The sequence below is a fragment of the Malania oleifera genome, chromosome 5 (assembly GCF_029873635.1).
Source record: "Malania oleifera isolate guangnan ecotype guangnan chromosome 5, ASM2987363v1, whole genome shotgun sequence".
NCBI classification, from domain to species: Eukaryota; Viridiplantae; Streptophyta; class Magnoliopsida; order Santalales; family Ximeniaceae; genus Malania; species Malania oleifera.
The window spans coordinates 74,554,248-74,698,426 of NC_080421.1; positions in this window are offsets into that span (position 1 = coordinate 74,554,248).

A 144,179-nucleotide genomic window follows, 5' to 3' on the forward strand; every position below is an offset into this window, starting at 1 on the left:
ATTTTGACTTTCATAGGTTAAATTTGTATCCATCATGTCAAGCACTGTCAAGTAGTAAAAGAGTGTCTCCGAAAACCTCTTAACAAAGAAAGGTCCATTATGATTTCTATTACAATAACCGTGAATGAATATATTTGGATGTATCTTCTGAAATAAGTTTAGGATAACATTTCTCAAACTATGGAGTGTAATAGTCTCATCACATACATACTCTAGTCAGAATAGACAGCTAAGAATGTTGACCTCAATCACATAACACGAAGCATGGGAGGCCCACCAACCAAGGTTGAGAGACCTTGGATAATCAGGGGCCATTGGAACCAATAATGGATACTCCTCCCCGCTAATAGTATTCCAAAAATTAAGTGTACTTAGAAAAGGCGGATGCATTTCGAAACTCCCATTGAGCCCGCCTTTCATTTCTGAAGTGTTGGACTGAGAAACAGAACAATTGCTAGTGGTACCATTACAATCAGGGCAAATATTATTAGGACAGCCGAGAGTGCGTGGGTGGGCAGGGGAGGGAGGATACTTCTTACCCATAGCTTCGTACAACGGTTTCTCGACAGCTCGGCGAGCTGCAGGGTCGAGCAACAAGCTCCCCTCCCCGTCTAGGTTGTCTTCCATAAGCATTTGCTCTATGTATTGGAAAACTGAATCAGAAAAGCCATCGTCGAAGGCGGAATCTACATCCGGATTCGCAGTCGACGTCGGAGCCAAATACTCCGGGGCTTGCTCTGGTGGAAGGGAAGACAAACCCATGAAGTTGGTATCAAACAGTAGTCACTGAAAGTGAGTCTGTTCGTGAAAAAACCAGGGCAATGGTCAGCCGGCGTAGGCTCTGCCATCATTCATTTTGAACCTGTTTATGCAATTGCAGAAAATAATTACTAAAGCATTCCCCAGAGTTTGATTGCAAAGGATTAATTTATGAATCAAAGCGAGTAAGTAAAATATACGGATGAAATCAAAGTAGAGAGAGAAGGAGAAAAATGAGCAGAGAAGGAGAAGAACGAACTTCTTTCAAAAAGAGTTAAAAGACTTCTTTCCAAAAGGGTGAGGAGATGGACGGAGGTGGAGAGTTTCAAAATCACAGATTTTGTTTGTCCCCCTTCGCTGCTTTCAAGGGGCATTGGGCCGCAGTGGTTGCCGGGCAAAAGTTAATTGATTACTTTTGTCGTACTGTAATTAATGAAAGGATTAAAATTTAGTCTACTCCCATATTTTTTAAAAAAACTTTAAAAAAAATCTCAATAATTTATATTTAGTGATTATCATATATATATATATATATATATATATATACGAAAAAATGAATAAAATGATAATTTTATTATTTTTTTATTCACTTGTGATTAGATAGCTTCGAAAAATAATATTAATTTAATAAATAAAGTCAAAAAATTTATTTAATTAAGTACAATATGTTTTAAAAATTGAACTTGTAAATAAATTGGACATCTAATTCTTGCGTTCATTATCCAATTAAAAAAAATAAAAATTAAAAAAAAATTAAACATAAATTGAAGGAGAAAAAGTAAGGTCTTTTATTTAGAGAATGGACAGCGGCGCGTGGAGGCCTAGAATAATGTATGGGCCATGCAAACATTTGCCCTATTGGGAGCAGCATGTGTGCTGTGATGGGCTGGGCCCAATTTCAAAGATAGTGCTGCAAATTGAATTTAGTTAGAAGGAAGGATGGGCAGCACGTGGAAGATTTGCACGAAATTGGAGAGAAAGAAGCAGTCAGGGCAGCCGTGCACTCGGGCGGGTCCTTCTTAGCTTGAATAATACAACAGTCATGGGAGGAGGACGTAAGAGAATAGGGTTTCGGCCACAGCAGCCGTGAGAGAGCAGAACAGGCAACAGTGCGTGCGCAGGGTATGCATGCGTGAAGTTGTGTGCGGCCCCGGACTTGGAGAGCTGGATTCTTATTCCTTTCCTTTACTCTTCTTTATTTTTATTATCTTTTATTTTATTATTACAATGAGTTAATATTAGTTTAATTTGTCTCAAAAATTTCGAATTGCAAACATATTTGACTAAGTATTACAACTTGAGTTTCGGCTCAATTTATGTTGCTTTTCATGATTAGTTAGGCTTCCTTGGATGTTGATTTTATAAAATAAATTAAATTAAATAAGATTTTCATCAACTAAGTATTACATGAATTTTAGTTGATGGTATTTGTAATAACCCGGGAAAAAAATAAAATAAAATAAATAAAATAAAATAAATTATTATTATTTAAATTATATAATATATTATAATATAAGATTATATATATATATATATATTTATAGTTAAGAGCTTCATGAAGAAGAAATTTTTTTTTAAAATAGAGGAGCTGCGCCCCCCCTGAAATATCTCACGTCTCCTCCATCTCCATCTCTCTTTCTTTCTCTCTCCTTAATTTCTTGGCGGATTCTCGACTGATCGATCAGAAAATCGAAGATACCGTTGGGTTCCTATTTCTGCCACAAACATTTCTATTGGAGCAGATTTGTCGTAGGAGCGGCGTAGACATCACTCCTAGGGAAAGGTAAACCATCATTTTTTACTCAATTTCTCCCTAAATCTTCAGCTAAATCGATGATTGATCACCACCACGGGGTCCTAATCTTGATCATCGTCATTTTGACTGGAGTAAATTTTAATTTGGGTTTTCTAGGCACCACTCCAAAGTGAGAGTGAGATTTGTAGAATTAAGTAAATTGATTATATATGAGAGTATAATTATTTATTTGGAATTTATGGGTCTAGAAAATGTTAAAATAGTATTTTATTTAAGTTTGATTTAATGCAATTAGGATTTTTTATATAGAGTTCGGGTGAGCACTGCAAGTATCTTTTCGGAGTCCCTATTGGCGTAGTTCAAGAAGTCAGGTAAGGGGGAATATATATTAAACCAAATTTTTATGAATTAATTGGAAAATGAAATATGTTATGAATATACGTGTATATGTTTTTGTATGGGTTTAAAATGCCAATAATTTAAATTACATTTTCTTAGCCTAGGGTTGTTTATTTAGATACGTATATGTGAAAATGAATTGATGTAAGTAAAGAATATTTTCAATATATAAATGTTAAATGTAGGTTGACTTATTTTATAGGATATATATATATATATATATATATATATATGAATTTTACTGTTAAATAGTGTGCCATGAATAAAATAGAATTCTGTGTGGAATTAAGTTATATGTATGAGATGTAGGATATACAGTAAATGAACTGAGTATGAAAACGATATATGAAATATGCTACATGTGAGTGTTAATGCAACTATGGAAACAAAAACAACTAAAAGATGCTGGACAAAAAATAGCTGAAAGATGCTGGGTAGCAGACTAGCGCATTTCTATGTGGACTACAAAAACAACTGAAAGATGCTGGGTATGTTATGAAATGAAATGAAAATGAGAACGAAATGAAAATGAAATGTGAAATGTGAACGATGTGAAATGGGAAAGAGCCATGTGAAGTGAAATGTTATGAAATTTCAAAATTGAGAACATGAATAGATAAGAATTATAGAATGATGATAGACAAAATAATGTATTATGGTAGTATCATTATATATGCTTGTAGAACATGTTACATTTGGGCGGGGCAAACTCTTCGCCCGAGGGCTTGCTGAAAAAGGCGAGTGCCCTGGTTAGTATCAAGTGTAGCAGTAGACTGCATAACATACTAAGGTAGAGGGAAGTTACTTGTATGAGCGGGTAGATTTCCCTATTCTCGGGAGCCTTCACTGGTAAACCTTTGGATGAACTATGTGAATACAAGATTACTTCTTCATCTGAGGGCTTATTGTGTATGGTGAGTGCTCTGGTATGCTTCAGTTGTGAACTTCGAGAGCAGAGGGGTGCTACTTGTATGGGTGGGTATTCACCCCTATGCTCAGGTTTTTCTCATAGGTAAAATATTTTGCATGTGATTGATTAGGTTCAGAAAATGATTTAAAAAATTATGTTAAAGATCTGCAAATGTTGAATATTATGTTGATTATAATTTCATGTTGGCCACACACTGATTTAATATATTGTTCCTTCCTATACAGAGATGTGTCTCACCTGAATACAAATTTATCTTTTTCAAGACCTCCATGAGATCGAGCTTAGAGAGCTCAAGATTATTACAGCATTTTTGGATTATAGAAAAGGGAAAGGGTATAATTTTGATGATATTTTCGGGATGCAAATATTTTATGATTTATGTTTTATGTTTTAAGTCTTCTGAGTTGTGAATAGTGAAAGTTGTTGGTTATGTTTTTGGAGATAAGTATATATATATATATGGATGCAGATGGTTGAAAGGATTATTATAAAATGTAGCTAGAAGTAGAAAACTTTGGTATATTATTGATAGAGGATTGTAGTTATGTTTTTTGCTGTGTAATTATTAGTGGAATAATAGGCACAGTAAAATGAATGATGTGGCACTCGGGTCCTACAAGGCGGGTTCGGGGTGCCACAAAACACGGTTAATCAGGTATAATGCAATGGACTAGGTTTATGGGTTCGGGGCATTACAGTTTGGTATGACAGCAATAGATTTTGGGTTCTGTGAAATTAGAGATGATTTATACCAGAGTATAGGAATTAGTTAGGGTGAGGATACTAGATGGATAGGTTAGGTGTTGAGAAGTATAGGATTTTGTTTTGTAGTTTAGAGGCGGAAATACATCAACGATTTCTCGTGATTTTTTTGAAGTAGTCGACGGCCTCAGAAAAACCACAATAAACCTTAGATGATTTTGTTTCTAAGTTGTGAGACTGATCCTTATGTGGAGAATTTGGATGTATATTGTATTTAAATTTAATGATTGTGTTGTTAAAGTTATGATATGAAATTCTTATCTCTTTCCTATCCTATTTTCAGGATGGATCCAAAAGATAAGGACGTAGAGGCAGAAGGAAGGGATGATTCAGAGACTTTGAGTGAAGATGATATTGATACCTCTGTGATGTTGAGGGGTATAGCCCGATAGGTCAGGGTAGAAATGAGAAAAGATTTTGGAGAACATAACTGCTCAACTACAGATGAGGGAAGTAGTATCAAGGAGTTTATGAGGTTGAGCCCTCCTACTTTTGAGGGAGGACTTGATTCAGTGATTACAGAGAACTGGGTTTAGCAGATAGAAGAGATATTAGAGGTACTCGGCTACAGGGATAAGCAGAAGGTCCATTATGCCGCATTTAAGATGCCTGAAGATGCAAAATGCTGGTGGCTTTTTGTGAAGCTATAAGGGGAATATAGATTGGTAAAGATAACTCTGACCTGGGAGAGATTTAAGGAGCTATTCTTTGATAGGTATTTTCCTTCATCCGTCAAAGAGGAAAAGATTGAAGAGTTCACTAACCTGGCTCAGGGAAATATGACAGTCATAGAATATGCGACCAAGTTTATTGAATTGTCGCGTTTTGCTCCGTTTCTGATTTCGAATGAGGTAAGGAAGGCTAGGAAATTTGAAAAAGACCTAAGACGTAGAATTTATGAATTGGTGGTGGGATTCTAGGTTCATAATTTCTCAATTTTGGTAGATAAGGTTTCGGTGCTGGAGAAGAGCATCTAGAGCAGCACAGAGCTTGCAGAGCAAAAGATGAGGCTTGCACCATCCAATTTTCAGGCTGAGGTCAGTCAGGGATCAGGAAAGAAAGGGAAAGATGTAGTCGGCTCAAGGCAGGAGGCAAGAGATCGAGGTTATCCCGATTATCAGGATAGTCAGTCTTACCCCGTATGCTAGACATGTAATAAGAGGCATAGGGGTGAATGCTAGTTTTCGACTCCTAACTATTTCAGGTGTGGTAAATCGAGGCATATTAATAAGGGATGTCAGGAACCGTTACTTGTTGTACCTACACAGAATCACGATCAAGGAAAGCAGCCAACACCACTTGGCAAAGGTGGTCCAGCACGAGTTTACTCATTGATCCAACCTGAGCCAGAGAATACTAGAGGAGCAGGTGTGGGTTTATATTTAAGATAATTATGATTTAATTTAGGTATGGATGATTTGGAAGTTTATATGATAATTTTTTTAATTATGGATAATGTAGAAATTTATATAATGATATGTACTGGATTGTGTGAGATAGTTGATAAATTTTAGAAATGTGAAAAAAGATCGGGTAGCGAATTTCGAGGACAAAATTCTTTTAAGGAGGAAAGAATGTAATAACCTAGGAAAAAAAATAAAATTAATTAAGTTATTATTATTATTATTATTTAAATTATATAATATAATATATTATATTATAATATAAGATTATATATATATATATATATATATATATATATATATATATATATAGTTAAGTATCTTCCTGAAGCTTTTAGCTTCTGGAAGAAGAAATTTTTTTTTTTAAAACAGAGGAGCTGCGCCCCCCCTGAAATACCTCCTGTCTCCTTCATCTCCATTTCTCTCTCTCCTCAATTTCTTGGCAGATTCTTGGTCGATCGAAAAATCAAAGATACCATTGGGTTCTTATCTCCGTCATCGACATTTCTACCAGAGCGAATTTGTCATGAGAGCGGTGTAGGCACCACTCCTAGGGAAATGAAAACTTATTTTTTACTCAATTTATCCTTAGATCTTCAGTTAAATCGATGATCGGGTACCACCATGGAGTCCTAGTCTCGATTGTTGTCATTTTGGTTAGAGTAAATTTTCAATTTGGGTTTCCTAGGCACCACTCCAAAGCAAGAGTGAGATTTGAGGAATTAAGTAAATTAGTTATATTTGAGAGTATAATTATTTATTTGAAATTTATAGGCTTAGGAAATGTTAAAATAGTATTTTATTTATGATTGATTTAATGGAACTAGAATTTTTGATTCAAGGTTTGGGTGAGCGCCGCAAGTATCTTTACAGGGTCTCTGTTGGCGTAATTCAAGAAACTAGGTAAGGGGGAATATATATTAAACCAGATTTTTATGAATTAATTGGAAAATGAAATATGTTATGAATATACGTGTATATGTTTTTGTATGAGTTTAAAATGCCAATCATTTAAATTACATTTTCTGAGCATAGGGCTGTTTATTTAGATACGTATATGTGAAAATAAAGTGATGTAAGTGAAGGATTTTTTTAGGATAACAATGTAAAAAAGAAAGGTATATGTTTGGTATATAAATTTTAAATATAGGTTGACTTATTTTATAGGAAATATATATATGAATTTTACTGCTAAATAGTGTGGCATGAATAAAATAGAATTCTTTGTGGAATTATGTTATATGTATGAGATGCAGGATATACAAGAAATGAACTGAATATGAAAATGATATATGAAATATGCTGCATATGAGTGTTAATGCGACCATGGAAACAAAAATAGCTGAAAGATACTGGACGAAAAACAGCTGAAAGATGCTGGGTAGCAGATTAGCACATTTTTATGTGGACTAACACAAAAATAGTTGAAAGATGCTGGGACTAACAAAAACACCTGAAAGATGCTGGGTATATTATGAAATGAAATGAAAATGAGAATGAAATAGAAATGGATAAAATGGAAATGAAATGTGAAATATGAACGATGTGAAATGGGAAAAAGTCACGTAAAGTGAAATGTTATGAAATGTCAAGGCTGAGAACATGAACAGATGAGAATTACAGAATAATGACAGAAAAAATAAAGTATTATGATAGTATCATTATTTATGCTTGTGGAACATGTTGCATTTGGGTGGGGCAAACTTTTCACTCGAGGGCTTGTTGAGAAAGGTGAGTGCCCTGGATAGTATCAGGTGCAGCAGTAGGCCGCATAACGTACTAGAGCAGAGGGAAACTACTTGTATGGGTGGGTAAATTTTCCTATTCTCAGGAGCCTTCGCTGGTAAACCTTTGGATGAATTATGTGAGTACAAGATTACTTCTTCATCTAAGGGCTTACTGTGTAAGGTGAGTGTCCTGGTATGCTTCGGTTGTAACCTTCGAGTTGCCTAAAGTATCAGAGTAGAGGGGTGCTACTTGTATGAGTGGGTAATCACCTCTATCCTTAGGTTTTTCTCGTAGGTAAAATATATTGCATGTGATTGATTAGGTTCAAAAAATGATTTAAAAAATTATGTTAAAGATCTGTAAATGTTGAATATTATGTTGATTATAATTTCATGTTGGCCACACGTTGATTTAATATATTGTTTATTTCCTTACTGAGACGTGTCTCACCCGAATACAAATTTTTCTTTTTTAGGACCTCCATGAGATTGAGCTTAGAGAGCTCAAGGTTATTACAACATTTTTGGGTTATAGAAAGGGGAAAGGGTATAATTTTGATGATATTTTTGGGATGTAAATATTTTATGATTTATGTTTTATGTTTTAAGTCTTCTGGGTTGTGAATACTCGAAGTTGTTGGTTATGTTTTTGGAGATATGTATATATATGGATGCAGATGGTTGAATGGATTATTATAAAATGTAGTTAGAAGTAGAAAACTCTAGTATATTATTGATAGAGGACTGTAGTTATGTTTTTCGCTGCGTAATTATTAATGGAATAATAGGTACAGGAAAATGAATGACGTGGCACCCGGGTCCCACAAGGCGGGTTTGGGGCTCCACAAAGCATGATTAATCAGGTATAACACACCGGACTGGGTTTACAGGTTTAAGGCGTTACAATATTTACTTTGTTTCATTGGGGCTGTTGGTCTAACAGGGCTTAATCTCATTTTGATAATAACAAATCAATGTTACTAATTGTGTGTTCAAGTTAAGTTTAAGGACTCAAGCGATTTACGAAGTCAAGTGACCTTACTTGAAGAAGTTTGAATGAACCTTAAACTTAAAGTTACAAGTCATAAGGAATATGAAGCCTTTTGAAGAGTTGATTAGAGCTCTGACAAATTATTGAAGCCTATACGACATGAAGACCTAGGAATCATTTGGGAGTCTCATGTAAGTACTTCTATTTTCAATATTGAAGTTGAAGCTCTTAGGATTTATTCTAGACTTAGAGACCTGATCTAGAGCATGGAAAATATTTTTGTAAGGTCTAAACATTTTTTCAAAGATAAAAAAAAAAAAGTTTTGGAATCAAAATGTGAAAAATACTAAGTAATGTAGTGGTTAAGTAACTAATGATTATCCATTAGGCGACTGATATGCTACTGCAGTGTTAATAAAGAAACAGAAGAGGGTCAGGTGATTGAACCATCGAGGTTAGGCGGTTGAACTGCTACTATAAAGTCTCGAAAAAAAATTAATTAAATAAAATAAATTAAATAAAAAAATAAATAATGATTAAATAAATAAATAAATAAAAGGAATAGAAAAAAACATACTAATTGGAATAAAGATAAATATATATATATATATATATATAAGATTAATATATTATATATAAGTTAGTGGATATGTACACATATTACCTTAAAGCTTCTTCACGAAGATTGATCCAATTTCAAAATTGGACATACAAAAGCCGGAAGCCTCACGTTCTCTCTCTCTCTCTCTCTCTCTCTCTCTCTCTCTCTCTCTCTCTCTCTCTCTCTCTCTCTCTCTCTCTCTCTCTCTCCAACTCTCAGTTCTCTCCTCCGTCCTCCTCCTCTTTCTTCTCATTTTCTTGGCTAATATTCGGTCGATCGTAAAATCGAAGATACCGCTAGGTTCCTATCTCTGCCACGAATATTTCCAACGGAGCGGATTTGTCGTGGGAGCAGCATAGGCACCACTCTTGGGAAAAGGTAAACCCTCACTTTTTACTCAATTTCTCTTTAGATCTTCAGCTAAATTGACGACTGGGCACCACCACGGTGTCTTAGTCATGATCGTCATCATTTTGGCCGAAGTAAATTTTCAATTTGAGTTTCCTAGGCACCACTCCAAAGCGAGAGCGAGATTTGGGGAATTAAGTAAATTTGTTATATTTGAGAGGATAATTATTTATTTGGAATTTATAGGCCTAGGAAATTTTATAATAGTATTTTATTTAGGGTTGATTTAATTGAAGTAGGATTATTGAATCAGGGTTCGGGTAAGCGCTGCAGGTATCTTTTCAGGGTCCCTATTGGCGTAATTCAAGAAACTAGGTAAGGGGGAATATATATTAAATCAGGATTTTATGAATTAAATAGATAAAAAAATGGATAATTTATGTATATGTATGCATTTTCTTATGGGTTAAAAATGCCAACCGTTTAAATTATGATTTCTAAGCCTACGCTTGTTTTATTAGTTATGTATATGAGAAAATGGACTGATGAAATTTAAATATTTTTTATGAAAATTATGGAAGAAATTAAAGGTATATTTCCAATATGTGAATGTTAAATTAGGTTGGCTTATTTTGTAGGGAATATATATGAATTTTACTACTAAATAGTATGGCATGAGTAAATAGAATTCTATGTGGAATTATGTTATGAGATGCATGTTATCTAGGAAATGTGTTGAAATGAAAATGTTAAATGAAATATGCTGCATGTGAGTGTTAATGCAATCATGGAAATAAAAACAGCTAAAATATGTTGGGACTAATACAAAAACAATTGAAAGATATTGGACAAAAAATAACTCAAAGATGCTGGGTAGCAGACTAGCGCATTTCTATTTGGACTAACATAAAAAAATAGTTGAAAGATGCTGGGACTAACACAAAAATAGCTAAAAGGTGCTGGGTATATTATGAAATGAAATGAAAATGAGAATCAAATGAAAATGAATGAAATGAAAATGAAATGTGAAATGGGAAAAAGCCACGTAAAGTGAAATGTTATGAAATGTCAAAACTGAGAACATGAACAGATGAGAATTATAGAATAATGACAGACAAAATAATGTATTATGGTAGTGTCATTATTTATGCTTGTAGAACATGTTATGTTTGGGTGGGGCAAACTCTTCTGTGGAGACCTGGTGAATTATACTAATTAAATAATAGGAGGAGGAGAGAAAAAGAAAGATGTGTTTGTCGACGAATGGGCTTCTTGGTCTCATCGATGGGGACATGTGTCTCATCGACGAGAAGATAACGAGAAGGCTATTTCTCGTCGACGGAGACACGTGTCTCATCGGCGAAAAGATATCGAGAAGGCTATTTTTGGACCTGAAATTCGTCGACAAAGAGTAAGTGCTCATCGACGAAATTCCTTCATGGCCTCATTGACAAAGTGATGTGTCTTGTCAACGAAGACATGTGGCTAAGCATTCTGTATAAGGCCAAGATCACGTTTTCTGCAAGAGAATTATTTTCTCTCAGCACACACACACACACACACTCTCTCTCTCTCTCTCTCTCTCTCTCTCTCCTGTACGACTCCTCTCCCTTTATCTTTAGAAATTTGGGCCGATTCTTCGCTGGTTCGATGATCTGAAGCCACCACGCTACTCCTGGGAAGTTTCTCTTCATTTCTGCTGAAGTAGATCATTGGTAGGGCCAACTTGGACACCATCCCAAATTCAGGGTAAGTTGGTTATCTTAGAATTTTTAATAAATATTTGGTATTTTTGGAGTTGTAGAAAAGTAATATTTGGAGAAATATTGAATTTCTGTTAGGGGAAATATCATTTTTAGGGTGTTGAGTTAAGAACCCTGCGAGTGCAGGACTAGTTATTTTTGGGACTTTCCAGTAGTCAGGTAAGAGAATAAACTAAAGCGGTAATTTTTCCATGAAAATTATTATTATTTAATAGCAGATTAATTTTCAGTAAACGTGTACTATGTATGAGTATATTTAGGAAAATTGCTATTGAACAGGAATATGTTTTAATGTATGATGTCAGAAAATGAAATGTTAGAAGAGATTTCATGATTTTATTCAGTTTGTGTGGCATGAATATTATTTCACGAATATTGTATTATGTTAAGTCAGATTTACAGTAAAGGCATGTTTATAGTTATTTTCAAAAAAATCACAGATATTATAGGAAATTATGATTTTAGCACTTATGATAAACAGTACACATATTCAATTCAATATTAATGTAATGCTCGGCGCAAGGCTGTGATTGATAGCCAGCGCAAGGCTGTAATTATGCATGTTATCTGGCACAAGGTCGTGATTATTACGATATGTCAGAACTTAGAAAAATGCTATCAATCTAGTTTCACATTAAACTGGTATATGTATATGTTCTAAATGTTATCAAAACCTGGATGGTATTTTAGATCAGTATTCAGGGCTCGGTACCGTAGCTATTTAGTTCAGTTTAGACTTGTGCTACCGCCCCTGCCAGTAAAGGGGGGTGGGAGATAAATAGTCAATGTTGCTTCAGTGTAGAGTTATAGACGTTCCCCTGGTAGTCTAGACCAGTGTGGGGCGGGCCCATCGTACTTATAGACATATTTGACTTGGCAGAGGTTGGTCAGCTATTGTGAGGTCCCACCTTCGGGCTGCACAACCCGTCATGGGGGGGTAATACATGATATCAGCTAGCTATCCATCCTGACTATATTTCAATACTATCAGTTATAGTAGATGATTTTATAATAATAGAAAATCAGTATGATTTAATATGTTTATGATTATACATCTATTTCTTAGTTATTATATTACCAATTTTTACTAGGCATGTATCACGTACTGTTTATTTGCTATAATACGAAAATATTAATGTTGTCACACAACTGTATTTAATTTATTTCCTTTACTGAGAGGTGTCGCACCCAAGTTTAAAATATTTTAGGAAACCCAGACAGACAGGCGGACTGAGCTCCGCACCATTAGGGGCAATTTATGCTACCCTACTAGGAGGGTGAGTTTTGAACTAGGATCAAGTGGTTTTTGATGTATGATCCTAGTTTTATCTTTTAGTGTCTATGGGGTTTGTATATATATTTACATAAATATTGTGGTTTGTGAATAGCTCTGGTATTGTAGTTATGGATGAATTTTATATTTTCCACTGCTTAGGCATCCGCTGTGTATGACAAGTGTGTCCCTTATACCCAAGGGTTCAGATTGACTTCACTATATCTTCAGTTAATGGTATGAGAGTGTTTAATGTGATTAATTATGTAGTAAATTAAGCAGGTCATTATAGTTTGGTATCAGAGCCTAGGTTGCTAGGTTCTGTAGACTCTAGAATGCAGTGGAAACAATACGAGAATATAGAATAAAGGAATTGTGGTCTCGTTTTTTTGTCTAGATACAAGACTTCCGTGATGATTTATGTGTCTTTTCTAGAGTGACGATTTCAAGAAAGCCATGGTGAACTACTATCGGGTTGGGTATCTAGGTTGCAAGATTGAACCTTGAATTAAGATCAAGAATGATAAACTAGCTAAGGATAGGAATACTAGTTAGATGATTTATGTTAGGTATGCTGTGGTAATAGGGTCCTAAGTTATGTTTATTATCTTTTCAAGATGGACCCTGGGAGTGGTAGCACCCATGGCGGTGGTAATGTTGGGCCCTTAGGTGTAGCTAGCGGCGACTTAGACATAGTACTGCCCAGCATGGCTCAACAAGTCATGGTTGAAATTGTTAGGAATTCTAGGGAGTAGGGAGGTCCATCTGCAAGCCACAGTAGTTTGATTAAGAAGTTTATCAAGATGAATCCTTCAACTTTCTCAAAAGGAACTGATCCTGCAGTCGTTGAGAACTAGGTGCAGGAAATTGAAAAGGTGTTGGTGGTACTCCAGTGTATGGAGGAGTAGAGGGTGTTGTTTGATACATCTAAAATGACAGGAGAGGGCAAGAGATGGTTGACGATAGTGAAGCTCCAGAAGCAGTAGAGGACAGTGCCTATAGAGATGACAAGGGATCGATTTAAGGAGGTATTTTTCGACATATACTTTCTAGCCTCGTCCAGAGAAGCTAAGATATAGGAGTTTTTGAACCTAAAGCAGGGACAACAGATAGTGCAGTAGTACGCGGTAAGGTTTATTGAATTATCTTGCTTTTCCCCATACATTATTTCGGATGAGACGAAGAAGGTTAGATAGTTTGAAAGAGGCCTGAGGCGGGAATTACATAAGCAAGTATCAATACTGAAATTGCAAGATTTTGCCAAGCTGGTAGACAGAGCAGCTATGGTAGAAGCCATAGAGCGGTTGAAGGTTGAAGAGCAGAAATAGAGAAAGAGATTCATGCCTTCTGGTTCCCAGTCGGCATTCGTGGAAGAGAGGTGGTGATTACAGGGATTGGAGGCAGGAGTTAGAGAGTCATGGGTTTCAAGGTATGTAGTCATTCCCAACTTGTCATACTTGTGGGAAGAGGCACCTGAGGGAGTGTCATGCTAGGTGAGGTATCTACTACCGATGTGGGGAGCCAAGGAACATGATGAGAAATTGTTAAGCTTGGATTGGACCTACTCCTGAAAATTAGGAATAGCTTCCCAAGAGGGGGGGGGGGTGAATTGGGTTTTTAAAACTTTCTCTTTAGTTCTTTTAAAATCCTTAACTTCTTTTGTGATTTAACCAATTCTTTGACTTGTTTATTTATTTTGTCAATCAATCAAAAACAATCAATCAACAACACAATTAAACACCTATAAACATTCAATCTTCAACGACAATTTGAAAGTAAAAACAATCAAACAATTAATCACAATTTCCAAACCAATACAACCAATTTGATCGCCAAATATAAATTTACTTCAGCACTATAAGATTGATGGAAACATTCAAGATTAGTATATGTAACTTTCAGCTTTTATGTTGTGTTCAGCCCTGTAGTAAATATGAGTTTGAACAAAGCCCTGTATACATGGAATTTCTTCTTCAATATAAAAACCAATTACTCTTTCCAAACTTCATAATTCAAATAAACTCTTAAGTTAATTTATCTTTGGGATGTTTAGCCAAGTAACGTACTCCCGTATGGTTTCCGCAAAGAATCGTTCAACCAACGTACTCCCTTTCGGTTTCCGCAACCCAAATAAAAATCAAACTTTAAGGTTTGCTTGATTTCCAAATATACGTAGTTTATATGATTTTCAATTTAAACCATCCACGCAATTTAAATAGTTACTAAAAACAAAGAATAGGGAAAGAGAGAGTGAGACCGGGATTTTTACGAGGTACAGCTTCAACACAGCCTATGTCCTCGCCCTTGGCAAAATCACCAAAGGATTCATTAAACTTGTTCCTTTAACGGGTGGAACAAACCTTTACAACACTCCTTTAGTAAAGCTAGAGCCTGCCTTCTCCAAATGATGTTCCCTCGTCCGATCACTCCTTACATAGGCTAGAGCCTGCCGAGCCCGCCTCTCTAAGCAATATCCCCTTGCTTAGCCAACAACCCAAACAACCATTAGAATCATCAATCTACAAGAAATAATTAAAATATATGTGTACACATAATGCTCACACAAAGAGCTGATTAGTACACTTTAAAAACTAATACACTTCAAAATCAAAATATCAAAAGATTGAAGTAAGAAGCTCTATGTAAATATCACCGGATTACTTCTCTTTGATGAAGATCAAAAACTTAAATCAGATTCTTCAAAGAAGTTGTAAAAGCTCAAAGATTTCTCAGAAATTTTGCAGCAATTCAAAGCTTTTAAAACAAATAGCAAGAGCTTTAAGTAAAAGAGATCTTGAAAGAATTTTCAATGCTTGGTTAATTTGTTTCTCATAAACCATGTATATGTAGGCTTCAAAAACACTTTCATTCGTGCTTCCCAAGTTTACTTGGTGTGCCCCCAAAGTTTCCAAAAATATTAGGGCACAAGTCAATTAGATTTGAAAAAGAGAAGTTTAGAAAATCTGCCCGTTGCCGTACTTCGGTTGCCTGAAGTGCAACCTTGGTAGACTGAGGCACGTTCAGTAGCCTGAAGACACACGGTCAGGTGCCTGAAGGTACACTGTCTTGTTTATTTGCTTCAATAAAATATTTGGTTGCCGGAGGATTTATCCTTAGTCGCCTGGACAGTATAAAAACACTTTCCTTCTTTTTTTTTTCAAAGATATTTATTTTCTTTGCTTTCTTACTTTTGAAAAATATTTTCTAGGGTATTAAAATAAAGTTTCTAAGTCCATATTTATCCCCTAATGAGTTTCATTTCATTCACAATGACATTTTTAACTTTGAAGTACTTACATGAAGATTTCCTAATAATATGAACATTTCTTGTTCTTTGAAACTTCATGATCATCTTGAAGCTTTAGGTTCATTTCATCTTCAGATGTCTTCGTGCTTCCCGGTTTGATCACTTCTTGACACACCATACACCTTTAAGCTTGATAGTGATCTTTTGAAGCTTTGTTGAGTTTGGCTTTTTCAGATTCCTGAAAACATCATTACTTAAACACATAATGTCATTAACCTTTTCTTCATTTGTTATCATCAAAACAAGAGGTGAAAGCCTTATTAGGCTAACAGTCCCCCCCTTTTTGATGATGACAAATAAGGAGCATAAATTTATAAAAACTTGTAAAACGCTCCCCTTTACAATAAGCATAGATTCAAGTAATATATCCCAACTTGTATTTGCATAGTTTATTTATGTAGTCAATTTTCATATTACATTTTTCAACATTCAGCTCAATATTTCATTCAACTCAAATATTCAATTCATATTCAATATTTCATTCAGCTCAAGTATTCAATTTAGCTCAAATATTTTTGCTCTCTCTAAACTATCTCTCCCCTTTTGACATTATACAAAAAAGGGTACATAATTTTAATACAAAGAACAAAGAACTATATAGATATGCATCTAGAGAACCAAGTGATAAATCATAATACCCCCCCCCCCCCGCGACAATTAGCATACTCAATAATTTCTTTTAAGTCATAAGTTCAGGAGTTTCAAAGTTTGCAGATCTATCTTTAACAGTAGAACTTATAATACATCAGACTAATAACAAAGCATTTCTAAGATTCAGGGTTGCAGAGTTAGAAACAAATACATAGAAAGACTCATAGTCTTTTCTTACACATACTTCCCTTTTACATCAACAAAAAACAAAGTACATTCAGAATTTAAGCATGTGTAGCATACAAAGTAGCAAAAATGCCATCAAAAGTCTATGTATCAGAGTTAGTGTCACTATCTTTAGCAATTCCTTTTCCTTTGGATTGTTGTGAGCCTTCTTCTTCTTTTTCTTCATCGTCTTCCTTTTCCTCATCATTACCAGCTTCCTCTTCTTCATATTCTTCAGCTGATGAATCATCACTACGGGGTATGGAGCTAGTGTCCATAGGATCACCATGTGAGGAACTACCTCGAATCATCTCAATGTGCATAAGACGCTGATCTAAAGAGGAATAGTTATCCTGTAGATTTTTAAGACCTTCGCACATATCTTGGCTAAAAGAGGTGAATTCATTATAGAACGGTGTAAACCATGAGGGAGCTTCAGAGGCTAAACTCTCTGGCTGGCCCTGAGGTGAAGGAGGAGGTGCAGCAGCTGCTCTCCGTTATCTCCCTCCTTTTAAGAACCACTCATTATTTCATTTCTCATATCCCATTTGTTTGAGAGTGGTTAAGGTGAAGAGTTCATATCTGGTCCTTTTTATGAAAAAGTCCGATGAAGATGTGATATTCTGATTTGCAAAGATCATATTAAGCGCTCCCCCATATGGAAGAGTTACTCGTTTTGCATCCATCTTTGCCCACATCCACTTCATAATGAGACTAGCCAAATCAAGCTTCTTCCCTTTTAATAGACACCACAACACAAAACAATCGATATATGAGAGATGATCATAAGATCCAGCTTGTGGCAAAATATTATTTGTGATGATCTTCTCAAGGATTTGGGCTTTCAAATTTAGCTGCTTATAAAGTGGAGGATGTCCAAAGTAGATAGGTTCATTTTCCATAATTAGTGGCAAAAACTCTTCTGGTGTGAACCCTTGTTGAAGAATCCAAGATTGAGCAAATGCAAGACATTCCAACTCTCCTGGAGTAATTTGAAGAATGAAAGCCAATGATTGAGGAGTGAGGATTATTTTCCTACCCTTGACTTCAGTTGATAAGCTATCCTCTCCTTAAACTAAATTAGCATAAAATATTTTGACAAAATTTGGAAAAAATCCTGTAGCTTGGTAAACTTTGAAGTTCTTCCGTCCTATGTTCTGAAACAACGACAGAATATCCGAAAATTATGAGTTGAAGAATTGAACATCAAGGACCTTACCGAATATGGGATTTATGGATTGAAGATGAGTTCGATAAACATGCTTTGCATAAGAGGAAACCAGCCATCGATCGATATTAGGATCATCTTTACCAGAAGATAAGCCACGATTTTCCTTTTACTTAGTTCATTGCATTGTGAGGTTTCTTTTAGCAGCAGATGGTTTCTTTCAATCCCTAGAGTACGTATGATCGAACTTAGGAGCTTGAAATCTAAGGTTTTAGCGCTGGGAATTGAAGGGGGTTTGGTGTTTGGAGCTTTGGGTGAGTGATAGGCCTTGGTTCAGGAGCCTAGAGTTTAGAAGAAACAGGGTTTCGTGCATTTAAAATATGAGGACTCCGCGACTTTAGGTGCCTAAGGAATAAGTATAGGTGCCTGAAGAATTTTTTGGGCGAAATTTCAATAGGCAGTAATTGTTCGGTCGCCTGAGGTCTGGAGCTCAGGCGTCTGAGGTACATGTAGGAGCTTTAGGTTATCTGCTCAGTCAACCAAAGTGCTTCAACTTCTGAATTTTTCTTACTTCTTTGTTTTGAACCTTTCTAAATTATTTCCCTTATTGTATAATGGTTTAAGTTTCTCTTTTTATTGATGTATACCTATCTTTTATCAGCACTTATGTTATAAGATTTTAGAGTTTCCTTTTTGTTTCATTTAATCATCCAACCTTTATGGATCCTTCTTTCTCTCTATTTTATTTTTGGTACCCATATATTCTTGGTTCCTTTTGATTTGTCAAGGGCCGTTTCTTTTATTTTCCACACCTGTTTAGTCTTCACACTCTTTCTCTTAAATGGGCATTCAAACTTGATATGCCCCTTTTTCTTACATTGATAGCAAATTGTATTCGTGTAGGCTTTGTAAGATGTGGTAGCATAGTCTTTGGATTCTTTTGAAAAAAATCCCATATACATATTCTTTTTCCTTTTATTTTCAACTCCACTGAACCCAATGCCTTCTTTGTTCAATGACATTCTTTATGAGCCAATCATCTTATCAAGGTTTTCTTTCCCTTTTGTAAAGTTGTAAATAATTTTATCCTTATCTTTGATTTGATTCTTGAGATCTTTTAACTCTATGTCTTTCTTGTTATCAACCTTCTTTAATGATTTCTCTAATTCTAAAGATAATTTTCTGATTCTATCCTCTAATTCAGAAATATACATATCTTTCTCATATACCGTTGAGGATAAGGATCGAAGGTCTTCTATCATTCTTTCATTCTTGCTTTCTAATTCTTTGATTTTCAAGTCTTTTTCCTTTTCAGCATGATATTTGGATTCCTTTTCACTGCTTGAGTTGTATTTTAAGGCATTGAAGGCTATTGAATCTTAGGTTTTGGCTTTTCCATTCTTTTCATTCATAGCCATTTCATATGTAAGTAGAGAACCTATAAGCTCATCTAAGGAAGTGGTTTTCAGATTTCTTCCCTCAGTTATGGTAGTGGCTTTCGGTTCCCATTTTGGTGATAGCCTTCTAAAATTTTTTCTTATCATCTCATGAGTAGTGTAAGTTTTTCCTAAGGCATTTAGAGAATTGATTATGTGGGTAAACCTGGTATACATGCTAGATATGGATTCATCTGGGTTCATTCTAAATGCTTCATATTCACTTGTAAGCATATCAACCCTATTATCCCTAACATCCATAGTTCCTTCATATGTTACTTCTAGCTTATCCCATATTTCCTTAGCTAATTTACAAGCCATTACTCTATTAAATTCATTGGCATCTAAAGCACAATATAAAGTATTCATAGCACTGGAGTTTATTTGCAACATTTTATAACTCTTTCAGTCATGTCTTTCTTTTCCTTAGGTATTTGTTTTCCATCTACTAATGTGGCAAGAATTAGATCACCATCCGTGAAAACCTTCCAAGCTTTCCAATCCATGGTTTGAAGGTATATTTGCATTCTCTTTTTCCAAAATGTATAGTTTTGTCCACAAAAGATTGGTGGCCTAATTCAAGATTGTCCCTCTCCAAAGGGAGCTACGCCTAAGTTAGCCATTTAGATCTTTTTATAGCTTCTAGTTAAGAGTTTCTATAACCCCTATCTGATACCAATTGAAAATTAGGAATAACTTCCCAAGAGGGGGGAGGGTGAATCGGGTTTTTAAAACTTTTTCTTTAGTTCTTTTAAAATCCTTAACTTCTTTTGTGATTTAACCAATTCTTTGACTTGTTTATTTATTTCATCAATCAATCAAGAACAATCAATCAACAACACAATTAAAAATTTAATCTTCAACCACACTTTGAAAGTAAAAACAATCAAATAATTAATCACAATTTCCAAACCAACACAACCAATTTGATCGCTGAATATAAATTCACTTCAGCAGTATAAGATTGATGGAAGCATTCAAGATTAGTATATGTTACTTTCAGCTTTTATGTTGTGTTCAGCCCTATAGTAAATATGAGTTTGAACAAAGCCCTATATACATGAAATTTCTTCTTCAATATAAAAACCAATTACTCTTTCCAAACTTCATAATTCAAATAAACTCTTAAGTTAATTTATCTTTGGGATGTTTAGTTAAGTAACGTACTCCCATATGGTTTCCGCAAAGAATGGCTCAACCAATGTACTCCCTTTCGGTTTCTGCAAACCAAATCAAAATCAAACTTTAAGGTTTGCTTGATTTCCAAATATAAATAGTTTATATGATTTTAAATTTAAACCATCCACGCAATTTAAATAGGTACTAAAAACAAAGAATAGGGAAAGAGAGAGTGAGATCAGGATTTTTACGAGGTTTGACTTCAACACAGCCTACGTCCTAGCCCTTGGAAAAACCACCAAAGGATTCACTAAACTTGTTCCTTTAAAGAGCGGAACAAACCTTTACAACACTCCTTGAGTAAGTCTAGAGCCCGCCTTCTCCAAACGATATTCCCTCGTCCGGTCACTCCTTACATAGGCTAGAGCCCACCTCTTTAAGCAATATCCCCTTACTTAGCCAACGATCCAAACAACCCTTGGAATCATCAATTTACAAGAAATAATTCAAATAGATGCGTACAAATAATGCTCACACAAAGAGCTGATTAGTACACTTTAGAAACTAATATACTTCAAAATCAAAATATCAAAATAATGAAGTAAGAAGCTCTATGTAAATATCACCGGGTTACTTCTCTTTGATGAGGATCAAAAACTTAAATCAGATTCTTCAGAGAAGTTGTAAAAGCTCGGAGATTTCTCAGAAATTTCGCACCAATTCAGAGCTTTTAAAACAAATAGCAAGAGTTTTGAGTAAAAGAGATCTTGAAAGAATTTTCAATGCTTGGTTGATTTGTTTCTCATAAACCATGTATATGTAGGCTTCAAAAACACTTTCATGCGTGCTCCCCAAGTTTACTTGGAGTGCCCCCAAAGTTTCCAAAAATATTAGGGCGCAAGTCAATTAGATTTGAAAAAGAGAAGTTTAAAAAATCTGCCCGTTGCCGTACTTCGGTTGCTTGAAGTGCAACCTCAGTAGACTAAGGTACGTTCAGTAGCCTGAAGACACAGGGTCAGGCGCCTGAAGGTACACTGTCTTGTTTATTTTCTTCAATAAAATCTTCGGTTGCCAAAAGATTTATCCTTAGTCGCCTGGATAGTATAAAAATACTTTCCTTCTTTCTTTTTCAAAGATATTTAGTTTCTTTGCTTTCTTACTTTTGAAAAACATTTTTCAGGGTATTAAAATAAAGTCTCTAAGTCCATATTTATCCCCTAATGAGCTTCATTTCATTCACAATGACATTTTTAACTTTGAAGTACTTACATGAAGATTTCCTAACAATATGAACATTTCCTATTCTTTGAAACTTCATGATTATCTTGAAGCTTTAGGTTCATTTCTTCTTCAGATGTCTTCGTGCTTCCCGGTTTGATCACTTCTTAACACACCATACACCTTTTAAGCTTGATAGTGATCTTTTGAAGCTTTGTTGAGTTTGGCTTTTTCAGATTTGTGAAAACATCATTACTTGAACACATAATGTCATTAACCTTTTCTTCATTTGTCATCATCAAAACAAGAGGTGAAAGACTTATTAGGCTAATAGCTCCCACTCCTAGAGCTACTCATGGATGTTATCAGGTGCCTCGTGGAGGTTAGTAAAGGAATACGACTCTAGCCAGAGTTTACGCCTTGACGCTGAGTGATGCTGAGATAGCCAGCGACATGGTGACAGGTATGGTTAGCATGCTTTCATTTAAAGTTATTATATTATTTGATTCAGGGGCCACACACTCGTTCGTTTCTATGGAGTGTATTAAATTATGTGGGGTAGAAATGCAGTTATTAGACACTGAACTATTAGTAATTACACTGATCGAGTCAGTAGTGAGGTGTAGTAGGGTGCTCCGAGGCTATCCAGTTGATATTCAGGGGAATGTTTTGTTTGCCGATTTGATAATGCTAGACATGCATGGGTTTGATGTAATATTTGGCATGGATTGATTAGTAGCTAACTTTGCCAGTATAGATTGTTGGTTGAAATAAGTGATTTTCATACCTCTAGGAAGACCAGAATTCAGGTTCATAGGGTCGAGAGTGCAATCCCTGCCTCAGTTAGTATTAGCCATCCAGGCAAGGAAACTGCTTCTGAGCGGTTGTCGGGGATTTGTGGCCTTTATTAAAGAAATGTTAGGGAATGAATTGAAACTTGCTAATACGCCAGTGGTGAAGGAGATTTTAGATGTCTTTCTAGACGAGTTACCTGGTTTGTCTCCTGATCGTGAGGTGGATTTCCCTATCGATCTATTGCAGGGACAACGCCGATCTCTAAAGCTCCTTATAGAATGGTGCTAGCAAAATTGGGAGGACTTAAATATCAGTTGCTAGATTTGTTGGATAAGGGATTTATACGACCTAGTGTATCTCCATGGGGAGCTCCAGTATTATATGTAAAGAAGAAAGACGAGACCATGAGGATATGTATAGATTATAGGGAAGTTAATAAGGTAACAATCAAGAATAAGTATCCTCTACCCCGTATAGATGATTTATTTGACCAACTCCAGGGTACATGGGTTTACTCCAAGATTGATCTCAGATTAAATTATCATCAAGTAAAGGTAAGGGCAAAGGATGTATCGAAGACAGCCTTTCGAACTAGGTATGTGCATTATGAGTTTCTTGTTATACCTTTTGGTTTGATGAATGCTCCCGAAATATTCATGGATTTGATGAATGGAATCTTCCACTAATATTTAGACCAATTTGTTGTGGTTTTCATTGATGATATACTGGTCTATTCGAGGAGTTATGGGGAGCAAGAGGCATATTTGAGATAGGTTCTTCAGATGCTTAGGGAGAAGAAGTTATATGCCAAGCTTAGAAAGTGTGAGTTATGGCTCGAGAAGGTTGCTTTTTTGGGGCTTATTATCTCAGGGGATGGAATTTTTGTGAAATCCCAAAAAAATTGAGGCAGTGGTGAATTGGGCTAGACCGAGGTACGTCTAGGAAATCAAGAATTTCTTAAGGCTGGTTGGTTATTACCTTCATTTTTTTAGGGATTTTCAGCGTTATTAGGGCCTCTGATGTGGTTAACTAGGAAGAATGTCAGGTTTGAATGGGATGACAGCTATGAGCAGAGCTTTCAGGAACTGAAGTAAAGGCTTGTCACGACATTGGTGTTGATCATACCATCAAGGAATAAGGGTTATGTTATCTAAGGTGATGCGTCCTTGAAAGGGCTCGATTGTGTATTGATATAACATGGTAGGGTTGTAGCTTATGCTTCTAGGCAATTGAAAGAATATGAAAAGAATTACCCTACCCATGATCTAGAATTGGCTATAGTAGTACATGCATAAAAGATTTGGAGGCATCACCTGTATGGTGAGAGGTGCGAGATATTCTCCGACCACAAAATTTTAAAGTACTCTTTCACTTAGAAAGAACTGAATATGAGACAGAGAAGATGGTTGGAGCTCATTAAGGATTTTTATTGTATTATTAGTTACCATCCAAGGAAAGCAAACGTGGTAGCTGATGTGCTGAGCAAAAAATCTGTGCAACCAGTATTGGCAGATATGGAGGTTCAGCACCCGATCTTGATGGATCTGGAGAGACTTGGTATAGAATTGATAGGTAGTGATCCTCAGGTATTTATTGTCAACTTAGTTGTGCAACTTACGTTACAGGAAAGGATAAATGTTGCTCAGGAAGAGGACCCAGAATTAGTAGAAGTAATAGCCAGAGTACAGGATGGTCAGGGAGAGGAGTTTAGTATTTGAAATGACGGAGTTTTATGGTTCTATTCTAGATTATGCGTTCCTACAAATGCTGATATTAGGAGGACAATTCTAGAGGAGGCTCACAGATCTTTATACACAGTTCATCCCGGTAGTACGAAAATGTATAGAGATCTGCGAGCGTTTTACTAGTGGTGTGGCATGAAGAGGGAGATTGCCGAATATGTAGCTTAGTGTTTGACGTGTCAGCAGGTTAAGGCTGAGTGGCAGTGGAAGTGGGATCACATATCTATGGATTTTGTTTTAGGTTTGCCATCAGCATTACATGGTCAGAATGCAATCTGGGTGATCGTGGATCATTTGACAAAGACTGTCCATTTCCTTCCCATTAAGATCAACTACTCCATGGAAAGATTGGCGAAGATTTATATTCAAGAGATAGTCCACTTTCATGGTGTGCTAGTGTCTATAGTGTTAGATCAAGACCCGCATTTTACGTCACAATTTTGGAGGAGCTTGTAGGAAGCTCTGGGGTCTCAGTTATCTTTTTGCATGACATTCCATCCTTAGATGGATGGACAAACTGAGAGGACAATCCAGATATTGGAAGATATGCTTTGAGTGTGCATGCTAGATTTTGGGGGTAGTTGGACTCAATTTATGCCACTGGTGGAATTTGCATATAACAATAGCTATCAGGTCAGTATTGCATGACACCATTTGAGGCGCTCTATGGAAGAAGATGTCATTCTCCTTTATATTGGGAGGAGATGGGTGAATGGCGAGTTATGGGGCCAGAGTTGGTACAATAGGTGTATGATAAGATTTAGCTCATTAGAGATAGGATCAGTGCAACTTAGAGCCTGAAGAAGAGTGACTCACTCTAAAAATGAGCAAATTGGAAGCTATCCCGAGTATAGGAGTTACGTCGTGTAATATTCAGCCCAAGGGCTAGATCGTCTCTTCAGGGAATGCGTTTTAATCTCAAGTTTTACATGTTTCCAATCGAAATTTAAAAGTTACTAAACTCAGTTTAGATTCGAGATTTTCAAGATTGTTTGAGATTCTTCTGACAAATTGAACGAACACACAAATTAAACCCTAATCCTAGCATGCACTGAATTAAATAACAAGAGTAGAAACCATACGTTAACAACCGAACAAGAATTGGAACACGCGTTAAACTTCGAAATAGAAACTAAAGACGGTAACTTTAACACATAACTAAAACATGCAATAATGGAGAATCAATCAAACACATACACGAACGATAAAAACTGAACCTTTAACAAAATCAAGAGCTTGAACCAAAATCACAATTTAAGCACAACCAAGAACTCAGACATAAATTAAGATTTAACAACCTAAACTAAATTGAACACAATAAAAATGAAAATTTTAATAAGACTTGACCTTCAATCAAAAATTAAATGCAAATGCGAACTTAATGAAAATTTAAGCTTAGACAACTCAAATGATAACAGAACACGAAAAAAATATGAGCTTTAATAAAATGGACCCTAAACTAAATCGAGCTTCGAAAAAAAAAAAAAATTTGAAAAGAACAACTATTTTAATTTTCTAAGGACAATTTTTTTTTTCTTTTTGTATTTTATTCTTTTATTCTTATTTTTAGAACCAAACAGGACTTAAGCAAGTAATGAAATACTGAACTACTATTAAATCTACCACTAAAATTACTGGAGAAGATAAATAAATAAATGCTGCAATGATAATAAAATACTCTAAATAACATTTAAAATTTAAACTTTTAAATAACTTTAATAAATAAAAAAAATAATACTATCCAACTTAACAATAAAAGAATAAAAAAGAAAAGAAAAGAGAGAGAGAGAGAGAGAGCCGTCAAATGGCTGCTGTGGAGCAGAAGTTGCTCTGGTGTCTGTTGCTATTAGATGGCTCACGGAAGCAGCTAGGGTGGTTGCAGTGCCCTGGAGGATGGCTGGTGTGTGGTCGGATCAGCTGAAGCAGGTGGCGGCGGTTGGCAGCAGGGGTGGTTGCTATGTTGTAGCAGTTGGAGTGTTCGGGGAATACTAGCAGCAGCAGCAGGAACTAGGAGATGAACAGGTGTGGCAGTTTGGTCTTGGGGTGGAGCTAGTCTCGGGTTTATGGGCTAGCAGCAGAGAGGAATAGCAACAGCTTTTGGAGGGAGAGAAGAGAAGCAGCGGAGGAACAGGAAACTGAGAGAGGAGGGGAAGATAGGGGAGAACAAGAGGGAAAGTGAGAAATTGAGGGTAGGGAAGAGAGCAGAAAATTAAGGGAGACAAGGGAAAGAGAGGGAAAGCCGAAAGAGAGACTAAAATAGGGGGAGAGAAAAGGAGAGAGAGAGAGAGAGAGAGAGAGAGAGAGAGAGCAGGGAGAAGGGTGCTCGAGGGTGCGTTATGGCCGACAAGGAAAAAAAAAAAGAAAGAAAGAAAGGGAGAGGGAGCCTCCACGGGCTTGCTGCAAAATTGGGGAGAAAATAGAATAAATAGAGAGGAGGGGAATGAAGCCCTACGCATGGTGCCTAGGTCTGGATAGGAGACCCGACCCAGCCTGCATGGACGGGTCACATCAAAGGTAATGTAATTTTTTTTTCTTTTTTCTTTCTTCTTTTTATTCTTTTACCAATGACGCCAATTTTGATCCTCCTGGGGCTCGTTTATCTCAAAAATCAAAACACAAAAGTTGTAAATAATCTTCTTATCTTTCTCTGAGATTTCTAATCGTCTCGGTTGAAACTCAAACGAAAAAGTTATACGCGAATTATGAATTGTTGCTGGTTTTAGCTCCCGATAATTTTTTGCTATAAAAAATACAAAAAATTCATAAATTGCTCAATAGAACCTAGAGATTATAAATTTGACACTTTTTTAAAATATTAAGAATAATTAGGCATTTAATTAAAAATATAAGCCCCAATGCTCGGATTAAAAGCCTAATTACGCAGTTTAAGTGCGTAATCAAAGAGTTATGTTGACACTCACCATAGGAAACTGGAGTTCGATATGGGAGACCATGTGTTTTCAAAGATAGTTCCATTAAAGGGAGTTATGAGATTTGGAAGGAATGGTAAACTTAACCCTAGGTTTATTGGTCCATTTGAGATTTTTGAGAAGATAAGGTCAGTTGTCTACAGGCTAGTTTTACCACCTCTTTTGTCTAGGATACACGACATATTTCTTGTGTCTATGTTGAGAAAATATGTTTTAGACCCCTCCCACATAATCAGTTATAGTGAATTAGAGCTCAGTGATTCACTAGCTTATGAGGAGGTACCAGTTCAGATTCTAGACTAAAAAGAACATGAATTGCACAATAAGAAGATTCCTTTAGTAAAAGTCTTGTGAAGAAGCCATGTGGTAGAAGAAGCTTCTTGGGAGCTCGAGGAACAAAAAAAATCAGAAATATCCACATTTGTTCGGTGGAGTTCAGTTGTAATCAAGAAAAGTGTAAGTGATTATGTAATGTTTCTTTTATATGTTAGTCAGTACATATAGTAGTTTTGTTAGTAGGTAATGTTTTGGCTGTAGGAGAATTTTATTTAATATGTATTGTAATCTCCCAGAACTTTGAATGTAACCATGGTATTCCTTCGCCATAAGTGAAGGTAAGTAATAAAATAAGTAACCCATTTTCCTCAAAGGGTAGTGTCAACATAGATAGTAAATTTCGGGGACAAATTTTTTATAAGGAGAGGAGAATGTGGAGACCCGGTGAATTATACTAATTAAAAAATAGGAGGAAAAGAGAAAAAGAAATTGAAATAGGAAATTCAGTAGGGTCTCGTCGACGCGGACACGTGTCTCGTCAATGAGAAGATACCAAGAAGGCTATTTTTGGACTTGAAATTCATCGACGAAGAGGAAGTGTTCGTCAACAAAATTCCTTCATGGCCTCGTCGACGAAGTGACGTGTCTCATCGACAAAGACACGTGGCTAAGAATTCTATATAAGGCCAAGGCACCCTTTCTGCGAGAGAATTCTTTTTTACCCAACTCTCTTTTTTCTCTCCTATATGGCTCCTCTCCCCTTCTCTCTAGAAATCCATGCCGGTTCTTTGCCAGTTCGAAGATCCGAAGCCGCCACTCTACTCTTGGGAAGTTTCTCTTCATTTCTGCATGAGTAGAATGTTGGTAGGGCCAACTTGGACACCATCCCAGATTCAAGGTAAGTTGGTTATCTTAGGATTTTTAATGAATATTTGGTATTTCTAGAGTTGTAAAAAAGTAATATTCGGAGAAATACTGAAGTTCTGTTAGGGGAAACGTTATTTTTAGGGTGTTGAGCTGAGAACCTTGCGGGTGCAGGACTAGTTATTTTTGGGGCGTTCCAATAGTCAGGTAAGCGAATAAACTAAAGTAGTAATTTTTTCATAAAAATTATTATTATTTAATAGCAGATTAATTTTCAGTAAGCATGTACTATGCATGAGTATATTTGGGAAAACTGCTATTGAACATGAATATGTTTTAATGTACAATGTCAAAAAATGAAATGTTAGAACAAATTTCATGATTTTATTTAGTTTGTGTGGCATTATTTCACGAATATTATATTATGTTAAGTCAAATTTACTGTAAAGGCATGTTTACAGTTATTTTTAGAAAAATCACAAATATTACAGGAAATTATGATTTCAACACTTATGATAAACAATACATATATTCAGTTCAATATGTATGCAATGCTCGGCGCAAGGCTATGATTGATAGTCGGCGCAAGGTCGTAATTATGCATGTTATCTAGTGCACGACCGTGATTATTACTGTCACGCCCCGAACCAGTAGATGGTCCCCGGTGTGAAAATAGAAACCTAACCTGTCTCTGTATGAATTAAACATACATGATACAATACTGGAAGAGGGTCCGACCCCGTGGGGTATACAAAAGCCCAAAAACATATACATACACATTCATACTTATCAAGTACACAGTGGAAAAATGTTCATTCTATCCATATAACATACTATACTAGAGTCTATACAATACTAGGATATATGTTCCCATAATTACAAAAAATACTCTGAGTGTACAAAAACTATCACGACAACCCGGTTACAAAACTCATACTTATCCAGGAACTAATTGTAGTTAAACGACACCCCTGCTTTCGGATGCTAGGATGGTAGTTTCGGCTACCTTAAGGACCTAAAAACATTTGTATATACATTCGGGGTGAGACACCTCTCAGTAAGGAAGAAAGCAGGTTATATTAGTGTGTGACATACCAATGTTATTTACATAAAACATAATATCATACAATACGATACTGTTTCGAAACATTTCCATATAGTTCCATACAGTTTCAATATTTTCACAAATCCTTTCCAGTACATATGATACCAAAACATATGGTTAGTATCGTCACACTAAAGCAACCAATACCTTGTGACAACCGAAGCCTCACAGCGGTACGTCGCCAATACAGTGTAGCTCACACCCATCGGTGACCAGCCGAAACACATTGGCGATATTTCACGCCCTCATATATAGAACGAGACACTCTCGCCCATGGTAATGAACCGGTACATGGCGCAGCTTACGGTAGTTAGCCACCATATAGTTGTTTCAGCGCATGGTAATTAGCCGCCACTAGTTGATTTCACAAAACCTGGAATCATTTTAGAACTCATGTTCCTATACTCATCAGTGTAGGATAATTAGCCACCACTAGCTGTTTCTCAAAATACTTGGAACAATTACATACAACCATACATTCCACACTTATTTAATATACAATAAATCATATCGTTTTCCAAATTCAAGCATACAGTTTTATACAAATATGGATACGGTCACCTCAATAATATGATTTAATTACAACAAACAGTTTTCCAAACAATGTAGAGATAATACTAGAAATACCGATTTTCTCGAAAACTGTAACCCAAAAATCTTGCATTTTTACCTAATAGATTTCCCCAAATAAGTAATCAAAACATAAAAATGATCGTAACCTACAGGTTTACCGATCCCGATTTAAAAAATAAACTGATATAAATAGGATTCCCTTACCTTGACTTGAAATCGAACCACGAACTCTATGGCTCTCAAAACTATGAACCAAGACACCAAAACCTAAACAACGCAAAACAATACTCCCTTACAATTTGTACTACTACACATATTTCAAAACAGAAATAGAAATTGAGCCTTACCTTGATTTTGGACCAAAACTCGAAGCTGCTCAAAATGAGATTTTGATCTGTTATTCACGAAGAGAATCCTTCCTTGATCTACACGGTAACATCGGATTTATGATTCAAGCAACGAACAATGAATAAATCTAGAGAGAGAGCGATCTTCAAGTTCTAGTGAGAGAGGGAGAGGATATTTTTAAGATTACTTAGCTTGGAAGTAATGGAAACTGATATTTATAGCCTTTGACTCGGCCGTCTTCATCGACGAAATGGCGTCCTCATCGACGAGTCATTGAAGACACTTCGTCGATGAGATGGTGACCTCGTTGACGAGCCTGAGATCCATAGTTTCCCAAAATCCCACAGCTTCTCCTCATTGACGAACCTCTGAATTTCGTCGATGAGTAGCACTAGACTTCATTGACGAACTCTGATTTTGTTGACGAACTTTGCTCCATTACCAAGTTACCCTTATTTTATATAATTAATCCATGCATCACGGTTCGGGTTCTTACAACCTCCCCTCCTTAAAAAAATTTTGTCCTCGAAATTTGTAATCTCTCATTACGAACGCATTTATACTATCGAATACACACTCTAAGAAAAACTGGTGGCCATTTATACGTAGCCACGTCACAATACATATGTTCCCTCACTTATAGTGAAGGAATACCGTGGTTATATACATACATGGCCTCGGGAGCTCACAATACAACAGGATTCTCCCAGAGACTAACCACATAACACTAACATGATAATAGAGTACTACATACATACATACCCATACCAATCCTGCTATCTCACTATTACTCAAAACAACTATGGATACTTCTGACATATTTCCGCTTCTGACTCCTAAGAAGCTTCTTCAACTGTGTGATCTCGCCACAAAACCTTCACTAACGATATCTCCTTGGTACGCAACTCATGAACTTTTCGATCTAGAATCTGAACTGGTATTTCTTCATATGCCAAAGCATCCCCAAGTTCCAAGGACTCGTAACTAATAACATGCAACGAATCCAACACCTACCTTCTCAACATGGATACGTGAAATACATCATGGATCATCGACAACGTAGGAGGTAGTGCAATCCAGTAGGCTACCGGACCCACTTGTTCTAGAATCTCGAATGGTCCGATATACCTCAAGTTCATCTTGCCCTTCTTCCCGAATCTCATCACTCCTTTCATCGAAGCGATTCTCAGAAATACCTTACCCCCACCTCGAACTCTAACTCACGGCAGTGAACATCTGCGTAGCTCTTCTGCTGACTCTGAGCTGATTTAATCTTCTCTCAGATGAAACCCACCTTCTCAGACGCCTACTGTACAAGTTCAGGTCCTAACACCTGACGTTCACCAACCTCATCCCAATACAAAGGAGATCGACACCTCCAACCATACAAAGGCTTGAAAGGTGCCATCCCGATACTAGCCTGGAAGCTATTGTTATAGGAAAACTCTACTAGTGGCAGAAACTAAATCCAACTACCACCGAAGTCTAACACCTGAGGCTTCCGTGGTTAGTGAAAATCTCACATTGAACACTATACAAGTAGTGTCACCAAATCTTCAGTGCATAAACTACAGCAGCCAATTCCAGATCATGCGTAGGGTAATTCTTCTTGTATTCCTTAAGTTGCTAAGAAGCATAAGCAATTACCTTACCCTGTTGCATAAGCACACATCCCAAACCTTTCAGAGAAGCATCACTATAAATCACAAAACCGTCCTTACCCGAAGGAATGGTCAAGATCGGAGCAGTAGCCAATAGCTGTTTCAGCTCCTGGAAACACTGCTCATAATCCTCGGTCCAATCAAACTTCACACCCTTCCTGGTCAATCTTGTCAGAGGCCCAAACAACTTAGAGAAAATTTCCACAAACCGACGATAATAACCTGCCAGTCCTAGAAAACTTTAAACCTCTTGCACGCTCTTCGGTCTCATCTAGTCAAACACAACTTCAATCTTGCTAGGATCAACTGAGATACTGCCCTTATATACCACATGGCCTAAGAATGCAACCTGATTCAACCAGAACCCACACTTCTTCAACTTGGCATACAACTTCCTCTCTCGCAGAATCTATAGCACTAACCTCAGATGATTTTCATGCTTTTCCAGACTTCTCGAGTATACCAAATTGTCATCGATAAATACCACTACAAACTGGTCCAGGTACTCATTGAAAACCTTATTCATCAGATCCATGAACACTGCCAAAGCATTCGTCAGCCCAAAAGGCATGACGAAGAACTCGTAGTGGCTATATTTGGTTCGGAAAGCAGTCTTTGCAACATCCTCAGATTGAACCCTCACCTGATGATACCCTGAACGTATATCGATCTTAGAAAAGACCTACGTTCCTTATAGCTGGTCAGAGAGATCATCAATACGAGACAATGGGTAATGGTTCTTCACGGTCACCTTATTAATCTCACGGTAATCAATGCACATACGCATTGACCCGTTCTTCTTCTTCACAAATAAAACTGGAGCTCCCCAGGGCGATACACTAGGTTGGATAAAACCCTAGTCCAGTAGTTCCTGAAACTGCTCCTTTAACTCTCGAAGTTCTGCTAGAGCCATCCGGTTCAGAGCTTTAGAGGTCGGTGCCTTACCAGGTAGCAACTCTATCGCAAACACCACCTCACGATCCGGAGGTAAACCAAGTAAATATTCTGGAAAGACATCTAGAAACTCATTGACCACTCGAATATCCTCGACCCTAAACTCCTTCCGCGATGGGTCCTTCGCACAAGCTAGGTACCCCTAACATCCGTCCAAGAGTAGCTTCCTCGCTTGTAATGCTGATAGAATCTACGACGTCGAACGCACACACGATCCAACGAACTCATACTCTTGCTTCCCAGGAGGTTTGAGCACTACTACCTTCCTCCGACAATCAATTACCGCATAACTAGAGAATAGCCAATCCATCCCCAATATAACGTCGAAACTAGACATATCATATACTACAAGATTTGCCGGTAGTAGCCTTCCTTGAATTACCACTGGGCAATTTCCTAACATCTTACTACAGATCGTTACACTCCCAGTTGGCGTAGCCATAGAAAACCTCCCATCCATCACTTAGGTTTCAACCCCACACAACTTCACAAAACTAGCAGATATAAACGAATGAGTTGCTCCCGAATCAAATAAAACAATAGATCTATTCGAAAGTAGTAACATGGTACCTGTCACCATGTTCCTAGAGTGTTCCACATCGGCTGGAGTAAGTGAATATACCCTCGTCAGAGTCGTGATTTCCTAGTAGTTTCCCTAAGGCATCTAATTACTCCCATGGTTCTGGTTCTGTGTTGGTGTATCTCTCCTCGGTACTTGACAGCTCCATGACATGTGGCCTAGCTTGCCACAGTTGTAGTAGTTACCCCAGAATGGCTGACATTCACCATTGTGCCATTTACAGCACTTGGCGCATGGTGCGGAGGATGGATCCCCCTGAGAATTTTGCCGCTCGGTGTTCCACCGATAACCTGAACTGTAGTTCTTCTTCTTCTTCCACTGTCCCTACCGAGGACCAGTCTGAGACCCAGAAGATACTGGTCTCTTCCTCTATTCATGCACCACCTCGCCTCCTTTGAGGTCGGCCTTAACTATGGCGGTTTTATCCACCAAAACAAAGAACTCGCGGATCTACAGCATCTCCACAAGCCGGCGGATGTCTTTCCTTAGACCCCTTTCAAACCTCCAAGCCTTCTCGTACTCATTGAGAACCAAGTACGGTGCAAAATGAGATAACTCAATATATCTAGCTACATATCTCTACACCGTTAAAGTACCCTGCATCAGGCCCGAGAACTCATCAGCCTTCGCATCGCGAGTGGACGTTAGGAAGTATCTCTTAAAGAATACCTCCTTGAAGCAGCCCCACGTCACACCCGATGGACCAACTCTCTGCTTCTCAAGTAGACTCACCGCAATCCAACAATGCCCGGCCTCTCCAGACAGCTAGAAAGTAATGTAAAGGACATTCTTCCTATCTATGCAGTGGAGGACTTCTAGAATCTTCACGGTGTTCACGACCCAGTCCTCTGCTATAATCGGATCGGGTCCTTCTACAAATGTCAGAGGGTGCATACGTGTGAACCTCTCAATGGCATACCCTGCATTGGTAGGAGAGCTCTCATGTCTCCTAGCACTCCTCCCGATCTCGCGTAGAACCTGCCTTGTCAAACCTCGTGGCACGGAAGGAGACTCATCACTCACAGTCCCCTCAGAGCCACTATCCAAGTTGTTATCCTTGGGCTCAATTATGAAAATAGAATAGGAATCGGTTAGAATTCCTATATCATGCACCGTCAACACAATTATTAGCACTAATCATGTCAACGACCACTCTAATGGGTCTAGGTCTGTCCTATCACATTGACACGAATCCATCAATGGTTTGCCGTGATCTTTTTGAAATCGTCATTCCAGGGAGAACAAAAAACACCACCAACGAGTTCCTGTCTAGAAACAACACAATCCTCGACCTACTCTATCCATGTCCTACATCCTATACTCTGGTATGTACACATAAATACACCTAACCAAGTCTAAAAGACCTAACAACCTGGTTAGCTATGATACCAAGTTGTCACGCCCCGAACCCGCAAATGGGTCATAGGTGTGAAAATAGAAACCTAACCTATCTCTGTATCAATTAAACGTACATGATACAATACTAGAAGAGGGTCTGACCTTGTGGGGTATACGAAAGCCTAAAAACATATACATACACATTCATACTCATCAAGTACGCAATGGAAAAATATTCATTCTATCCATGTAACATACTATACCAAGGTCTATACAACACTAGGATATATGTTCCCATAATTACAAAACATACTTTGGGTGTCTACAAAAACTATCACGACAAATCGGTTACAAAACTCATAACTATCCAGGCACTAACTGCAGCTAAACAACACCCCTTCTTTCCGGTTGCTAGGATATTAGTTTCGGCTACCCGAAGGACTTGAAAACGTTTGTATATACATTCAGGGTGAGACACCTCTCAATAAGGATGAAAGCAGGTTATATCAGTGTGCGGCATACCAGTGTTATTTACGTAAAACATAACACCATACAATACGATACAGTTCCAAAAAATTTCCATACAGTTCCATACAATTCTATACCGTTCTAGTATTTTCACAAATCCATTCTAGTACATATGATACCCAAACATATGGTCAGTGTCGTCACACTAAAGCAACTGATATCTTCTGATAACCGAAGCCTCATAGTGGTACGTCGCCAATACGGTGTAGCTCGTACCCATCGGTGACCAATCGGAACACACTGGCAATATTTCACACCCTCGGATATAGAGCTAGACACTCTCGCCTATGGTAATGAACCGGTACATGATGCAGTGTACCGTAATTAACTGCCACATAGATGATTCAGCATACAGTAATTAGCCGCCACTAGCTGATTTCAAAAAACATGGAATCATTTTGGAACTCATGTTCCTATACTCATTAGCATATGGTAATTAGTAGCCACTAGATTTTTTACAAAATACCTGGAATAATTACATACAACCGAACATTCCACACTTATTTGATATACCGTAAATCATATCATTTTCCAAATTCAAACGTACAATTTTATACAAATATGGATACGATCACCTCAATAATACGGTTTAAATACAACATACAGTTTTCCAAACAAAATTGAGATGATACCCAAAATCCTGATTTTCCTAAAAACTGTAACCTAAAAATCCCACATTTTTACCCAATAGATTTTCCCAAATAAGTAATATAAACATACAAACGATCGTAACCTACAGGTTTACAAATCCCAATTTCAAAAATAAACTGATATAAATAGAATCCTCTTACCTTGACCCGAAATCAAACCACGAACTCTACGACTCTCAAAACTACAAAGCATGATACCAAAGCCTAAACAATGCAGAACAATACTTCCTTACAATTCGTACTACTACACATATTTTGAAATAGAAATGGAAACCGAGCCTTACCTCAATTTTGGACCAAAACCCGAAGCTGTTCGAAATGAAATTCCGATCCGCTATTCGTGAAGAGAATCTTGCCCAAATCTACATGGTAATGTCGAATTTATGATTCTAGTAAGAGAAGGAGAGGATATTTTGAGATTACTTAGCTTGGAAGTAATGGAAACTGATATTTATAGTCCTTGACTCGGCCGTCCTTGTCGAAGAAATGGCATCCTCGTCGATGAGTCACTAAAGACACCTCGTTGACGAGACGGTGACCTCATCGACAAGCCTAAATCCCCGGTTTCCCAAAATCCTTCAGCTTCTCCTCATCGACGAGCCTCTGAATTTCATCGACGAGCAGCGCACTAGACTTCATCGACAAACTCTGATTTCGTAGACGAACTCTGCTCCATTACCAAGTTACCCTTCTTTTATATAATTAATCCATACATCACGGTTCGGGTTCTTACAATTACGATATGTCAGAACTTAGAAAAATGCTATCAATCTAGTTTCACATTAAACCAGTATATGTATATGTGCTATATGTTATCAGAACCTGGATGGTAGCCTAGATTAGTATTCAAGGCTCTGTACCATAGCTATTCAGTTCAGTTTTGACTTGTGCTACCACCCCTGCTAGTAGAGGGGGTAGGAGATGGATAGTCGATGTGACTTCAGTGTAGAGTTGTAGACGTTCCCCTGGTAGTCCGGACTAGGTGGGGTAGGTCCATCGTACTTACAGACATATTTGACTTGCTAGTGGTTGGCCAGCCATTGTCAAGTCCCACATTTGGGTTGCATAGCCTGTCATAGGGGGTAATACATGACATCAGCTAGCTATCCATCTTGGGTATATTTCAATACTATTAGTTATAACAGATGATTTTATAATAATAAAAAATCAGTATGATTTAATATGTTTATGATTATACATCTATTTCTCAGTTATTATATGACCAATTTTTACCAGGCATGTATCACGTACTGTTTATTTAATACTATAAGAAAATATTCATGTTGCCACAACATTTAGTTTATTTCCCTTATTGAGAGGTGCCTCACCCAAGCTTAAAATATTTTAGGAAACATAGACAGACAGGCAAACCGAGGTCCGCGCCATTAGGGGCAATTTATGGTATCCTTCTAAGAGGGTGAGTTTTGAACTAGGATCAGGTGGTTTTTGATGTATGATCCTAGTTTTATCATTTAGTGTCTTTGGGGATTGTATATATATTTACATAAATATTTTGGTTTGTGAATAACTTTGGTACTGTAGTTATGGATGAATTTTATATTTTCCACTACTTAGGCATCCGCTGTGTATGACTGGTGTGTCCCCATTACCCACAGGTTCGAGTTGACTTCACTATATCTTCAGTTAATGGTATCAGACTGTTTAATGTGATTAATTATGCAGTAAATTAAGCAAGTCGTTACATCTTTGCCCAAGTGCTTGCTAAGAAAGGTGAGTGTCTTGGTTAGTATCAGGTGTACCATTAGGCTACATAACGTACTAGGGCAGAGGGAAATTACTAGTATGAGCGGGTAGATTTCCCTATTCTTGGGAGCCTTCACTGGTAAACCTTTGGATGAACTGTGTGAGTATGAGATTACTTTTTCACCTGAAGGCTTACTGAGTAAGGTGAGTGCCTTGGTATGCTTCAGTTGTGACCATTGCTTGCCTAAAGTGTCATAGCAGAGGGATGCTACTTGTATGGGTGGGTAATCACCCCTATCCTTAGATTTTTCTCGTGTGTAAAATATCTTACATGTGATTGATTAGGTTCCGAAAATGATTTCATAAATTATGTTAATGATTTTTAAATGAGGAATAATATGCTATTTACAAACCTCATATTGGGCACTTGTTGATTTACTATATTTTTTCTTTCCTTACTGAGATGTGTCTCACCGAAATGTGAATCTATTTTTTTTTCAAGACCTCCACAAGATCGAGCTTAGAGAGCTTGAGGTTATTACAACATTTTTGGGTTATAGAAAGAAAGGGTATAATGTTGATGATATTTTGGGATGTATAAAGCTTATGTTTTATGTTCTAGGCTCTATGTTTTGAAGTCTTCTGAGAGATGGATGGTTGTGAATGCTGATTGTTGGAGATATGTAAATATGAGAATATAGGTGGATGGAAAGTTGAGTTTGGTATATAGATAGAAGTAGAAGACTCTTGTATTATATTGTTAGAAGATTATATTTATGTTTTCTGCTACATAAATGATATTAGAATATCAGTTAGCAGGTAAATGAATGGATTAGTAGAACTCCGGGCCCACTTAGAGGGTTGGGGCGCTTCAGATGGTATCAGACCAATGTCCACTCGGAAGTGCGATGAGATGAAAATTGCTTGGTTATGGAAATGTCAGAGCATTAGGTTTTGAGATTCTGCAAATCTAGGGATGATTTATACTAGAGCATAGGAATCAGTTAGGATAAAGATACTAGATGGATAGGTTAGGTTGGATGTTGAGAAGTATAGGATTTTGTTCTATAGTTTAGAGGCGGAAATATGTTGACGATTTCCTATGATTTTTCTGAAATAGTCGACGACCTCAAAAAAGTCACAGTAAACCTTAGATGATTTCGTTTCTGAGTTGTGAGACTAGTCCTTATATGAAGAACTTAGACGTACATTAGATTTAAATTATATAATTGTGTTGTTGGGGTTATGATATAGAATTCTTATCTCTTTCCTGTCCTATTTTTAGGATGGATCCTAGAGATGAGGATGTAGAGGTAGAAGGAAGGGATGATTCAAAGACTTCGAGTGAAGAGGTTATTGATACCCCTGTGATATTAAGGGGTATAACCCAATAAGTTAGGGCAGAAATGAGAAAGGATTCTAGAGAATGGAACTGCCCAACTGTAGATAAGGGCAGTAGTATCAAGGAATTTATGAGGTTGAACCCTCCTGCTTTTGAGGGAGGACGTGATCTAGTGACTGCAAAAAACTGGGTTCAGCAAATAGAAGCGATATTGGAGGTACTCGGCTACACAAATGAGCAGAAGGTCCGTTATGCTGCATTTAGAATGAGTGGTGGTGCAAAACGCTGGTGGCTTTCTGTGAAGCTACTATAGGAATAGAGATTGGTAAAGATAGCTTTGTTCTGGGAGAGATTTAGGGATCTATTCTTTGAAAGGTATTGTCCCTTATCTGTAATAGAGGAAAAGATTGAGGAATTCACTAATCTGATCTAGGGAGATATGACCATTGTGGAGTATGCAGAGAAAATTGTGGAGCTTTCTTGCTTTGCACAATTTCTGATTCCAAACGAAGTAAGGAAGGCCATAAAATTTGAAAAAGGTTTGAGTCGCAGAATCTATGAGCTAGTAGTAGGATTCTAGGTTCATAATTTCTCAAATTTGGTAGATAAGGCTTTGGTGGTGGAGAAGAGCATCCAGAGCTGCATAGAGCCTGTAGAGTAGAGGAAGAGGCCTGCACTTTCCAGTTTTCAGGTTGAGGTCAGTTAAGGATGAGGAAAGAAAGGGAAAGATACAGTCGGCTCGAGGTAGGAGGCAAGAGATCGGGGTTATCCCGATTATCAGAATAGTCAGTCTTACCCTGTATGCCAGACATGTAATAAGAGGCATAGGGGTGAATGCTGGTTTCAGACTCCTAATTATTTCAGGTGTGGTAAACCGAGGCATATTAAGAAGAATTATCGAGAACCGTTGCCTGTTGTACCTGTACAAAATCAGGATCAAGGAAAAGAGTCAATACCATTTGGTAGAGGTGGTCCAGCACGAGTTTACTCGTTGATCCAGCCTGAACCCGAGAATGCTAAGCGGGCAGGTATAGGTTTATGTTTAAGATAATAATGATTTAATTTGACTAAGAATGATTGGGAAGTTTATGTTATGATATATATGCTGAATTGTGTTAGATGTTGTTGGGTAATGAATTCAAGTAATGTGAAAAGATGATTAGTAAGTAAAAATTTTGAGGAAGAAATTTTCTAAAGGAGGGGAGAATGTAAAGACCAGAAAAAAAAGTAATAAATAAATAAATAAATAAATAAAAATTATTAATTAAATAAACAAATAAAAGGAATGGTAAAAAAAACTAATTGGAATAAATATATATATATATATATATAAGTTTATTATATTATATATAAGTTAGTGGATATATGTATACATATTACCTTAAAGCTTCTTCAGGAAGTTTGATCCAATTTCAAAATTGGACATACAGAAGCTAGAAGTCTCATGCTTTCTTTTTCCAACTCTCAGTTCTCTCCTCCGTCCTCCTCCTCTCTCTCCTCATTTTCTCGGCCAATATTTGGTCTATTGTAAAACCGAAGATACCACTAGGTTCCTATCTCCGCCATCAACATTTCTATTAGAGCGAATTTGTCATGGGAGCGGGGTAGGCACTACTCCTGGGAAAAGTTAAAGCCTCACTCTTTACTCAATTTCTCCTTAGATCTTCAGCTAAATCGACAAATGGGCACCACCATGGGGTCTTAGTCACGACCGTCATCATTTTGGTTAGAGTAAATTTTCAATTTGGGTTTCCTAGGTACCACTCAAAAGCGAGAGTGGGATTTGGGGAATTAAGTAAATTGGTTATATTTGAGAGTATAATTATTTATTTGGAATTTGTGATCCTAGGGAAATGTTAAAATAGTATTTTATTTAGGGTTTATTTAATTAAACTAGGATTATTAAGTCAGGGTTCAGGTGAGCTCCATAGACATCTTTTCAGGATCCCTATTGGCGTAATTCTGTAAACCAGGTAAGGGGGAGTATATATTAAACCAAGATTTTATGAATTAAATAGATAAAAAAAATGGATAATTTATGTATATGTGTACGTTTTCTTATGGGTTAAAAATGCGAACCGTTTAAATTATGATTTCTGAGCCTAGGGTTGTTTTATTAGTTATGTATATGTGAAAATGGACTGATGAAAGAGAAATATTTTTCAGGAAAATTATATAAGAAATTAAAGATATATTTCTAGTATGTGAATGTTAAATGTAGGTTGACTTATTTTGCAGGGAATATATATGAATTTTACTGCTAAATAGTATGGCATGAGTAAATAGAATTCTATGTGGAATTATGTTATAAGTATGAGATGCATGTTATAAAGGAAATGCATTGAAATGAAAATGTTATATGAAATATGCTGCATGTGAATGTTAATGCAAAAAAAAAAAAAAAAACAGCTGAAAGATGTTGGGACTAATACAAAAATAGTCCAAAGATGCTGGGACTAACACAAAAATAACTAAAAGATGCTGGGTAGTAGACTAGCGCATTTCTATGTGGACTAACACAAAAAAAACAGCTAAAAGATGTTGGGACTAACACAAAAATAACTGAAAGATGCTGGGTATATTATGAAATGAAATGAAAATGAGAATGAAATGGAAATGAAATGAAAATAAAATGTGAAATGTGAACAATGTGAAATGGGAAAGAGCCATGTAAGGTGAAATGTTAAGAAATTTCAAAGCTGAGAACATGAACATATGAGAATTATAGAATAATGACAGACAAAGTAATGTATTATGGTAGTATCACTATTTATGCTTGTAGAAGATGTTACATTTGGGTGGGGCAAACTTTTCGCCCGAGGGCTTATTGAGAACGGCTAGTGCCCTGGTTAGTATTAGGTGTAGTAGTAGACTGCATAACATACTAGGGCAAAAGGAAACTACTTGTATGGGCGGGTAGATTTCCCTATTCTCGGGAGCCTTTGCTAGTAAACCTTCGGATGAACTGTGTGAGTACAAGATTACTTTTTCACTTGAGTTCTTACTGAGTAAGATGAGTGCCTTGGTATGCTTCAGTTGTGACCTTTGGTTGACTAAAGTATCATAGAAAAGGTGTGCTACTTGTATGGGCAGGCAATCACCCCTATCCTTATATTTTTCTCATGGATAAAATATCTTGCATCTGATTGATTAGGTTCAGAAAATGATTTCATGAATTATGTTAATGATTTGCAAATGATGAATAATATGTTATATACAAACCTCATATTGGCCACACGTTGATTTAATATATTGTTTCTTCCCTTACTAAGATTTGTCTCACCTGAATGCAAATCTATTTTTTTTTTCAAGACCTCCATGAGATCGAGCTTAGAGAGCTCAAGGTTATTACAACATTTTTCGGTTATAGAAAGAAAGGGTATAATGTTGATGATATTTTGGAATGTATAAAGTTTATGTTTTATGTTTGGAAGTCTTCTGAGAGATGGATGGTTATGAATACTAAATGTTGGAGATTTGTAAATATGTGAATACAGGTGGATGAAAAGTTGAGTTTGGTATATAGATAGAAGTAGAAAACTATGGTATTATATTGGTGGAAGATTATATTTATGTTTTCCGCTGCATAAATGATATTAAAATGTTAGTTAATAGATAAATGAATGGATTAGTAGCACTCCGAGCCCACTTAGAGGGTCGAGGCATTACAACTACTACTGTTCTGATGCGCTAAAGTGAATCAGCTCAGGCGACTGATTTAGTAGTTTAGGCGACTCGAGCGTATGTTTGAGTTTCCAAACTTGGAGCAAACTAGGAGAAAACGGTAACCATATTTTCTACTCTGTATAAAGATTATGTTTTCAAAATTTAGGGTAACCAGTACTCACATACAATTCAATATTCGTGTTATACTCTTGAAATTCTTTTTTTAAAAGCTGCTATGAGTTCTTGCTGAATGCCCTAGCGAAATTCTGATTTGATTTTCTAAAATCTACATCCCACAATTAGAATTCTTGAGATATCTTCATGAGCTTCGATTTTATATTGATTATCTAAAGTATATTGTATTTAATTTGTACAACTTATGCTTTGCTGAGAGTGTGTATCTTTTACAAAATTCTAGAATTTTTGTTCTTGTAATTTTTACGATTCAAGGTTTGAATCGTTGCCTAACAAGAGGGTGTTCTTGTTAGGGAGGGGTCTCCACCTGTCAACGGAGAGAAGTTTACTTCACCAGTTGAATGAAGTGGTAAAGGGAAATCCTCATAACACATTGCTTGAGATAAGGACGTAGGCTGCAAGCCAAACCCTATAAAAAATCTAGTGTTCGCTTTTCTTTCCCTATTTTTAAATTAAGCACTTTATAAAATGCATGTATATTTTGATTGTGTTGGAAAATTTGCTGAACACAAAGTATTGATTATGCTTGTCTCAAGTTAACAAATTGGTTTCTTTAAAGGGTTGCATGATTTATATTGTTGGTTGAAAGTTTGGACTATATCTGAAACCTAAATCTGATTGTGGTTAACTATGGTGAAAACCATTGTGATTGTTTATATTTTTCAAAGTATAATCATCTCTCGTATCTTATTTAGATTACTAAATCTTCAAGGATATTTGGTTGTTACTAAAATTCAGATTCTGATATTGAACCAGCTGATTACAAAATTGTTGTAACGACCCAAAAATTACACCATTTTTTTTATACATAAATTACTCTGATATCCCTGTAATACATGCTATAACATCTTAGGCCCCAGATGGGCACTGAGGTATCCATGTACACAAATTGACACACTTATGTAGCGAAAAACATAAATTGATACACCCATATTTACAATACTAGAGTTCAGTGTTTCCAAACCATACATACATATTTACACACCTGAGTATCATCTACTCAAAAATACAATCCCCTAAATACACTTACCCTATGAACAGGGTAGTACAAAAGATCTCTTTATCTGCAAGCTTGATCTACTCACCTAGCTGGATCACACAAAAAATGTTAAATCATTGGGATGAAACATCACTCAGTAAGAGGAAATATGCTATTACTAGTGTGTGGCAACTGAGTTTCATAAATACTATATTGACAATATCCGAAACTCTAAAAGTTGGTAAATCAATACTTAGTATATTTTTCATGTATCATGGTTTAAAGTATAACTGTATTATCTGAATTTTCTACTTTTTTATACTTTTAGTATCATATTATATCTACTGATATTCTGTAAATCTATTTACATATGCATAACTGAGGTGTTTACCCTATAAAATTGTACATCATGATTTTACCCCTCATGACATGGTTGTGCGGCTGGTAGGCGGGACTTAATCCTGGATGGCTTACAAGGTAAGTCAACTGTAACTCTACCAATCCTCAGCCCGGCCAAATTGCAACCTCTCCTAGGCATGGAACTAGTAACTTCCTCATCAAACTAGCCACCTCAACCCATTCTTCTGGGGAGTCTGCAATCTCTCTAAGCACGGTTGACGGAAACCATCCACACACTATCTAAGATGTGTGGTTGCACTCTGATTTATACTAGCAATAGTACCATGCTCTGCTAACTGAACATAACTTGATTCATCAAGGTCTGATACTGTCTATACTATTTCTATATATATCCTACAGTTTTCATCATGATTCCAAGATAACCATAACACTATAAATTTGATATGAAAATATTATAATATCTGACTAAAATAACTATAATATCTGACTGAAATAATTATTATATCTAACTGAAATAACTGTAATATCTGATTGAATAATCAGTAATGTGTGAGTGTTATGGTTTTGGAAATCATGACATTCTATACATATTGTAAAATATTTTTCTGAATAATATTTGTAAAATATCTGTTTGGTAAATATATGCCTGTAAGATATATCTGTCTATATATACACCGTATTTCATAATTTTGTAAAGACTAGTAAAACATGTTTCTATGCAAAAACACTGTAACATATGATATTCTGAAAAACTATATATACTCAGTACTAAACAAATATCTACTTGATTATGCGCCAAAACTGCGTAATTCGGCATCTTAACCCGGGTTTTACGGTTTATATTTTTAATTAAATGTCCAATTACGTCCACAATTTTAATAAAGTGCCGAATTTATCATTTTTGAGTATTATTGCATAATTTATGATTTTTTGGTAATTTTTTATCGCAGGAAAATTTTCGGGAACCAAAGTCGACACTTGTTCATAAATTGCACATAACATTTCCCCCCGAGCTCCAATTGAGACGATTCAAATTTATAAAGAAAGAGAAAAGGATTATCTACAACTTTCATGTTTTTAGTTTTATGAGAAATAGGCTCCAAGAAGGTCAAATTTGGCTGTGAACGCAAAGAGAAAAAATGAAGAAAAAAAAAAGAAAAAAAATCATAAAATTATAATTTGATGTGACTCGGCCATGCATGGCCGGGTCAGGTTGGGTTATTCAGGTTCTAGGGCTTTCTCCCCCTCGTTATATATATATATATATCCTTTTTTCTTTTGGGCAAGGTGTGCCCCCGCGCACCACCTTTTCCCTGCTCTCTCTCTCTCTCCCTCTCTCTCTCTGTCTCTCTCTCTCGTTCTCTTTCTCCAACTCCTCTTCTCGCTCAATTTCTTTCTCTCCTTTAGTCTCTCTTTCCCTATTTGTTTCTCGGTTTCTCCTTCTTTTTTTTCTTTGTCCCTTATTCCTCAACTCTCAATTCTCTAATTTATCTCTATCTCTCTCCCTTTCGGCTTTATCTCCTCTACAACCTACAGTCACCATTGATAACTAGCAGCACCCGACAACAGCCTTGCTGCTCCACTCGAGCCCCGGCACCGGAAGGCCCTCTCCTCTACCAGAACAGAGCATTAAAAGCAATCAAAATCAAGGAGGAGCTCCACCGGCCACTAGCCGAAGCCCACACAACCAAAATCAACGGCCTTCCTCTGCAATCCAGCTGCAACTCCACAGCTGCCAACTCCAGCACGAGCAGCCCGTGTTGCTGCAACAGCAGCTTCCACCAACAAAGCCATGGGCTTGCTCTCTCTCTCTCTCTCTCTCTCTCTCTCTCTCTCTCTCTCTCTCTCCTTCTCTATTCTTTTCTTTTACTTTATTTTATTTGGATACTATGTTTTCTTTGTATTTAGGATTAATTACCCTAGATTTTTAAATGTCTTATTAGTAGTAAGTAACTATTGTTATTTCTTTTTATATTATTTTTGTTGTTGAAGTTTATGGAAAAATTTAAAGTTGTCGCAATTTATTTATTTATTTATTCTCTCAATTAATTTCATGGTAGATTTAATTAATGCTTCGGTTTACTTAATTAAACTAGTAAGGTATGGTTCAGTTTTAAGATAGAAATAAAAGGAATAAAAAAATAAAATAAAAAAGGTGCGAGTTTTGATTGCATTCTGTTATCATTTAAATCGTTAATAGTTAATTTTAAGTTCAAGTTTTTGGTTCGTGTTAAAGGTTTAGTTTAGTTTTTAGTGTTTCCATTCCTACGTGTTTTAATTCCATGTTCAAAGTTACCATTTTTAATTAGCGTGCATTTCAATGTTTTCTCGAGTAGACTAGGGTTTCCCGTTTTTGTTCTTTATTCAATGAATGTTAGTTTTAGGGCTTTAAATTACGTGTCATTTAACTCGTCAAAAGTGAAATTGAATAATCTAGAAATCTCAAATCTGAACTAAGTTCAGTACCTTTTTAATTTCGATTGGAAGAACGTAAAGTTGGAGATTAAACGCAATCCCTGAGAAGATGATCTAGCCCTTGGGCTGAATATTAAATGACGTAACTCCCATAGTTGGGATAGCTTACGAGCTGATCATTTTTCAAGTGAGTTAAGTTTTTAACGCCATTGCCGTGGATTGTTGGTCTTAGTCTCAAATTAGCGTTTTTCTCGTCATTTTTATTAGTTTTACGAAAAAGAAAAAAAAAATAGAAAAAATTGAGTTTTGAAAAAAATAAAACACATAAATATGACCGCACCTGCACCGCGCACGATAATGGACTTTTTGCAACTTGAATATGCCACTGCATCCTCTTCCACTGTTTTGAAAATGATGAGCTTAATTTCATAATGCAGCGCGGGAGGATGTCATTGCTACCCGAGTTCTACGGGACGGAATCTGAGTGCCCCTATAAGCATTTAGCAGAGTTTAAATTAACTAGCAATATGTTTTTCCCTTATGATAGAACCGATGAATCTATTAGACTGCAATTATTTATTGCTTCTTTGCAGGATGGGGCACAAATGTGGTTTCAGTCCTTGAGACCTCACTCTATCACTAACTGGTCTAATATGGAGCGTGAATTTCTGCATGCATTTTGTCCCTCACATAGAACTCAATTTTTGCAGGATCAGATTCTTAATTTTTTGCAATAGGATGATGAGACATTTCGGTCTTGCTGGGAGCTAAAGGATCTGCTAAGTACTTGCCCACATCACGGGTTTGACTAATAGAGGTTAGCTGATTATTTTTATACTGCTCTTACCCCTGATTGCAAGTATTTTGTCTAGACCATGTGCAATGGAGAACTTTTCAACAAGGATCTAGATTAGGTATTATCATTCTTCAATTACCTAGCTGAAAATGTACCACAGTGGAACACACAATACACTCAAGCACCCATGACTGCACACCCTATCAGCAAAACAGTGGTGGAGATGCATACGAACCTTCGTATTACCCAAAAAATCCTCCAGCTTAATATCAACCCCAACAGATCCCTCAGAACTGTACTCCATCAGATCTGTTTGAGGAAAGCATGACACAAATGGCGAACATGCTCCATAAGTTCATGCAAACTCAAGTCAATCATTAAAATGAATTATGGGACACCATTAATGTGATAAGCACGCAATTGGACATCTTAGAAAAAGAAGAATTGCTCGCGGAACCTCAGCCTCATCTTCTAGAGTACCAGAAGCCACAACAACAAATACACGATGTTTCTCTTAAGACAGTAGAGGTCGCCATCACCTTGAGTAGCGAAAAAAAGATCCCCAATTTGAAATGCTCATCGTCGGGCAACCAGTTGCCCTAGCACCGAAAGTTACGGCTGAAATAGATGAATTTAAAGAAACATCAGAAGAAACGGACCCAAAAGTGGAGCAGTTAGTTAATAAGGAGACTGATACCAATACGGAGTACCAACCTATTGTACCTCACTCTCAGAGCCCAAAAACCGTGGAATCGTCACTCCCGCCTGAATAAGATGTCAAGGAGCCCAATGTGGACGCAGACCCTTGCAGTGGTACGATGATATGTACACTCGATAAAGAGGGTGACCAGACTGGTGAATGTCTCATTTTCCAGGAACCAGGTAAAGCTTTTAATGTTAATGCTTCTGAAGAATTACAGGTAATTGCTCAAATAACTTTCCATCACACGTTAGTTCGGAAAGAAGTAAATCTCCTGGAAAATATGTTGAATAAAGACCCTTTCTTGGCAACAAAAGAGGGTTGACCTGCACACATATTGTTTGGTATATTGACATGTATTAATTCATTTGAGGTTGATTTTCATGCAGGTATGAAGATTGATCGATTGTGGCAACTCAAATTTGGAGACCCACTAGTACAATTTATATACCTACGGCCACCAGACGAAATTCCTCCTAAGTCTTTGCCAGACAATTGTGATGTTTTTCTTTTCCTTTTATTTTATCTTATTTTATTTTTAGTTAGTTTTCAAGTCCATTTTCTCATAGTTCAGTTTTTCTTTTCCACTACCCCGCCACTCAGGTATGCCTTACTTTTCCTGTGCACAGTCCTTTCTATTTCCCCTATGCTTTTACATTGAGGAAAATGTTCCACTTTAGTTGGGGGGATGAGCATTCGCATGTGACACTGTGCACGTATACGTACCGGGTTTGATATTATAAAAAAAATAAAAAAAACCAAATGAAAGAGAGAAGAAGGGAAGAGTACCGAGGAATCACACTACATTATGCCATGCTTAACACCGTTGCATACCCTTCACATACTTGCATATAACTTACGAATTACACATTTGAGTCAATCATACGTAGTTTCTCTTTATATGATTTTATGACCCCATGAAGAATCGATTGGTAGTACATTTGTGTTAATTTGGCTATATAATTTCCTATATTTACACAACATCTCATGAGGCTGAATAAACATATTCACGTGATTCATTGCACTTGGGGTTTCCTATGATCACTGAGAGAACACCTGTAACGACTATGACACCTTGTGAGGTATTGTTGAGCCAATTATCATTCTTTTGAGTTTTTGACGTCAGCTCAGAGTTCATGAAACTCAACTTTTTTTTTTTTTTCTAGATATCCTTTGTACACTAGTCTATGTTTTGATTTGCTAGCCTAGAGGTAACACCTAGTGAGGAGATAGAAACCTAGGTCATGTAGCCTACTCAAGATATGAAGGCTGAGTGACCCCTAGAGATAGACTTAGTTCATGGACCACTATTCGAGTTCAATTCCAATTTATTGTTTGAAGATTACAAAAGAAGTGTAAAGATTGTCCTAATTGATCAAGAAAAGACAGAAAATGAAGAGCGAGTAGAAGAAAGACTAAGAAATAAACATGTGTATGAAACGAAATGTTAATGCCGACTCCACATAAATATCACAAAAAGGTCAAGGACACGACACATAATTTCCACATATGAAGATTCTGCAACCGGTTAATGCCTCAGGTGTATTCACGACAAGTTTGTGAATTAGTTGATCTAGGGTGGCCCCGGTTGGATATGGTGAGTAGGTGAAAAGATGTTAGGCTGAAGGACCTCACACCTCATAGATAGGCTAAATCCTTCTCAGACTAATCCACTCCATATACTTAGCGTTTGTTCCTTTTAATATGTGGGACGATTGATCGCGACACTCCTCCTCACATATGATGAGTGAACCCATTTTCTTCGAGTGTTCTTGAGGATATACCAGTTAGGCTGAGTAAAAACGGTCGTTCTGTAAGTGTCCACTAGTATCCTAGGTGTACTAAGTCACACACATCACACACACCTCAAGAGTTTACCTATTTATACTCAGACTTATATGACTGCATTAACTTTGAATTGTGCCACTGATTAACTTCATGTGAGTATACTGCTTTTAAATGACGTATAAACGATGGAACTTGCATGAGTGACGTGCTTCAAAGTTGTGTGTATTGAATATGAATAAGCTTGTGTGAAATTCAGTTATATTCCTATATATGAAACGGTGTGGTTGTGTTTCATGTGCATTAATTCCATGTTCACTGGAGTTCATAGTTGTGGGCACTACCCTAAAATTCATTCACGTCATTTGCTAGAGACTAGCAAAATGTTAGTTAGGGGGGTGTGATTACGCGCCAAAACTGTGTAATTGAGCATCTTAACCCGGGTTTTACGGTTTATATTTTAATTAAATGTCCAATTATGTCCAATATTTTAATAAAGTGCCGAATTTATCATTTTTGAGCTTTATTACATAATTTATGAATTTTTGGTAATTTTTTATCGCAGGAAAATTCTCGAGAAACTAAACTAAAAATTGTTCATAAATGGAACATAATGTTTCCGTCTGAACTCTGATCAAGACGATTCAAATTTTTGGAGAAAAAGAAAATGATTATCTACAACTTTTGTGTTTTGAGTTTGGTGAGAAATGGGCTCCAAGAAGGTCAAAGTTGGCTATGAACATGGAGAGCAAAAACGAAGAAAAAAGAAAGAAAAAAAAAAAACATAAAATTATAATTTGATGTGACCTGGCCATGCATGGCCGGGTCAGGTTGGGTTATCCCGGTTCTAGGGCGTTCTCCCCCTCCCCTGTTATAGATATCCTTTTTTCTTTTGGGCAAGGTGTGCCCTTGCGCACCACCTTCTCCCTGCTCTCTCTCTCTCTCTCTCTCTCTCTCTCTCTCTCTCTCTCTCTCTCTCATTCTTTTTCTCCAACTCCTCTTCTCCCTCAATTTCTTTCTCTCCCTTAGTCTCTCTTTCCCTCTTTGTTTCCTCGGTTTCTCCTTCTCATTTTCCTTTGTCTCTTGTCCTTCAACTCTCAATTCTATAATTTCTCTCTGCCTCTCTCCCTTTCGGCTTTATCTCCTCCGCAACCTCCAGTCACCATTGATAACTAGCAGCACCCGACGGCAACTTTGCTACTCCATTCGAGCCCTGGCACCTGCAGATCCTCTCCTCTACCAGAACAGAGCATTAATAGCTACCACAACTGAGGAGGAGCTCCACTAGCCACTAGCCGAAGCCCAGACAACCAGAACTAGCGGCCTTCCTCTGTAATCCAACTGCAACTCCACAGCCGCCAACTCCAGCACAGGCAGCCCCTGTCGTTGCAATAGCAGCTTCCACAAACAAAGTCATGGCTCTCTCTCTCTCTCTCTCTCTCTCTCTCTCTCTCTTCTTCTCTATTCTTTTCTTTTACTTTATTTTATCAGGATACTATGTTTTCTTTGTATTGAGGATTAATTACCCTAGATTTTTAAATGTCTTATTAGTAGCAAGTAACTATTGTTATTTCTTTTTATTATTTTTTTTGTTGTTGAAGTTTGCGGAAAAATTTAACTTTTGAGTTGTCACAATTTATTTATTTATTTATTCCCTCAATTAATTTCATGGTAGATTTAATTAATGCTTTGGTTTACTTAATTAAACTAGTGAGGTATGGTTTAGTTTTAAGATAAAAATAAAAGGAATAGAAAAAATAAAATAAAAAAAGGTGTGTGTTTTGATTGCATTCTGTTATCTTTTAAATCATTAATAGTTAATTTTAAGTTCGATTTTTTGGTTCGTGTTCAAGGTTTAGTTTAGTTTTTAGTGTTTCCATTCCTGTGTGCTTTAATTCCATGTTCAAAGTTACCATTTTTAATTAGCGTGCATTTCAATGTTTCCTTGAGTAGACTAGGGTTTCCCATTTTTTTTTCTTTAATTCAATGCATGTTTGTTTTAGGACTTTAAATTACGTGTCATTTAACTCGTCAAAAGTGAAATTGAACAATCTTGAAATCTCAAATCTGAACTGAGTTCAGTACCTTTTTAATTTCAATTGAAAGAACATAAAGTTGGAGATTAAACGCATTCTCTGAGGAGATGATCTAGCCCTTGGGCTGAATATTACACGACATAACTCCTATCCTTGGGATAGCTTCCGAGCTACTCATTTTTCGAGTGAGTTAAGTTTTTAGCGCCATTGTCGGGGAATGTCGGTCTTAGTCTCAAATTAACATTTTTCTTGTCATTTTTATTAGTTTTATGAAAAAGAAAAAAAAAACACAAAAACATAAAAAATGAGTTTTGAAAAAAATAAAACACATAAATATGGCTGGACCTGCACCGCGCATGATAATGAGCTTTTTGTAGCTTGAATATGGCATTGCATCCTCTTCCACTATTTTGTCTAATGACGAGCTTAATTTCAGGATGCAGCGCGGGAGGACGTCATTGCTACTCGAGTTCTACGGGACGGAATTTGAGTGCCCCTATCAGCACTTAGTAGAGTTTAAATTAACTAGCAATATGTTTTTCCCTTATGCCAGAACCGATGAATCTATTAGAGTGCAATTATTTATTGCTTCTTTATAGGATAGGGCACAAATGTGATTTCAGTCCTTGAGATCTCACCCTATCACTAATTGGTCTGATATGGAGCATGAATTTCTGCATGCATTTTGTCCTTGACAGAAAACTCAATTTTTGCAGGAGTAGATTCTTAATTTTGTGCAATAGGATGATAAGACATTTTGGGCTTGTTGGGAGCGATTTAAGGATCTGCTAAGTACTTGCCCACATCACGGGTTTGACTCATGAAGGTTAGCTGATTATTTTTATATTGCTCTTACCCCTAATTGCGAGTATTTTGTTTAGACCATGTGCAATGGCGAACTCGTCAGCAAGGATCCAGATCAGGTATTATCGTTCTTCGATTACCTGGCTGAAAATGTCCCACAATGGAACACACGATACACGCAAGCACCTATGACTGCACACCCTATTAGCAAAATCAGTGGTGGAGTTGCATACGAACCATCATTTTACCCAAACAACTCTCCGCCTCAATATCAACCACAACAGATCCCTCAGAGCTATACACCGTCAGACCTGTTTGAGGAAAGCATGACACAGATGGTGAATATGCTCTTGCAATTCATGCAAACTCAATTCAATCATCAAAATGAATTGTAGGATACCATTAATGCGATAAGCACGCAATTGGACATCTTAGAAAAAGAAGAATTGCTCGTGGAACTTCAACCTCGCCCTCTAGAGTACTAGCAGCCACAACAACAAATACACGATGTTTCTCTTAAAACAGCAGAGGTCGCCATCACATTGAGTAGCGAAAAGAAGATCTTCAATTTGAAATGCTCATTGTCGAGCAGCCAGTTGTCCCAGCACCAGAAGTTACGGTTGAAATAGATGAATTTAAAGAAGCATCAGAAGAAACGGACCCAGAAGCGGAGCAGTTAGTTAATGAGGAGACTAATACCAATAAGGAGTACTAACCTGCGGTACCTCACTTTTAGAGCCCAGAAATCGTCCCGCCTAAATCAGATGACAAGGAGCCCAATGTGGATGCAGACCCTTGCAGTGGTACGATGATATGTACACCCGATAAAGAGGGTGACCAGACTGGTGAATGTCTCATTTTCCAGGAACCAGGTAAAGCATTTAATGTTAATGCTTCTGAAGAACTACACATAATTGCTCAAATAACTTTCCATCACATGTTAGTTCGAAAAGAAGTAAATCTCCTGGAAAATATGTTCAATAAAGACCCTTTCTTAACGACACAAGAGGGTCAACCTGCACACATATTGTTTGGTATATTGACAAGTATTAATTCATTTGAGGTTGATTTTCGTGCAGGTATGAAGACTGATCGATTGTGGAGGCTCGAATTTGGAGACCTACCAGTACAATTTATATTCCTACGGCCACCAGACAAAATTCCTCCTAAGCCTCTTCCAGACAATTGGGATCTTTTTATTTTCCTTCTTTTCCTTTTATTTTATTTTATTTTATTTTTAGTTAGTTTTCAGGCCCATTTTATCGTAGTTCAGTTTTTCTTTTCCATTACCCCGCCACTCAGGTATGCCTTACTTTTTCCGTGCACAGTCCTTTCTATTTCCCCTATGCTTTCACATTAAGGACAATGTTCCACTTTAGTTGGGGGGATGAGCATTCGCATGTGACAATGTGCACGTATATGTACCGAGTTTGATATTATCAAAAAAATCAAAAAAACCAAAAAGAAAGAGAGAAGAAGGGAAGAGTACTGAGGAATCACACTGCATTATGTCATGCTTAACACTGTTGCATACCCTGCACGTACTTGCGTATAACTTACAAATTACACATTTGAGTCAAGCATATGTTGTTTCTCTTTATATGATTTTATGACCCCATGAAGAATCGATTGGTAGTACATTCGTGTTCATTTGGCTATATAATTTCTTGTATTTACACGGCATCTCACGAGGCTGAATAAACACATTCATGTGATTCATTGCACTTAGGGTTTCCTATGAGCACTGAGAGAACACCTGTAACGACTATTACACCTTGTGAGGTATTGTTGAGCCAAGTATCGTTCTTTTAAGTTTTTGACATCAGCTCAGAGTTCATGAAACTCAACTTCTTTTTTTTTTTGTTTCTGGATATGCTATGTACACTAGTCTATGTTTTGATTTTCTAGCGTAGAGGTGACACCTAGTGGGGAGATAGAAACCAAGGTCATGTAGCCTACTCAAGATGTGAAGGCTGAGCCACCCCTAGAGATAAACTTAGTTCATGGACCACTATTCGAGCTCAATTCTCATTGATTGCTTGAAGATTGCAAAAGAAGTGTAAATATTTTCCTAATTGATCAAGAAAAGACAGAAGATGAAGATCGAGCAGAAGAAAGACTAAGAAATAAACATGCGAATGAAACGAAATGTTAATGCCAGCTTTGCATAAATATCACAAAAAAGTCAAGGACACGACACATAATTTCCACATATGAAGATTCTTCAACCGGTTAATGCCTCAAGTGTATTTACGATAAGTTTGTGAATAAGTTGATCTAGGGTGGCCTCAGTTGGATATGGCGAGTAGGTGAGAAGATGCTAGGGTGAAGGACTCGACACCTCATAGATAGGCTAGACCCTTCTCAAACTAATCCACTCCATATACTTAGCGTTTGTTCCTTTTAATATGTGGGATGATTGATCGCGACACTCCTCCTCACATATGATAAGTGAACCCATTTTCTTCGAGTTTTCTTGAGGATATACCAATTAGGTCGAGTCAAAATGACTGTTCTGTAGGTGTCCACTAGTATCCTAGGTGTACTGAGTCACACACATCACACACACCTCGAGAGTTTACATATTTATACTCAGACTTATATGACTGCATTAACTCTGAATTGTGTCATTGATTAACTTCGTGTGAGTATACTGCTTTTAAATGACATATAAACGATGGAACTTGCATGAGTGACGTGCTTCGGAGTTGTGTGTATTGAATATGAATAAGCTTGTGTGAAATTCAGTTATATTCATGTATGTGAAATAGTGTGGTTGTGTTGCATGTGCATTAATTCCTTGTTCACTGGAGTTCATAGTTGTGGGCACTATAATGAAATTCATTCACGTCATTTGCTAGAGACTAGCAAAACGTTAGTTGGGGGGTGTGATTACGAGCCAAAACTGCGTAATTGGGCATCTTAACCCGAGCTTTACAATTTATATTTTTAATTAAATGTCCAATTACGTCCAATATTTTAATAAAGTGCCGAATTTATCATTTTTGAGTTTTATTGCATAATTTATGAATTTTTGGTAATTTTTTATCGTAGGAAAATTCCCGGGAACCAAAACCGGTACTTGTTCATAAATGGCGCATAACTTTTTCATCCGAACTCCTATCAAGATGATTCCAATTTCTGGAGAAAGAGAAAAGGATTATCTACAACTTTTTAAATGTCATATTAGTAGTAAGTAACTATTGTTATTTATTTTTATTATTTTTGTTGTTGTTGAAGTTTATGGAAAAATTTAACTTTTTAGTTGTCGCAATTTATTTATTTATTTATTTATTCTCTCAATTAATTTCATGGTAGATTTAAATAATGCTTCGGTTTACTTAATTGAACTAGTGAGGTATGGTTCGGTTTTAAGATAAAAATAAAAGGAATAAAAAAAATAAAATAAAAAGGTGCATGTTTTGATTGCATTCTATTATCATTTAAATCGTTAGTAGTTAATTTTAAGTTTGAGTTTTTTGTTCATGTTAAAGGTTTAGTTTTTAATGTTTCCATTCTTGCGTGTTTTAATTCCATGTTCAAAGTTACCATTTTTAATTAGCGTGCATTTTGATGTTTCCTTGAGTAGACTAGGGTTTCCCATTTTTGTTCTTTAAATCACTGCATGTTAGTTTTAGGACTTTAAATTACATCTCATTTAATTCGTTAAAAGTGAAATTGAACAATCTTGAAATCCCGAATCTGAACTAAGTTCAGTACCTTTTTAATTTATATTGGAAGAATGTAAAATTGGAGATTAAACGCATTCCCTGAGGAGACGATCTAGCCCTTGGGCTGAATATTACACGACGTAACTCCTATACTTGGGATAGCTTATGAGCTGCTCATTTTTCGAGTGAGTCACTACTTAGACCACACAATTTATAAAACTCATGTTCTAAAATCTAGAAAAACTGTATAAGATTTATGATTTTACTAGCATAATATATTTCCCTTATCTAACTGACTTGGAGGCTTGCCTCCAATTCCACTCTCACGCTCTTGCCGTACTGTGCCCAAAATCTTGAAATAATACATATATATACATATTTCCAATAAATCAATTATATTTCCCTAAACCTACATACTCATATTTTTTGAATTATAATTTACCTGGCCTCTTGAAAATATTCACGGGGTCCTCAACCAATGCCTACAGGATCCCAAAAACACTCTAGTCCTAAAAATATAATATCCTAATTTATTTCACAAAACTCCGGTATATTTTCATATTACTTAAAATCTAAACTCAAATAAGCCTAATAAAATTGAAAATACCCAAATAATCTACTTACCCTGATTTTGGGATGGTGCCCAAGTTGCCCCAATCAACAATCTATTCCAGCAGACTTGTAGAGAAACTCCCTAGAATCAATGTGGAGGCTTCAAATCGTTGAACCAGGGAGTAACGGAGTGAGAAATTCAGAGAGAAGGAGAGAGAACCGAGTTTGAGAGAGAAAGGAAAGAGAGAAAATGAATTCCTCTCGCTGAAACTCGATTTTCTGCTATTTATAGGCCTTTTGCCATGTGGCCTTATTGACGAGTCACGTCTCCTCGTAGACGAGTTGAAGAAGGGAGTTTGTCAATGAGCACCTAACCCTCGTTGATGAGACCCTATTGCATCCCCATTTAAAATTATTTTTCCCTCTCTTGTCTTTATTATTTTATTCCTATAATTATCAAGGTTACTACATTCTCCCCTCTTTATAAAATTTCGTCCTCAAAATTCGCTATCTGCATTGAACATCATCCATTGATAAAAATAGGCTATTTATTTTATTACTTACCCTCACTTATGGCGGAGGATACCGTGATTACAACTATAGTTCTAGGAGATTACAAATATACTCATAAAAGAAAATTCTCTCAAAACCAAAACACTACCTATCCTATAATCAAAAATACAACTATACATTCATCACTTTGTATTGAATAAAAATAAAATTATTGTGATCTGAATAACACTAACTATTACTATACCCCGTTAAATAAGTGTGGGTATTTCTATCTGATCTCATTCTCAAGCTCCACAAAGCTTCTTCTATAGCATGATTATTCCACAAGACTTTCATTAATTGAATTTTCTTAGCACGCAATTCCTGTTCCTTTTTGTCTATGATCTGCTCTGGTGCTTCCTTATATGCCAATGAATCTCTGAGCTCTACCTCCATACAACTAATCACATGGGAAGGGCTTGGGACGTATATCCTCAATATGGAAACATGAAATACGTCGTGAATTCTAGATAAAGCTGGTGGTAGAGCTAAGTTGTAGGCAACTGACCCCACTCTCTCAAGTATCTCAAACGGGCCAATGTACCTAGGGCTTAGCTTACCCTTCTTTCCAAATCTCATAACTCCTCTCAATGGAGCTACTTTCAAAAATACCCAATATCCCATATTGAATTCTATCTCCCGGTGGTGCATATTTGCGTAATTTTTTCTGCCAACTCTGAGCTACATTGATTCTATCTTTAATAAGCCAAAATTTATCGCACGCCTACTGCACCAATTCGAGTCCCAAAACTCACCTTTCTTCCACTTCATCCCAGTGTGATAGAGAACGACACCTCCTACCATATAAAGCCTCGTAAGGTGCCATCCCGATGTTGGCCTGATAACTGTTATTGTACACAAACTTGACCAGCGGCAAATACTTGGTCCAACCACCCCCAAAATCCAGCACACATCCTCACAGCATATTCTCAAGTATTTGAATCGTCCTCTCTATCTGCCCATCAGTCTGAGGATGAAAAACAGTGCTGAATGCTAACTATGATCCCATAGCCTCCTGAAAGCTCTTCCAAAATCGTGATGTAAATCAAGAATCTTGGTCTGAGACTATGGATACTAGCACACCATGGGAGCGTACTATCTCTTTAATGTACAACTCTGCTAGTATGTCCATAGAATAGCTGATTTTGATAGGGATAAAATGAGCGATCTTTGTCAACTGATCTACAACCACCTATATAGCATTTTGTCCCTGTTGCGTTGGTGGTAACCCTGTTACAAAATCCATGGAGAAGTGATCCCATTTCCAGTGCCCCAACTTTTGGAATAGAATTGAGAGACTTGAACATATTGCAATACAATTGCCTGCACTCCAACTTATACTCATCAAGTTTGGGCAAATCATCTCAGCAATACGAAAGGATCTCATTTACACATCTTGATAGCAAGCTTTGGTGATTGAGGTTTGGTAAACAAGGGATTAGTTTGCATTTTCAATATATAGATATCTTAAAGATTTTTCATATCTCATACTCACACATCTATTACCCTTATTGAAAAATAAAAATCCTTGTGTTATTACATATACATTTATTTGTGAAAGGATTTTCTAAACATTGAATATTTGGTGAACATCAAGTTCTTATTTTCATTCAAAGACTCGATATTTTTGTTATTGCAAAATCTACTTGATTGAAAATTCTAAAGGTTCTCAATGTGTGTGTGTGTGTGTGTGTGTGTGTGTGTGTGTGTGTGCGTGTGTGAAATATTGTTGTGACAAGTAGTGTTTAAATCTTTGCAATACTCAAAGTATATTAGTTATTCAAAGATTCAACTTCATAAATTATTTGATAGCAAGAACTTAGATCTTCATAATATTCAAGGCAAATTTTTAATAAGATCACATTCGGTATTCTTGCATCTAGTAAGTTGAACTAAAACCCAAAGTTCTCCAAAGCATTTACTATATAATTATTTTGGGAGATTTGATCAAAGGGAAATTTTGTGAAGCATATCATTCATATAACGATTATATCGTTACATACATACTGAGCTTCAAGTTTTATCATATGGATATGTGTTAGGTTTTCCATTGTGCTCACTAGTTTTGTTAGAAGCAATATTGAGTTGTTTTGCAGATTTGAAATTCTATATTGTAATCATGGTTCGGGTTGTGAATCGGGTGAGGAGGAAGTTGTGCCTCTTGTAAGCCGTGGATGTAAGGGAAGCTCCGTCCTGGTTAAACGAGCAGGGATTTAGTGGAATCCTTGAGTGGGTTGCTCAAGGTGAGGATGTAGGTCGAGTTGGTTGAACCTTGTAAAAACTGTGTTTGCCTTCTCTCTTCCTTTACTCCTTTTAATTTCTGCAACGCATTTCATTACCTATCTTACTTGTGTGTATGTTGAATAATCCCGCACGCACTTGAAAATTGATTGGGTCAAATAAAATTTATTGAGATAATAATTTAAATCAATTTCAAACCCCTACAATTAATTTGTTAAATATAGAAATATGGATTCAGTGATAAATAATCTTAAAGAAGTTAAAATACCCAATTCATCCCCCCTCTTGGGATTACACCTGAATTAACATAAAGATAAAATGGGAAAAAACTCATCTTTTGCTAGTGCCAGTCTGTGTAACCACCTTCTGCCCAATGCCTTTTTTGCTCCTCCCACGTGCCTTGCTTGCTTTAATTTAATTTTTCATAGATACTTTACAATAATCAATTATAAGTGCTCATAAACTTAAGGGAAAAAATGGAATAATGGTTCACTTAAGCTCGATTACTAAAATCATATGCATGGCTAAGCTCTTAATTCATTTCGCAATAACCAATAAACACACCTAAACACTTAATTATGCAATTTTGACACTTAATCACACCACAACTAGCATTTTTCTAGTCCCTGGCTAAAAGAACAACTAAGAGAGAATTTCACGCTACTTCAAAACAATTGCAATTATGGCTTTCACACTATCACAGTGTAAAAGGAAATTTTATTTTCACCAATTTGGCACAAGCCTTGTTCATTATGTTGAATGCCCCAGTGATAGGTAGCCTTTTCCAAAGCACACAAAGATTTTTCTTGATCTCTAGCTTGTCCCTTTCCTTAATTGTTTTCAGTTTTTTTTTTTTTTTTAATCCATTAAGATATTGTTCATTAGAGTTCTTGTTAGCCACAACATTGGGCTTGACTTAGTGAAATATAAGGGCAGCCAAGGCATTTATGTTGTGTACAATCAAGTATAGCAATTAGCAACTTAAACATGCATTTCCCTTTCCAGAGTGACTGAGTATGACATAAATTTCTATGTTGAGCTAAAATTGGAACCATTTGGAGTTACCGCAACCCATAATTCCAGCACTCCTTTCACAAACATAGAGGTTTGAAAACAATCATTGTGGAATTTAGCCAAGAAGTTTGACACAGTAGAACATTGAGAACTCAATCAAACTAGAGGGACACACATAAAACACCTAGCACATGAAGAAAGAAAAAAAAAAAAAACTCTCCACTAATAAGAGTGAGCATTGTCCTTAATGATTAAAAAAAATGTCAAAAGAAAAGCAAGAGAGTGATAATAAGAGGAAGAAAGAGGTACCTAGGTGTTGACCTTATTGGTCACGCCCGATTTTGATTATGACAAATACTCATTGTGTCTAATCGGTGTTTGAGGTTTTGTGTAATAACTAAGATTATTAAGATCAAGATGTGCACAAAGCAAGCAAAGCCTGAAGACCAATTTCTATTCAGCATTGTAATATATTTCATTTAATTGGTCTATAATAGTAACTAGGGCTTTGGTTTGTAATAAGCTCACACACATCACATGCATGATAATACGTAAGCTAAAACAAACTGTGAGTGAGAAATGACCTTAGGGTCGACCGACACCAGACTTTTCCAGTATCTTAATTTTGGACATAAATAGCCCTAGGACACACACATTTGCACACATGTTTGCTAGGCACTTGGATAGGGTTTGTATGTTTCAAAATGGAACCAAAATGCACACTTGGTGCACTTTCGGTCGACCGAACCAGGCAGTTCATTCGGCCCTGGTCAACCGAACGAGGCCTGGGTCAACAGTTGACCAAGGCCTTGGTCGACCGAACCAGATAGTTCAAAAATCCCTAGTCGATCGAAACCCCTTGGGGTCAAATATTTGACCATCTGGTCGACCGAGACAAAAATGAACTCTAACAACCTAGTCGACCGAGAGTCCTCGGGAGAAATCCCAATGGTTTGGTCGACCGAGCCAGCCAGTTCAAAATAGCCTGGTCAATCAAACCTCGAAAAATTGAGAAATCGCCCTCTCCTAGTCGACTGAGCCCTTAGTTCAAAATTACCCTGGTCGACCGAACCATATGAGACTTGATTGACCAAAATATTTCTGGTCGACCAGACCTCTCAGGTTGCCCTAATTTTTACCGCAGTTAAACATTTTTTAAATAGGATTAAAATATTTGAGATGTCATTAAACTTTCTTAATAATACCCAATAGATCCCTAACGGTCATATCTCTTCCCATGTCTATATATATGAGATCATTTGTGCAAATTAAGAGGAGATTAGACTTTGATTAGGAGGAATTCTCTGAAATTTCCAAATCCTATAATACTCATTTCCAAGCTCCACACACTCAATCTTGCCTTCCCATATTGCCTACATCATTTGTAAGTTGTTTTTGAGTGTCTGTCTTGATTGGTTTGCTCTCCTATCTTTGGATCGATTGATTTATTTTTATTGAAAGCCAAACCGAAAGGATTCTTGGGAGACTTTGTTAATAAGTCTATCCTAAGAAGACCTTGATAGATCTTCTAAGATTGCACCTTCATTGCAACATCTTGAGAAGATTGTATTTGTTTTTGGTTGCAAAATATTTTCAAAATACTTTCAAATATCTAGTGTGCTTTATCTTGATAAACCTTTAAAGAGATATTTGTTTGAGTGAGAAAAGTCTTTATTGCAATATTCGTTAACTCATATATCCCTTATTGAATACAAAGATTGAATATCTTTTTACAAACCAAACATATACATTACTAGAGCATCATACGATTGAGAAAACCCGCTCATTGAAATATACATATATATTGTTTGGCTAGTATCTTTGTGTGAACATCTTACCTCAATATCTTGTGATACCAAGATTGCTTGATTGATACTCTCACGCACTCATTACACTGATAGTAAATAAATATATCTGAGAGTTAAAATATTGGACCACACTGAGCTTACATATTATATCATTTTTGGTGTATGTAATTGCGCGTATTTGGGTACATATCTGCTTTACACGAAAGCACAATCATTGTACCATTTGATTGTAATACACATCTGTTGTATTTCCAGGCATGGGCCTGAAGAGGGAGACTAGCCCTAGAATAGTCCCGAATTGGCGTAGACCCGGTTAGGAAAGCTAGGTGCATCATCATGTTAAGGCGTGTAGGTTGACGTCAGCCCCACTAATTGTCTTGGTTAAGGTTGAGGTCAGCCCTGTGCTAATTGACCTAGTTGTAGTCGGTGCCACTCCACCCTTAAGTGAGCTATTAGTGGAATCCTCGGGCTTGCGAGCTAGAGGCGAGGATGTAGGCACAGTTAGCTGAACCTCGATAACATATCGTTTGTTTGTTTATATTTCCGCACTTTATATTTACCGCACGTGTATGTTATTATGTGGATGATGCGCTTGATTTAAATTTTTGTATATTATATTTATCACGTATTTGGAACTACATAGAAAGACCCTAGGTTGTAGTATCGTGCCAACATCTAGTTCAACCTAGGACAAAAGTTTAAAATTCCAATTCACCCCCCCCCCCCCGGGCGCCTCTTGGGAATACACCAATTCTAACACTAGGCAAAGAAGTAAAGGACAACAAATGAAACTAAAAGAAAATGTACCTGCAAAAAACTAAAAGTAAAACAGGGCAATGCAAAATGAAATGAAGGAAAAGTAAAACATCAAGGCATGACTGGAGGATCGGGATCAAGCAAATGGATGATGGTATCCCCTCATGAAAAGTTATCAAGAAAAGGTTTGAGTCATTGACCATTTACCTCAAAAATATTACTGTTGTGAGGATTGAGGATTTCAATAGCCTCATGATGAAACACTATATGAACAATATAAAGGCCACTCCATTTGGATAGAAGTTTACTTGCGAACACATGGAGCCTTGAGTTGTAGAGGAGAACCTTTTGATTGGGGAGAAAACACTTCCTCAGAATTTGCTTGTCATGGAAAGCCTTAGTTTTCTCCTTGTAGAGTTTGGAGTTGTTGTAGGCATCACATCTCAATTCCTTTAATTCATTCAATTCCAATTTCCTTAAAACACCAAATTCATCAATAGAAAAATTAAAGTGCCTAAAAGCCCAATAAACCTTGAGTTCTAACTCAATAGGGAGGTGACACGCCTTAGCATAAACCAAACGATAAGGAACATGTCCAAGATAGTTTCCCAATGCATACCCGACTCTAGAAAGAGCCGGCGGCCACCCACATAGCAGCCCCGTCCCAAATACATACATACCCTCACTTATGGTGGAGGAATACCGTGGTTACATTCATACCATCTCAGGAGCTCACAATATTACCAAACTCTCCTAGAGAGTAACCACATATCATTACTACAATAATAGAACATTACATACATATCCATACCAATCCTACTACCAAAGCTACTACTCCGAACAACTGTGGATATTTTCGCTGTATTTCCGTCTTTAACTCCTAAGAAGCTTCCTCAACCGCATGATTCCACCACAGTACCTTCACTAACGATATCTCCTTGGTATGCAACTTCTGAACTTTATAGTCCAGAATCTGAACGGCTATCTCCTCGTACACCAAAGCATCCCCAATCTCTAAGGATTCATAACTAATCACATGCGACCAACCCAGCACGTACCTCCTTAACATGGATATGTGAAACACATCGTGGATCCTTGAGAGCGCTGGGGGTAGTGCAATTCTATAGGCCACTGGACCCACTCGTTCCAGTACCTCGAATGGTCCGATTCACTAACCTCATCCCAATACAGAGGAGGCTGACACCTCTGACCATACAATGCCTTGAGCGGTGCCATCCCGATACTAGCCAAGAAGCTATTTTTGTAGTCAAATTGCACTAACGGTAAAACTTGAATCCAACTACCACCAAAATCTAACACGTAAGCCCGTAACATATCCTCTAAGATCTATATCCTCCTCTCTAACTGTCCATCAGTCTGGGCATGGAACACTATACTGAATGTAAGCTTCGACCCCAATGCTTCCTGTAAGCTCTTCTAGAATCGAGAAGTGAATCTCAGGTCTCGATCTGAAACAATGGATACCGGCACCCTGTGCATTCTAACTATCTCCTACGCATACAAATTTACTAGCCTACTCAAGGAGTAGCTGACTCACTCGAAAAATGAGCAGCTCGGAAGCTATCCCAAGTATAGGAGTTCTGTCGTGTAATATTAAGCCCAAGGGCTAGATCGTCTATACAGGGAATGCTTTTAATCTCAAAATTTATGTTCGTCCAATCGAAAATAAAAATGCACTGAACTTGGTTCAGATTCAGAGTTTTCAAGGTTGTTCAATTTTACTTCTGACGAATTAAATGGCACGTAATTTAAAAACCCTAAAACTAACATTCACTAAATTTTAAAAAATAAGTATGGAAATTCTAGTCTACTTAAGGAAATACCTAAACATGCATTATAAAATATGGCAACTACAAATAAGGAATTAAAACATGCAATGGAAACTCAATCGGACACAAATGCATACAATAAAAATTGAACCTTTAACAAGAAGGACCTCGAATTAAAACTAAATTATTAATGAATTAAATGAAAACAAAACATGATAAAAACACAAACTTTAATAAACACTGACCCTAAACTAAATCAAGCTTTGGAAAATAAAAATTAAATCTTGAAAAGATGACTAGCCTAATTTTTTTGAACCAAAAAAATTAAATAGCTACTACAATAAGAATAAAACATTAAAATCCAGATTTTTTAAATAACATTAACAAATCAAAACATCATTATTACTAAATAAATAAATAAGAGAGAGAGAGAGAGAGAGAGAGGGCCATGGCAGGCCGTGGAAAACTCAGCAGTTGCTATGGTGGAGGTCTCGGGTCCTGTTGGTGTTGGTTGTGCGTGGCTGAGAGCTTGGTGTTGGATCTTCTGGAGTCTCGGGTCCTGTTGCAGAGGAGTCTGCTGCTGCGAAGGAGCTAGAGTGGCAGAGGATAGATGATGTTGCAGCTGGTGGTGATCCGTGGATTTACTGCAAGCTGAAGGAGGCTGGGTAAGAATTACTGCTATCTGGTGGAGGAATGGTTGTGTGGAGAGCCGAGAGGATGGTCAGGCTGCTATGGCTAAAGCAGAGCACACAACTACTAGTACACGGCTGCAACAGGGGGTTGTGGCTGGGTTCTGATGGCTCACGGATGCAGTAGGTTTCCTAGGCTACTGGTAAGGAGCTGTGGGTGTCTATGGCTGGTTGCAGCATAAAAGAATAGAGAGGGGAAGAGAGGAGAGCTAAACAGAGGGCTGAGAAAAGAGAAGAACAGAGTGAGAAGAGAAGAAAAGAGAATTGGGAAAGGAAGATAGGGAAGAGGATGAAAGAAAACAAGAGAGAGAGCAAGGAAGAAAAACAAAGTAATAGAGAAAGAGAAGGGAAGAGGGAGAGTTTGAGGGAGAGAGAAGGGTGCTGGAGGCACACCCTACGTAGGAGAAGAGGGGAGCTTAAATAGGAGGGCTGCCCTAGACCCGAATGGAGAGGATTGACCCGGATGGAGAGGATTGACCCGGATGGAGACCCGACTCGGATTGTTATATTTTTTCATTTTTTTCATTCTATGTTCATCGCAAATCTGACTCTTCTGAAGCCTGTTTCTCACAAAACTCAAAAGACAAAAGTTGTAGATAATCCTTTCCTCGTTCTCCAGATATTTGAATCATCTCGATCGGAGCTTGGACAGAAAATTTATACATGAAATACGAACAGGTGTTGGTTTTGGTTCTCGAGATTTTTCCTACAACAAAAAATTATCAAAACTTCATAAATAATGTAATAAAGTTCAAGAATGATGATTTTGGCACTTTATTAAAATATTGGAAAATTTTGGACATTTAATTAAAAATATAAATCGTAAGGCTCAGGTTAAGATGCCCAATTACACAGTTTCGGCGCGTAATCACACCCCCCAACTAACGTTTTGCTAGTCTTTAGCAAATGACGTGAATGAATCTCAGCGTGGTATCTACAACTACATACTCCAGGAATCATGAAATCAATGCACATGCGACATAATTATACCATTTCACGTACAAGAACATAACTGAATTTCACACAAGCTTTTTCATATTCAATGCACACAACTTTGAAGCACGTCACTCATGCAAGTTTCATCGTTTATATGTCATTTAAGAGTAGTATACTCACATGAAGTTAATTAGTGGTACATTCAGAGTTAATGCAATCATATAAGTTCGAGTATAAACAGGTAAACTCTCGAGGTGTGTGTGGTGTGTATGACTCAGTACACCTAGGACGCCAGTGGACACTTACAGAACGGTCGCTTTGACTCGGCCTAACTGGAATACCCTCAAGAACACTCGAAGGAATGGGTTCACTCGTCATATGTGAGGAGGAGTGTCGCGATCAAACATCCCACATATTAAAAGGGACAACGCTAAGTATATGGAGTGGACTAGTCTGGAAAGGATCTAGCCTATCTATGAGGTGTCGGGTCCTTCACCCTAGCATCTTCTCACCTACTCGCCATATCCAACTGAGACCACCCTAGATCAACATACTCACAAACTTGTCGTGAATACATCTGAGGCATTAACCGGTTGAAGAATCTTCATACGTGGAAAATATGTGTCGTGTCCTTATGATATGTATTTGGACCGGCATTGACTTTTCATTTCATGCGCATGTGTATTGCTTATTCTTTTTTTCTCTGCTCATTCTTTATTTTCTGTCTTTTCTTGAGCAATAAGGACAATATTAACACTTCTTTTGTAATCTTCATACCATCAATGGGAATTGAGCTCGAATAGGAGTTCATAAATGAAGTCTATCTCTAGGGGTGGCTCAGCCTTCACATCTTGAGTAGGTTATAAGACCTATGTTTCTATCTCCCCACTAAGTGTCACCTCTAGGCTAGCAAATCAAAAATAAAGACTAGTGTACAAGGAATCATCCAGAAAAAAAGAATTGAGTTCTGTGAACTCTGATTTGATATTAACGCTCAAAAGGATGATAAATAGCTCAAGGATATCTCACAAGGTGTCATAGTCGCCACGGGTGCTCACAAGAAACCCTAAGTGCAATGAATCACATGAATGTGTTTATTCAATCTCATGAGATGCCATGTGAATACAGGAAATTATATAGTCAAATTAACACGAATGTACTACCAATCGATTCTTAATGGAGTCATAAGATCATATAAAGAGAAACTATGCATGATTGACTCAAGTGTGTCATTCTTAAGTTATACGCAAGTATGTGAAGGGTATACGCAATGTTAAGCATGACATAGTGCAATGTAATTCCTCAGTGCTCCTCCTTTATTTCTCTCTCTTTTTTTTCTTTTTTTTTTTTTGTTTTTTGTTTTTTTTGTTTTTAAAACCCAATACGTGTACGTGCACAATGTCACATGCAAATGCTCATCCCCCCTAACTAAAGTGGAACATTGTCCTCAATGTGAAAGCATAGGGGAATAGAAAAGATTGTGCACACGAAAAGTAAGGCGTACCTGAGTGGCGAAATAACAAAAATCGAACTACGAGAAAATGGTCCTAAAAACTAACTAAAAATAAAATAAGATAAAATAAAAGGAAAATAAGGGAAAGAAAAACATCATAATTGTTTGGCGGAGGCTCAGGAGTAATTTCGTCTGGTGGCCGCAGGTCTATAAATTGCATTGGCGGTTCTCCAAATTTGAGCCACCACAATCGATCAGTCCTCAAACCTGCACGAAAATCAACCTCAAATGAATTAATGCGTATCAAAATACCAAACAATTTGTGTGCAGGTTGACCCTTGTGTGTGGATAAGAAAGGGTCTTTATTCAACATCATGTCCAGGAAATGTGCTTTTTTACAAACTAACGGTTGAGAGAAAGTGATCGGAATAATTACCTGCAGTTCTTCAGAAGCATTAATATTAAAGGTTTTACCTGGTTCTTTGAAAATTATATGCTCACCAGACTGGTCACCCTCTTTATCGGGTGTACATATCATCATACCACGGCAGGAGTCTGCCTCTGCATTAGGCTCCTTAACATCTGATTCAGGCGGGAGTGACGATTTCACGATTTCTGAGCTCGGAGTAGGAGGTACCAAAGGTTGGTACTTCGTATGAGTATCAGTCTCCTCATCAACTAAATGCTCCACTTCTGGCCCCGTTTCCTCTAATTTTTCTTTGACCTCTTCTGGTTCAACCATGACTTCTAGTGCTGGGACAACTGGTTGTCCGATGATGAGCATCTCAGGTTGGGGAAATTCTTTCTCACTTCTTGAAGTAGTGGTGGTCTCTGCTGTCTCAAGTGAAACATCGTGTATTTGTTGGTGTGGCTACTAGTACTCTTGAGGACTAGGCTGAGGTTCCATGGGCAATTCTTCGTTTTCTAAGATGTCCAACTACGTGCTTATCACATTAATGGTAATTTGCAATTCATTATTATGATCGACTTGAGTTTCCATGAATTGTTGGAGCATGTTCGCCATCTGTGCTATGCTATCCTCGAAAAGGTCTGACGACGTATAGCTCGGAGAGATCTGTTGTGGCTGATATTGAGGCGGAGGGTTGTTTGGGCAGTTTGGTGGTTCATATGCATCACCACCACTAATTATGCTGATAGGGTGTGCAGTCATGGGTGCCTGAGTGTATCGTGTGTTGTACTGTGGGACATTGTCAGCTAAGTAATCAAAGAATGATAATACCTTATCTGGATCCTCACTGACGGGCTCTCCATTAGACATAGTCTGGACAAAACACTTGCAATCAGGGGTAAGAACAGTATAAAAACAATTAGCTAACCTCCATAAGTCGAACCCATGATGTGGACAAGTGCGTAGTAGATCCTTGAATCACTCCCAGCAAGCCCCAAATGTCTCATCATCATGTTGCACAAAATTAAGAATCTGTTCCTACAAAAATTGAGTTTCCTGTGAGGGACAAAACGCATGCAAGAATTCACGCTCCATATCAGACCAATTAGTGATAGAATGAGGTCTCATAGAATGAAACCAAATCAGTGCCCTATCCTGCAAAGTAGCAAGAAATAAATTTAGTCTAATAAATTCGTCAGTTCTAGCATGAGAGAAAAACATGTTGCAGGTTAACTCAAACTCTGCTAGGTGCTGATAAGGGCACTCAGATTCTGACCCGCAGAACTCGGGTAGCAATGACGTCCTCCCGTGCTGCATCATAAAATTAAGCTCGTCATAAGGCAAAATAGTGGAAGAGGATGCAGTGGCATATTCGAGCTGCAAAAAATCCATTATCGTGCGCGGTGCAGGTGCAGCCATTTTTCAAAACTCAAAATTTTTTTTTCTATTTTTGTTTTCTTTTCTTTTTTATTTTTCATAAAACTAATAAAAATGACGGGAAAAACACAAAATTGAGACTAAGAACGACATTCCCCGGCAACGGCCCCAAAAACTTGACTCACTCGAAAAATGAGCAGCTCGAAAGCTATCCCAAGTATAGGAGTTTTAAGCCCAAGGGCTAGATCGTCTCCTCAGGGAATGCGTTTAATCTCAAAATTTACGTTCGTCCAATCAAAAAAAAAAATGCACTGAACTTAGTTCAGATTCAGAGTTTTCAAGGTTGTTCAATTTTACTTCTGACGAATTAAATGGCACGTAATTTAAAAACCCTAAAACTAACATTCACTAAATTTTAAAAAACAAGTATGGAAATTCTAGTCTACTTAAGGAAATACCTAAACAGGCATTATAAAATATGGCAACTACAAATAAGGAATTAAAACATGCAATGGAAACTCAATCGGACACAAATGCATACAATAAAAATTGAACCTTTAACAAGAAGGACCTCGAATTAAAACTAAATTATTAATGAATTAAATGAAACAAAACACGACAAAAATACAAACTTTAATAAACACCAACCCTAAACTAACTCAAGCTTTGGAAAATAAAAATTAAATCTTGAAAAGATGACTAGCCTAATTTCTTTGAACCAAAAAAATTAAATAGCTACTACAATAAGAATAAAACATTAAAATCCAAATTTTTTAAATAACATTAACAAATCAAAACATCGGTATTACTAAATAAAGAAATAAGAGAGAGAGAGAGAGAGAGACGCCATGGCAGGCCGTGGAAAACTTAGCAGCTGCTCCAGTGGAGGATCTGCTGGAGGTCTCGGGTCCTGTTGGTGTTGGTTGTGCGTGGCCGAGAGCTTGGTGTTGGATCTGCTGGAGTCTTGGGTCCTGTTCCAGAGGAGTCTGCTGCTACGAAGGAGCTGGAGTGGCAGAGGATAGATGATGTTGCAACTGGTGGTGATCCGTGGATTTACTGCAAGCCGAAGGAGGCTGGGCAATAACTGCTACTGTCTAGTGGAGGAATGGTGGTGTGGAGAGCCGGGAGGATGGTCGGACTGCTATGGCTGAAGCAGAGCACACAGCTACTAGTACACGACTGCAACAGGGGGTTTTGGCTGGGTTCTGATGGCTTACGGATGCAGCAGGTTTCCTGGGTTGCTGGTAAGGAGCTGTGGGTGGCTATGGCTGGTTGCAGAACAAAAGAATGTAGAGGGGAAGAGAGGAGAGCTAAACAGAGGGCTGAGAAAAGAGAAGAACAGAGTGAGAAGAGAAGAAAAGAGAATTGGGAAAGGAAGATAGGGAAGAGGATGAAAGAAAACAAGAAAGAGAGCAAGGAAGAAAAACAAAGAAACAGAGAAAGAGAAGGGAAGAGGGAGAGTTTGAGGGGGAGAAAAGGGTGCCGGAGGCACACCCTGCGCAGGAGAAGAGGGGAGCTTAAATAGGAGGGCTGCCCTAGACCCGGATGGAGAGGATTGACCTAGATGGAGACCCAACCCGGATTGTTATATTTTTTCATTTTTTTCATTTTTCTGTTCATCGCAAATATGACTCTTCTGGAGCCTATTTCTCACAAAACTCAAAACACAAAAGTTGTAGATAATCCTTTCCTATTTCTCCAAAAATTTGAATCGTCTCGATCGGAGCTCGGACAGAAACGTTATGCATGAAATACAAACAGGTGTCGGTTTTGGTTTTCGAGATTTTTCCTACAACAAAAAATTACCAAAACTTCATAAATAATGCAATAAAGTTCAAGAATGATGATTTTGGCACTTTATTAAAATATTGGACAATTTTTGACATTTAATTAAAAATATAAATCATAAAGCCCGGGTTAAGATGCCCAATTACGCAGTTTCGGCGCATAATCAGTAGCTAACCTTCATCGGTACAAAGTGAGCAGATTTTGTCAATCTGTCCACAATCACCCAGATAACATTATGCCCGTGAACAACTGGTGGTAACTCGGTGACAAAGTCCATAGAAATAAGCTCCCATTTCTGCTTCGAATTACTCAATGGCTGCAATGGCCCTGCTGGCCTCTAATATTCATCCTTTACCTGCTGACACGTTAGACATTACTCCAAAAACCAAGCAATCTCCCTTTTCATGCCACTCTACTAGAAAGATTCATGCAAATCTTGATACATCTTCGTACTATCCGGATGTATCGTATACAAAGAACGATGCGCCTCTTCCAAAATCATCCTCCTTATCCCCCCGTCGTTCAGAACGCACAGTCTATTTTCGAACCTCAATATACCTCCCTCGGAGATGTTAAAATTTGCAACCAACCATTGTTGTACTTTCTATATGGTCTCAACTAACCACACATCACTAGCCTACGCAGCTTTAATCCTCTCAAATAACGTCGATTAGATCACCAAGCTAGCAATGAAAGCCTGATGATTACCATCCACCAACTCCACACCAAGACTTTCCATATGACTTCTAACTCAACACATCAGCTACCATGTTAGCTTTCTCCGAGTGATAGCTAATAGTGCAATCGTAGTCCTTGATCTGTTCCAAACACCTTCTCTGCCTCATGTTTAACTCCTTCTATGTGAAAAAGCATTTGAGGCTCTTGTGGTATGTGAAGATCTCGCACTGTTCATCATACAAATAGTGTCTCCAAATCTTCAACGCATATACTACTTCTACCAACTCCAGATTGTGCATGGGGTAATTCTTCTCATACTCCTTGAGTTGCCGAGAAGCATAAGCAATTAATTTTCCTTGTTGCATCAGCACACATCCCAAACCCTTCAACAATGCGTCATTGTAAATCACAAAATCACCATCCTCAGATGGGATGGTTAAAACCAAAGCAGTGACCAATTGGTGTTTCAACTCCTGGAAACTTTGCTTATACTCATTAGTTCAATCAAAACTCACACCCTTCCTAGGATTGGCTAGGTATTACCAGCGTTTCCTAGAAACGCGACCTGATTCGGTCAAAACTCGTATTTCTTCAGCTTAGCATACAACTTCTTCTCCCGTAGAACCTGAAGTACCAACCTCAGATGGTTTTCGTGCTCTTCTAAACTCTTAGAATATACCAGAATATCATCAATGAACACCACTACAAAATGATCCAGGTATTCATGAAAAATCATGTTCATTAGGTCCATAAATACCGTCGGAGCGTTAGTCAACCCAAAAGGCATGACTAGAAATTTATAGTGACCGTATCTGGTTCGGAAAGTAGTCTTTACAACATCCTCAGTCTTAACTTTCACTTGATGATACCCTGACTGTAGATCGATCTTTGAAAAGACCTGCATTCCCTACAGTTGGTCAAACAGATCGTCAATACAAGGCAATGGGTATCAGTTCTTCACTATTACCTTGTTGATCTCACAATAATGAATGCACATTCTCATTGACCCATCCTTCTTCTTTATGAACAATATTGGTGCTCCCCAAGGCGAAACACGAGGTCGGATAAAGCCCTGGTCTAGAAGTTCTTGCAATTGCTCCTTCAACTCTTTAAGTTCAACTAGAGCCATCCGGTATGGAGCTTTAGAAATCAATGCCTTGCTTGGCAGCAACTCAATAGTGAACTCCACCTCCCAATTAGGAGGTAAACCAGATAAGTCTTCCGAGAATACATCAGGAAATTCATTAACCACTCGGATATCTTCAAGTTTTAGATAATCCTGAGGTGGTTCTTTCACGCAAGCTAGGTATCCTTGACAACCATCCAAAAGTAACCAACGTACTCCCTTTCGATTTTCGCATCCCAGATCAAAATTAAACCTTAAGTTTGTTTCATTTCCAAATATACGTAGTTTATATGATTCTCAAATTTAAACCATCCACGTAATTTAAATATGCACTGAAAATAAAGAACAGTGAAAGAGAGAGTGAGACGGAGATTTTTACAAGGTTCGACTTCAACACAGCCTACGTTCTCACCTTTGGCAAACCACCAAAGGATTCACTAAACCTATTTTGTTGATGGGTGGAACAAAACCTTTACAAGTGATACCCCACACTCAAACACTCCTTCACTTAGGCTAGAGCCCGCCTCTCCAAACGATGTCCCCTCGTTCGGTCACTTCTTTAGGCTAGAGCCCGCCTCTCTAAGCAATATCCCCTTGCTTAGCCAACGATCCAAACAATCCTTGGAACGTCAAGGAACTACAAGAAAACAAGATATAATCTGCGTACAAGTATACTCTCTCAAAGAACAAGTTAGTACAATTTCAGCACTATATACTTCAATGTAAATATCAATATGAAATACAATGAAGCTTAAGTGTAGAATTCACCAATATCCTTCTTAGATGAGGATTAGCAATAGGAATTCAGAGAAAGAAGGATTAGCACTTTAGAATATCTCAGCAAAAGAGAGTTGCAATGAGTGAACAAGAGAGCTTTGGAAGAACAAGAGTGCTTTCAGCTTCTAAAACAGATTTTTCAATTCATGGTGTGTTTTTGATTTGTAAAACCATGTATTAATAGGCTTTCAAAAGTTTCCTTGTTGCTAAAGTTTCCTTAGATAATTTCCTAACTTTTTAGAAAGTTTGGAGCACAAGAAACTAATGTTTAAAAAATAAAATTTGAAAAATTTATGCCCGTTATTCAGATGACTGAACTTTCGGGTTCAGTCGTCTAAGGAGGTTCTGCCTCTTTATAAAATTTAGCAAAAAAATCTTTAGATGATTGAACTTAATCTTCGGTCATCTGAAGTGGTTCTGTGTGCTATTCAATCAGCTGAAGTGCCTCCCGTGAACAGTGTTTGGTTGGTTGATAGTTGTGACCCTACTTCAGTATTTTGACCATAACTTTTTCTGTATGACTCCAAATTAGGTTTTCTGTGTCAAAATAAAGCTAAGAGAAAATTTTATAACTTTCATGTTAAACATTTGTTAAAATAAATGGTTTTTGATAGATAAAAATACACCTCAATGTAGATGTATAAAAACTAACAGTATTTGGAAAAAACTCTTTTTGGTGTTTTTCATTCCAAAAATGATTCTAACCTTTTTAAAATAATTTTAAACCTTATAAAAATATTTTCCAAGTATTTTAAAAGTTATCTAGGTCCTAGAAGTTAACCTAAGAGCTTCATAATATTTCAAACGATATTTAAACATTAAAGTACTTACATAATGACTTCTAAGACTTTTCTCATTCTAGGTTCTTGAGTCTTCATGCTTTGTCCTTGGATTGAGTCCATATTTTCTTCAAGCTTTCATATTCTTTGAGCTTTCTCACTTTGCCTTTCTTTGGCTCTTTTGATTTTAATATTCCTTGACTTTCAACAACTCATCCATGTCCTCATATTCTTCAAGGTTTTGTATATCATCTTTAAATCCATACTTTGACTCTTTTAAGCTTCATTTGATCCTTGTGAGCACTTTAACCTTGCTTTCTCCTAAGACAACATTACTCACAAAAATATGTTAAATTCTAGTTGTTTGTTAGCATCAAAACAAGATAACAAGATTTTAAACCTTGTAAGGCCAACATAAAGCAATAACATGGTACCGGTCACCACATTTCCAGCATGTTCCGCATCTACTAGAGTAAGAAAGTACACCATTGCCGAAGCCGTGTTTGCCTGATAGTTTCACCAAGGCATCTGATTACTTCTATGATTTTGGCTCTGTGCAGGCATATCACTCCTCTGTGCCTGACAGTTTTGGGATATGTGGCCCAATTTGCCGCAATTGTAACAATTACCCCAGAACGGCTGACATTCACCATCATGCCATTTATAGCACCTGGTGCATTGTGCAGAAGATGGATCCCCCTAAGGACCCTGCCATCCGGGATTTGGGCGATAACCTAAACCATAGTTCTTCTTCTTCTTCCACTCTCCCTGTCGAGGACCAGTCTGAGAACCAAAGTTATTGGCCTCTTCTTCTGCTCCTTTACTACCTCATCCCTTTGGAGGTCAGCCTTAACTATGGTGGCTTTATCCACCAACAAGGAGAACTCTCGAATCTGCAATATACCCAAAAACCTACGGATGTCCTTCCTCAGACCCTTCTCAAACCTCCGAGTCTTCTCATACTCGTTGAGGATCAAATACGGAGTGAAACAAGATAGCTCAATATATCTAGCAACATATTCCTGCACAGTCAGGGTTCCTTGAGTCAGGCTGGAGAACTCATTATCCTTCGCATCACAAGTGGAAGTCGGGAAGTATCTCTTAAAAAATACCTCCTTGAAGCGGCTCCAAGTCATATCATGTGGACCAGCTCTCTGCATCTCAGGTAGACTCACAACCATCCACTCTTTTTCAGCCTTTTCTACCGGCTGAAAAGTAGAATAAAGAACCTTCTACTGGCTAGTGTAGTGCAGAACTTCCAATATCTTCTTGATCTTCTGCACCCATTTCTTTACTACTATCAGATTGGGTCCTCCTGTAAACGTCGGAGGGTGCATGTGACTGAACCTCTCTATGGTACAACCTGTGGTAATAGGAGAATGCTTACGTCTCCTAACACTTCACCTGATCTCTCACAAAACCTGACTCATCAAACCCCGAGGCACAGAAGGAGACTCATCACTCGCAGTCCCCTCAGAACCACTTTCCAAGTTGTTATCCTTGGGCTCCATTCTGAAAATAGGATAGGAATCGATTAGAATTCCTATATCATACACAGTTAAGACAATCATTGAAAACTAATCATGTTAACTACAACTCTCATGTGTCCAGGTCTGTCCTACCACACCGACATGAAACCATCAATGGTTTGCTGTGGTTTAATTGAAATCATCATTCCAGGAAAAACATAAAACACCACCAATGAGTCCCCGTCTAGCAACAAGAGAACCCTCGACCTCCTCTACCCATTTCCTACATCATATACTCTACTATGTACACATAGCTACGCCTAACCAATTCTATAAGACCTAACAACTTAGTTAACTTTGATACCAAACTGTCACGCCTCAAACTCACAGATGAGCCCTAGGTGTGAATTTAGTACCCTAACCTGCCTCTGTATCAATTAAAACATACATGATACTACACTGAATGAGGGTCCGACCCCGTGGGGTACATGTAAACCCTATACACATTCACATACACATACATACACATCACATACGTAGCGGAAATATTCTTTCTAATACATACAACGTGTCATACCAGAGTCTATATATGACTAGAGTCTATGCTCCAAAATACAATGCATACCCCAAGTGTCTACAAAACCCAACCATGACCAACCGGTACAAAAATTAGTACTTACTCAAGTACTAAATGCAACTAACTGACAACCACGCTTCCGAACGCTAGGACGCTAGTTTCGGCTACTTGAAGGACTTGAAACACATTTGTATATTCGGGTTGAGACACCTCTCAATAAAGAAGAAAATAGGTTATATCAGTGTGTGGTATACAAGTGTTATTTCGACACAAAACCTAACATGATACAGTTCCAATATTTTCACAATCTAGTTCCAGTACATAGGATACAAAACATACGATCAATGTCATCACAATCGAGCACCCAATACCCTGTAATAACCGAAGCCCCACAGTGATATCGTTGCTAATATGGTGTCCACTCACACCCATCGGTGACCAACCGAAGCAAATAGGTGATATTTCACACCCTCGGATATAAAGTCGGACACTCTCGCCCACGGTATTTAGCTGAGACATGGCAAACTTCACAAAACCTGGAACAATTTTGGAACTTATGTTCCTATACCCCTCAGCTTATGGTAATTAGCCATCACAATTGTTTTACAAGACCTGAAACATTTTATATACAGCAGTTCATTCCACACTTATTTGAGTACACAACAAATCATATTGTTTTCAATTCAAGAATACAGTTTAATACAAATACAGGTATGGTCATCTCAATACTACAGTTTTATACAACATACAATTTTCCAATAGAAATAGAGATGATACCCAAAATCCCTAATTTTCCCAAAACTGTAACCAGAAAATCCTATATTTTCACCTGACAGATTTTCCCAAATGAGTAGCCAAAACATACATACAATCGTAAACTACATGTTTACCGAATTTTGACTTCAAAAATAACTGATATAAACAAAATCCCCTTACCTTAACCTGAAAACCAAAATATGAACTCTATGGCTCCAAAACTACAAACCAAGTTCCAAAAACCTAAACAACGAAGAACAATACTTCTTTACAATACTATTCTCTACAGATCTACCAAAACAAAAATGAATTCAGAGCCTTACCTCATTTTTGGGTCAAAACCCAAAAATCCTCGAAACGAAATTCTAGTCCGCTATAAACATAGAGATTCTCCTCCTGATTCATATGGTAGCGTTGGATCATTGATTCCGGCAGCAGATGGCCCGAAATCCTAGAGAGAGAGAGAGATAAAGTGTTTGAGTTCTAGAGAGAGAAAGAGAGAGAGAGAGTGGATTTAGATTTCTTAGCATTGAAGAAATGGAAAATTCAACTTATAGACCTTTGACCCGACCAGACTCATCGACGAAATGGCGTCCTTGTCGATGGGCCGTAGAAGGAAGTTTGTCGGCGTTATGGTGAACTCGCCGATGAGCCTGAAATTTCAGGATTTCCCAAAATCTCTCGGCATCTCATTATTGACGAACCACTGATCCTCATCGCCGACCTGCACAAGGGACTTTGTCAACGAGAAGAGAAGCCTCGTCAACAAGCCCTGCTGATTTTTACCCATTTTAAGTTTCCTTCTCTTTTCTTATTTATTTAACACACCTATTCTGGGTCGGGTTCTTACAGTCTTGGCTTCCATTTCTCTTGTATCTTATGTCCATGCTGACATGTAGACCTACTCAAACACTAACTGCACAAATAAGATACATGTGTTTTGACAACATCAAAATAGGGATCAGACTCAAAAAGTCAACAATCTCCCCCTCTTTTATGATGACAAACACCTAAGAGTAAAATGAGTACAGCTTGAAAAGACTCCTCCTAAGAATATGCATAAAGTAAAAATAAACAGTAAAGTTCAAGCATATTCACTAAAGAAAACATCACAAGAAATTATGCATTTAAATTTATGCGTTAAATTTGTCCCTAAAGATTTTCCCTTTTTGGTCATTAACATTTTGCTCCCCCTTTTGGCATCAGGAAAAAGGGCTAAGTTAAGTAATAAAAATATTTTGATCTTTTAAAAGACAGACTTAGCAAAGAGAACTCCTCTTTTTTTAAAAACTCTCCCTTTTTTAGTATAGTTTATGGGCATAAAAATTGTGAAACTGTTTGAAAGATATATGGCAATTAAACACACAACTTAGTTTAACTGGTCATTTAAAAGATTAAAATGACATGTTAACAAGATCAAACCAGAAATATCCTCAAACCATTGCAATTTAAGCACAATGTAAGTCCCCGTAAAGATTGCAATTTAAAAACATGCCGCATATGAAAAAGTAGGTTTGAGCATAAAATCTGTCTAACTAGTTCACATGCACTTCATGTATAGTCAATGAACCAGTTATGTAACACCCTTTTAAAAAATAAAATTTCATGAGACAAGATTTTAACACAGAATAGCACAACTCATGAATCACCTTAAGATTTTCGATAAATACTGGGGGCTTGTGTTTGCTGAAAAAGAAACTTTAATTCAAAACTTAAGCAAGCATTATTTTTCTGGTTTATCATTTAAGCACAAATCACAAGGTACCAAAAAAATGCAACCATATAGATCCAAAGATCAGGGATCATATGGCAAAACAAAAAGCTGTGGCCAAGCAACATTTAAAAAAAAAAAATTAATGCAAACATTACATTTAAGCACATGCCACAATAAATTCAGAATAGATCTAAGCCTACAATGTTGGTGAGCATAATAAGATCTAGGCGCTAACCCTACCAATTTGAATATGTGCTTAGATACTGTTGGGTACCTATACTGACAAAATTTGTGAAAATTCATTAAAAGTCCAAATAGTATAAGAATTAATTTCATATTTTACTGGATATGTGTTAGACGAATAAATTTCACTAGTAAAATGTCCCTAAACACACACGTACTAATGGTCAAACAATAAGACATGCATGGTGTTCATCCATACCGTAAACAATCCATATCAAAGAATGATTCAATAGAGATAGGATATGATGTTCAAGGTACAAGAAAAATTTCGAACTCAAAAAGTGGAAACAATAAAAAATGTGAGTCTATGGGGCAGGTGATTCTAATCCTTTTCTCAAGGATGGGGCTTAAACTCCCCCGTATAGTCTCAAGCACACAAAAGTTCATTAACGGTCAAAGATGAATTTTAATAAAGCACATTTAACACATGTTCATCCTTCAAAACAACACTCAGCATGCAAGAAATTATAGGCATTAAGGCTTCTTCTTTTTTTTTTTCCTTAAAAGTGGGCTAAAACTCCCCCTGTATATTTGCGTGCACACATACTTGCATTATATCTCAAGGATGATAGTCATTTAAGAACATTCCTCATATTTCATCCTTTCTAAAGATTTCATAATGCGGCAAATATTAGTCATTCAACATCTATGCATGACGTATTGCGTTTCAACTTATTGCACGATAGCCAATCAAGGCTATACTTAAGGTAATGCAATAGGGGTTCAAAAGACAAATCCCCCTGAGTCATGCAATCTTCCTAGTTATATGGACCTGAAATGTATGACATGATTATTAACCATTTGTGTCCAACATGAAGTTCACATCCTAGGAATTAGGATCAAATGGTGTACGTGAACTAGTTCATCCTAAGACACAAAAATTGTGTACATGTTTTTTATTTACATCGTGGTTTGGATTTAACATATACTTACCTATACAGTTATTTTGCATGCATTTTCAACAAAGGGTGAGAATAATAATTTCATTATGATTCACTCATCCTTTCAAAAATGTTTGGGCATGCATTAAACTATCTATCCTAATACATGGTTTCGTTTATGGAAAAAATTCGACCGAAATTTCGGCAGCATTTCGTCTGTAAATTAAATATTTTCCCATTTTTTCATATACCAAAAACTTGATAGATTCAAGCAAGCAATATAAAATAATATGTATCATGCAGATACCATTCAGTTAAAGGCATGCGAGAACCTATATACACTACCAGCATGCAATTCATATCACTACATCCGCCATGCAGGAGGCATTCAAGACAAGCATGCATTCAATAGTTCATAAAAGTAAACTATCCATTAAATAATATATTCACTTTTGCAATTAACGGATAGTGGCATTCAATTCAAAACAATTTAAAAAAATATATATCCATTCATCAGAGAATACAATCATTTAGCACAAAAGGATATTTGCATTCAGCTCAAACAAAGCGTCCAATATATATGAAATGATAAGCACAATACAAAAAAATGCATATTGGATGAATTTTCAAAAAAAAAAAATGCTGCTCCCCCTCAATTATGCAGCAAGAGCATTAAATTCTTAGCCAAAAGTATTAGATTTTCAATAGACAAACTTTGGCATTTTATTGCTAAGTTTAGGAAAATATGATATACAATATAAGTGTTAATTTCCTAAAGCTCAACACAATACGATGGACAAAATGATATGCTATATTTAAAATATTTATACTAAAGTTTATATATAGCACCATTTTACAAATTAAACACCATTGTCCATATGAAAGGAATTTATTTAAACATGCTTATAAGATTTAATTTAAGAACTGATAATTTGATATAAGCATGCACTAGCCAGTATTATCATATATTAACCAATCATAATTATATGTATATATTAAGCTTAGATTGGATATATCAGTTAAGATTTTCATATGGGCTAGCATTCCTAATTTTTTAGTATAACAATAGTGTGTTCTAAAATTTAAGCTCTTAAGCACAAAATACTATTCAATTATTTAAAGTATTATGACTTCTTATATATATATATATATATATCCTAAAATCTTATGAGTATTAATGAAATGTTTTTTTTAAGCATCTCATAAGCTAGCATGCTATAACACATGACTCAACAAACACAATATAAGCATCATGAATCATGGCATGAAAAATACAATAAAGTAGAAAGAGGATAAATATATACCTTTCTAATTTGCTCCTTCTTAAACATTTGAGCTTGGAGTGGTGACTTTTTCTCTCTCGATTTTTCAAAATTTCTTATGGTTCCCAAAATCCTTAGAACTTAGAAAAATATAAACTTGTAAAAGCATTAGTGGCTAAGGCACAGTAAAAGTATGCATAGCACACACAATGATATGCATTAAGAAACAGATCATGCACATTCAAGTCATTTTCAGGTTCGGTAAATTTTGCATTTTAAAACACATTTTTCTATAGGATATGATTTCCTTTACCGAACACTTTCCAAATCCTCCAATTATTTGATTTTACAAAAGCATTTTCAAATTTCAAACTGTAAAATCTATACAATAAAAATAGTGGAGAATTTGCAAAGAGTTAACCCTTAAAATAGGGATACACCAAAAATTAAACCGTTGCAATCTTTATGAAAATAGTGGTTAAGTTTATTGCAACCGGACTCTGATACCAATTGTTGGAATTGGTGTGATCCCAAGAGGGGGGGGGGTGAATTGGGTTTTAAAACATTTTGGTTAAATTAAACATTTATGTCAACTCACCACATATCATATCTCATTCATAATACAAATGTGTACGTAAAATAATTGAACTGTGAGTGCAGGCATACACGTGTGCAGTATATCTAATTTAAATGTGTGCATGCAAATAAGTATAAAAGTAAACAAATAGGCATACACATACAGAATTTAAAGTACAATAATTTAAATGAGATAGGGAGAGAGAGACACACACACACGATATTTGTTATCGAGGTTCGGCCAGACCAGCCTACGTCCGCACCTTAGGCATACCCTCCCCCCCCCCCCCAAGAATTACACTAACCCTGGTTACTTAAACGGGCGGAGAATAAGCCATTTACATCCTCTCCTTACAGGGCGAGGAACACCCCAGTTCAATTTTTGGGTTGAACCGAACCGGTATCACTTACGAGGCTCAGACTCCAGTTTAATTTTTGGGCTAAACCGAATCAGTCTCACTTACGGGGCTGAGACTCCCTAGTTCAATTAATGGGATGAACCCAACCGGTACATGAAAATATTTTTGTACATATGAAAATGCTTCTTAATACAAGAAGAGATGTACACATTTAAAGCTCAAATATATGCACTCTAATATGATATGATTTATGCTCAGTAAAGTAAGGGTGTTCATCTAAATAATATTTGCACAAATAAAATATGTGGATATAAAAATGATTATTATGTTCTCCAACAAAGATTTTTGCAAATAAAAGAATTTGGAGAATCCAAAATTTAAGTTCAAGAGAATATTTGTGCGATAAATAATTTCTCCTGAAAAATATTTATCATGAAAGTAATCAGAAAAAACCCAAGCTATATTCCTAAAAATGATTTTAAAAAATAACTAGTATGTGAGAGTATAGTACGTGAATACAAAAATAATTTCCCAAAATAAATATACTCTCTTTAGCAAATGATTTTGAAATGAATGGATGAAAATAGAGTTGGAGAGTTTAGTTTGAAAAATTTTGCACCAAAGAAAAAATTTTTGTAATAAAAATGGTTTGGGGAAACTTTGATTAACAAAGGATTAAAGAGAAATTTGGAGTTAATCAAAGTTGCTAATCAAAGCAAATGAGGGGGTATTTATAGATTTTACGAAAATTATGACCATTGGGGACACACTCGGTGTTTTGGAAAAGTTTAATTAAAAAATTAATGACATTTTAGCCCTTAAAAAATTTCCAACCCGAGAGGTTCAGCTGACCATATTAAAGGTTCGGTCGACCAAATTGACAATTTCAGTCGACCAAATAATTTTTGAACTACAGGTTCGGTCAACCGTCTTAGGGCGATTTTGAACCCTTCGAGGTTTGGTCGACCAAGATATGTTCTGTAATGATCCAAAAAATTTTAATGGTTAAATAATTAGGAAAATGATAAATGGAATAGATAAATAAGGAATAAAGGAAAAAGGGAAAAATTTTGAAAGAAGGGAACAGCAGACCTCATCGACAAGTTTCATGTCCTTGTCAACGAGTGTTCTACTAAAGATCGTCAACGAAATTCAATTCCTCGTCGACAAGAAGATCTCGAATGAGCAAATTTCATATTTTAAGAATCGTCGATGAATGAATCTCCTCATCGACGAAGTTCCTTTTGTGACTCGTCGATGAATCCTATCTACTCGTCGACGAGGGCACGTGGAAAAATTGAGTATAAAAAGAACTAGGGAAGCTTCTTCGCTAAGAAATCTTCTTTTCTCCATTTTATATCTCTCTAGACCATTTTCTCTGCTTTCTCTCTATATTTTCAACTCGAATCGATGATCGGAGACCGCTACGGTGTTCTAGGGAAGATTCTCTACACATCTAGCGGAGCAGTTTTCTAAATTGGGTTTTTCAGAAAACGCTCCTAAGTTGAGGTAAGGGTTAAGATTCTTAATTTTTGGGTTCTAAAGGTTTATTTAAGATTTATAAGTTTAGAAAATGTAGAAATAGTAGATTATTTGGGGTTTATCTAATTAAACTAGAGTTTTTTATTTAGGGTTCGTGTGAGCATCACAGACATCTTTTGGGGGTTCCTGTTGGCGTAGTTCAAGAAAGAATGTAACGGAAAATATATATTAAACCAGATTTTTATAAATTAATTGGAAAATGAAATATGTTATGAATATACATGTATATGTTTTTGTATGGGTTTAAAATTCCAATGGTTTAAATTACGTTTTATGAGCCTAGGGTTGTTTATTTAGATACATATATGTGAAAATGAACTGATGTAAGTGAATTATATTTTCAGGATAACTACGTAAAAAGGAAAGGTATATTTTTACTATATGAATGTTAAATGTAGCTTGGCTTATTTTACAGGAAATATATGTGTTAGATTTACTCTAATCCTAAGAAGGGGGTGAATTGGTATTTTAAAATTTATCCCCTAGGTCAATCCACTAACAACGGTATTACACAAGCTTAGGGTCAATCTAATGCATAGAAAATAAATCAATATATATTTATAGTGAAAATTAAACTTGTTGGCCTGACTAGGCTTGTCAATCAGTTTTGGTGATAACAAACAAAGGACATTTTAACTTGGAATGTTTAAGTTTTGATATTTCAGGAAAACAAGGATCAAGTGTGGACCATCAAGATAAATAAACTATCAAGTGATCCAAAGAGAAGCTCAAAAAAGTTCATTACTGATCAAAGCATTGGAAGAAAAAGCTAGCTCAAGCAAACATCCAAGGGACTTCAAAGCAAAAAGAATGAAGATGATCTCAAGCTTAGCTTATGATGTTTTATGAAATCCAATGTGACTACTTCAAAATTTAAATATCTATTGAAATATATTTTTAAGCTCTTTAGGGGATCATATGGACTTAGAGACCTATTTAAGAAATCCTAGAATAAGTTTTATAAAGAATAAAAGAAAAAGAGCAAACCATTTTTCATTATTTGAAAAAGAAAATTCAGAAAGCAATATGTTCAGATGACTGAAGTTCAGATCAGATGTCTGAAGTAACAACTTCAGATGATTGAACTTCATGTTCAGATGACTAAAGAATTACTTCAGACATCTAAAGAATAAGCTCAGATGTCTGAAGATTTTTTGGTGAGAAATAGAAATTGGTAGTAGTAGTTAGATGACTGAACTTGGACCTCGGTCGTCTAAACTCGACTCTTCGGTTATCTGAAACCTATCGTTGGTTGTCTGACCTTCTGTCTAGTTCATTTTTTTAAACAGATCGGGAACTTCAGATGACTGAACTCAAGTGTTCAGCCATCTGAACACTATTAACGGGCAAAAATTTTAAAAATTTTAATTTTTAAATATCTGTTGCTTGGGCTCCAAACTTTTTAAATTCTTGGGAAACACTCCAAGGAAACTTTAGAAACAAGGAAACAAGTATGATTGCCTATAAATACATGGTTTTTTAATGCAAAAGATACCAAGTTCTAAAGTGTACTAATCAGCTCTTTGTGTGAACATTATTTGTACGCATCTATTTGATTTATATCTTGTAGATTAATGATTCCATGGATTGTTTGGATTGTTGGCTAAGCAAGGGGATATTTCTTAGAGAGGCGGGCAAGCCTAGTTAAGGAGTGACCAAATGAGGGGATATTGTTTGGAGAAGGTGGGCTCTAGCCTTAACCAAGGAGTGTTGTAAAGGTATTTTTCTACCCATCAAAGGAACAGGTTTAGTGAATCCTTTGGTGGTTTGCCAAAGGCAACGATGTAGGCTGGGTATATGCCGAACCTCGTAAAAAACTCTATCTCTCTTTCTTTTCCTACTCTTTACTTTCAGTACATATACAATTGTGTGGATGGTTTAATTGATAAACATACAAACTACATAATTTGGAAGTAAAATAAACTTAATATTCAATTTTGATTTGGGATTGCGGAAACCAAAAGGGAGTACGTTGGTTAAACCTTACTTTTTGGAAACCATACAAGAGTACGTTACTTGGTTAAACACCCAAAGATAAATTTACTAAGAGTTTATTTGAATTCTACACATTTGGAAAAAGTGAGTGGATTTTATATTGAACATCATATTGAAGAAGCAAATTCATTAATATAGGGTTTGATTCAAATTCTACAGGGCTGCAAACCAAACAAAAACTGAAAGTTAAATTGTTTAAAGTTTGATATTGATTGGAGTGTGTTTATATTCCAAGAGTACTGAATCTTGAATGCTTTCATCAATCTAAATAGTGTTGCAGTTATCTTAATCTTGACTTGGTTATTTTGCTTTCCAATTGTGTTTGATTAGTTTGGATAGTGTGGTTGAAGATTGGATGTTTAAATAGTCATGTCGTTGATTGTATAAAAGAAATCAAGTTATTGTGTGTTTGATAAATTAAACAAACAAGTCAAAGAATTGGTTAAACAATAAAAGAAGTTTAGTATTCTTAAAAGGAATTAAAAGAAAGTTTTTAAAATCTCAATTCACCCCCACTCTTGGGAAGCTATCCTAATTTCATGCATTTATGTACAAGATAGATTTGGGCAATTTGTAGAAATTTCGGCAACATGCCATTTGAAAATAGGACATTTTCTCAAAAATACCTGTATAGAAATGACCTATTTTGAGTTTTAAAATTAACAATTTATCCAACTGCATCAATCTTGCTGGAATCCACTGAAATTCCATCACCTGAGACAACGTGTGTAACGCCCCGAACCCTTAAACCCGGGTTCGGTGCATTATACCTAAGAAAATCCTTGATGATCCATAATCAACATATACTCAGCAAAAAACATAACCATAATCTCTATATAACATAATACCAGAGTTTACTAATTCTAACTACCAACCATAATAAATTAATCATCCACCAGTATTCAAATATATACATGTCTCCAAAACGTTATCCACTAATAGCAGTATGTTTCACAACTATCATTTCATAACTGAGTTAAAACATAAAGATATAAAATCTTGAGCTCTCAAAGCTCGATCTTGAGAAATCCTGAAAAAGATAATTCATATTCGGGTGAGACACATCTCAGTAAAGGAAGAAACAATATATTAAAACAGTGTGCGGCCAACATGAGTTAAATAGATATCATTTTATTTCATTTTCAAATCATTATATAACATTGAAATCGTTTTTTGAACCTAAACAATCACGTGCAAATATTTAACCTATGAGATTACCTGAGGATAGGGGTGATTACTCTCCCATACAAGTAGCACCCCTCTGCTCTTATACATTTAGCAACCCGAAGGTCACGATTTAAGCATAACAAGGCACTCACCTTACTCAGTAAGCCCTCAAGTGTTAAAATGATCTCGTACTCCCGCGTTCAACAATAGTTTACCGTTAAAGGCCCTAAGGATAGGGAATTCTACCCGCCCATACAAGTAGGTTCCCTCTGCCCTAGTGCGTTATGCAGCTACTGCCACATATAAAGCTACTAGTGCACTCGCCTTACTCAGCAAACCTTTAGGCGAAAGGTACACCTCGCCCAATCGTAACATGTTCTACGTACATACATACTTCTATTATCATAATACATCATTCTTTTCTGTCATTATACATTCATGCACATTCATTCCTATTCATAACTTAACTTTGCATTCGTTTCACTTTAAGTGACTCTTTCCTATTTACATCATTTACCTTTGTCATTTCATTTCATTGCCTTTTCATCATCATTTCATTGCATAACATTTCATTTCATTACTTCGTACTATAGCTGGTCTTTAGCCATCATCAGTTAGTCTACGTAGAGACGTGCTAGATCTTCTAATATAGCTCCTTTTAGCTATCATCAGTTAGTCTACACAGAAGTGTGCTAGATCTGCTAACATGGCTGTCCTTCAGCTGTCTTACATTTACATGGTTGCATTTAACGTACACAGGTAACATTGTCCATATCATATTTTATTTTCATTGCTTTACTTACTTAGTTTGCATCTCATACATGTAACATATATTTGCACAGAATCTTATGCCACACAATTTAGCAATAAAATTCATACACTTCCTGTAAAATAAGCCAACCAACATTAATGTTTATATAATGAAAATACCTTTCATTTCTTACTTAATTATCTTGAAAATATTTCCCACTTTCATCAGTTCATTTTCGCATATACATATCTAATAAATAACCCTAAACTCGGAAAAAAATATAATTTAAACAGTTGGCATTTTACTCATACTGAAACATATACACGTACATATAACACAATTTATTTTTCATTAAATTCATAAAAATTCTGATTTAATAGATATTTTTCCCCTTACCTGGTTTCTTGAACTACGTCAATAGGGACTCCGAAAAATACCTGCGGCGCTCACCCGGACCCTGAATCAAAAATTCCTAACTCCAATAAATTATTCCTGAATAAAATATTATTTAAATATTTCTAAGAGCCATAATTCCTAAATAAATAAATATACCCTTAAATTTAGCCAAATTTCCAAATTTTCCAAATCACACTCTCGCTTTGGAGTAGGGCCTAGAAAACCCTAATTGAAAAATTACCTATGCCAAAATGATGATATCGACGACTAGAACCCGGTGGTGGTGCCTAATCGTCGATTTAACAGCAGATTTAACCAGAAATTGAGAAATTGGGAAAAATTACCTTTCCTCAGGGGCAGTACCTAAGCCGTTCCCACGATAAATCCACTCTAGTAGAAATGTCGGTGGCGGAGCTAAGAACCCAACGATACCTTTCGTTTCCCGATCGGTTGAGTATTCATCGAGAAATGAGGGAAGAGAGAGAGACAGAGACGGAGAGGTGACGGAGGCTGAGAGACTTGCAGAGAGAGATTCAGAGAGAGAAACATGAGAAGACTTTCATCTTCTTCTTCTTTTTTTTCTTTTTTTCTTTTACTTACTTACTTTAAGATAACTTTTATATTTATAAATATATATATATATATATTATACTTTAACTTTTATATATATATATATATATATATCTTTATTCCATTTTTTTTACTATTTTTGTTTATTTATTTATTTAACTTATTAAGGTTTAATTAATTCATTAATTAATTAATAATTACTCTTTTTTTTCATACTATTTTTTTTGTATGTTTATTTAATACATTAATTGAATAATGTTTAATTAATTGATTGATTAATAATTTTAATTAATTAATTTTTTTAATAATTTTTTTTTTTGGGTTATTACAACGTGCCCCAGAAATGCCACCTTCTCTAACCAGAATTCGCATTTACTGAACTTAGCATACAAACTCTTTTCCCTAAGCGTCTAGAGTACCAGCCGTAAATGTGCCTCAAGCTCCTCAAAACTCGAGTAGAACAGTATATCATCAATGAAAACCACGACAAACTGATCTAAATACTAATGAAAGATTATATTCATCAAATCCATGAATACTGTAGGAGCATTTGTCAGACCAAAAGGTATAACAAGTAATTCATAATGTTCATACTTGGTCCTAAAAGCTGTCTTCAAGACGTCTTCTACTTTTACCTTCACAAGATGATAACCTGATCTGAGGTCAATCTTAGAATAAACCCATGTACCCTGGAACTGATCAAATAAGTCATCTATATGGGGTAGATGATATCTGTTCTTAATGGTTACCTTGTTTATCTCCCTGTAGTTTATACACATTCTTATAGACCCGTCTTTCTTCTTTACAAATTACACTAGAGTTCCTCAAGGCGAAACACTAGATTTGATAAATTTTTTATTCAATAGATCTTACAGCTGGTCCTTTAATTCCCCCAACTCTGCTGGAGCCTTACGGTAATGACTTTAGAGATTGGTGTTGTCCTGGAAGTAGATCGATAGCAAAACCAACCTCGCGATCGAGAGGCAACCCTAGCAACTCCTTTGGATAAATGTCTAAAAAATTCTTAACCACCGGTGTGCTGCCAAGCTTCAATTCATTTTCTGACACCTCCTTTACAAAGGCCATAAACCCCTGACATCCCTCTAGGAGTAATCTTCTCGCCTGCATAGCTGATACTAACTGAGGCGGGGAATGCACCTGCAACCCCACAAATCTAAATTCTTGCTTGCCTGGTGGTTTGAAGAACACCTATTTCAAATGATAGTCAACTGGTAAAACTCTCCCCTGAATTTCTACTAGATAACCCCTGAGCACTCTAGACACCTTATCACTAACCCTGACGATGTAGCTACAGACAATTCTACCTCCAATGACAGGGTCTCACTACCAAACAATTTAATATAATTTGCAGATGCAAAAGAATGAGTAACACCCGAATCAAATAAAATAATAGGATGGCATGATAATACACTAAGGGTACCTATCACTACGTCTGCTACAGTCTCAACGTCTCTTGGCATCAAACCATAAACCCTCGTCGGGGCTACGTTCCTCTACTGGCCTCCACGGAGCGCCTGGTAACCTCCCCTGAATTTCCTGGGAGCAGGAGCAGTACTAGGTGGTGTACGAAAATCCCATGCCATATGCCCTGAACCACCATAGCGATAGCAAACCACACTTCCCACTCGACACTCTCTCAAGTGTCTCTTTCCACAAGTCTAACAAACAAGGTAAGTCTGCACTGCTTAAACCCCACGACCCCAAGCCTCTTGTCTCTATCCTCCACCATAGTTTCCTCTCCTCCACTAACCCTGCCTGGACCCCTGCTGAAAACTTGAAGACACAAATCTCTTCTTCTGTCCCTACTCCTCAGCACCCAACCGCTCACTGGCCTCAGCCAAAGCAGCTCTATCTACCAATTCAGCAAAATCCTATATTTTCAATTTCATAACATGTCTATAGATCTCATGCCTCAACCCTCTTTCAAACTTTCTCGCCTTCCTTGCTTCATCAGGTATAATAAATGGGGTGAAATGATACAATTCTATAAACCTCACCGTATATTGTTGGACTGAGTGTTGTCCCTACTTCAGATTCAAGAACTCCTCCACTTTGGCTTCTCTAATAGTGGCTGGAAAGTATCCGTCAAAGAAAAATTCTCTAAATCGATCCCACATCATAGCTATCAGCGTCATCCTCTTCTATTCCAAGAGTTTCACAATAGTCCACCAACGCTCTACCTCTCCTATCAATTTATAAGTAGCGAATAGAACCCGCTGCTCCTCACTACACTGCAACACCGCCAACATGTCCTCAATATCTTGAACCCAATTCTCAACCACTAATGGGTCGGCCCCTCTGAAAAACGACGGGCCTTCATACGCATGAACTACTCAATCATGCAGTTCCGTTCCCCTAAAATCCTAGTCATTTCTGCCATCACCTGCTAGGTGACGCTACGTAATACCACTAGTACACTTAACACACTGATCCAAAAATAATCTTCTATGACCATTCATTTTATCATCCTCAATCCTAATTTAGGATTCAATCCTACCACTCAGAAACAAGAACTGGCGATAGTATCCATGGTTTTCCTGAAATCGTCACCCCAGGAAAAACACAGAAACAACCATAGAACTCCTGCCTCTAGGCCGCAAGATAGAACCCCAAATTCTCAATCTAAACCTCTAAAAATAACTTACTTATATTTCAATCTACCCATCTCCTACTCTCATCAAAATTCATTCCTATACCCTGGTATTGTTTTCGCTACACTTTAAAGTTTACAGAACCTAGCAACCTAGGCTCTAATACCAAACTATAACGACCTGCCTAATGTTCACATGTATATTTTTTCCACATATTAGCCTACCAATAATCATAACTACCACATACATAATCCACCCAGACCCGTGGGTGCAATTTTATGAACCTAACACCCTAGCAGCGGAAGGCTACAACATATACATATCAAATAGTCCAACAAACACAATACCAGAGTTATACAAAAATCTATCATAGTCAAATACACACATCCCAACATGAACATAAAGTTTCCTAGGATTACTACCCCAAAATCCATCTGACCCTAATGGAACGACTTACCCTTCTGGCAGGGTAGATCAAGCGCCCACTATCGCTGCAGAGCTCTATTTGCTCCCCTACTTGGATTCCCTGAAATATTTTAAAACTAAGGTGAGACACCTATTAGTAAAGGAAATAAACTAACATCAGTGTGTGGCAACATGGGTATTTCACGTGTCATAAGCATATATTGTACATAAATCATATCTGAGAAATCTGTCTGATAAATACTAAACAAACATATTTGAAAGTAGCATACATGTCATGCTATATATCTGTACGTGTAAAACATCTTACATCACTGTATAATATGTGAAATAAATCTCAGGATGGATAGCTATCTGATGTCATGTATTACCCCCACATGACTGGGTTGTGCAGCCCGAAGGCGGGACCTAGCACTGGCTGGCCAACCATGTTAGATCAATATAAGTCTATAAGTCTAATGGGCCCACCCCACCCTAGTTCGGACAGCCAGGGGGATGTCTACAACTTTGCACTAAAGCCACATTGACTGCCAATCTCCCACAACCCCTTGTGGCATGTGGTAGCACTAACATAGTCTGAATACTTATATAGCTACGGTACCATGCTGCTGAACTGAACTACACTAAGTCATCTGGGTACTGACATCATATACTGTATTTCATATGCTGAATATAATTGTTTCACCATAATATCTAACATAATAATATTTTCCTAAAAATAACATATCTTTCATTACGACCCTTGCACCGACATTTCATTTCATATCGCATCATATAAATTAATAGCTCTTACGCTATTTCACATAAATTACGGCTCTTGTGCCGTTTCATAAATTACGGCCTTCGCGCCGTTTTATAAATTACGGCCCTTGCGCCGTTTCACATAAATTGCGAAAAATATAATTCTTGTATTGTTTTAACCATTTCCCAAAAACAATAATAGCATGAAGGTTCTAAAAACATAACATTTTGCCATCATATAAATCATAAAATTTTATACCCATGCCACACAAATTAAACCATTTATCTGATAATATATATATATAAACATTCCCTATAAACAGTAGTAATTTTCCAAACATAATTTTATATTATACATAATGTTGACCTTATAGGTCACGCCCGGTTTTGATTATGACAAATACTCATAATATCTAATAGGTGTTTGACATTATGTGCAGGAACCTAAATTGTCAAGATCAAGATGCACATAGACAAAGTGAAGAGTCAAGACCCAAATCATTCTGTGTTGTAATATATAATTCATTTATATAATTGGTCTGTAATAGTAATTAGGGATTTTACTTGTAAATATCACACACCGCACATGCATGGTCTAATAGATAAGCTTAGATTGAATCATAACTTAAACTGGACCTAGAAAAGACCTTAGGACACTCTTCATTGCACTTATATGTGTTAGGCACTTGAATAGGGTGAATGTCAAATGAATTAGGACCGAAATGCACATTTTGTGCACCTTCGGTCGACCGACCTAAGGAGTTCATTTTGGCCTCAGTCGACCGAACCCAATCTAGGTCAACAAGTTGACCACAGTCCGATCGACCAAGCTCTTGAAGCTTATTTGACCTTGGTCGACCGAACCACTCTGAAGTCAATAGTTTGACTTCCTAGTCGACCGAGAGACTTTTGAACTACACCAACCTAGTCGACCGAGTTCCCATGTGTGGGAATCCAATGCCCTGGTCGACTGAACCTCGGACATTAGAAAAAATTGCCTCGGACATACTTGTCCAGTCGACCGTACCTACAATTCATTTTTAGCCTGGTCAACCGAGCCATAAGAACTTCGGTCGACTGAACCCATCCTGGTCGACTGGTGCTCTCGAGTTGCCCTACATTTTTACCGTGGTTAACTATTTTTTAACAAGGTTAAAATATCTAAATGTCATTAAAACTTTTCTAATAATCCCAAACCTGTCCCCAATGGTTATAATTCATAGGGTGTCTATATATAACCCTTCATTTGGGAAAATAAGAGATAGGATTAAGAAACCCGATAAAGAAATTCTCTCTCATCCTCAAAAATCCTACTACTCATTTTCATACTCAAATCACTCATACTTACCCTCCTCAATTGTTTTAACTCTCTATAAGTTGATTGAGTGTTTGTTTAGATAGCTTTGCTCTCCCATCTCTATGCGGTTGATTCTATTTTATTGAGAGCTAAACCTACGTGTTCTTAGGGGACTTTGTTAATAAGTCTATCCTAAGAAGACTTGCATTAAGCTTCTGAGTATTGCATTTGTGTTGCAATATCTTAGGAAGCTTGTATTTGCTTTTGGGTTGAAAAACATTTTCAAAAACATTCTCAAATATCTTGGGTAATTCATTTCAACATATTTTTGAAAATATATTTGTCTATGTGATATTGATCTTTGCTGCAATATTCATTAACTTACATATCATTTGTTTAATACAAAGATTAAATATCTTTTGCAAACCAAGCATATACATTACTTGATATTTACATGATTAAGACATCCTGTTGATTGGTATATTTGAGACTTGATTGATATCTTTGTTTGAGCACCTTGTTTGAATATCTTGTGAAACAAAGAACATATTGGTTTGCACTCTCACAAACTAATTACACAGATAGCAAATATTTGTTTGAGAGTTGACATATTGTAAACCATACTGAGCTTACTTATTATACCTTATTGGTGGTGTATGTGATTGCGTGTAACTGGGTACACATCTGCTTTACATAAAAGCATAATTATTGTACTATTTCACTGATTGTGAACATACTGTTGTATTTATAGGCACGGGCCTAAAGAGGGAGACTAGCCCTTTGAAATAGTCCCGGATTGGCTTAGACCTGGCTAGGAAAGCTAGGTGCACCATCCTATTAAGGTGTAAGTTAAGGTTAGCCCTGTGCTAATTGACCTGGTTGTAAAGGTTAAGGTCAGCCTTGTGCTAATTGACCTGGTTGTAATCGGTGCCGCTCCACCCGTTAAGTGAGCCTTTAGTGGAATTCTTGGACTTGCGAGCTAGAGGCGGGGACGTAGGCACAGTTGGTCGAACCCTGATAACATATTGTGTGCCTTGTTTATATTTTTGCACTTTATATTTACCACACATGTATGTTATGGTGTGACTGATGCGCTTATTTTAGGTTTCTGCACATTACATTATTGGCGCATTAGAATTGCTTAGAAAGACCCTAGGTTTTATTATACGGGAATTTCATTTAACCTAGGAGATAAATTTTTAAAATGCCAATTCACCCTGCCCCCCTCTTAGGAATACACCAATTCTAACAATTGGTATAAGAACCTCGTTGCACTTGACTTAAACGTTTTTTCAAAAAATCACAATGGCTCAAATTGGTGTATCTCCATTCAGTGAGGAACAGTCACCTTTCAGTCCTGACAGGTGATTGTAAATGGAACATGTATGCCTGAAGAAAATGATATTAATTCAATGCATGCAAATTCATATGCCTTGAACTTATTACACTGTGCTTTAGATTCTCATATTCTACGTGAGTGTGTGGCATGTCATAGTGCACAGGAAATCTGGGATGAACTGAAAAAGAAATATGGAGAATCCCAGGAGAAGGAAATCATAACTCCTCCGAATGCTCCAAGCTCAAATGTTCAGGAGGAGGTAAATCATGAGTTAGAAATCAACGAGGAGGTATATGATTCTCACTCTAACTCGTTTGATAATTCTTGTGATGAATGTTGTGATGTGTCATATACTGAATCATCTGTTGATAATATTGTGAATGGTTCATGCGATGTTTGCTATGAAAAATCTTCTGATGAATCATCTGATTGCTCATGTGATGTTTTGGCTCTAAATTCATGCACTGATTCATATGATAATTCTTGTGTCAAACTGTGTGATGAATCATGTGCTAATTTGATAGATGAAAACATGCACTTGAACAAAGAGCTTGAAAGTGCTTTATGTAACACACATAAATTTCCAGTCAGAGTGTCCAAACAGAAAATGATCTTGAAAAGGGAAAATAAAAGGTTGGTTATGCAATTGGAAACCATAAAAGAATATCATGCCATCTTGGAAAAGAAATGGATTGAGAAAATATTGAAAATTGTCTGCTTAGATGAAGAAATGGATGATTATTCTAGAGCCACACTCGAAGTTAAAAATGAAAATAATAATCATAATAAATCCTTAAGAATTAAAAAGAAAATCATTTTCAAGAAGGGTTCAACCTTTAAATCCAATAGCTATTTTTATGCCTCTTCGAGGAAAAATAAGATTTGTAAGCATAATCTTTCACGTATTTACAAAACCTGCTTACACTGTAAAAGAAAATGGCACATTCAATCTTCATGTCCAGCCTATAGTGCCAGAGGCCTAGATAAGAAAATGAATTGGATTATCATGATGGTGAATCTCTCAGGATCTAAGGAAGATCAAATTAGAATAGAAATTGTTTAAATATTCTTTTCCTCTGTTCCTAGGTTTAGGGAGATGTGATGACTGTAGGATTGGGAAGTGGTTGCTACTTAAGATGAAAATCTTAGTATACACACTCAATAAACTATCTTGTTATACTAAGACTCTTTAACCCCTTCCAAATGGACATGACATCTATGCCTTGTACTTAATTCTAAATGCTTAACGCATGCAAACATGAAAATCACAAAGTTAAGCAATTGTTGTCCTTTGCACAAAATTGAGTGTTAGGGCTCTTCTTATATCATATATCATTATACCCTAAACTCACCTTTGAATGTGAAAAGCCTAAATCAAAATCAAGTCATCACTCTTGGCTTAAAGCACTATTGTTCATAAATGACCAATATATACATTGAGTGCTTCTCATAGCTATAACCAAATTAAAGGTATCCACTAAAGGATTGGTCTCTTTGAGGTTAAATTGCAAAACCTTTTATTTTGGTTTAATCACTCCATAGGAAATACTTACCAAACCATGATCATATTCGGTGGGGTTTCACCCATTCCTTGGTACGTATCCTTGCTCCTCTATGTCATCATATCTAAAGGATATTCTCCAATCACCAAAGAGCATTGTTCAAGAAAAGTCCTATACTCCTTAGTTCTCTTTGCCAAAATAGTTAGGACTGAAAGAAAAGTGTAGTCAAAGTGAAATTATCTTCTAACTGAGTCTCTAAGTTTAGAGGTTGTAGTAACTACAAGACTAGGAAATAATCTACGCTTAATAAGTCATATCTTGGTACGTGCTCCAATTGTGTAATATTTCTTTACCAAGAATCCCTAAGAATCATGCTAATGTGAAAATACATGTAACATATCAAATCTAAACCTAAGGGAGAGCTTTGGATCAAAATGAAGCCAAATTAGAGAAATTAACTATGCTCGATTGACCAAGCATTGACTGAGTAAAAGCTCCCGATTGACCGACCCCCTTGACTTTGACCGTACGGTCGACTGACTCTCTATGAACCTCTCCACTCCAGTCAACTGAACCTATCGATTTTCCCTTGGTCAACCAAACATAGGCACAACACTCCATCTCGGTTGACCACCCATCTTAGTTCAAATTCTCTCCGGTCGACCAAACAGTGTCGGTTCATGAAGAATCTGAACCGTCGGTCAACCGTATCTGCTCCTGGTCGATCGAACCGCTATATATATATAATTTCCCTATGTTCAAAGCTTTGTTTTTCTTAGAAATTTTCAGAGTTTCCCTCATTGTTCTTCCATGTGTTGCTCAAAACCCCTAAGACTTATACCAAATCCTTTATGGCTCATCAAAATGACCGTATTAAAGCCCACGATCTAGCACACGCTGAGGATGGCTACTTTTTATCAAAGCGCTCCAAGGGCAAATACGTTCATGAGTTTCGTCCTAAAGAGGAAATACTGGGTAAGATTCTAAACTTAGAGTTTATGAATCAGAATTTTAGAAACATCATGAATATGTTTGAGTACCAAGGGTGGAAGACCTTCATTTCATATCAGCCCAGTGGGCACTACCCTACGTACGTTAGGTTGTTTTATGCAAATATGGGGAATGATGAAAATGGTTATTTTTCTAGGGTACTAACGACAAGCGTTCGTTTTGATGCACAGTATATCTCCGATGTCCTTGACATAGACCGTCGGGACTTCGAGTGCCCAAACTTGGTAAATTCTTGGATCCACGAACAAGATTTTACAGTCCCCACATTTTCAAACCTAACCATGTCCAATCCAGGTATAGCCAGCCAAAACCATCCCCCACAGTATAGGTAGTTTACTTTAGAAGCCAAAGTAGTGCACCACTTGATTACATATAATATCCTGCCCAAGGCAGGTTCTAGAGTGCATGTATCTTTTTTGGACTGTTTTATTATGTGGTGTTTGTTCACTCACAAAAATCTAGATCTACCGAGCTTGATAATACGATGGATGATGGCTAAGATGATCGGCCAAATGATTATTATGTCATACGGAGGGATCTTAAATAAGCTGTTTTGAGCCATACGAGTCACCCGTAGCAATGTGGCTACACTGAAGAGAAGGAGATCTTTTGATATATTCTCTACCGCCACCCTAAGACTTATGGGGTATGAGTTGGTCGAAAACATCTGGTTGCCATCTAGGAGTGTCGTAGCACAGGAGGAGGCCCCACAGGATTTTCCACCACAGCCTGTGCAACCGTTGAACGTGGATCTGATGGCTGCCATCACCAGCCTCTCTGATTCCTTTGGGAGGTTTAGAGTATCAGTAGAGTCAGATATGCGACATCTTGCATCGTTATCTACTACGTTTCATGATGAGTTCCGGCAGTTCTCGATCTCCACTACTAGTCGGTTCACAGATCTGGAGAGGACTATGGCTGTTAATTTCAGTGAGCTAAATGATCGTATTTAGGAGATGTAGGACAAAAAGACCGAATGACCATGGATTTTGACTTCGATGCCGGTGATGGTAGCGATGGTGGTGATGATGGGGGGAGTTCTAGATTTAGTAGAGTAGTCTGCAGATCAGAATTTGTGGCTCTAATTCGTTTTATTTTACATCATCTAGTCTGTACCTATATAAAATAGCTTTTACCTTTGTTTTCTTTTGTTTTATCATGACGATGACACTCACCACATGCACACGCAGGTACTATCATGTGATGTTTGTGCATTTTCTTATGATCATATACATTTGATAGTATTCAACATTGCATGAGTTTTTTTGTGCTTGGATAACTATACTACTAAAACGCATGCTTAGTATAGAATGTCTCCTGCATGGCGGATGTAGTTAATGAGAATTGTCTGCTAGTAGTTTTAGGTTCTCGCATGCCTTAAACTCTTGAGATACTATTGTTTGAGAATCGATTTTGTGCAAGTTAATTTTGGGAAATGTCCTGTTTACAGCTGGCATACTGCCGAATTTTCTATAGACATTTGCCCAAAGAGCCGAAATGATTGAACATCTCATGTGCAAATGAATTTTGACATAAGATTTTAAATATCCACGCTTGGCTTATTTGCTTCAAATCTTTAAATTCCTTAAAGCTGTTTGTGCATATATACTTAAAGTGCTTAGACATTGGCAGGTTCTTATGGATTAATCATATTCTCAAACAAAATGCTACCAAAATTTTTGAAAATTACTACACATAAATAAATATGTATTATGCCATCATTCTATACATCATTTGAAACATACGTTAACTATGTGGTACTCTAACAAGTGAGAGCTTTCCTCTACCACATAGTTGTAACACTTGGCATTAGGCCAACATGCTTTCATCATACTATACCGTGTGAAAATACATGTTTTTTTTGGGACACCAAAAATGATTATGTTAAAATTAACTTTAAAATCTTTTTGAAGGGATAAGTGAAAACCAAATGAAAATTAAACCTCATCTTCACATAATCATCAGATATTTAAGGAGTTTCGAGTAAAATTTACATGTCTAACTATACTATAATTGTTGGTATTTCTCATTGGATTAGACTTAGTAAAATGATTCTTGCTTGTGTATATGACTCTTATAACTACAGTATGATCACATTGGCCTTTATGCATATTGATTATTTCTTGTGATACACAACTCCTTTGTCCACTGTTGCGACGTCCCGGGAGCGCGTGTGCCCCAGGCGGCGGAATTAAAATTATTTTTAATTTTCAAGGAAAATATGGACTGTCGGAGTCGCCACTAACCTTTAGTGCGGTTAGAACACATGATTACTACCCCGTTAGGGGTAGAATCGGTCTACATTACCAGAGTTGGGGCCCGGAGTTCGGTTACGCGAGGGGAAGGTACGAGCACCCCCTACGCGCCCGTTCTTACGAACGGTACCTAATTAATTTGAAATTATCCCTAAGTTAATTTAATAATTCTTTAAATTACTCCTTTTTATGAATTTATAATTACATATGAAAAATAAATAAATATATATATACATATATTCCCTCAGAGCTTAAGGTACGTGAAGCCCGAAGGCTTATACCCCCGCATTAAAATCATAGGGATATACCCACACAAAAATACTTACTAAAATAATACAAAAATATTAGAAATAATGGATATCTCAATATAAAATATAAACATAGGATATAGTTGAAAATTCTAGAAATATGTGATAATAATAGCCCTAATATATTACAATGATAATACATTATCTGTAATAATAATACTACTATAATAATAACACATATATAACACATAAATACTAATACAATATTATAATACCACTTTAATATTTATATATATATCGTAACACGTAAATATTAATATTATACCATGATAATACTACTAGATTAATAATACACATATCACAATTTTAATAACCATACAATATGATAATAGTATATCCTAACAAATACAGGCAAAAGGCCTAATTATAAATAATCAAAACTTTGACATAATACTTGATAAAACCCTGATATTAACAATAAAGGAAACATGACAATAAATCAAACCCTAAAAGTTAAAGGTAATATAAACAGACATGGAAACAAATAAGACGAAATTATGGAATTAGACAAACCCTAAAATAAATATACAATGTCAATCAACCCGCAATAATATACAATAATATGAAAATAATCAAACGTGCAATAATATGGAAATAAATCAAAAATCCCTAAAAATATGTATTGATAATTTGGAAACATATGAAATCCTAAAGTTAAAATGTGATAACAATATGGAAACACTCGTAATCCTAACATTAATAAACAATCTATATAGAGGCAATTAAACTCTAAAAATATTAATAACATGGAAACCAATCAAAACCCTAAATATAATAGGCAATATGTATAATAATAATAATAATAATAATAGCTTGGAAATAATTAGAGCCTTACAATTAATGTACAATAACAATGTGGAAACAAATTTAACCCTATAATACACATGCAATATGTATAATAATGGAAACTATCACACAAGTAATATTATGGCAAGCAATTTAAACCCTAGAGTTAACAAATAAAACACGCAACAATAATTATGGACATAATTTTAAAACCTTACCATTAATATATCATGAAAATATGAGAGACCAATCGAACCCTAAATGAAGCATATGATGAACAAAACCCTAAATATACCATTAAAACCCTAGATACAATATGTAATAATTTAAACCCTAAATACACAATATATACTAAAATAACATACCACAAGATAGTATACAACAACAACATAGATACAATTATTAATTAAATGCTACAACAAACAATGTACTAATATACACACATACATAGCATAGATATAAATATTACCTAAATATTACAACAAATAATATATTAATATAGATGTATACATAGCAAATATTAATTAAATGCTACAACAAACAATGTATTAATATACACACGTAACAAATAGCAATGACACCCTAAAGATGTATTAAACATCGAATTACATATGTCAATAATACAAATCTCACAATGTAAATATTAATGTTTTGATAAATACAACCATATTAAAATTCTCATAACAATTAGAACAGCTAACAACACAACCCTAGCAATACATATTAAATTAAATATAAGAACAAGATAAATAATAATAATTAAAATTATATATGATGAATAGATAACAATATAGATTATATATAGTAAACATGTATAACAATATTAACAATTATATCATAAGCACATACTAATAATAATAAAAGGAAAACTCTAATAATATACTATAAAAGAAAACTCCCTATAATAAGCACAAAGTATACCTAACAATAAAACTCTTAACAACAATATACAAAATAAAAATAAACACTATAATAAAAACCTGACAATAATAATCTATCAAGTTACCCCCAAAAATACGCTGCCTACGCTACTTCGCCAGTGAAGACCTCTGCTCCAATCCGACGTTGCTGCTGCTGCTACCCCAAGCCGAAATACCTGCTCCTGCTCCGTTTGATACTGCTACTGCTGCTATCCCCTACGGAGATGACGGACCAGCTGCCGGAGACGAAGACCAATGCTGCGTTTGTTCTCACTAGCTGACGAAGAAAACCAAGGAGAGGCCTCCCCCGCTCTGCTGTGCTACTGTTCTTGCCGTGTGTGAGGGGGCTGGGTGTGCTGGCCGTGCTTGTGGCTGCATGAGGGGAGCTAAGGTGCTGATAGATGGCCGGAGATCCAGCTGGTGGAGACGCTGCCGTGGGTTGATGTTCAGGCCGCGGTGGATGTGGGCTGCAGCCAATGGAGAGGGATGAGGGAGGCTAGGTGAGTGGTTTGCTGCGGAGGTTGCTGGAGCAGAGGAGATAGGGCTGCGACTGTTGTGGAAGTTGTCGGTGGTTCAGAGAGATGAAGATGGGTGAGGGAGCTGAGATTGGAGGGCTAGAAAGTTAGGTTTTTTTTTTTCCTTTGGCTGGCTCCGTGCCCCCCCCCCCCCCCGGGTGTGTTCGTAGCGCCCCCTATATATATATAAAAAATTCTAAAAACCCTAAAAAGACTTCCTTTTTCGATTTTCCTTTTCTTTTTCTTTTTTTTTCTTTTCTACTTTAACTATTATGGTAATAATGAAAATAGTAATACTAATAATAATTATAATAATAATATAAAGATCAATAAGGAAATAATAATAATAATAATACTAATAGTAAAAAAAATAAAAATAATAAAGATATTATCAGTAAAATAACAATACTAATAAGGTAATAATACAAAGATTAAAATTAACAATTAATAATAATAATAATAATAATAATAATAATAATAATAATAATAATAATAATAATAATAATAATGATAACATTACTAATAAAGATAAAGATAATAAAAATAATAATAGTCAAAATAAGATACTAATGCTAATAATAATAATAATGTTAATAAAATAATAATGATAATAAAAATATTAAAAATAATAATGATAACAAAATAATAATAATAATAATAATAATAATAATAATAATAATAATAATAGTAAAAATAAATAAATAAATAAATAATAATGAGAATAAGAATAATAATAATAATAATAATAATAATAATAAATACTAATAAAAATAATAATAATAATAATAATAATAATAATAATAATAATATTTAAAAATAACAAAGGTAATAATAATGAAAATAAAAATGAAAATAATAATAGTAATATAATAATAATAATATTGGGCCTGGGTAAAAATGGGCTGTCTACAGCTGCCCCTCTTTGTAGGCTTCGTCGCTTCAAAGTAAAAGTAGGAACTCTCCTACGTTATTTGTAGCAACAAGCCTGCAAAGATAAAAGACGCTGATTTTGAACCAGGCCCAATGTAAAAAGAGATCAAAATGATTTGTGAAAACCGATTTGCATGTATGCTTGAGAGCACATGAGAATGATTTGCACCGAGTGTAGGAACCCGAGCTATAGTTCACAGAATGGTGACTTGCACTGGGTGTAGGAACCCGAGCTATAGTTCATGAGAGGTGACTCGCACCGGGTGTAGGGACCCGAGTTATAGTTCACGAGGGGTGACTTGCATCGGGTGTAGGAACTCGAGCTATAGTTCATGAAGGGTCAATAAGGTGGGACCGTGAATGGTCAATAAGGTGGGACTGCAAATGGTCCATAAGAGTGGGATCGCCAAGGGTCAATAAAGTGGGACTGTGAAGGGTCAATAAGGTGGGACCACAAAGGGTCAATAAGGTAAGACCACGAAGGATCAATAAGGTGGGACCACAAAGGGTCAATAAGATGGGAACGCGATGGGTCAATAAGAGTTGGACCGCGAAGGGTCAATAAGATGGGACCGTGATAGGTCAATAAGAAGGGACTGCGAATGGTCAATAAGAGTGGGACCGCCAAGGGTCAATAAAGTGGGACTGTGAAGGGTCAATAAGGTGGGACCGCAAAGGGTCAATAAGGTAAGACCACGAAGGATCAATAAGGTGGGACCGCGAAGGGTCAATAAGAGTGGGACCGCAAAGGGTTAATAAGGTGGGACCGCGATGGGTTAATAAGATGGGACCACGATGGGTCAATAAGAATGGGACCGTGATAGGTCAATAAGGTGGGGACCACAAAGGGTCAATAAGGTAAGACTGCGAAGGATCAATAAGGTGGGACCACAAAGGGTCAATAAGATGGGACCGCAAAGGGTTAATAAGGTGGGACCGCGATGGGTCAATAAGAGTTGGACCGTGAAAGGTCAATAAGATGGGACCGCGATGGGTCAATAAGAATGGGACTATGATAGGTCAATAAGGTGGGACCGCGAAGGGTCAATAAGATGGGACCGCGATGGGTCAATAAGAATGGGACCGTGATAGGTCAATAAGAATGGGACCATGATAGGTCAATAAGGTGGGACCGCGATGGGTCAAAAAGATGGGACCGCGATGGGTCAATAAGAATGGGACCGTGATAGGTCAATAAGACGGGACCGCGATAGGTCAATAAGAATGGAACCGTGATGGGTCAATAAGAAAGGGACCGTGATAGGTCAATAAGGTGGGACCACGAAGGGTCAATAAAATGGGACCACGATGGGTCAATAAAAATGGGACCGTGATAGGTCAATAAGGTGGGACCGCAAAGGGTCAATAAGGTAAGACCGCGAAGGATCAATAAGGTGGGACCGCGAAGGGTCAATAAGAGTGGGACCGCAAAGGGTTAATAAGGTGGGACCGTGATGGGTTAATAAGATGGGACCGCGAAGGGTCAATAAGATGGGACCACGATGGGTCAATAAGAATGAGACCGTTATAGGTCAATAAGGTGGGGACCGCAAAGGGTCAATAAGGTAAGACTGCGAAGGATCAATAAGGTGGAACCACAAAGGGTCAATAAGATGGGACCGCAAAGGGTTAATAAGGTGGGACCGCGATGGGTCAATAAGAGTTGGACCGTGAAAGGTCAATAAGATGGGACCGCGATGGGTCAATAAGAATGGGACCGTGATAGGTCAATAAGGTGGGACCGCGAAGGGTCAACAAGATGGGACCGCGATGGGTCAATAAGAATGGGACCGTGATAGGTCAATAAGAATGGGACCGTGATAGGTCAAAAAGGTGGGACGGCGATGGGTCAACAAGGTGGGACCGCGATGGGTCAATAAGAATGGGACCGTGATAGGTCAATAAGGCGGGACCGCGATAGGTCAATAAGAATGGAACCGTGATGGGTCAATAAGAAAGGGACCGTGATAGGTCAATAAGGTGGGACCACGAAGGGTCAATAAAATGGGACCGCGATGGGTCAATAAAAATGGGACCGTGATAGGTCAATAAGGTGGGACCACGAAGGGTCAATAAAATGGGACCGCGATGGGTCAATAAAAATGGGACCGTGATAGGTCAATAAGGTGGGACCACGAAGGGTCAATAAGATGGGACCGCGATGGGTCAATAAGAATGGGACCGCGATAGGTCAATAAGAATGGGACCGTGATAGGTCAATAAGGTGGGACCGCGATAGGTCAATAAGAATGGACCGCGATGGGTCAAATAAAAGTGGACCGCGATAGGTCAATAAGAGTGGACCGCGATGGGTCAAATAAAAGTGAATAAGATAATCAGAATAATTTGGATGAAACTGCTCTTATGAATGAGATAATCAAGAAGGCTTTGAGGTGATCCAACACCTCGGTTTCGTCGTGAACAACACCAATTTTGGATGTGAGGGTCGATGCCCTAATTTTAAGGTAGATGACTCAATTTGGACCAGGGAAATGGCTACTTTGTATGGGGGATGATGAATCGGGTACGAAGTCTTGAGATTTTTTGGAAAGTGTCCTCAAGCATAGGGCTCAGAATTATTCCATTAAGGATTATCAATCGAGAATGAAAACCTGAGTTTCTTTGGCTGCCTTTAGATTACCCTCTTTGAGACTCAACAACCAAGGGGTCAACTGCCACAGTTTCAAAGTATGTTAACCTGTGCATTGGGGCCAGCTGCCCCAATTTCAAAATACATCTAGACCAAAATGGCTCAGTCAATGAGGCAAAAGAATTATTCAAAAGTTTATTCAACCAGGCCAGTGTGATTGAATAGTGCTCTATTGCTATATGTATGCATGTTGCTACCTAAGATGCTAGAATGCAGTGATATGTTGCTTATGTGTGCATAATGATGTGTGAATGCAAAGATGTATGCATATTGAATGAGATGCCCATTATATTTTCTTTCTTATGCAATGCATGAAATGTATGGTAATGAATGAAATGCATGGTAATGAATGAAATGCATGGTAATGCATGAATCTTTTCTCCTTCCAACATGCTTGTAATCGACAACCCAATCTCTGATCTTGGGTGTGCCTGCTGATTCTGGCCATGTTTCAAATTCCAAAAGGCACTCAAAATCTGCCCTAGTGTTTACATGCCATTGGTCATGACTCTGTTTTTGACTTTGATTCTGTCCTGAAAGCTCTTGAATTTGCTCCAATGAACTCAAAAATTGCCTAGTTTCGATCCTCATCCACTGATCTTGGCTATGTTTTCATCATACACTCTGATATGACGGCATCGGAATTAGTCCAAACAAAACTCAACCCAAAACCTGCCCCATTTACCATCATTTGTTACTGATATCGGCTTCAAATTTGACTTTGACACGAAGGCACCCCAAATCAGCTTCACTAGAACTCAACACGGAGTTTGGATCATTTAAGTGCATCTGCAACTATTCTTGACCATTTTTCCTGTCTTTCACAAGTATCCTCTTTTGGCGAATGTGTCAGTGATTAAGCCCTTTTGACCATCCATCCTCCTTTTAGAGCTTTTGAAGAATGGCATTTTTTTTTTTTTATGGAGGAATGAATGATGAATGATCATGCATTTAGGACATCAACTTGCTAAATCAAAAGGTCATATGCACAAAATAGATGTTTTACTGAGTTCACCTGCTATTTCAATGGAAAAAATTCAAACCAGTATTCGAGAGCCCTAATGATGATGGTGCTAACTTTTCGAACTGAATAACTGATTTTCTTCTTTAGCCAATTGCCCCAGTTTTATTGGGGGACTATTCTTCCACCTTGTTCTGCCGTGAAACCATTGAGAACCTTTTGTTTAATGGTTGCCCCTAGTTCAGTCAAGTCCGACTAATGTTTTGATCTCAAGATGGTCTTTAAGACTCGGGACGAAACGTTGGATGAGGGATACAGGTTTTCAAAATAAAAGGAAAACTAAGGCTCAAAAATCCCATCCCATAATGATGTTTTATGCTCCCAGTTTGAATTGAGGCACTTGCAAGATATTGACCGAACTTGTCATTTGGACAAGTTGCCTACGTACCCTTTCAGGATCAGGTCATTACGTAGTTCAGACACAATATTGCGTCTGACAAATCATTTGACACAACAATGTATACCAATCTGGTCAAGACTTCATTTGGACTGTAATGCAAGCTAGGGTTTGGGTTAAAGAAGAAAAGAGTTAAATAAGGCTCAAAATCGTTGATTTTATTAAGGGTAATTTGGTCAAAGATCACATATGTAGTACGTCCCTTATTTCTCTTTCTTCTTCCTTTTCTTCTTCCTTTTATCGCAACTTTTGCTTTTCCTTTTATGAAGGAATCTTAACTTCATTTTCATTTGAATTCCATTTGGGACTGATCATTTTCTTAAAACTGCCCCAGTATGGGGTGTGATCCTTTGACGGGTTAAGAATGAAATTTTTCAGGCTCAAAAAGGGCTTTGCAAGGGGTTTCTCTTTTGCCTTTCTTTTGGGTAGCAGAAAAAATAGCCTGCCATCCTTTTGATAATGATTATTGTCTCAAATGACTTGTCAAATGCTAAGGCACCCAAACCCGAGTTAAATTTCTGGTGAACTGACTTTTAAGAAAAATTAGTTTAACAATCAAGCTCAAGTGGGTTAACAAATGGTAAATCAATATTGGGTTCTTTTTAGGGATAACTGATCGGCCAAAGATGGCCATCTATCATTCGATCAAAACTTGATTAGCGGACTGACATGAGATTCATGGAACCAACCCATATTTTACTGAGGCTTTCAGAACTTCTTCGCAGTATTCGAACTCATGGAGTGACGAACATTGTTTCATCTTGCTTTATTTTCGTCTCGTAGCTTGAATTTTTCATAACTAACACCTGCTTTTGGTTCATGAATATTGGTATTTTATTTTCCTTATCTTAGCAAAGAAACACGAGTAAACAAAATTTTGGACATTGAACTCCCGATGCAGGTGATATACGAAAATGCATAATTTCATTTCTTTGATAGCAAAGGAAACTTCGGAGATAAAACCTTTAATAAATTGCAACAAAAGAAAGAAGAAAACAAAAGAAGATAAAAGCATCCATGTAGGGGGCGAATAATCAAAAGCTTGCCACTTGTATTTCTCTGTTTCCATGGTCAAAAGTAAACCCATTTATTCAGACTATATGTGGAATATCTCTGGTTCAAAACTTGTTGTACTTCTTTGACAGATCTGATCTTCAAAATATTCCTTCAATGTTGCACAATAGGCTCCTCCACGTCAATTGCCAATAGACCCAAATCTCTTAAGGTTTGTACTTTATGCTTGAAATGCCAACATTTTTCGATTGAATGACCTATTGCCCCAGAATGATACTCGCATCGAGCATTTGGGTCGTACCACCTTGGGAAAGGGGATTGTAGCAACAATCCTGGTATTGGTGCAACCATTTGAATTTCCACCAATTGCGGGAACAATTCTGCGTAAGTCATCGGAATAGGTTGAACTTCTTTTCTCGTTCTTTCCATTAGGGGGCTCCCTTCCGTGTCCTGAACACTCAGCTGCCTTGAAATATGCTTAGGTTCGAAGGGAACTGCTTGGGGTTGCGCACCTGAATGCACTATCTGATGGACTATAGGCTTGTAGGCAAAATTCTTATTTGTCCCCCGGATTTTACCCTCTTGGTAATGATGCCTCTGAATCATCTGTGCTTCCTCGTCTTTCTTCCTCTTACTTGGGTCAGTTTCTGCATCACCACTTTTGGTTCTTCCGACTTTGATGGCCGTTTCAATTCTCTCTCCAGTAGCAACAATATCCATAAAGTCATGTGGGGTTGCCCCTAGGAGATGTCCGAAGTAGGGATCTTTCAATGTATTCACGAATAGGGAGATAGCCTCCCTATCTTCCACTGTAGGGCTCACTTGGATGGACATGTCCCTCCATCTATATGCATATTCTCTGAATGTTTCATTAGGTTTCATTTGCATGCTTTGTAAGGTCATGCGATCAGGTGCCATTTCTATCACGTGGCGATACTGAGCTATGAAGGAATTTGCCAGATCTTTCCAAGTACGAATTCGAGCTCGATCTTGCTGAATGTACCATCTGATAGCTGCTCCAGTCAAACTATCTTGAAAGCAATGCATCATCAACCTTTCATCATCAGTATGTGCAGCCATTTTTTGGCAATACAAACGCAAGTGGGTCCGAGGACAGTGGGTCCCATCGAATTTTTCAAAATTAGGCAACTTGAATTTTGGCGGCAGAGTGACCTTTGGTACTAGACAAAGGTTATTAGGGTCAACGGAATCAAATGTATTATACCCTTCAATTGCTTTCAAGCGCTCCTCCAATACGTCACAACGACGCTCAGACTCAGGTCTATTTATCCCCATATCAGGAGTTGCTAAGGGGGAAGTCCCTGCCACTGAAAACCCCTGTGCAGGCACAGTTGGGATAAATGGAGGCATATTTGGCATTGGATCCCCCATGACACCCGGCGGTGGAGCTGATGTTTGTCCATGATTTAGGGTGAACCTTGGAGGATGAGTAGGGTCTATATCTGTTTCAGAATCATTTTGTACCGCTTTTCCTTTGTTCATCAACAATTCCATAATTTTACTCATTTTTTCAATCAATTCTTCCTGTCCTTGTTCTATGCCCAGGACTCTACCTTCCAATTGTTCACTCATTTCTTTTGCCCTTCTCCTGGTATTGTATTGATGCGTGACAGTCTCAATGTTGCTTGCTCAGACGAATTCTGTGGCTAGGCACTGCAAACCAAAACTTTCCCTTTTTAGAACTGAATGCATGATTATGTAAGGCATGAATGTGTGAGTATCTAATGCATGACCATGAGATGTAATAAATGTTTGTGCATCGATGTAACTGTTGCAATTACACATACAAATAGAGATATGAACATGCATGTGACCTATCGTGCATGATTATGTGTGAAATTACGCATGAATGCATGGATGCAATGAATGTTTGTGCATGAATGTACCTAGTGCAATTACACATACAAATAGAGATATGACCATGCATGTGACCTATCGTGCATGATTATGTGTGAAATTATGCATGAATGCATGGATGCAATGAATGTTTGTGCATGGATGTACCTAGTGCAATTACACATACAAATAGGGATATGAACATGCATGTGACCTAGCGTGCATGATTACGCATGAAATTACTCATGAATACATGGATGCAATGTAACCTAACTAACTACTTTGTCAGCATTCTAGGAAAAGTCCCACTAATGAGAGATTTCAAAACAATCATTGATGGGCCACAATTTAAATTCAATTCTTCCCTCAATCGGTTCATGTATCTCAGATTCTATGAAGGGTCAAATTATGATCTGAGGTTGGGGTTGACCCAGGTTGGTCAACTCGTTGGATTTGTTCAGTGCGGACTTGTGGACTTTAGTGTGCACTTGGGCCTCAAGTATTTTAAAATATGGGCTTCAATATACTTCATGATGGGATCAGGCCCTAATTTTAAAAGGATTTGGGCTTGGATTGTTTAGAAAATATGGGCCCGGATTTTTAGGGTAATAAGGCCGAAGCCCATTTATGGAAATCTGGATTTGACCCATTTTGAAAATCAGGCCTGGACCGAGTTTTTACTTAGGAAAAGGTTGGGCCTATACTTGTTATTTCTCAAAAACTTGGGCCCGAGTTACTTGAAAAGGGTTGGGCCAACCCATATTTTAAAATGCTTGGGCCAAGTGCTTCATTTTTTGAAAGGATGGGCCATGGTCTCATTATTGGGCTTTTTTAGAATACTGGCTAAGTAGTATGTAAGTCTAAAATGGATGCAGCATGCATGGTATAATACAAGGTATCTCACAACATATACACAATAGACAGTATGGGGACAAGGATGTCCCAACCCAGGGTAGGTATGTATATACAGGGTTCTTCATGGCTCTATCCTAGTTAGGGAAGACTATAGACAAGTATGTGTGGGTAGACTCTAACCCTATTGATAAAAGGTTCCCAGTTTGGAATTTCATCCTCTCCCATAGGGGTCCGGATAAAACCCGCACTGAGTGGAGTGGTTCGCGGGTCCCATCAAGCTCTGCCACGAAGGGACTGACGCTATTACACTCCTATCTAGTCCTAGTAAGGAAAGCTCGGGTATAGAGCGTGAAAGTGTGTGAATTCAATTTTTTAACTAATCCCGCTATCCCCACATTCATTCACATATTATGAACAATATGGAAACAAAATATCTACAATATATATTCATTCAAAAGATAATAAAACACAATATATGCAATTAATATGTTCATTCAAAAAATTTGGAAACAAAAGAAAAAAGGAAACAAAATATTTACGATTAGTATACAAAATATCTATAATTAATATACTTATTCAAAATATCTTACAATTAATATGCTTTTTCAGAATATTTGGAAAATATATATATATATATATATATATCTACAATGAATATTCAAAAAATTAGGAAACAAAATATTTTTAATTAATTAAGGTTATTTACAAATTATGGAAGTAAAATATCTACAATTAATCAAAGTTATTTATAAATTACAATATTCACAAAATAAGGAGTAATTAAAAGATTAATTAAATTTGAACTTGGGATAATTTCTAATTAATTAATGGCTCGACTCTCTAAGTGTCCCCAGCGGAGTCGCCAAGCTGTTGCGACGTCCCGGGAGCGCGTGTGCCCCAGGCGGCGGAATTAAAATTATTTTTAATTTTCAAGGAAAATATGGACTGTCGGAGTCGCCACTAACCTTTAGTGCGGTTAGAACACATGATTACTACCCCGTTAGGGGTAGAATCGGTCTACATTACCAGAGTTGGGGCCCGGAGTTCGGTTACGCGAGGGGAAGGTACGAGCACCCCCTACGCGCCCGTTCTTACGAACGGTACCTAATTAATTTGAAATTATCCCTAAGTTAATTTAATAATTCTTTAAATTACTCATTTTTATGAATTTATAATTACATATGAAAAATAAATAAATAAATATATACATATATTCCCTCAGAGCTTAAGGTACGTGAAGCCCGAAGGCTTATACCCCCGCATTAAAATCATAGGGATATACCCACACAAAAATACTTACTAAAATAATACAAAAATATTAGAAATAATGGATATCTCAATATAAAATATAAACATAGGATATAGTTGAAAATTCTAGAAATATGTGATAATAATAGCCCTAATATATTACAATGATAATACATTATCTGTAATAATAATACTACTATAATAATAACACATATATAACACATAAATACTAATACAATATTATAATACCACTTTAATATTTATATATATATCGTAACACGTAAATATTAATATTATACCATAATAATACTACTAGATTAATAATACACATATCACAATTTTAATAACCATACAATATGATAATAGTATATCCTAACAAATACAGGCAAAAGGCCTAATTATAAATAATCAAAACTTTGACATAATACTTGACAAAACCCTGATATTAACAATAAAGGAAACATGACAATAAATCAAACCCTAAAAGTTAAAGGTAATATAAACAGACATGGAAACAAATAAGACGAAATTATGGAATTAGACAAACCCTAAAATAAATATACAATGTCAATCAACCCGCAATAATATACAATAATATGAAAATAATCAAACGTGCAATAATATGGAAATAAATCAAAAATCCCTAAAAATATGTATTGATAATTTGGAAACATATGAAATCCTAAAGTTAAAATGTGATAACAATATGGAAACACTCATAATCCTAACATTAATAAACAATCTATATAGAGGCAATTAAACTCTAAAAATATTAATAACATGGAAACCAATCAAAACCCTAAATATAATAGGCAATATGTATAATAATAATAATAATAATAATAGCTTGGAAATAATTAGAGCCTTACAATTAATGTACAATAACAATGTGGAAACAAATTTAACCCTATAATACACATGCAATATGTATAATAATGGAAACTATCACACAAGTAATATTATGGCAAGCAATTTAAACCCTAGAGTTAACAAATAAAACACGCAACAATAATTATGGACATAATTTTAAAACCTTACCATTAATATATCATGAAAATATGAGAGACCAATCGAACCCTAAATGAAGCATATGATGAACAAAACCCTAAATATACCATTAAAACCCTAGATACAATATGTAATAATTTAAACCCTAAATACACAATATATACTAAAATAACATACCACAAGATAGTATACAACAACAACATAGATACAATTATTAATTAAATGCTACAACAAACAATGTACTAATATACACACATACATAGCATAGATATAAATATTACCTAAATATTACAACAAATAATATATTAATATAGATGTATACATAGCAAATATTAATTAAATGCTACAACAAACAATGTATTAATATACACACGTAACAAATAGCAATGACACCCTAAAGATGTATTAAACATCGAATTACATATGTCAATAATACAAATCCCACAATGTAAATATTAATGTTTTGATAAATACAACCATATTAAAATTCTCATAACAATTAGAACAGCTAACAACACAACCCTAGCAATACATATTAAATTAAATATAACAACAAGATAAATAATAATAATTAAAATTATATATGATGAATAGATAACAATATAGATTATATATAGTAAATATGTATAACAATATTAACAATTATATCATAAGCACATACTAATAATAATAAAAGGAAAACTCTAATAATATACTATAAAAGAAAACTCCCTATAATAAGCACAAAGTATACCTAACAATAAAACTCTTAACAACAATATACAAAATAAAAATAAACACTATAATAAAAACCTGACAATAATAATCTATCAAGTTACCCCCAAAAATACGCTGCCTACGCTACTTCGCCAGTGAAGACCTCTGCTCCAATCCGACGTTGCTGCTGTTGCTACCCCAAGCCGAAATACCTGCTCCTGCTCCGTTTGATACTGCTACTGCTGCTATCCCCTACGGAGATGACGGACCAGCTGCCGGAGACGAAGACCAATGCTGCGTTTGGTCTCACTAGCTGACGAAGAAAACCAATGAGAGGCCTCCCCCGCTCTGCTGTGCTACTATTCTTGCCGTGTGTGAGGGGGCTGGGTGTGCTGGCCGTGCTTGTGGCTACAGGAGGGGAGCTAAGGTGCTGATAGATGGCCGGAGATCCAGCTGGTGGAGACGCTGCCGTGGGTTGATGTTCAGGCCGCGGTGGATGTGGGCTGCGGCCAATGGAGAGGGATGAGGGAGGCTAGGTGAGTGGTTTGCTGCGGAGGTTGCTGGAGCAGAGGAGATAGGGCTGCGACTGTTGTGGAAGTTGTCGGTGGTTCAGAGAGATGAAGATGGGTGAGGGAGCTGAGATTGGAGGGCTAGAAAGTTAGGTTTTTTTTTTTTCCTTTGGCTGGCTCCGTGCCCCCCCCCCCCCCCCGGTTGTGTTCGCAGCGCCCCCTATATATATATATATATAAAATTCTAAAAACCCTAAAAAGACTTCCTTTTTCGATTTTCCTTTTCTTTTTCTCTTTTTTTCTTTTCTACTTTAACTATTATGGTAATAATGAAAATAGTAATACTAATAATAATTATAATAATAATATAAAGATCAATAAGGAAATAATAATAATAATAATACTAATAGTAAAAAAAATAAAAATAATAAAGATATTATCAGTAAAATAACAATACTAATAAGGTAATAATACAAAGATTAAAATTAACAATTAATAATAATAATAATAATAATAATAATAATAATAATAATAATAATAATAATAATAATGATAACATTACTAATAAAGATAAAGATAATAAAAATAATAATAGTCAAAATAAGATACTAATGATAATAATAATAATAATGTTAATAAAATAATAATGATAATAAAAATATTAAAAATAATAATGATAACAAAATAATAATAATAATAATAATAATAATAATAATAATAATAATAATAATAATAGTAAAAACAAATAAATAAATAAATAATAATGAGAATAATAATAATAATAATAATAATAATAATAATAATAATAAAAAATAAAAATACTAATAAAAATAATAATAATAATAATAATAATAATATTTAAAAATAACAAAGGTAATAATAATGAAAATAAAAATGAAAATAATAATAGTAATATAATAATAATAATATTGGGCCTGGGTAAAAATGGGGTGTCTACATCCACTTCATAATGATATTGAAATTTATATTTGATTGATGGACCATACTGGACCGTTTGAGTAGTTATGGATAAACTGTTAGGCTATATAAACTCAAACAGGTTACATTTTATACAGGATTTATTTTGGAAAGATCGATTTACAAACGACACTGCCAAAATTTTTCAAAATCTTTCCAAAATTTCAAATGAATAAATGTAACACTTACCCATTGCCTAGAGTGTTAACTCTAATAGCCCTTTTTGTTGTTACCAAAAGGGGGAGGTGGAGAAGGGCAAAAATAATTGGGTAAAGTAGTTTGGTCAAAATAATTTGGATGCATATTGATAGGGGGAGCATTCTTAAGCTAAAACTCATATTTTTGCCATTTGTATTTTTCATCATCAAAAAGGGGGAGAATGTTGACCTTATAGGTCACGCCCGAGTTTGATTATGACAAATACTCATAATATCTAATAGGTATTTGAGATTGTGTGCAGGAACCTAAATTGTCAAGATCAAGATGCACATAGACAAAGTGAAGAGTCAAGACCCAAATCATTCTGTGTTGTAATATATAATTCATTTATGTAATTGGTTTGTAATAGTAATTAGGGCCTTTACTTGTAAATATCACACACCCCACATACATGGTCTAATAGGTAAGCTTAGATTGAATCTTAACTTAAACAAGACCTAGAAAATACCTTAGGACACTCTCCATTAAACTTATATATGTTAGGCACTTGAATAGGGTGAACATCAAATGAATCAGGACCGAAATGCACATTTTGTGCACCTTCGGTTGACTGAACTAGGGAGTTCATTTTGGCCCCGGTCGACCGAACTTGATCTGGGTCAACCAGTTGACCACAGTCCGGTCGACCGAGCTCTTGAAGCTTATTTGACCCCGATCAACCGAACCACTCTAAAGTCAACAGTTTGACTTCCTGGTCGACCGAGAAACTATTGAACTGCACCAACCTGGTCGACCGAGTTCCCACATGTGGGAATCCAACGCCCTAGTCGACCAACCAGTTAGTTCATTTTCACCCTGGTCGACTGAACCTCGGAAACTTGAAAAAATCACAACGAATATACTTGTTCGGTCGACCATACCTACAGTTCATTTTTGGCCCAGTCGACTAAGTCATAAGAACTTCGGTCAACCGAACCCATCCTGGTCTACTGGTGCTCTCAGGTTGCCCTGCATTTTTAGCGGGGTTAACTATTTTTAACAAGGTTAAAATATATAAATGTCATTAAAATTTTTCTAATAAGCCCAACCTTGTCCCCAATGGTTATAATTCATGGGGTGTGTTGGCCTAACAAGGCTTACAATTCTTATTTTGATGATAACAAATCATGATATGTTTAATATGGTTTGTTTCAAATGAAAGTCTTTCAGGAAGAAGGCAAAGCTTAAAGATAGTTCAAAGCTTAAAATGATGATAAAGCTTATGATGAAAGTACTATTCAAAAATATCAAGAAAGAAAGATGATTAGAAGCACAAAGATGATAAAAGAACAAGGAGTTACTTGAAGATCAAAAGAATATAGTTTTAAGAATGTTTGAATGTAAGCACTTCATGTAAACTTCAAATATAAACTAAATTGAAGCTCTTATAAATCAAAAGAAATTTAGAAATATAATGTTAGAAAAACCCTTAAGTATGTTTTAAAATCAAAGTAAATAAGGGTTCAAAAGAACAAAGCTTTTTTTTTAGAAAGCTAATGGGCCAAGCGACTGCCTACTCGTGGCAGGCGACTGCCCAAGTTAGAAATTTTTAAAACAAAAACAAGCAATAGGGTGCCAGGCGACTACCTAAGCAAAGCCAGGCGCCTGGGTGCTCAAGCTAGGCAACTACCTGGGTTTTGGCAAAGGACTGCCAGTGTTCTGTTTGTTGAGTTTCTTCTTTGGCAGGCGACTGCCACTTGAACAGAATTTTAAAATTTCCAATGAGAAGATTTTTTAAATGGATTTCTTCGACACTACTCTTTTGAAAAACTTGGGGATTACTCCAAGTAAACTTGGGGGCAAGGAATTACTTTTAAAACATCTATAAATAGCCCCAAACTTCAAAGATTTTTAAGCCAGGAAATTTTCCAGCAATCAAAGTTCTCTACAAACTCTCAAACTCTCCTGTGTTCATCCTACTTCAACTACTGAATTGGTGCTGATACAAATTCCGAAGTAGAGCCTTCAAAGTCTAAATCTTTCAATACTTGGAAGATATATTTGGTGATCTAAATTCAGTATGAGCTTCATTATTTTTATATTTGATTTACTTTGAAGTATATATTTGCGCTGAATCTTATACTAATCAACTCTGCTGTGAGAGTATCCCTTGTACACAAATCTTTCTATATCTTGTTTCTTGTTTATAGACGATTCAAGGTTGTAGAATCGTTGGACCAAATGAGGGACTATCGTTTGGAGAGGCGGGCCCTAGCCTAAAGGAAAGAGTGGTTGTAATCGGTATTATTCCACCTGTCAACATAACTGAACTAGTGAATCCTTTGGTGGTTTGCCAAAGGAGAGGATGTAGGCTGGGTATCAGCCTAACCTCGTAAAACCTTGTGTCTCTCTCTTTTTCCTTACTCTTTATTTTTCATCAAAATTTACAACATGTGTGTATGCTTTAAATTGTTAAATTCTGAGTGTATGGTTTTTAAATAGACCGGAAGATAATTCGTTTTGTCTTTATCAGCATTGATTACGAAAACCGAAAGGGACTATGTTGGTTGATCATCCTAAACTTATCAAACTGAAAGTTTGTTTAATAACTAAACACTAGGAAGAAGTGTGATCGTGAAATGACACAGGGCTTATATAAATTCAGCGTGCTTTACACTTTGATGCAGGGCTATTGATATAAAAATAAAGATATTGATTACTTTATTTATTGGTTGTGGTTGACTTGATTTAATTTTGTGATTGCTTGTTCTGCTTGTTAATATAAAACAAACTACTAAAAAGGAAATAATTTGAAAAACCCAATTCACCCCCCTCTTGGGAAGCTATCCTAATTTCAATTGGTATCAGAGCCTAGTTATGGCAAATTCCTAACAAGAAGCTATAAAAAGATCTAAATGGCAAATATAGGAGTAGCTCCTTTTAGAGAGGGCCAATCCTCAACTCGTCCACCAATCTTTTGTGGACACAACTACACCTTTTGGAAAAAGAGAATGCAAATCTATCTCCAACACATGGATTGGAAAGCATGGGAAGTAGTTATGGATGGAGACCTTATTCCCACTAAAATAGTAGATGGAAAATAGATTCCAAAAGAGAAAAAGTATATGATTGCTTCAGACTATAAAATGCTTCAAATCAATTCGAGTGCTATAAATGCTAATGAATTTAATAGGGTCATGGCCTGCAAGATGACTAAAGAAATATGGGACAAATTAGAAGTTACATATAAAGGAACTATTGATGCTAGAGACAATAGGATAGACATGTTTACAAGTGAGTATGAAGCATTCAAGATGAATCCAGATGAAACTATATCAAGTATGTACACAAGATTCACCCACATAATCAAAACCTTAAGTGCCTTCGGAAAAAATTATGCCACCTAGGAAATGATTAGAAAAATTTTGGGAGGCCTTCCCTCTATATGGGAACTAAAGGCTATAGCAACTACCGAAGGCAGAAACCTTAAGACCACTTCCTTAGATGAACAAATAGGTTCACTCCTTACTTATGAAATGACTTTAAAAGAAAGAAATCCTGAACCAAAGCATAAGAAATCTATTGCACTAAAAGCTTTTAGCCACAGCACAAGTGAAGAGGAAAGTGAAACAAGTGACTTAGATCAAGATGAGTTAGCATTCATCACTAAGAGACTAGGTAAGTTCTATAGAAGGAATAAAAGATTTCCCCGAAAGTTCAATAAAAGGAAAACTGAAAAAGGAGAGTCAAGTAGAAAAGAAAATAAAAGTAAGAATGAACCTCCAATATGCTATCACTGCAAGAAACCAGGGCATATCAAACCAGACTGCCCTTTGCTCAAGAAAGACAAGAAGAAAAAGAAGGAAGCTATGAAGGTCACTTGGGATAATTCAAGCTCCAACGAAATGGAAAACGAATCAAATGGACAAGAGATGGCAAACATATGTTTCATGGTGAATGACGAAGAGGTAAATTCCTACTACTCCTTAATAGAGTCATACAATAAGTCTTGTGATGAGTCATGTGATAGTATGCCGTCATACAAGGAATTACAAGCTGAATTTTTTTCTCTACATAAAAGATTCATAAAAATATCCAAAAGAAATATAACTTTGAAAGATCAAAATAAAGAACTACTAATGCAACTTGAATAAATCAAAATCATTGAAAAAGAAAAGGACTCTTATATTAAGAAGTTAGAAAAAGAAGTAAATGAAGTAACTCAAGAATTAGGAAAAACTCATAAATAAAATTTGAATAAAAAAGATTTAGAAGTAAATGAACTTAAGAAATTAGTAGAGGATAAGGAGAAAATTATATATGACTTTACCAAAGGTAAATATAATTTTGAAAAGATGATTTGACAGCAAAGGCTACATGGAAATAAAGAAGGAATAGGTTATAATGGTAAAACAAATAAAAAGAATAAGAAATTATACATGGCATACTTCGTCAAAGAAGCCAATCACTATGCTAGCACTTCCTCAAACAACAAACATGACCACACTACTTGCTATATGTTCAAGACTAAAGGCCATGTAATGTTCGATTGCCCACTAAAAAGAAAGTATGTTAAAGTGCAAGGAGAATGGAAAGTTATAATGGAACTAACAAAACAAAGAAAGTTAAAAGAATTTGGGTTCCAAAGACTAACACTATGAATCCTCCATTGTAGGTATGTTTTAGGACAACATCGTCAACGGATAAGTGGTACTTGGACAGTGGGTGTTCAAGACACATGATCAGCGATAAGACCAAGTTTACCTCTCTAAGACAAAAGGATGGAGGATATGTCACCTTCGGCGACAATGCCAAAGGTAAGATTATTGGCATCGGGAGAATAGGTAAAGAACCTTCTCTTACCAATGATAATGTGTTATTAGTAGAAGTATTAGAACACAACCTTTTAAGCATTAGCCAATTAAGTGACAAAGGATTTGAAATAACCTTTAAGAAAGAAAAATTTGTTATCCAAACTACTAAGGAAAATAAAACCTTGTTTATAGCTCATAGGATAAATAACATTTATTGTATAAACCTCGAGAATCTAGTGAATCAAAACATAACTTGTTTGGTAGCAATAAATGAAATAAGTTCGCTATGGCATAGGAAATTAGGACATGCTAGCATAGACCTATTATCAAAATTATCAAAGAAAAATCTTGTAAAAGGATTACCAAATTCATAAAAGACAAGATGTGTGATGCATGCCAAAAGGGAAAGCAAGTCAAAACAAGTTTCAAAAATAAAAAATATATATCAGCTAAAAGACCCCTAGAACTATTACACCTAAACTTATTTGGTCCAACTAGAACTTCAAGCCTAGGAGGAAAATAATATGCTTTTGTAATAGTGAATGATTATTCAAGATTCACTTGGGTATTATTTTTAGCAAGCAAAGATGAAGCTTGTGATATGCTAATCACCTTATGCAAGAAATTACAAAATGAAAAGAGATATAATATAACATGCTTTAGAAGTGATCAAGGTAGGGAATTTAAAAACAAAGAGGTTGACAAATTCTGTAATGAACATGGAATAAATCATAATTTTTCAGCACTAAGGACTCCACAGCAAAATGGAGTTGTAGAAAGAAAAAATAGAACCCTACAAGAAATGGCAAGAACAATGATAAACGAAAATAACCTACCTAAATATTTTTTATGCAAAATCTGATGAAGGTATCGTCTTTGGCTACACTACAAACAGCAAAGTCTATAGGGTTTATAATAGAAGAACTCTTACTATTATTGAATCAAAACACATAACATTTGATGAATCAAACAATTATGACAATAAAATTAAGATTGATGAAAAAAAAGATATTCCATAAAAAGAAAAAAAGAAGATCTTGAAATAAAAGAAGAAAACCATAATGAAACCTCAAATGAAAACATTATAGAAAATCCAGAACTACCTAAAGAATGGAGATATGCTAAAAGTCACCCAAAAGAACAAATTCTTGGTGAAACATCAAAAGGAATAACCACTCGAGCCTCATTGAAAAATATTTGCAACCATTTTTCTTTTTTGTCTCAAGATGAAACCAAGAATATTGAAGAAGCCTTAAAAGATGATTCTTGGATTATAGCTATGTAAGAGGAACGAAATCAATTTGAAAGAAGTCAAGTGTGGGAACTTATACCAAAACCCAAAGACAAATCAATCATAGAGATTAAATGGGTGTTTAGAAATAAAAAGGATGAAAATGGGGTAATTATAAGAAATAAAGCAAGGCTAGTAGCACAAGGTTATAATCAAGAAGAAGGTATTGATTACAATGAAACCTTTGCTCTCATAGTAAGAATGGAGGCAATTAGGATGCTCTTAGCTTATGCAGCTCATAAGCATTTTAAATTATACCAAATGGATGTTAAGAGTGCATTCTTAAATGGATATATAAACAAATAAGTGTATGTTAAACAACCTCCTGGTTTCGAAGATTCCAAAAAATTCAATTCAAGTATTTAAGTTACAAAAGCTTTATATGGATTGAAACAAGCTCCTAGAGCTTGGTATGAAAAATTAAGCAAGTTCTTACTTCAAAATAATTTTTCAAGAGGAAAGATAGATAGCACTTTATTTATAAAAACTAAAAATAAAGACATGCTTATAGTACAAATTTATGTTGATGATATTATTTTTGGAGCAACTCATGAGGATTTATGTAGTGAATTTGCTAACTCTATGCAAAAAGAATTTGAGATGAGCATGATGGGAGAGTTAAATTACTTCTTAGGATTACAAATCAAACAAGCAAAAAATGGAACTTTCATAAATCAAACTAAATATATTAAAGACATGTTGAAAAAGTTTGATATGGCAGAAAATAAACCTATAGGAACTCCCATGAGCACCTTAACTAGTCTTGACAAGGATGAAAAAGGGAAACAAGTAGATACCAAGAATTACCGAGGCATGATAGGAAGCTTACTTTACTTAACAGCAAGTAGACCAGATATCATGTTTAGTGTATGTATGTGTGCTAGGTTCCAGTCGGCTCCTAAGGAATCACATCAAATAGCAGTTAAACGAATCCTTAGATATCTACTAGGCACACTCGAACTAGGCTTATAGTATCCAAAGGAAACTGAGTTTGAAATGATAAGCTATCCTGATGCAGACTTTACTGGATGCAAGATAGATAGAAAAAGCACTAGTGGAACTTGTCATTTTATAGGACACTCATTAGTCTCCTGGTCTTCAAAGAAAAAAACTCTGTGGCATTATCCATAACAAAAGCAGAATACATAGCAAGAGTGAGTTGCTGTGCCCAAACATTGTATATGAAACAACAACTAAAAGATTTCAAAATTCAATATCAAATTATTCCAATAAAGTGTGACAACACAAGTGCCATAATTATTTCAAAAAATTCGGTATCTCACTAAACAACAAAACATATTGACATAAGACATCATTTCTTGAGAGATCATGTGCAAAACGAGGACATAATGCTAGAATTTGTCAATATAAATGATCAATTAGTAGACATATTCACAAAACCACTCTCTGAGGGGCAATTCATATTCATTAAACGAGAGTTAGGAATGTTGCATATACGAGAAGCCACTTAAAAAAAAATTTTGCTCGGCAGGCGACTGCCATGCTACTGACTTTGTATTTTTTTTGTTGACAGGCTCCTACCTCCTCGTAGTAGGCAACTTCCATGCGATGGGTAAGGGTTTAAAACCCTGTTATGTGTCCTTTTAACTTTTCTCAGGCGCCTGCCACTTCTCCTCTCACTCCAAAATTCTTCATTCCTACTCCTTTCCAAACTGATTCCTCTTCCAAATTGGTCTGAAATCTTGAATGAAACCCAACCTCTACATCATCTCGTATAAAAACATAGGGTTTATCAGTTTCTCTCTTCAAAATTAACATGCCATGGATCAAATCGATTGTTAACAAGGGTACCTGTTCCACCACAAGGATCAACAATGATGAAGTAGAGAAGTGGTTAGTAACTCCTCACGCCAAAACTCTTTATAGAAATCAAATTGATTCAGCCGAACCAATTCTAGGTAAAATACTTGATGTTACATTCTTCAATTCTGATTTTCCTGAAATCATAGAACTTTTTAAGGAAATTGGATGGGAACGGTTTATCACATATCAAGCAAAAGGGTACTATCCAAATGTGGTTCGGATTTTCTATGCTAACATGGAGAAATTTGAAAATAGGATAAAAACAAACCTTCTAGGACAAAGTGTTCAACTTATTCCTATATCTTTGGGAAAAATTCTTCGAGTCAAACCAGGAGATTTTGAGGTTCAAATTGCTGAAAAACAATGGATAATGGCCCAAGGATTCACTCTAGAGGAATTTTTACCTCTAGTCACAACTAATACACCTATCTCCTTTGGGCATCCACCTCTTTACAAACAACTCAATCTCCAAGCTATAATCCTGCATAAGCTTATTACATATAATATCCTACCTCGCTCTGGTTCCCATGACCATGTTTCTTTCTTAGATTGTTTCATTGTGTGGTTTATTCTTAAAGGGAAAAAATTGGATCTTCCAAGTTTACTTCTCAAATGGATAATTATGAAAGTTGATGCCCCTCGTATCATTCTACCATATGCTAGGATTTTGAATATGGTCTTTGCACATTTTAATGTTCTCACACCATCATTCAACTTCACTAGCAAAACCCATTACGATATCTTTACTGACACAATTCTTATGCGTATGGGATATAAGAAAACCACTCAAGGATGGTTTCACAAAGGACATCATCACACCACCTCTGCAGCACCCTCTCAGCCTTCCAAGCAAGCCCCTTCAGTACAGCTTGACCCAGAAACTCCTTCTTGGTTCATTCCATTTTACAATCACTATATGACCTTCAGCAATGGAATGCAAACTGGACTTGGTACACTTCGGGAGAAGGTTTCCACTATGGAAACTCATTGTACAAGCCTTGTTCAACGTGTTGACAAGATTGAGAAACACTTGGCTAGTTCTTCCAAAGGCAAAACTCCGATGGATATTAGCTCGGCTCCATCTAGTGATTATCAATCTGCTGAAAAATCTAATGAACAAGAAGAAGAGGAAGATGAAAGTGGGTCTATGGAAGCCTCCGATTGATTTGCTTCATCTATGAGAAATTTAAATCTTTTGCTTATGTATTAGTATGTTTATGTACTTCACCGGATAGCATTTCCTTTGTGTTTGTAAGATTTAAAAGTACTTTGTATTACAGTTCTTCACTATGCTTTTTGTTTCACTCTCTTTTCCTTTTTTATTGATGTCCAAAAGGGGAGAGTGTTTGAGAGAAAGAAGAGCAAAAAGAAATATGATATAGCTTGTATAAATGCATTTTGTATATGACTATACATGGCTACATTTTTTAATATGATTGTAGGAATGTATTTGATATGCTTACATTTGGTATATGCACATTTGGTATATGCTTCATAACCTGATCATTATGTATGATATGCTTGTACAAATACATTTGATACATGTGTGAAAACCCCATGCTCGTTGAAAGGGGGAGCCTTGAGCCGTAAAAGGGGGAGATTGTTGGACTAACAAGGCTTACAATTCTTCTTTTTATGATAACAAATCATGATATGTTTAATAAGGTTTGTTTGAAGTGAAAGTCTTTCAGGAAGAAGGCAAAGCTTAAAGATAGTTCAAAGCTCAAAAGGATGATAAAGCTTGTAATGAAAGTACTATTCAAAAAGATCAAGAAAGAAAGATGATCAGAAGCTCAAAGATGATAGAAAAATAAGGAGTTACTTGAATATCAAAAGAATATAGTTTTAAGAATGTTAAGTACTTCATGTAAACTTTAAATATAAACTGAATTTAAGCTCTTATAAATCAAAAGAAACATAGAAATATAATGTTAGAAAAACCCTAAAGTATGTTTTAAAATCAAAGTAAATAAGAGTTCAAAAGAAGAAAGTGATGGGCCAGGCGACTGCCCAAGTTAGAAAAGTTATTTTAAAAAACAGGCAGTAGGGTGCTAGGTGACTGCTTGAGCACAGCCAGGCGCCTAGGTCGTCAAGCCAGGCAACTACCTGCGTTCTAGCAGGTGACTACCAGTGTTCTGTTTGTTAAGTTTCTTCTTTGGCAGGCGACTGCCACTTGAACAGAATTTTAAAATTTCCAATGAGAAGATTTTTTAAATGGATTTCTTCGGCACTACTCTTTTGAAAAACTTGGGGATTACTCCAAGTAAACTTGGGGGCAAAGAATTACTTTTAAAACATCTATAAATAGCCCCAAACTTCAAAGATTTTTATGCCAAGAAATTTTCTAGCAATCGAAGTTCTCTAAAACTCTCAAACTCTCTTGTGTTCATCCTACTTCAACTACTGAATTGTTGCTGATACAAATTCCGAAGTAGAGCTTTCAAAATCTAAATCTTTCAATACTTGGAAGATATATTTGGTGATCTAAATTCAATTTGAGCTTCAATATTTTTATATTTGATTTACCTTGAAGTATATTTGCGCTGAATCTTATACTAATCAACTCTGCTGTGAGAGTATCCCTTGTACACAAATCTTTCTATATCTTGTTTCTTGTTTATAGACGATTCAAGGTTGTAGAATCGTTGGACCAAATGAGGGACTATCGTTTGGAGAGGCGGGCCCTAGCCTAAAGAAAAGAGTGGTTGTAATCGGTATTATTCCACCCGTCAACATAACTGAACTAGTGAATCCTTTGGTGGTTTGCCAAAGGAGAGGATGTAGGCTGGGTATCAGCCTAACATCGTAAAACCTTGTGTCTCTCTCTTCTTCCTTACTCTTTATTTTTCATCAAAATTTACAACATGTGTGTATGCTTTAAATTGTTAAATTCTGAGTGTATGGTTTTTAAATAGACCGGAAGATAATTCGTTTTGTCTTGATCAGCATTGATTGCGAAAACCGAAAGGGACTATGTTGGTTGATCATCCTAAACTTATCAAACTGAAAGTTTGTTTAATAACTAAACACTAGGAAGAAGTGTGATCGTGAAATGACACAGGGCTTATATAAATTCAGCGTGCTTTACACTTTGATGCAGGGCTATTGATATAAAAATAAAGATATTGATTACTTTATTTATTGGTTGTGGTTGACTTGATTTAATTTTGTGATTGCTTGTTCTGCTTGTTAATATAAAACAAACTACTAAAAAGGAAATAATTTGAAAACCCCAATTCACCCCCCTCTTGGGAAGCTATCCTAATTTCAATTGGTATCAGAGCCTAGTTATAGCAAATTCCAAACACAAAGCTATAAAAAGATCTCAATGGCAAGCGTAGGAGTAGCTCCTTTTGGAGAGTGTCAATCCTCAACTCGTCCACCAATCTTTTGTGGACACAACTACACCTTTTGGAAATAGAGAATGCAATTCTATCTCCAACACATGGATTGGAAAGCGTGGGAAGTAGTTATGGATGGAGACCTTATTCCCACTAAAATAATAGATGGAAAACAGATTCCAAAAGAGAAAAAGGATATGATCGATTCAAATTGTAAAATGCTTCAAATCAATTCGAGTGCTATAAATGCTTTATACTGTGCTTTAGATGCTAATGAATTTAATAGGGTCATGGCCTGCAATACGACTAAAGAAATATGGGACAAATTAGAAGTTACATAGGAAGGAACTATTGATGTTAGAGACAATAGGATAGACATGTTAACAAGTGAGTATGAAGCATTCAAGATAAATCTAGATGAAACTATATCAAGCACGTACACAAGATTCACCCACATAATCAATTCCTTAAGTGCCTTCGAAAAAACTTATACCACCTACGAATTGATTAGAAAAATTTTAAGAGGCCTTCCCTCCATATTGGAACCAAAGGCAACAACAATTACCAAAGGCAGAAACCTTAAGACCACTTCCTTAGATGAACTCATAGGTTCACTCTTTACCTATAAAATGGCTTTAAAAGAAAGAAATCCTAAACCAAAGCATAAGAAATCTATTGCACTAAAAGCATCTAGCCACAGCACAAGTGAAGAGGAAAGTGAAACAAGTGACTTAGATCAAGATGAATTAGCATTCATCACTATGAGACTAGGTAAGTTCTATAGAAGGAATAATAGATTTCCTAGAAAGTTTAATAAAAGGAAAACTGAGAAAGGGGAGTCAGGTAGAAAAGAAAATAAAAGTAAGAATGAACCTCCAATATGCTATCACTGCAAGAAATCAGGGCATATCAAACCGGACTGCCCATTGCTCAAGAATGACAAGAAGAAAAAGAAGGAAGCTATGAAGGTCACTTGGGATAACTCAAGCTCCAACGAAATGGAAAACGAATCAAATGGACAAGAGATGGCAAACATACATTTCATGGTGAATAACGAAGAGGTAAATTCCTACTACTCCTCAATAGAGTCACACAATAAGTCTTGTGATGAGTCATGTGATAGTATGCCATCATACAAGGAATTACAAGCTGAATTGTTTTCTCTACATAAAATATTCATAAAAATATCCAAAAGAAATATAACTTTGAAAGATCAAAAAAAAGAACTACTAATGCAACTTGAATCAATCAAAATCATTGAAAAAGAAAATGACACTTATATTAAGAAGTTATAAGAAGAAGTAAATGAAGTAACTCAAGAATTAGGAAAAACTCATAAATAAAATTTGAATAAAAAGGATTTAGAAGTAAATGAACTTAAGAAATTAGTAGAGGATAAGGAGAAAATTATATATAACTTTACCAAAGGTAAAGATAATTTTGAAAAGATGATTGGACGACAAAGGCTACATGGAAATAAAGAAGGAATAGGTTATAATGGTAAAACAAATAAAAAGAATAAAAAATTATACATGGGATACTTCGTCAAAGAAGCCAAGCACTATGCTAGCACTTCCTCAAACAACAAACATGAACACACTACTTGCTATATGTGCAAGATTAAAGGCCACGTAATGTTTGATTGCCCACTAAAAAGAAAGTAAGTTAAAGTGCAAGGAGAATGGAAAGTTAATAATGGAACTAACAAAACAAAGAAAGTTAAAAGAATTTGGGTTCCAAAGACTAACACAATGAATCCTCCATTGTAGGTATGTTTGAGGACAACATCGTCAATGGATAAGTGGTACTTGGACAGCGGGTATTCAAGACACATGACCAGCGATAAGACCAAGTTTACCTCTCTAAGACAAACGGATGGAGGATATGTCACCTTCGGCGACAATGCCAAAGGTAAGATTATTGGCATCGAGAGAATAGGGTTTATAATAGAAGAACTGTCACTATTATTGAATCAATATACATAACATTTGATGAATCAAACAATTATGATAATAAAATTAAGATTGTAGAAAAAGAAGATATTCCACAAAAAGAAGAAGATCCTGAAATAAAAGAAGAAAACCATAATGAAACCTCAAATGAAAACATTATAGAAAATCCAGAACTACCTAAAGAATGGAGATATGCTAAAAGTCACCCAAAAGAACAAATTCTTGGTGAAACATCAAAAGGAATAACCACTCGAGCCTCATTGAAAAATATTTGCAACCATTATGCCTTTTTGTCTCAAGATGAACCCAAGAATGTTGAAGAAGCCTTAAAAGATGATTCTTGGATTATAGCTAAGCAAGAAGAATTAAATCAATTTGAAAGAAGTCAAGTGTGGGAAATTATACCTAAACCCAAAGACAAATCAATCATAGGAACTAAATGGGCGTTTAGAAATAAAAAGGATGAAAATGGCGTAATTATAAGAAATTAAGTAAGGCTAAAAGCACAAGGTTATAATCAAGAAGAAGGTATTGATTACGATGCAACCTTTGCTCCCGTAGCAACAATGGAAGCAATTAGGATGCTCTTAGCTTATGCAACTCATAAGGATTTTAAATTATACCAAATGGATGTTAAGAGTGCATTCTTAAATGGATATATAAATGAATAAGTGTACGTTTAACAACCTCCTGGTTTGGAAAATTCAAAAAAATCTAAATCATTTATTTAAGTTAACAAAAGCTTTATATGGATTGAAACAAGCTCCTAGAGCTTAGTATGAAAGACTAAGCAATTTCTTACTTCAAAATAATTTTTCAAATAGGAAAGATAGATAGCACTTTATTTATAAAAACTAAAAATAAAGACATGCTTATAGTACAAATTTATGTTTATGATATTATTTTTGGAGCAACTCATGAGGATATATGTAATGAATTTGCTAAGTCTATGCAAAAAGAATTTGAGATGAGCATGATGGGAGAGTTAAATTACTTCTTAGGATTACAAATCAAACAAGCAAAAAATGGAACTTTCATAAATCAAACTAAATATATTAAAGACATGTTGAAAAAGTTTGATATGGCAAAAAGTAAACGTATAGGAACTCCCATAAGCACCTTAACTAGTCTTGATAAGGATGAGAAAGGGAAACAAGTAGATACCAAGCATTACCGAGGCATGATAGGAAGCTTACTTTACTTAACAGCAAGTAGACCAGATATCATGTTTAGTGTATGCATGTGTGCTAGGTTCCAATTGGCTCCTAAGGAATCACATCAAATAGAAGTTAAAGGAATCCTTAGATATCTACTAGGCACACTCGAACTAGGCTTATGGTATCCAAAGGAAACTGAGTTTGAAATGATAAGCTATTCAGATGTAGACTTTGCTAGATGCAAGATATAGAAAAAGCACTAGTGGAACTTGTCATTTTCTAGGACACTCATTAGTCTCCTAGTCTTCAGAGAAACAAAACTCTGTGGCATTATCCACAGCAGAAGCAGTATACATAGTAGTAAGGAGTTGTTGTGCCCAAACATTGTATATGAAACAACAACTAAAAGATTTCAAAATTCAATATCAAACTATTCCAATAAAGTGTGACAACACAAGTGCCATAAATATTTCAAAAAATCTGGTATCTCACTCAAGAACAAAACATATTAACATAAGACATCACTTCTTGAGAGATTATGTGCAAAACGAGGACATAATGCTAGAATTTGTCAATATAAATGATCAATTAGCAGACATATTCATGAAACCACTCTCTGATGGGCAGTTCATATTCATTAGACGAGAGTTAGGAATGTTGCATATACGAGAAGCCACTTAAACAAAATTTCTGCTTCACGGGCGACTGCCACCTAGGTGCTAGGCGACTGCCATGCTACTGACTTTATATTTTTTTTGTTGACAGGCACCTGCCTCGTCGTAGCAGGCAACTGCCATGCGACGGGTAAAGGTTTAAAACCCTCTTATATGCCCTTTTAACTTCTCTCAGGCGCTTGCCACTTCTCCTCTCACTCCAAAATTCTTCACTCCTACTCCTTTCCAAACCGATTCCTCTTCCAAATCAGTCTGAAATCATGAATCAAACCCAACCTCTACATCATCTCACATAAAAACCTAGGGTCTATCAGTTTCTCTCTTCAAAACAAACATGCCACGAATCAAATCGATTGGTAACAAGGGTACCTATTCCTCCACAAGGATCAACAATGATGAAGTAGAGAAGTGGTTAGTAACTCCTCACGCCAAAACTCTCTATAGAAATCAAATTGCTTCAGCCGAACCAATTCTAGGTAAAATACTTGATGTTACATTCTTCAATTTTGATTTTCCAGAAATCATAGAACTTTTTAAGGAAATTGGATGGGAACGGTTTATCACGTATAAAACAAACGGGTACCATCCAAACGTGGTTCGAATTTTCTATGCTAACATGGAGAAATTTGAAAATGGGATCAAAACAAACCTTCTAGGACAGAGTATTCATCTTACTGCCATATCTTTGGGAAAAATTCTTCGAGTCAAACTAGGAGATTTTAAGGTTCAAATTGCTGAAAAACAATGGATAATGGCCCAAGGATTCACTCTAGAGGAATTTTTACCTTTAGTAATAACTGATACACCTATCTCCTTCGGGCATCCACCTCTTTACAAACAACTCAATCTCCAAGCTATAATCCTGCATAAGCTTATTACATATATATCCTACCTTGCTCTGGTTCCCATGACCATGTTTCTTTCTTAGATTGTTTCATTGTGTGGTTTATTCTTAAAGGGTAAAAATTGGATCTTCCAAGTTTACTTCTCAAATGGATAATTATGAAAGTTGATGCCCTGCGTATCATTCTACCATATGCTAGGATTTTGAATATGGTTTTTGCACATTTTAATGTTCTCACACCATCATTCAACTTCACTAGAAAAACCCATTACGATATCTTTATTGACACAATTCTTAACCGTATAGGATATAAGAAAACCACTCAAGGATGGTTTCACAAAGGACATCATCACACCACCTCTGTAGCACCCGCACAGCCTTCCATGCCAGCCCCTTCAGTACAGCTTGACCCAGAAACTCCTTCTTGGTTCATTCCATTTTACAATCACTATATGACCTTCAGCGATGGAATGCAAACTAGACTTGATACGCTTCGGGAGAAGGTTTCCACTGTGGAAACTCATTGTTCAAGCCTTGTTCAGTGTGTTGACAAGATTGAGAAACACTTGGCTAGTTCTTCCAAAGGCAAAACTCCGATGGATATTAGCTTGGCTCCATCTAGTGATGATGAATCTGCTGAAAAATATGATGAACAAGAAGAAGAGGAACATGAAAGTGGGTCTATGGAAGCCTCAGATTGATTTGCTTCGTCTATGAGATATTTAAATCTTTTTCTTATGTATTAGTATGTCTATGTACTTCACCAGATAGCATTTCCTTTGTGTTTGTAAGATCTAATAGTACTTTGTATTATAGTTCTTCACTATGCTTTTTGTATCACTCTCTTTTCCTTTTTTATTGATGTCCAAAGGGGGAGAGTGTTAGAGAGAAAGAAGAGCAAAAATATATATGATATGGCTTGTATAAATGCATTTTGTATATGACTATACATGGCTACATTTTTGAATATGACTGTATAAATGTATTTGATATGCTTACATTTGGTATATGCTTCACAGCCTGATCGTTATGTATGATATGTTTGTATGAATACACTTGATACATGCATGAAAATCCCATGCTTGTTGAAAGGGGGACCCTTGAGCCGTAAACTTTTTTAAATAGTGAAGTATGTAAGTGATATCTTTCAACTTTTTGCTCTAGATTTATCATCATCAAAAAGGGGGAGATTGTTGGACTAACAAGGCTTACAATTCTTATTTTGATGATAACAAATCATGATATGTTTAATATGGTTAGTTTCAAGTGAAAGTCTTTCAAGAAGAAGGCAAAGCTTAAAGATAGTTCAAGGCTAAAAAGGATGATAAAGCTTATAATGAAAGTACTATTCAAAAAGATCAAGAAAGAAAGATGATCAGAAGCTTAAAGATGATAGAAGAACACGGAGTTACTTGAAGATCAAAAGAATATAGTTTTAAAAATGTTTGAATGTAAGTACTTCAAATATAAACTGAATTGAAGCTCTTATAAATCAAAAGAAACATAGAAATATAATGTTAGAAAAACCCTGAAGTATGTTTTAAAATCAAAGTAAATAAGGGTTCAAAAGAAGAAAGTTTTTTTTTTAGAAAGTTGTTGGGCCAAGCAACTGCCTAAATGTGGCAGGCGAATGCCCAAGTTAGAAAAGTTTTAAAAAAAAAAAAACAGGCAGTAGGGTGCTAGGCGACTGCCAATGTTCTGTTTGTTGAGTTTCTTCTTTAGCAAGCGACTTCCAGGTCGTGGCAGGCGACTGCCACTCGAACAGAATTTTAAAATTTCCAACGGGAAGATTTTTTAAATAGATTTCTTGAGCACTACTCTTCTAAAAAACTTGGGGGGCAAGGAATTACTTTTAAAACATCTTTAAATAGCCCCAAACTTCAAAAATATTTACACCAAGAAATTTTCCAACAATCAAAGTTCTCTAAAAACTCTCGAACTCTCGTGTTCATCCTACTTCAACAACTGAATTGCTGTTGATACAAATTCTGAAGTAGAGCTTTCAAAGTCTGAATCTTTCAATGCTTGGAAGACATATTTGGTGATCTGAATTCAGTTTGAGCTTCAATCTTTTTATATTTGATTTACTTTGAAGTATATTTGTGCGGAATCTTGTACTAATCAACTCTGCTGTGAGAGTATCTCTTATACACAAATCTTTCTCTATCTTTTTTCTTGTCTATAGACGATTCAAGGTTGTAGGATCATTGGACCGAATGTGGGAATATCGTTTGGAGAGGTGGGATTTAGCCTTAAGGAAGGAGTGGTTGTAATCGGTATTGTTCCACGCGTCAATGGAACTGAACTAGTGAATCCTTTGACGATTTTCCAAAGGCAAGGACGTAGGCTGGGTATAAGCCAAGCCTCGTAAAACCTTGTGTCTCTCTCTTCTTCCTTACTCTTTATTTTTCATCAAAATTTACAACTTGCGTGTATGCTTTAAATTGTTAAATTCTGAGTGTGCGGTTGTTAAAAAGACCGAAAGATAATTCGTTTTGGCTTGATCAGCATTGAATGCGGAAACCAAAATGGACTACGTTGGTTGATCATCCTAAACTTATTAAAATTGAAATTTTGTTTAATAACTAAACACTAGGAAGAAGTGTTGTTGGCCTGATAAAGTTTACAATTCTTATTTTGATGATAACAAATCATGATATGTTTCAAATGGTTCAAGTGAAAGTTTTTCAGGAAAAAACAAAGCCTAAAGGAAGTGACAAAGCTTTAAGAGCATAAGGAAGTGTACTGATTTAAAAGATATCTTGAAGAACATGAGGAATAAAGACAACTTGGTGAAAGCTCAAAGAAAAGATTGAAGACTCAAAGATGATGGAAGAACAAGATTGAAGATCAAAGGATTATGTTTTTTTTAAGGATGTTCTAAAGGTCAGTACTTCAAGTTAATTTCAAGTATAAATTGATTTGAAGCCCTCAAAGATATTCAGAAATATATTTTCGAAAACTCTAAAGAATACTTTTATAATCAAGAAAGGGTTTTTGAAAAAGAAAATATTTGAAAAATAGAAGGGCCAGGCGACTGTGCTATTATGGCAGGCGATTGCCAAATTAAGTAAAGGATTTTTCAAAGAGACAGTAGCAAGACAAGCGACTGCCTAAACATGTCAGGCACCTAGGTGGTCATGCCAGGCGACTGCCTTGGTTCTGGCAGGTAACTGCCAGTGTTCTGTGTTGTGAGTTTGTTCTATGACAAGCGACTACCAAGTCGTGGCAGGCGACTGCCATTCAAACGTTGGCTTAAAAACTCTTAATGGGAAGATTTTTAAATGAAGTTTTTGGACACAATTATTTTAAAAAACTTGGAAACTATTTCAACGAAACTTTGGGCATAAGGAATTACTTTTAAATATCTATAAATAGCCCCAATCTTCAAAGGTTTGAGACATCAAGCAATTTTCAAGCAATCAAAGTTCTCAAAGGCTCTCAAATTCTCTTGTATTCAACTACTGAATTGCTACTAATTCAAACTTCGAAGCAAAGCTTTCAAAGTCAGAATCTTTCATATTTTGGAAGATATTTGGTGATCTATATTGAGTATTGAACTTCAAATTCTTTTATATTTGAATTACTTTGAAGTATTATTGTGCTGAATGTTGTACTAACCTGCTCTACTGTGAGAGTGTTTTCATAGACGATTCAGGGCTGTAGAATCGTTGGACCAAACATGGGAATATCGTTTGGAGAGGTGGGCTCTAGCCTAATGGAAGGAGTGTTTGTAATCGATATTGTTCCACTCGTCAACGGAACTGAACTAGTGAATCCTTTGGTGGTTTGCCAAAGGCGAGGATGTAGGCTGGGTACAAGCTGAACCTCGTAAAATCTTGTGTCTCTCTTCTTACTTACTCTTTATTTTTCTTTGGCAAAGACTTACAATCTGTGTGTATGTTTTTAAATTGTTAATTCTGAGTGTTTAGTTGTTAAATAGACCACAGGATAATTTGTTGTTGGGCTTGATTAGCATTGATTGCGGAAACCGAAAGGGACTACGTTGGTTGATCAACCTAAACTTATTAATCTGAAAGTTTGTTTAAAAGCTAAACATAAAGAAGACTTGTGAGTTTGGAATAAACACAGGGCTTACATAAATTTAGCGTGTTTTACAATTCATTATAGGGCTATTGAGACAAAGATTGAGTTTTTGATTATCTTGGTTGGTTGTGATTGAATTGTTTTATATTTACTTGTTGTGGTTATTGATATTAAACAAATGATTAAAATTGAAATAATTTTAAAATTCCAATTCACCCGCCTCCCCTTTGGGAAGCTATCCTAATTTCAATTGGTATCAGAGCCTAGTTATAGCAAATTTCTAACAAGAAACTATACAAAGATCTAAGTGGCTAACATAGGAGTAGCTCCTTTTGGAGAGGGACAATCCTCAACTCAACCACCAATCTTTTGTGGACACAACTACACCTTTTGGAAAAAGAGAATGCAAATCTACCTCCAACACATGGATTGGAAAGCGTGGGAAGTAGTTGTGGATGGAGATCTTGTTCCCACCAAAATAATAGATGGAAAACATATTCCAAAAGAGAAAAAGGATATGACTGATTCAGATTATAAGATGTTTCAAATAAACTCAAGTTCTATAAATGTTTTTTATTGTGCTTTAGACGCTAACGAATTCAACAGGATCATGGCTTGTAAAATAGCTAAAGAAATATGGGACAAATTAGAAGTCACATATAAAGGAACTATTGATGTTAGGGACAATCGAATAGACATGTTAACAAGTGAATGTGAAGCATTCAAAATGAATTTAGATGAATCCATATCAAGTATGTACACAAGATTCAGCCACATAATTAACTCCTTAAGTGCCTTAGGAAAAACTTATACCACCTACGAAATGATTAGGAAAATTTTGAGAGGCGTTCCCTCAATATGGGAACCTAAGGCTACAACAATTACTGAAGGAAGAAACCTTAAGACCACCTCCTTAGATGAACTCATAGGATCACTCCTTACCTATGAAATGGCTCTAAAAGAAAGAAATCCTGAACCAAAGCATAAGAAATCTATTGCACTAAAAGCATCAAGTCACAACTCAAGCGAAGAAGAAAGTGAATCAAGTGACTTAGATCAAGATGAATTAGCATTCATCACTAAGAGACTACAAAAGTTTTATAGAAGGAATAAAAGATTTCCTAAAAAGTTCAACAAAAGAAAAACTAAAAAGGTAGAATCAAGCAGAAAAGAAAATAAAAGTAAAAATGAATCTCCTATATGCTATCATTGTAAGAAACCAGGACATATCAAACCGGACTGCCCTTTGCTCAAGAAAGACAAGAAGAAAAAGAAGGCAGCTATGAAGGCTACTTGGGATGACTCAAGCTCTAGCGAAACTGAAAACGAATCAAGTGGACAAGAGATGGCAAACGTATGCTTCATGGCAAATGATGAAGAGGTAAATTCCTACTACTCTTCAACCGAATCTAGCAATGAATCTTATGATGAGTCATATGATAGTATGCCCTTATACAAAGAATTACAAGCTGAATTATTTTCTTTACATAACAGATTTATAAAAATTTCCAAAAGAAATATAACCTTGAAAGATCAAAATAGAGAACTTTTGAAGCAACTTGAATCATTTAAAACTATTGAAGAAGAAAAAGATTCTTGTATTAAGAAGTTAGAGGAAGAAGTAAGTAAAGTAACTCAAGAATTAGGAAAAACTCATAATGAAAACTTGAGTAAAAGGGATCAAGAAATAAATGAACTAAAGAACTTAGTAGAAGATAAAGAACAAATTATATATAATTTTATGAAAGGGAAAGATAATTTTGAAAAAATGATTGGACAGTAAAGGCTACATGGAAATAAAGAAGGAATAGGTTACAATGGTAAACCAAACAAAAAGAATAAGAAATTATATATGGGATATTTTTTAAAGGAAGCGAAACATTATGCGAGCACTTCCTCACACAACAAACATGAACACACTACTTGTTATATGTGCAAGACCAAAGGTCATGTAATGTTTGATTGCCCACTAAAAAGGAAGTATGTTAAAATACAAGGAGAATGGAAAGTCAATAATGGATGTAACAACAAAATAAAGAAAGTTAAAAGGATTTGGGTTCCAAAAACTAACCAAATGAATCGTCTATTGTAGGTATGTTTTAGGACAACATCATCAACGGACAAGTGGTACTTGGACAGCGGGTGTTCAAGACACATGACCGGCAATAAGACCAAGTTTACATCACTAAAACAAAAGTATGGAGGATATGTCACCTTCGGCGATTATGCCAAAAGTAAGATCATTGCCATCGAGATAATAGGTAAAGAACCTTCTATTACTATTGATAATGTATTATTGGTAGAAGGTTTAAAACACAATCTTTTAAGCATAAGCCAATTGAGTGACAAAGGGTTTGAAATAACCTTTAAGAAAGAAAAATGTGTTATTCAGAATCCCAAAGAAAATAAAATCTTATTTATAGCTTTTAGGATAATAATGTTTATTGTATAAATCTTGAGAATCTAACAAAACAAAACATAACTTGTTTAGCAACCATGAATGATATAAGTTGGCTATGGCATAGGAAGTTAGGACATGCTAGCATGGACTTATTATCCAAATTATCAAAGAAAAATCTTGTAAAAGGATTATCAAATACCAAATTCATACAAGACAAGATATGTGATGCATGCCAAAAAGGAAAGCAAGTTAAAACCAGCTTTAAAAAGAAAAAGTATATATCTACTAAAAGACCCTTAGAACTTTTACACCTAGACTTATTCGGTCCAACTAGAACCTTAAGCCTAAGAGGAAAATAATATGTTTTTGTAATAGTGGATGATTATTCAAGATTTACTTGGGTACTATTTCTAACTAATAAAGATGAAGCTTATAACATGCTAATTTCCTTATGTAAGAAATTACAAAATGAGAAGGGCTATAATGAAACAAGTTTTAGAAGTGACCAAGGAAAAGAGTTTAAAAACAAGGAAGTTGATAAATTTGTAATGAACATGGAATAACTCATAATTTTTCAGCACCTAGAACTCCATAACAAAATGGAGTTGTAGAAAGAAAAAATAGAACTTTACAATAAATGGCAAGAACTATGCTTAATGAGAATAATTTACCTAAATACTTTTGGGCTGAAGCTGTAAACACAGCATGTTATATTATAAAAGGGTATCTATAAGATTAAGTATAAATAAAACACCATATGAATTATGGAAAGGAAGAAAACCTAATATCTCTTACTTTCATGTATTTGGATGCAAATGTTTCATCCTTAACACTAAAAATGATTTAGGAAAGTTTGATGCAAAATCTGATGAAGGTATCTTTTTAGGCTACTCTACAAATAGCAAAGCCTATAGGGTCTATAATGGGAGAACTCTTTCTATCATTGAATCAATGCACATAACATTTGATGAATCCAACTTTCATGACAATAAAATTCAGAATGATGAAAAAGAAGATGTTCCACAAAAAGAAGAAGATCTTGAAATAAAGGAGTAAAATATTAGTGAGACTTCAAATGAAAACATTGTAGAAAGTCTAGAACTACCTAAAGAATGAAAATATTCTAAAATTCATCCAAAAGAACAAATACTTGGAGAACATTCAAAAGGTATAACCACTCGAGCCTCATTAAAAAATATTTGCAACCATTATGCCTTTTTATCTCAAGAAGAACCCAAAAATATTGGTGAAACTTTAAAAGATGACTCTTGGATTATAGCTATGCAAGAGGAACTAAATCAATTTGAAAGAAGTCAAGTATGGGAACTTATACCAAAACCCAAAGAAAAATCAATCATAGGAACTAAATGGGTGTTTAGAAATAAAAAGGATGAAAATGGAGTTGTTGTAAGTAATAAATCTAGGCTAGTAGCTCAAGGATATAATCAAGAAGAAGGTATTGATTATGATGAAACCTTTGCTCCCGTAGCAAGAATGGAAGCAATTAGGATGCTTTTAGCTTATGCAGCCTATAAGGACTTCAAATTATATCAAATGGATGTAAAAAGTGCTTTCTTAAATGGATATATAAATGAAGAAGTATATGTAAGACAACCTCCAGGTTATGAAAATTCAAAAAATCCAAATCATGTATTTAAGTTAACTAAAGCTTTATATAGATTGAAACAAGCTCCTAGAGCTTGGTATGAAACGTTAAGCAAGTTCCTAATTCAAAATAATTTCTCAAGAGGAAAAATAGACAGTACACTGTTTATCAAAACCAAAAGCAAAGACATGCTTATAGTATAAATTTACGTTCATGATATTATTTTTGGGGCAACTAATGCGGATTTATGTAATGAATTTGCTAAGTCTATGCAAGAAGAGTTTGAGATGAGTATGATGGGAGAGTTAAATTACTTTCTAGGAATACAAATCAAACAAGAAAAAAATGGAACTTTTATAAATCAAACTAAATATATTAAAGATATGTTAAAAAAGTTTGATATGGAAGAAAGTAAACCTATAGGAACTCCTATGAGCACTTCAACTAGTCTTGACAAAGATGAAAAAGGGAAATAAGTAGATACTAAGCATTACCAAGGAATGATTGGAAGCTTACTTTATTTAACAACAAGTAGACCGGATATTATGTTCAGCGTATGTATGTGTGCTAGGTTCCAATCAGCTCCTAAGGAATTACATCAAACAACGGTTAAAAGAATCCTTAGATATTTATTAGGCACACTTGAACTAGGTTTATGGTATCCAAAGGAAACTGAATTTGAAATGATTAGCTATTCAGACGCAGACTTTGCTGGATGTAAAATAGATAGAAAAAGCACAAGTGAAACGTGTCATTTTCTAGGACACTCTTTAGTTTCATGGTCTTCAAAGAAACAAAACTCTGTAGCATTATCCACAGCAGAAGCAAAATACATAGCGACAAGAAGTTGCTGTGCCCAAACATTGTATATGAAATAGCAACTAAAAGATTTCAAAATACAATATCAAACTATTCCTATAAAATGTGACAACACAAGTGCCATTAATATTTCAAAAAATCCGGTATCTCATTCAAGAACAAAACATATTGACATGAGACATCATTTCTTGAGAGATTATGTGCAAAATGAAGATATAATGCTAGAATTTGTGAATACAAATGATCAATTAGCGGATATATTCACAAAACCTCTATTTGAAGAAAGATTCATATTTATAAGAAGAGAATTGGGTATGTTACATAGTCGTGAAGTTAACTAAACTCTGTTCTACTTGGCAGGTGACTGCCACCAAGGTGCCAGGCGACTGCTAGGCTACTGACTTTTCAAATTCTACATAGACAGGCGTCTGCCACATTCTAGTAGGCAACTGCCTCACAGCGGGTAGGGTTTAAAACCCTTTTTAAGTCATTTTAACTTCCATCAGGCGCTTGCTCCTTTATTCTTCTCTTTAAAATTCTTATTCTCTACCCTTTTCTATTCAAACACCTCTTCCAAATCAACTAGAATCCGAGTCTTTAATCCTTTCTCCTCACCAAATCACGAACCTAACCTAGGGTTTCTCTATTCTTCTCTTCCATTCAAACATGCCACAAGCAAAATATGAAATGTGGAATAGCTTCCCAAGAGGGGGGGTGAATTGGATTCTTTTTATATTTCAATGATTTTTAAGCTCTTGTTTTTAATTACCCAGAAACAAGATACATAAACAATAGCCACGCTTAAAAATACTAAAATTTAAATTCACAAGTCAAATAGTGAAATCAAGATAATTCAATCACTCAACCAAGAATATTAGAGCTTTTATTGATTTCCTTATAGATTCTTAGTATGCATTTTACTTGATCAAGATTTCCGCAAATTAATCAATGTACTCCCTTTTTGGGTTTCCGCAAAACGATTAATCAAAACGTACTTTCTAAATATCAAGTACTTTTATTTCTTTCTCACTTAAAAACCTGCAACCTACACTTTTAAATCATACAACAATAGTAAGTGAAGCAGAGAAAAAAAAACACAAGATTTTTATGAGGTTCAGCTTCAACACAGCCTATGTCCTCGCCTTTGGCAAAACACCAAAGGATTCTCCTATATTAGTTCCGTTTACCTAGTCGAACAAAACCTACTTACAACCACTCCTTCTGTTAGGCTGGAGCCCGCCTCTCCAAACAACAATCCCTTGTTTGGTCCAACGACTCAACAACTCTGAATCGTCTAAGAATGATGATAAGGAAATTTTGTGTACAGAAGAAAACTCTCACAAAAGAGTAAATTAGTACAATGATCAGCTCACTTATACTCCAAGGTAATTCAAGTATAAGAAATTTGAAGCTCAATATATAGTATGAATTACTAAATAATTTTTCAAAGAAAATGAAAGATTCTGATTTTTAAAAGCTTTGCTTCAAAGTATAAATCAATAGTAGATCAAAATTTTAAGTACAAGAGAGTTTTAGATCCTTTGAGAAATTTGAATACTTGAAGATCGCTTGATCTAAAAACCTTTGAAAAGTTGCTTGATCTAAAAACTTTGAAGATTGCTGGATCTGAAAACTTTGAAGATTGCTGGATCTGAAATCTTTTGAGAATTGCTTAATTTCAAAAACCTTTCAATATTGCCTCAATGATAATCATATTAAACCTTTGAAGTTTTTGACTATTTATAGATGTTTTAGAAGCCATCCATTACTCCCAAAGATTTCTAAAAATCATTTCCAAATATTTTGAAATAAATATGTTCAAAAACGTGGTTTAAAAAATCTTCCCATTGAGAGAATTAATGCCAACTTTCGAGTGGCAGTTGTCTGCCACGACTTGGCAATCGCCTGTCACAGAGCACTCTCTCAACAAAGAATGCTGGCAGTCGCCTGCCAGAACCAAGGCAGTCGCCTAGCTTGTTCACGCAGGCGCCTGGCAGGTTAGGCAGTCGCCTGTCTAGCTACTGACTTTTTGAAAAACAATTTTCTTAATGTGGCAATCGCCTAGCCCTTCATTATTTCCAAAAGTTTTTCTTTTCTCAAACCCTTTCTTTTTACTGATTTAAGAAATATTCTTTAAAGTATATATATAAAAACATATTTTTGAATTTTTATGAGCTTCAAACCACTTTTTATTTGAGATTAACTTTGAAGTACTTACATTTAGACTATCCTAAAAAATATATAATTCTTTTAGTCTTCAATCTTGTTCTTTCATCAACTTTGTGATTTCAATCTTTCCTTTGTGCTTTTCTCAATATAGCTTTGTCCTTCAAGCTCTTTTATAATCCATAAGTTTTCCTTTGTGTTCTTCAAGGAATCTTTGTAATCCATAAACTTCCTTATGCACTTGAGCTTTGTTACTTTCTTGAAAAACTTTTACTCAAAACATATTAAGTATATCATTGATTTGTTATCATCAAAATAAGAATTGTAAGCCTTTAGGCCAACAAAATCAGTTGGTATCAAAGGATCTTCGTCTTCAACCAGGATCAATAATGATAAGTTGTAGAAATGGTTAGTAACTCCATATGCTAAGCAACTTTATCGAAATCAGATTGCTTCAGCTGAACCCATTTTAGGTAAAGTTCTTGATATTACGTTCTTCAATATGGATTTTCCCAAAATTATGGAACTTTTTCAAGCAATTGGATGGGATAGGTTTATTACATATCAAGCTAAAGGATATTATCCCAATGTTGTCTGAATTTTTTATGCAAATATGGAACAATGTGATAATGGGATCAAAACCAATCTTCTTGGGCAAAATATTCATCTTACTCCC